General features: G+C 38.2%; 11 protein-coding genes across 18 annotated transcripts; 5 read left to right on the top strand and 6 right to left on the bottom strand.

Annotated features, from left to right (window-relative positions):
* Positions 1–10,333: 10,333 nt before the first annotated feature.
* Positions 10,334–16,269, bottom strand: LOC100265800 (ribokinase). The gene is made up of 4 exons (XM_002283697.5): positions 15,507–16,269; positions 11,267–11,452; positions 10,648–10,843; positions 10,334–10,560 (listed from the first exon to the last, which is right to left on the bottom strand). Exons 1-4 carry the CDS (start codon positions 16,146–16,148, stop codon positions 10,469–10,471), a joined length of 1,116 nt encoding a protein of 371 aa, XP_002283733.1. The 5' UTR covers positions 16,149–16,269; the 3' UTR covers positions 10,334–10,468.
* Positions 16,270–16,722: 453 nt separating this feature from the next.
* Positions 16,723–19,952, top strand: LOC100267520 (peptide methionine sulfoxide reductase B1, chloroplastic). Its single transcript, XM_002285611.5, has 5 exons — positions 16,723–17,108; positions 18,590–18,701; positions 19,145–19,210; positions 19,305–19,502; positions 19,587–19,952. Exons 1-5 carry the CDS (start codon positions 16,916–16,918, stop codon positions 19,612–19,614), a joined length of 597 nt encoding a protein of 198 aa, XP_002285647.1. The 5' UTR covers positions 16,723–16,915; the 3' UTR covers positions 19,615–19,952.
* Positions 19,953–21,786: 1,834 nt separating this feature from the next.
* Positions 21,787–22,898, top strand: LOC100245214 (chlorophyll a-b binding protein 40, chloroplastic-like). Its single transcript, XM_002285610.4, has one exon. It carries the CDS (start codon positions 21,916–21,918, stop codon positions 22,717–22,719), a length of 804 nt encoding a protein of 267 aa, XP_002285646.1. The 5' UTR covers positions 21,787–21,915; the 3' UTR covers positions 22,720–22,898.
* Positions 22,899–23,922: 1,024 nt separating this feature from the next.
* LOC100262357 (probable purine permease 11) lies at positions 23,923–26,441 on the bottom strand. Of its 2 annotated transcripts, none has more exons than XM_002285614.5 (2): positions 26,071–26,441; positions 23,923–25,279 (listed from the first exon to the last, which is right to left on the bottom strand). In XM_002285614.5, the coding sequence occupies exons 1-2, from the start codon at positions 26,105–26,107 to the stop codon at positions 24,162–24,164; spliced, it is 1,155 nt and encodes a 384-aa protein (XP_002285650.3). In that variant the 5' UTR covers positions 26,108–26,441; the 3' UTR covers positions 23,923–24,161. The 2 variants fall into 2 exon arrangements, with proteins under 2 accessions (XP_002285650.3, XP_019072933.1); XM_019217388.2 differs by lacking the exon at positions 26,071–26,441 and adding an exon at positions 25,627–26,064.
* Positions 26,442–27,733: 1,292 nt separating this feature from the next.
* Positions 27,734–58,795, bottom strand: LOC100260583 (SH2 domain-containing protein A). Of its 2 annotated transcripts, none has more exons than XM_010645753.3 (12): positions 58,448–58,795; positions 52,488–52,679; positions 48,773–48,979; positions 48,581–48,670; positions 44,757–44,834; positions 44,505–44,669; positions 37,593–37,961; positions 33,178–33,461; positions 32,422–32,584; positions 29,220–29,569; positions 28,248–28,379; positions 27,734–28,149 (listed from the first exon to the last, which is right to left on the bottom strand). In XM_010645753.3, exons 1-12 carry the CDS (start codon positions 58,595–58,597, stop codon positions 28,131–28,133), a joined length of 2,199 nt encoding a protein of 732 aa, XP_010644055.1. In that variant the 5' UTR covers positions 58,598–58,795; the 3' UTR covers positions 27,734–28,130. The 2 variants fall into 2 exon arrangements, with proteins under 2 accessions (XP_010644055.1, XP_010644056.1); XM_010645754.3 differs by having other exon boundaries at positions 28,248–28,325; positions 58,448–58,794.
* Positions 58,796–61,071: 2,276 nt separating this feature from the next.
* On the bottom strand, positions 61,072–72,329 carry LOC100255515 (mitochondrial ATP-independent inner membrane protease subunit 1a). Of its 3 annotated transcripts, none has more exons than XM_010645752.3 (5): positions 71,990–72,329; positions 71,665–71,889; positions 65,414–65,524; positions 63,429–63,490; positions 61,072–61,437 (listed from the first exon to the last, which is right to left on the bottom strand). In XM_010645752.3, the coding sequence occupies exons 1-4, from the start codon at positions 72,155–72,157 to the stop codon at positions 63,452–63,454; spliced, it is 543 nt and encodes a 180-aa protein (XP_010644054.1). In that variant the 5' UTR covers positions 72,158–72,329; the 3' UTR covers positions 61,072–61,437; positions 63,429–63,451. The 3 variants fall into 3 exon arrangements, with proteins under 3 accessions (XP_010644054.1, XP_002283744.2, XP_059591435.1); XM_002283708.5 differs by lacking the exon at positions 61,072–61,437 and adding an exon at positions 62,024–62,209 and having other exon boundaries at positions 71,990–72,297; XM_059735452.1 differs by lacking the exon at positions 61,072–61,437 and having other exon boundaries at positions 63,256–63,490.
* A 12,557-nt stretch (positions 72,330–84,886) lies between these two features.
* Positions 84,887–87,581, top strand: LOC100257246 (receptor-like serine/threonine-protein kinase At1g78530). 3 transcript variants are annotated; one of them, XM_010645750.3, is made up of 6 exons: positions 84,900–85,085; positions 85,522–85,660; positions 85,744–86,082; positions 86,223–86,477; positions 86,564–86,697; positions 87,341–87,581. In XM_010645750.3, the coding sequence occupies exons 2-6, from the start codon at positions 85,525–85,527 to the stop codon at positions 87,539–87,541; spliced, it is 1,065 nt and encodes a 354-aa protein (XP_010644052.1). In that variant the 5' UTR covers positions 84,900–85,085; positions 85,522–85,524; the 3' UTR covers positions 87,542–87,581. The 3 variants fall into 3 exon arrangements, with proteins under 3 accessions (XP_002285658.2, XP_010644052.1, XP_010644053.1); XM_010645751.3 differs by having other exon boundaries at positions 84,921–85,085; positions 85,519–85,660; XM_002285622.5 differs by having other exon boundaries at positions 84,887–85,660.
* Positions 87,582–88,628: 1,047 nt separating this feature from the next.
* On the bottom strand, positions 88,629–93,908 carry LOC100267517 (fatty-acid-binding protein 3, chloroplastic). The gene is made up of 5 exons (XM_002283722.5): positions 93,613–93,908; positions 90,166–90,267; positions 89,527–89,682; positions 89,236–89,450; positions 88,629–89,047 (listed from the first exon to the last, which is right to left on the bottom strand). Exons 1-5 carry the CDS (start codon positions 93,830–93,832, stop codon positions 88,889–88,891), a joined length of 852 nt encoding a protein of 283 aa, XP_002283758.2. The 5' UTR covers positions 93,833–93,908; the 3' UTR covers positions 88,629–88,888.
* A 1,486-nt stretch (positions 93,909–95,394) lies between these two features.
* Positions 95,395–97,518, top strand: LOC100257244 (glucan endo-1,3-beta-D-glucosidase). The gene is made up of 4 exons (XM_002285625.5): positions 95,395–95,608; positions 96,398–96,426; positions 96,527–96,761; positions 97,287–97,518. The coding sequence occupies exons 1-4, from the start codon at positions 95,554–95,556 to the stop codon at positions 97,310–97,312; spliced, it is 345 nt and encodes a 114-aa protein (XP_002285661.1). The 5' UTR covers positions 95,395–95,553; the 3' UTR covers positions 97,313–97,518.
* A 720-nt stretch (positions 97,519–98,238) lies between these two features.
* Positions 98,239–99,416, bottom strand: LOC100252124 (uncharacterized). Its single transcript, XM_002285628.5, has 2 exons — positions 98,969–99,416; positions 98,239–98,767 (listed from the first exon to the last, which is right to left on the bottom strand). The coding sequence occupies exons 1-2, from the start codon at positions 99,275–99,277 to the stop codon at positions 98,297–98,299; spliced, it is 780 nt and encodes a 259-aa protein (XP_002285664.1). The 5' UTR covers positions 99,278–99,416; the 3' UTR covers positions 98,239–98,296.
* Positions 99,417–114,636: 15,220 nt separating this feature from the next.
* Positions 114,637–125,167, top strand: LOC100246988 (solanesyl diphosphate synthase 1, chloroplastic). Of its 2 annotated transcripts, none has more exons than XM_010645748.3 (7): positions 114,637–114,851; positions 115,053–115,192; positions 115,352–115,476; positions 117,218–117,345; positions 117,433–117,536; positions 123,947–124,074; positions 124,248–125,167. In XM_010645748.3, the coding sequence occupies exons 2-7, from the start codon at positions 115,120–115,122 to the stop codon at positions 124,794–124,796; spliced, it is 1,107 nt and encodes a 368-aa protein (XP_010644050.1). In that variant the 5' UTR covers positions 114,637–114,851; positions 115,053–115,119; the 3' UTR covers positions 124,797–125,167. The 2 variants fall into 2 exon arrangements, with proteins under 2 accessions (XP_010644050.1, XP_010644049.1); XM_010645747.3 differs by having other exon boundaries at positions 114,664–114,851; positions 114,949–115,192.
* Positions 125,168–125,734: the final 567 nt, after the last annotated feature.

Here is a 125,734-nt window from a genome sequence, read left to right as displayed (position 1 = left end):
GAGGAAAAAGAAAATGTGCAGGTGGAATTTCACTGATTTTCTGGGGCAGTGGATTCTTATAAATTACCAAGAACCGGAGGAAGAGAAGTTTTGTCTAGCTTCCTTAAACCCCAGGGAGTATCAACTTGACTTTGGCCTTGAGACTGACATAGACTATGACTGGCACATATCACATATGGTGATGTTATTCACAAACTCCTTCAAGATTCTGAAATGCATGCGCCATGGATGTATTCTCTGTAAAATAACATAGTCTGAATTTGAATCTTATGGATTGCCCAAGAATTCAGATTCTAACCATTGAAATCGTCCCAGGAAGAACTTTTCCTCTGGTTATCTCTGTACAAGATTGACAAAAAAAGACTGTTTCATGTTAAATTTTGAAGCATTATCTCACAAATAATTATTTGCATGCCTTTTTGTTATTATTATTGGTTCCCTTCTACATCAGGATTACGCACCTCCATTTGAGCTTCTCGGAAATCTATTCATTCCGTAGGCAACAGGAACCAGTTTCCCCTGGCATAAAGCATGATAGAAACCTGAGGGTACGTAGTGGAGATTAAGGGCTTGGAGCCAAATGAAATGCAACTTTTGTAAAAATACCTGCTACTCCGTGCCATGTCATGGAGACGTTAAATATCATTGTTAAGAAGGAAGCAAGCAGGTCATATATAGCTGGGGATGTGCAGAAAGTTAATTGAACAAGCATAGGACCAATCTTTAACAATTTCGTTTCTTTAGTATATAACAGAATTAGAACATTTTGGTCCCTGGTGCCCCATATTTAACACATTAAGAACAGTTGATATAACAATATTATTTTAGTTTTTCGATAAAAAAAATGTCAATTATAGGCTTCTTGATCATAAAAATACTGATCTCGATTATGAAAAGGTGCAATATTATATATGCAAGAGCCTCTCCTCACCTGTAAATATCAATCTTAATTAAGATCAATAATCGATGACTAGGAATGGAATTAACGTTCAATCATGTGTGGTTTCATTAATAAAGCCCCCATCCATTTACCTATGCTACTAAAGAGCTTACCAACATATGTGTGGCTCCACACTTTTTGTGTAAGGGTCTAATAAGGGTCTTTAGATCGTTAAAAACCAAATGTTCTGCAAACACCCTTTCTTCTTTATCAATTTCATTCTCTAGCTTCCTTTTGATTTAAAATAAAGAAGATATTTAACAAAATTTATAATTAATGGTGGTTAAATGCATTTTGCCTAAATTAATGAAACGAGGTGAGTGAAATTTACCCGTGAAATAAGTTTGGCTTCTTGTACTTAACAAATATGGTTAGATAAGCAGCTGATATGAAATGGAGAGAATGGGAGGCGGTAGATGTTGGTTCGCTGTGGATTCGAAGTCTTTCAAGATTTCAATCAACTTTATTGGGGAGAAGCTTCGTGGTATCATCTTGGAGAGAAGTAGAGATTTCTCCTCTTGGATAAGGTTTGGAAATTCTAGTTTGAGGTGCTTGTTGGAGGGAGTGGCAGTTTGCTGTAGGGAGGAGAGGCTTGGGAAAGTTGTAAAAAGTTGGGAAAATGAGGAAAGAAGATTTAGATTGGAAAGGCTAGCTAACGAGGCGGGGAGATACATTTTTTCCTTTATTCATGAGCTGGAAGCGAAGAGGTTCTGTTTGGTATTTTCGGAGGGCAGAGGGATTCTAGAGGGATGGGTTTTGCTAGCTGACAAACTTCTTTCTCTTGGTATTTTTCTTCCTACTGAAGACGAGGTGGGCTTAGGCATTGCAGATGTCAAAGAAGGAAGGAGAGGTGAAGTCCAGGCTGAGGAAGAGGAGAAAAACGGTCTTTCGTTGAGGTTACGAAGGCAAAGGTGGGAAGAATAGGAGATGCAATGTGGCTTCAACTTGGGGGCAGAGCCTTGAGGAGTAGGGATGAGCAATTGGGACGTTGTTTGGTGGCACGGTAGGGAGAAGAGGCAACTTGATGTCCGGATTTAGCTTGGTTAAGGAGATGGGGAATGCGTCTCTAGAATTTGAAAAGGGGAGTGGGTTTTTCGAATTTGGGAGGTGGCTTATTTCTTATAGAATTTGAGGTTGCAAAGGAAGATGAAAGAGTGCTACGAAGGGGGATTCAACGTTTTAAGGACAAGACATTTAATCTAGAGAGGTGGGGACCCAAGGTAGGTTGTCTTCAACTCGAAGTTCATGCAAATCACTATTGGGTGAGGGCGGCGGGGCTACCTTTAAATTTATGGAACCATAAGGTGTTCAGAAAGTTGGGGAATAACTGTGAAGAGTTGGTTGCTGTGGATGATGACACAACTAAGTTCGAGTAGCTTTAGTGGGTTGGGCTTTTAGTGAGGACGGAATGGAAAGATTTACCTAGGTAGTTACAGTTGGTGGTGGGTTCCTTATGTTTTACAATCCAACCATGATGGGAAGTGCCACCTTGGGTGTCGGTGGTGGTGTTGGCGCAAGTGAAGGAGTGATCGAAGATTAAAGATGAGGGAGTTTTGGATTCACATGTGGGGAGTAGCGTGAGGCCATAGCGGGAGCAAGTGCAGACTCTAGGGGATGGAGTAGTGGGACCAGTTGGTGAAGGCAGAGCTGAGCAGGTGAGAGTTGTTTCTGATATGTATGGCATGGGTATGGCTGGGGGTGTCGAGGCATGTGCAGGAAAAGATGGGAAGAGAAATGGAGTAGTTAAGGATACGAGTGTTTGTTCAGATGTTGGAGTGAGATTAAGGGGGAAAGGAAGTGGGCCTAGGTTTTGGGCCAAGTCAGACAAGGTGAGAAGCAACGAGCAATTGGGAACCTAGGTTTCTTGTTTGCGGGTTGTCGTCAAGATTAGGCCCGTGGCCCTCTTTAAGGGCCAGTGGGCCTGGGGGCTTGAGCTAAGCCAACTCTCCAACCGTTAGTCAAGTGAGTTTGACCTAGATGACTGTCGTTGAAGGCTTAAATGGGGTTAGGGCTCCTGTTGTTGAGACTTCGTGTTTGGAGAGGAGGCTCGTTGAAGCAATTCTCAGTGCTACGTCGTTGGCTGAAGCAAGAGAAAAGTCTAGAGCAGATGAGTTCCTGTTGGAGGAAACTTTTAGGTACTCCCATTCCAAGTCTTGCTTTTTTCTTAGCCTTAGGGTTGAGGTTCTTCTTTTTCTTCTTCTTTCTGTTGGGGGGGGGGGGAAGAGGTGGTGGTTGCTGATCGGGACCTTGTGGTGTTCAAGGGGTCGTCCTTTGTGAACGGAGAGGGGTCGGTTGACCCATTGAGGGTAATCTGGGTAGCTGAGAGTGAGAGAGGAGTTTCGATTGATCTAGAAAAAGGAGCCAAGGAGTATGATGGGAAAGTGTTACTGGCAAAAGATGTGGAAAGACTTTTGGAGGAGAAAAAAAATGAGTGTTTTGGGTTCATGGATGAACGGTAGTTTCGTGTAACTCTATTGTTGTTTGGGTATGCCTACTGAGGGGTTTGAGAGGGAAATTTTGTTGATTTTGATAAGAATGGAAAAGAGGAAAAATTTTAAGGGTAATTCGGCCGAAAAAAAAAAATCTAAAAGGCTTCTAGATCATAGAGGGAATTGAAAAAACTCGAGTGCTCAGTGAATTACAGTGGTGCTAGGAGGAATGCAGAGGTACTTCAATTTGCTAATTGAAGTTGGTGTCTTGTTGGTACTGAGAGGTGAGCAGGGTTTTGCTATGCTTGTGTAATGAAGTTAAGATTATTATCATGGAACGTAAGATGAGCTAATGATTATGAGAAAAGAAAGGTGATCCAGACGTTCATTAAGGATCAAAAGGTGGATTTGGTGTGCTTGTTAGAGACTAAGATGTAAGAGATGTCAAAGAGGATAGTTAGGAGCCTCGACATGGGAAGATGTTTAGAATAGGGGGTCGTCAACTCGAGGGGAGCCTCTGGAGGAGTGTTGGTGTTCTGGGATAATAGGGTGTTATAGTTATTGGAGGCGGAAGTGGGGACTTTCTCAGTGTCTTGTCGGTTTAAAAACTGTGAGGATGATTTTTGTTGGAACTTCATTGGGGTCTATGGTCCTACACTGAAGAAAGAGAAAGTAGATTTCTGGGATGAATTAGGTACGGTGAGAGGGTTATAGGGTGGCCCTTGGTGTGTGGCAGGTGATTTTAATGTGGTTAGGTTCCTTGTGGAAAGCAGTAGGGGAGGTAGACTAACCTACTTAATGAGGATATTCTCGAAGATTATCGAGGATTTAGAGTTGAGGGACTTGCCTTTGCAAGGAGGTTCTTTCACTTGGAAGGGTAGGTTGAATAATCAATCTCATTCTAGGCTTGATTGGTTTCTGGTCTCGAATGAGGGAGAAGTTCACTTTATAGGGGCTGTGCAGTGTGTTCTTCTTAAGCCGGTTTCAACATTTTCCAATTCTTCTAGATGAGGAATGAGTAAGGAGAGACCCGATGCCTTTTAGATTCGAGAATATGTGGTCGAATGAGAAGGGCTTCAAGGATAAGGTGCACGCTTGGTGTGAAGGTCTCAGTTTTAGTGGGTCTGCTAGCTTTGTGTTGGCAGCTAAGTTGAAAGCTCCGGAGTTGTTATTGAAAGACTAGAATATGTTGGATTTCGGTAAAGTGGAAGTCAATAAGGTTTTGGCTTTGAATCAGGTGGACTTCTAGGACAAAGTAGAGTTAACTTGACCTCTTACTGTTCATGAATTGGAAGAAAGGAGATGAGCAAATGAGAAATTTAAAAAGTGGGTTTTTCTGGAAGAAATTTCATGGAGGTAGAAATCAAGGGAAGTTTGGTTGAGAGAGGGGGATAGGAACACTAATTACTTCCATAAGATGGCTAATGCTCACAAGAGGAGGAACATGATGTCCTGAGTCAAAATAAATGGTTCTTGGTTAACAAAAGAGAATAATGTTAGAGATGGGATGGTGAATGAGTTTAAGTTGTTGTCCGCTGTAGGAGGATGGAGACCCAACATAAGTGGGATGTCTTTTGAGAGGTTGGAGGTTGTGGAAGCAGCTAGGTTGGAGGAGTCATTTTTGGAGTAGGAGGTGCTGGAAGCTCTTAAAGGCTTTTGTGGGGACAAAGTGCCTGAGCCTGATGGTTTTACTATGGATTTTTGGCAATTTTCTTGGGATTTTGTGAAGAAAGAGGGTCTTGGGGTTTTTTTAAGGAGTTTCATGACAATAGTCGGTTTGTTAAAAGTTTGAATACAATTTTCCTTATTTTGATCCCAAAAAAAAGGGGAGCAGAAGACTTAAGGGACTTCAGGCCTATTAATTTGGTGGTCTAGCCAATAGGCTAAAGTTGGTGGTGGGTAAGGTAGTCTTTAAGGCTCAAAATGCCTTTGTGGAAGGAAAACAAATTTTGGATGTTATCCTTGTTGCTAATGAAGTTATAGATTTGATTTTGAAGAGTAATGAAGGGGCGATGATGTGTAAGCTAGATATAGAAAAGACATATGATCATGAGGACTGATCCTTCTTGTTTTCAGTCATGAGTATGATGGGTTTTGGGGATAAATGGATTCGGTGGATGCAATGGTATATTTCCACAGCCAACTTTTCTGTTTTGGTTAATGGGTCTTCTTCAGGTTTCTTCCAAAGTTCTAGGGGTTTAAGGCAAGATGACCCCTTCTCTCCATGCCTATTTGTGTTGACTGTGGAGGCTTTTAGTTGTCTCCTAAAGAGTGTAGTAAATGGGGGGTTTTTTGTTAGCCTGCAAGGCGAAGAGGTGGTGAAGGGGTTCAGGTGTCTCACTTACTTTTCGCTGATGATACTTTGGTTTTTTATAGGCTCCTAAGGATCAATTGTTGTATTTAAGTTGGATTCTAATGTGGTTTAAGGCCATGTTTGGGTTGAGAATTAATCTGGACAAAAATGAGCTAATCCCGATGGGTGGTGTTGAAAACACGAAGCCCTTGGCTGTAGATCTTGGATGTAAGGTTGGAAGTCTTCCATCCACTTATTTGGGATTGACATTAGGTACACTTCATAGATCTGTGATTGTCTAGGATGGAGTGGGGAGAAAATGCGGAAGAAGTTGGCTAGATGGAAGAGCCAATACATTTTCAAATGAGGAAGGATCACCTTTGTGAAACCAAGGTTTGGTTAATCTTGATTTTGGTGATAACAAAACAAGGTTTAGAACTAATGATCATATTTCAAGTGTGATTAGGCAAGACAATTTTCAAAGTGGCAATCACAAAGACAAATCAAGCCAAGGAGAACCTCAAGAAGAAGAAGACCACCTCAAAGAGAAGTGTTTTTCAAGACCCAAGCATCATAAGATCTCTTTGTAAGGTTGTTGGTGCACTAGGACTTTCATGCATTTCATTTTTTATTTATGCACCAAAATCATCCAAGAGTAATATTGTTTTAAATATCTTAAGAATTGGATGATTTCATGTTTTCAACTAAAACATTGTGTTAAATATCTTTCAAACTTGTTTTAAAAGGTTTTAAGTTGAAAAAGTTGGCTGTTGAGCCAAAAAACGGCTCAACCGGTTGAACTGGGTGAGAAATCGGTCAACCGCAAGCTCAACCGGTAGAGGTCCAGGTCGACCCATAGCTCAACCGGTTGAGGCTCGAGTAAACCCCCAGCTCAACCGGTCGAGGGTGTAAAAAACTTTCTTTTTCTTCCAGAACGGTTGTTCAACCGGTCAAGGTTGAACCTCAACCGGTCGAGGTCCGGTTGAGGCCCAACGGTCACATGCCAAGCATTAAATGCTAATGGCTAGTCAACTGGTCGAACCCCTAACGGCTAGTTTGACTTTTTTCTTCTATAAAAAGGCTTCAATCTTCATTGTTTCAAGAGCTTAACCTTCCCAAATCTTTCTTGATTATATTTGAGCCTTGGAAGAGTGTTTTTGAGTGCACCATTGTTCTAAAACTTGCATATCCTTAGTGCACCTTTCAATCCTAGTTTTCTTGTATCAATTGAGTTTAAAGTTTTTGTGCTAGGATTTTTGTGAGATCTTTTATTTGCAAATCCTTGAGAGGAAGTTGTTCAAGAGTTGGATATCTCTTAAGAAGTGTAAAGGGTGCTTGGAGCCAAAAGTTCAAGAGGCTGAATTGGAACCATAATATAATTGTATTGCTTGAAGGCTTGGTTTGGAAGCCTTGAATTAGTGGAACCTCAAGCTCGGGATTGAAGCTAGAGGAGAGTGGATGTAGGCCAGGTTGCGCCGAACCACTATAAACTCTTGTGTTTGCATTCTCTCTTCCCTACTCTTTGATTTATATGTAATTGTCTACATATTGTTTATTATATACTTGCATATAATTGTCTCTTGCATTCACTTGTTTAAATTTACGAAAAGAGACCATCATCCTATTCACCCCCCCTCTAGGGTTATTACCATAGGTTGGATTAGCCTAATATTTCTAACAACCTTAATTCAGAGCACTTTGGCGAGTATGCCCATTTACTTCATGTCTGTGCTTTCTATGCCCAGAAATGTCAGATTGAGGATAAAGCAGATTCAGATGGATTTTTTGTGGGGAAATGGGACCCTTGAGCGAAAACCTCATCTTGTTCAGTGGTGTTTGGTTTGCCTAGATAAAAGCAAAGAGGGGTTGGGGGTAAAATGTCTTTCTACCATCAATAAGGTTCTTTTGTGTAAATGGACCTAAAAATTTGCAAATAAGAGAGAGACCTTTTGGAATCAAGTGATTTAAGGGAAAATATGGGGAGGAGCAAGGGAGTTGGTGTTCTAAGGAAGTGGGGGATGGGTATAGTGTGGGGTTATGGAAAACTTTTAGGAAGGAGTGGATTGTTGTGAGCAGTCGGCTCTATTTTATGGTGGGGAATGGGCAAAGGATGAAATTCTGGAAAGATAAATGGTGTGAGGATGAACCTCTATGTGTTTCTTTTCCCTTTTTATTTGCTTTAGTTGTCTTCAAAGATGCTTGGGTAAAATATGTGTGGTGTTCCAATGAGGGTGAGGGAAGTTGGAGCCTGCATTTTTCTAGACCTTTTAATGATTGGGAGATGGATAAGGTGTGCAGGTTCTTTTCGGGCCTTAATGGGAAAGGTGTTCAACAGGCAGTGGAAGATAAGGTGATTTGGAGAGATACTAAATGTGGGAAGTTTTTGTTAAGTCTCTCTACAAATCATTAGTTTTAGGCCCTCCAACCTCTTTCCCTTTGTCAACCATTTGGAAAGTTTATGTGCAGCCTAAGGCAAGTTTTTTTGGGTAGGAAGCAACGTAGGGAAAGACTCTTACCTTGGATCAACTTCAGAAGAGAGGATGACCTTTAGCGAACAAATGCTATATTTGTCAAAGGCGCAAAGAATCAATAGATCACATTTTTTTCCATTGCGCTAAGGCAAGGGCTCTTTGGGCATTGCTTTGCTCTTTTTTTGGGGTGCAGTGGGTGTTGTCATCCATAGTTAAGGCGACACTTCTGGGATGGGACGGGTCTTTTGTGGGAAAAAAAAGGAAGGGAGTTTGGAAAGCAAGCCCTTTGTGTCCTTTTTGGATGGTTTGGAAGGCAATGAACAAAGTTGCTTTTGAGGAAAAAAAGTTGTCAATCCAAAGACTTAAGAATTCTTTTGTATATTTCCTTTGGTTGAAGACAAAACTGTTTATAAAAGATGGTTCTTCGACTTTAGTTGATTTTATTGATTGGGTGGGAACCCGTTGAGGGTGGAGTTCGGGCTACACCTTTATCCTTGGCTTCCAGTTAGGGAGTGGAGGGTGTTTTTTCTTTGTAATCTTTAAGTCGCTACTTTGACGGTTTTTTAATACAATTTTTTCCTTTACTTATAAAAAAATATAAAAAAAATTACCTATGAATTAGAATTAATGCTAGTATTCTCTAATATCAAAACATATAATTTGAAACTAAAAAATAAATAAGAGGAAGTTGAAACAAGTAAAAAAATTATTTACTACATAGTTATCATTGTATTTTTTATTATTAGGAATAAAACCCATCAATTTCTTTCTTTTCCATTTTTTATTAAGTCTAATGAAAAAATTACAAATCCTACCTAGATATTGTTTTATACAACGTCAAAGGATTCTTATGATTTTAAAATGTGTGTCCAAGGTTAAAAAAAGTTTATAATATATAATGTCATAACTTTTTCTTATATTCAATGTAAAATGTCATAATTACCTTCATGTAAATACAATATCTTTGTTGTATCCCATAGGATTATAGGTCTAATAGAAAAACATCCTTAAAGGGCCAATCAAACTATCACATTGGATTGTGGTTTAACTCTAATTCCATTTGTAATGACCTCTTTCAATTATGTAAATATTATTTGCTTTGAGCCCAAAAGATCCCAACAACTTCAAAACACGTTTATAAGGTAAAGATCAATCCATACATACTCAAGATTAAGAGTTTTTTTCCCTATCTGATGTGAAATTATCACATTAATAACTTTTCATACATAAATTCATAATGGTAAGATTCCCACATAAAATCTATGATAAATGAAAATAAAATCTCCCATGAATATTATTGTCTTAAATGAACAATTTAAGTTTCACACACAAAGTTTATGATAAATGAAAATAAAGATTTCCCCGGAATAAGACATGTACCAAATGAACATTTGACATATGTAGGGAAAATTTTCTTGTTAAATTGAAATATTGGTGGAAATTTAAATTATAAGTCATTCATATATGCATGTTTGTGAAAAAACACTGAACATTGATCCATGTTCACCTTCATCCTCCATTTTTTTTTATAAAAGTGAGAAAAACATATGAAGATTATATTTGATATAAAGGCACTAAAGAAAGAAAAGAAAGATTAAAAAAATTATTCTCTTTAACATGAAAAAAAAAAAAAAAAATTAGTTAAGAGATTTTTGTATTTTCAAATCATTTAATATAGAAGAAAAAAAAGAGTGAAATATGCTTAAAAATACATGTAAATATGATTTATTACCTTTAAATCTATTTTTCATTTTCCTCCTCCTTTTACTTTTTTTTTCTATTTTCTTTCCCTCTTATTTTTTCATATAAATTTTCTCATAATCAAATGTTAAAAAAGGAAAAATGTTAAAAGATATTCCTCCCCATTTTCCTTAAATAAGGATACAAATGAGAGAAGGTTACCCAAAATGCACTCCTCTATCTGAATTTTTTTTTTTTTCAACTTTTTCATAAACAATCAAACTAGAAAAAAAAAAAATTTACACCCTTCTGTTTCCTCGTATTTTCAACAAATGGAAAGAAGCATTTTAGAATCAAAATTGACTCAAAATACTATGTAAATTGTTCTACAAATGGAAAGCATATACATTTTGCTAAGCTTCTCTTTTAACCTTCGAGAATAGAAAAGGGTAGGTGTAATATAAGAAATCAACCTTTACCAACAGTTCTAGGAGTAACATTCTGAAATGAAAGGAAGTGGTTCTGTTCAACATGCTTTTTTATTTTTTATTATTTATTTAATATTTTGTTTTAGATCAAAGGTAGAAGCACAACCCAAATCCTCAGAACAAAGTTTATGGTACCTGAGCTAGCCTACAAACAAACATATTCATTGTCAACAGGTCTGTAGAAGATCCAAAACTGACCGTCTGTCAGGCATGCTTGGAATGGCCCCCTTCACTTGAACACAGAGAGAAGCTGCAGCAGCTGTACAAATGGCAAGCAATTGTGAGAAACTTAGTTATATGGGATGTGTACATGGAGAAAACTGGGAAAGGACACAGTTAATCTTACCAGCAAACCTCAAGCATTCCTTTTTAGACCTGCCCTCCACAAAAGCCACAGCAAATGCAGCAGTAAAGGTATCGCCTGCTCCGGTGGTATCGAGAACTTTTGCAGCATATATGATTGGTTGTCTAATTGGTTCTTCCCCTTTTACAAACAAAGCTGACCCCTTCTCCCCCAGTTTCACCAGGACTTCTTTAACACCCTAAAATATATAAAAATAGGAGATCTGTGATAACCAACATGTGATGTTTAGCAGCAATAATTGTCAGCTTTTGTTCACATAGCATTAGAAGGTAAGAAACAACAAATCCATCATCCCAACAGAGGCCATCAAAGAAAAGCAGAGCAACATATGGTCGTTTTTATCACTATATGCTATTAAAATTTTAGCTGTCAATTGGATTAAGACTGGCATTTTTTGTAGCAGCTCCCATCCTCATTCAATCCATGATCATCAATTCATCATAAGTATACACAAACACCAGGTGTACAAAGCACAACGACAATAGAATTTCCATAGAACGTCCACAAGTAGCCCAAAAGAACCATTATATAATAATACAAACTCGGGTTAAGGCATACAGCCTTGGAAGAATCAAGATTGTTAGGATGTATAAGAACTCACCATTTCATGACATTTTGCCACAGCTTGGCTAATCTGTTCAAAACTTTCAGTTGGCATTCTGGTTAGTCGTGCAAGTTCACTTTCATTTGGGCTTAGAATATCAACAACATTCAGTAATTCTACTGGGATTGGTGCATCCATCCCTCCTGCATCCAAAATGACTGGAACACCAGCATCCCTTGCAGCCTGAAGATAATCAGCAATGAAATTTACAAAAATCTTGCCTTACAGTCAACACAAAAAATTGCCAAAAATGAAAACTGCATTGTAAAAGAAAGCAAACTCCGGGGATTTTATCATCAGAAGCAGATCATAACATTAGAGGTTCATCAGAATCTACAGTTTCACAACATAGAGAACAGAGTATTTTGTGTTTATTTTAGAAAAGGAAATGCATATGTACACTCACAAAGTGAAGAAGCAAAGCATTGCTTGTTATGCATTTTCAGAAGGAATGCAACAATTCTGGTCAACAACCGTGTTAAACAGAAAATTATAACACAGGAAATGTGGTAAAGGCATGCACAGACACAATTTTCATGTAATTCAAGATGTTGACAGGGGAAGAAGAGTAAAGACTTAGATTGTTTTAATTGCATTAAAAACTTGAAGGGTCTTAGTAAAAGTCAAAAGGATAAGATTAAAGTAAAGAGGAAAATTTAACTAACAATTTGACCAAGGTAGAAATCATAGTTATTAAAAGTTAGGTTGTATGAAGCTAAAGCATTTTTACAGGTAGAGGAGTAAAGGATGACTACTAGGATGTAGGCAGTATACCCAGACATCTGAAAAGGCAAAATATGAATAAGAGGATCCCAAAATAAGTCAATGATGACAAGCCTAGGCCAACTCCAATCTATCAATGAAATATCAAAGAGACAAACTCTCTTCTTGAGCAATGTATTCAACTTTAACACTGAGTGCTCCAACAAAATTTACTTCCAAATGCATCAAAAAAGACTTGTACTGAACTTTCAAACTTTGTGTATCCTCCCCCACAACATTGATTTGATAGCTAGTCAAAGACTTCTTAACAGAAAAGGCAACATCCAAGATATATGAAGATGGATATATATTTAATAGGTAATATATGAAGATGGATAATAGCAGGGCCAACAGGCTCTGAACCATCAAGCAGGTGCTAAGGATGTATGTAGTCAGCCAACTCCTTCTGTGTTTACATAAGAGATATCAATCAACAAGAATTCTGCCCCTTTCCAAAGCCACTTTGAACTTCATTCCACAGGCTACCCACTGACCTCCAAAGGAAAAAGTGGAAGGAAAAAGAATACAAATAAAAACAGAGAAACTTCAAATCAAAGGAACAAAAAAGAGGAGAAGCAGACTGTCATAAAAGCTTAAATTTCCATTACAATGACTGCTTTACCCTCTTGCCACCTGTGGCTGTATCTGAGTTAAGAAAGTAGCACTTGATCTTTCTTGGGCATTTTACACGTCCATCTCAGAAATGAGCAAAAACTCCATCATTGGTTAGCTCTATCCCACTGCAACATTATAAAACTGCTCCAAGTATAACTCTGGATCCAAATGAAGAGCTCCATTTACATTAAATCCTCATCTGTATGAGGAATCATAACCTCCTCTAACTTAACTAACATATCAATCATCATCCTTGCTGTTACATAAAGGTTGAAGAAATGATTTCTTTTTCTCCTTTCCCACAACCTCTCTCACTCAAATAAAAATAAAAAAGGTCTAACTCTGTCATTTTCTTTAATCATATTCTCAATTTCTTTTGCTATTTATCTGTTATAATAAGGTCATATCTAGGATCCAGCTCCACATCAGATAAAGAGTGCACCTGCCTTAGCATCCACCTCTATAGTTACTTCTGCTAGTACTCTTTCTCCTCAGGAAATTCCTAATTAGAATTTCACAGCTTAACCTCTATTTCATACTTTCAGTTTTTTTACAAAATAAAAATCTTGGGTTTCTTTCAAACTTGGAAGAATCCCTCTCCACTTAAAGAACATAATTCAAAAATTAGAAGGGACTGGCATGACTTGCCACAACATTCCAAGTGATCGCGGTGTGATCAACTGCCCATGAATGACAGTCTTTCTAGCATTAAGGAACACCTCCGTAAAACCTATCAAATTCACAGCCTCAAAATGAAACTTGATTGAAGGAAAGATTCTCATCCTTGAACCAATCCTACTCACTTTTGTTGCAGAAGCCCTATGACATTGAAATCACCTTCCATGCATAACAAAACATGCCTATGTATTTTTAAAATTCCCAGTTTATGTCATGGTCTTGGGCATGCATATTGTATGTTGATCAATATCTAGATGCTCCATTCATTTGAGCTCAAACCTTAGGATGGAGATACTATTCTTGTAGTATTAGATTTTTTTTTCCTTCTAAGCCTAGGGATAGAATGACGTATTTGAGTTAGTTCAAATGTCCTATGACAATGAAGCATCTGAAATATGCATGTAACATATAACCTAATTAAGAACTATCAAAAGGAACTTCTGATGAATAAGGCTATTTTCCTCTCCTCTTTAATATCAACTATTTTCAAAGCCCTTTCAGAATACTCAAAACTATTCACAGCGTGAACTGAAGTAAACCGTATATAAATTCCATTTCCATTAATCATGTGCATAACATGACATGTTTAACTTCAGATAAATTGTTTCTCAACTTGCTAATTCTTAATGTCTAAAAATCATGCTATGAATCCAAGGAATTAACATTTCGTCTGCTTGCCTTTTGAACAGATCATATAGCCCAATCATTAATCAAGGTGGGGAAAATTAGCGATATAATGGTAAATCAGACTAGTCAGTGCAGTATTTAGAAAATACCAAAACTTAAAGATAAATATATGAAAATATCAAGAAATAAACAGAGCCTTCAATCTGCAATATGCAGTTCTGCAACCAGCTACCTATTATGATAATAATTTATGAGTTATATTTTGAGAGGCAATTGTTAATTACCGATGCTTTTTATCAATAACAGTAGAGTTTTTGTTTTAACTTATATTGCTTTAGCTTTTTAGAGGGTTTGAATATGTAACTATATGAAAAAACACCAGTCAAGAACAATGAAATAATGGATTGAGTGAGTTTAATGAATCTCATTTCTCTAAACTTTCATTTTTTGACATCTTCCTATCACCATATTTCTCTTGCATTTTGTATGGAGTTTCAGGTACATCAATCTATCTTCCCCATCAATGTTATTTCGGAAAACTCAGTTCCTCTTCAATTCAATCCATCTTAATACCCCTGTAAACAGTCACATATTAAAATGATGGAATCCTTTAATATGATATCTCCCTCATAATTTTACTACCTTCCATCTTTGCAGCATATTCTGATTGACAAAATAATAGAAATATTATAATTAATTTGATATCATCAATCAGTTTCTCTCCTCAAATCAAAATTGCAATTCTCCAATGCCCAGAGAGATAGTTCACTAAAATCCCCATAATATAAACCAAAATTGTTTCAAATTCCTTGCAAACCTTGTAAACATAAACTCAAGTTGATCCAAATTCCATTGTGGGCACCCATAAAATAACCTCAAATTGATCCAATTTCTTTGCAAGCCCCAATAACATATAAACAAATAGTCTCATAAAAAAAAATAACATAGAAACAAATTGATTGGGAAATCCCCCATAGCATAAATCGTAATTTAACCAAATCCTTTGCAACCCCATAGTATAAACTCAAATTGATCCAAATTCTTTGCCCCAATCCCCATAACAAAAACTGAAATTGATCAAAATTTCTTGGAGCCCCCATAAAATAAACTTAAATTCTTTGCAAATACCCCAGGGTGTAAACTCCATTTCACACAAATTATTTGCAAACCCTTCCCTTTTATTCACTTTGATCCAAGTCTTTTACACATGTCTCATAATGTAAACACAGACTGATCCAAATTCCTTATGAAACACTAAAAATGTAAACTTAAATTGATCCAAACTTCTTACAAATTCCCCATAGTATAAACTCCTATTGAACCCAATTCCCTAGAAGTCTCATCATCTTCCAGTCTTAACAGTGGAGCAAACTTAGTAATGAACTCGCTTTCTTACATTTCAAACAGAATCTCTATTGCATAAAGTAAACTAGGAAAGAATGATTATATTTCAGAAAAAAAAAATGTCTTCCTTGAAAATCTTCCACAAAATTTAACATACCTAAACGAGGATAAATCCAAAAAGAGTAATTCAAAATTTCTCTAATGGCCTCACCTTTGCAACCTGAATGTTGACGAAATCAGGAATTTCCCTCTGAAGCAATACAATCCCGGCATTCCTCACAATCTTCAAATCCTCATCAGAGAGAGTGTCAGGCCAAAAAGACATATTGGCACCCCCAACAATGATAATGGAGTTCTGGCCATCGGACTGAAGCATCACCACAGCATGGCCAGTGGGCGCAGCAGATACAGTGCTGAGATGATCGAGACAAACCCCACCATCCTTAAGTGCCTCAGAAATCAACTTCCCATGAGCATCCTCACCCACCTGCCCCACAAAGTATGTGGGGTATGATAGCTTCCCACCACAAGCAGCCTGGTTAGCCCCTTTCCCACCGGCCAGAGTCTGGCCATGCTTGGCTGAGACTGTCTCGCCCTCCTTTGGAAGCCTATCAATCTCCACATAGATGTCGGCATTGGCTGATCCCACAACCACCAGAGGCGGACCGGTGACCTGGGTTTGTGGGGACGGGGCCTTGGAAGCATTAAGAGACAAGGATGGAAAGGGAGATCTTGATTGTGATGGAGACGGGTTTCTGATCAAGTGAAGTTGAACTGGGGTTGTTCTGAGGCTTCCGTTGAGACTGTCTTGGGTTGGTGAGAAGGGCCAGTGCTTTGAGGATGAAAGTGCCATTGCTTTTATCTTTTTAGTTTTTGTCCCTCTCTCTCTCTCTCTCTCTCTCTCTCTTCTCCCGTCTCTCTTCTCCCTTGCCGTTTTGACTCTGTTGGAAACCAGAAAAACATTGGAGAATTTCAATTTGTAGGCTTGCAGCACCTTTAAAATGACAACTTTCTTGTAGCGCGTGTCTAACACGCTTTGAATTTGTGGGCCTCCCGTAGCTGGGCCCCACTCTGGGAACCATGGGCATCATCATAATTCATAAGAGGGTAGGACATTGTCTACGTGGCTAAGATTGGACCTCTCTTGAAATTAAAGAAAATAAAAACTTGTATCTTTAATGGGAATATATGTTTTATCAAGCAGAATATGGCCAATATAAAAATTAGTACCTCTTCAGTGATGGTATAATAAAATAGAAATAAGAAAAAAAGGTATTGAAGTGATAGCCGATAGGATAGAATTCCATTGCTTCTTATCCATATCCTATTATTACCTTATCGTAAATGATATCATTTACACCTTAATCTCCTAAAATATGTTAATAAATTGATATCATAGTCTTTTTTTTTTTTTAAATCAGCACCAAAGACATTGTGAAATTTGAGGAAATGCCCATAATTGTTTGAATCTTTAAAAAAATAATTTAATCACTTCTAATAATACCTTTAAATTATTTAACAGAACCAAAAACAATTAAAATAAATAAATAAATAAAAAAAGCTTATATTCTTATACGGCAAAAAGTCAAACACATATTTGAGGTAGTTTTGGTGTCAGCAATGGCTTCTCGTAGTCTGGGAAATTTGAGCTTCCCAACACAACACGTTTCTTCGAAAACCCAATTTGTTTTTGGCTCCAAACCTCAGTTTGTGTCTTTCTCTGGAGCTCTAAGAAAACCCGTAAGGCAGAAATTCTCAACTCGTGTAATGGGTTCTTCTGCTTCTTCTTCTCAGAAACCAGACAGCATCCAAGGTCTGTTATCCCTCACTTTTCCCCTCTTTTTCGTGAACCGGATTGTTAATTTTATCCTTTATGACAGTTACACACTCATAGGTGATCCTTTGTTTGATTTTTGTGTATTCATGCTGCCGTGGATTCCTTCCTTTACCATGTTTTCTGTTGTAAGAATCATAGGTTCTATTTATGTTCTGCTGTTTCTGTGGAAAAATTGATACTGGTGAGTTAAAGAGAGATAATAATTTTAGATTGTGTTCATGAGTTTTTTCTGGGATATGCCATATCTTATCTAGTGTGTGTCCACTGTCGTTTGAATGAAATTTTATGCTGAAATTGTCAGTTTATTCAACCGGAAGTAGGTTTTGTAAATGGGGAAAATTGCAGAATTTGAATTTTTGGAAGTCTGGAAATTCGATATCGACCCATCGGTGCAACTAATCGTTTTGAGAGAAACAGGAAATCATTCAAATATTTGTGCTGCAACAATCTATCCTACAAAAATTTTGGAGTACAATATAAGATCTTGTTTGGCCACACTCTTGGCTTTATTCCATTTTCCCAACTGAATGGTCATTCAAAATTTTGTGATTGTGTCTTGACTCATGTTTATATGCTAGAATTTAAAGGCAGTATTTATACCGGTTTAATGATGAAGTAACCACTTTTATTGAGTTCTCCAAGTTGTGGAAATTCCCATAGTAGTATTGGTTGGGTTTCTAGCAAGAAAGGTTGCTACTTAAATAGTTTACTGGAGTGGGACTGTGGGAGTCCTTCGCAGAATTGAGGGGAAGAAACCTTGGATTGCTAGTGTAGAGTTTAAAGGGAAATGTGGCTTGGGTTAGGTTATTTAGGGCAATGGTTCGGGGGTTTCGGGATGAAAAAGTATGACACCAGGCACATGGACCTTATTTCCTAGTATAGGCAGCATGGGCAAAATAAACTCGCTGAATTGAAATTTTATATAAAGGAATTTGGATGAAACTTGTGAATCTTTTCTTTATTTTTATTAAAATTTTACACTTTTTTATCTCATTGAATCTCTAAATAACAATTCCTTACTTAAAAAGAAAAGTGGTTTTCTATATATATTATCTTGTTCAATTTGAAACAAAGAAATATTATTCAAAGAAAATAATTTTTATGTTCTTTTTTATGACAACACATATATTGCAACAATACCTGCATGCAAAATATACTAGAATTGAATACAGTTCCTCTGTACCCCAAAGTTTGGTCCTCTTAGATGCTACCATGTGGGCATTCTACTTGCTATCAGGAACATACATGTAACATACACAATACATATGGTGCACACCCACAAACACATATATATAGATAGATGGATAGTTTGAAAGGATATAATGAAAGAAAAGAGAATTTCTTCCCACCAAGTTTTTGTTGGGTGTGTGTCTACCTTGCTTTTAGGTAGTTCTTCTTCAAACTTTGAACTTAGGCCAAGTAAAAAAAAAGGGTATAACTTTTTCTGTATCATGCAGAGCCGGGCAAAGTAGATTATACTTCTATTAGTGATGAAGAATGGAAGAAACGCCTCACAGGAGAACAATTCTACATTACTAGACAAAAGGGAACTGAGAGGGCTTTCACAGGGTATGGCTATATGGATCTCTGACATTCTGTAGGCTCAAATGTTGTTCACACAACAATTTTTCTTCTTCTTTTCTTTTTTATTTTTCCCCATTTGTTGAAACTTGCAAGATATATCTGAAAAATATCACATGACATGATCATTGAATAATTTGATTCCAATTGGGAACATATAGAACTACTGAAATATGAGGGGAACAAGTACAAGAGAGGTCTATCCTGATGCATTTGTGGGCTTGCTAATGCATCAAGAGGGCATCTGTGCCTCATGTGGTTTGGTTTCTGCCATACCGATGCCACATAAAATTATGTGCAGATTAGAAGAGCTTTGAATGTGATTATGCTAAATAAACTGAGAATCTGAACCTAGAAATAATTATGGATCTGTAACTTTTGTCATTTCATGGATCTATTTCATTTCATATTAGTTTCCTTCCTTTTTTCAGGGAGTATTGGAACACCAAAACCCCTGGAGCTTACCATTGCATCTGTTGTGATACACCACTATTTGAGTAAGTGTTCTACTTCTATTGGACTTCTCATGAGTACTGGGAAGCCCTCCAACAACTTTCTATAAAACTGATTGGATATTATACTCTTGTATAGATCATCTACTAAGTTTGACAGTGGAACTGGTTGGCCATCTTACTATCAGCCCATAGGAAACAATGTGAAGTCAAAGTTAGACTTGTCAATCATTTTCATGCCTCGTCAGGAAGTTCTTTGTGCAGCTTGTGATGCTCATCTTGGCCATGTCTTTGATGATGGCCCACCACCCACTGGGAAACGTTACTGTATCAATAGGTAAATATTTCAATTGTGGGGCTCTCTTCCCCTTTCAAATTTCTTTTATGTTGGATTTGATCTAAAATATGGCTATATCTGCAGTGCTTCCCTGAAACTGAAACCAAAGTGAGAGACGATTTCAAGCAATGTGTAGCAATGATGGGTTTTCTATTGAAATTGGATGAGCCACTTGTATGTATATGCATATGCACCTTCTACACTACTTGATCTTAAGTGTTTGCTCTGTCACCCCTTGTTTGGTATTTTTCTATCTCCACATCTATCAGATTGATGTCCAAGCTTTGTGAGAATAATAAGAATAATGCTCATATGGTGGAACAATCAAGTAAACTCAACATACGCCTAGTGGAGAATATCTGATGTTTGTAACACTGGCATATCTGAGATGCCCTTGAGTGAATGCTGCAAAGAAGCAACAAACTGAATGGATATTCTTGTCTTCTAATAGACTGCTGAGCCTTTCTTGTTCTTCTCTTTTTAAACCACTAGATTTCAACTTCTTCCTATTGGTTTTTTTTTTTTTCCTCCCGTTTTTAACATATTATATTCTTATTCTTTTTGTAACTCTATGCACTTGCAATGTTTCTGTTTCGCCATTCATGAGTCCCACCAAATAATTCAGTAGGAAGGCTATGCGCATGCTTCTCAGAAATGTCATTTTTTTATTATCACTATCAATGTATGAGGCAGATAAATCTTTTTGTTTTTTTTTTTTGTTTTCGTTTCTTTCACATATATTTTCAACCTATAAAATCATTAACTTTCAATCATATTGGGCAGCCGAATTACCAACTTATCTGACTCAATTTACTTATTGAGCACAAAATTGTTGACCGTAACTTGTTTAGAGAGTATATGGTATTTAGGACATGGCTCTTCCTTAGTCTCCTTCACTTTAATCTCTATGATTGCTAAAGGTTTCACCAAGAATCCCTGGCTGGACAAAGTTCCTTTCTGGTTGATGATGCCCTAGATAGGTCATCGTTTTCACATGGTATCAAAGCTGATATGATTATAGGCCTGCTCAATGATTGGCATTGAAGACTACAAAATTCAAAATAATGAAGATGTTAACTTTTGTTCCAATCGGATTGTCTGATTCATTCCCAGCAGTATCCTCTTCAATTTTTTGTTTGTCATGTACTGAATCCACTAACTGATTCTCTTACATCTTCTGGGTGAGATTAGAAAGAAGTCGGTATCTTTGGGACCAAATTTTCCGGGGAGAGCCAGTTCAGGTCCTGGAACTCAAATTCAAGCAATTTAACTGTTCCCAGTCTGTCATCTTTAGGAGATATAGTTCTGTTTCTTTTATCATTTGACAATGATTCCTGGGGTGTTGAGGGAGTCAGCTGTCTTTCGTTGTTTTGAATATGTATGGTTTAATTGTAAGAAAGAGATGGTACCTCATCAGAGGAAGTTATACATGGTTGATTCGGTTGGTTGCTGCAGTGATACCAGCATGGAGCCATGGCCTGGTGTTGGGAGCCGGGAATTGGAGATAGTGAAGCTTAGTTTCAAGAGTAAAATGTAAAATGGTTCAGGATAATCGATTTCTTTGAAGAAACATTAATTTGATGAAACAGGAATACTAATCTCGGCAAGTACTTCAAAAGAATTTCTTGTCCAAGCAGAAGCATACAATTCAGACAATTGTTTCAGCAATACACATGGAGCTGCACTCATTGACTAAGAAAGCTCTAGTTTGAGTTAAGGCTTAACAATTCAGACAAGGCTAATCTAAGTAAGATCCTAGTCTTCAGCCGTCATTGCTGATGTATTAAATTCGCTGAAGGATGGATTTATTTGAAAATTGTTTTTAAAAAGAGTTTTGTGTTTTTAGTCTTTAAACAAAGAACAGTTTTTTAATTTAGGAAAAATTAAATTTGAGATGTTTTCGATTAATATTTTTAAAACTTTTATATCATATATAAATTTAAAGCATTTTCATATGACATAAAATAAAATAAAAACAAAAAATTGTAGTTGTCATATTAACTCTCAAAAATTAGTGTTTTGGAAGTATTTTTTTAAAACATTAACAACAGTAGATGCATGTCAAATCAATCGCAATTTTGACTTCACATGATACATCGAGATGTAGCCGAAGAAGAGGCAGCAGGTGCCAGCCAGCCCGGAAGGAGAAATGAGTGGTGCAGAAGCTTTGAAAGCGAAAATCATGCATGGAGGACTGGTGGAGTAGAGACATCCAACTGTAAAACTCACTCATCAAAAAATCTCATACTACTCCTACATATCCAATTCGAACACAGATTGAGATATGCTCTATATCCCAAAGATAACAATAGCCACCACCTCCCACCCTATTTAATGCCCCCCAACACCATCATCTCTCCACACAATCCCACTTTCTCCTCGTCTTCAATCTGTCCTTCCCTTCTCACTTCCAATGGCTGCCTCCACAATGGCTCTCTCCTCCCCCTCCCTAGCCGGCAAGGCCCTCAAGCTTGCCCCCTCTGCCTCCGATCTCCTAGGAGAAGGGCGGGTGACTATGCGGAAGACTGGCGGCCGGGCCAAGCCTGTCTCCTCCGGGAGCCCCTGGTATGGCACCGACCGGGTCAAGTACTTGGGCCCGTTCTCGGGTGAGCCGCCGTCCTACCTGACTGGTGAATTCCCCGGGGACTACGGGTGGGACACCGCCGGGCTCTCGGCCGACCCCGAGACTTTTGCGAAGAACAGGGAGCTTGAGGTCATCCACTGCCGATGGGCCATGCTGGGCGCCCTCGGCTGCGTGTTCCCGGAGCTTCTGGCGCGCAATGGCGTGAAATTTGGCGAAGCCGTGTGGTTCAAGGCCGGGGCGCAGATCTTCAGCGAGGGGGGACTTGATTATCTGGGCAATCCTAACCTGGTTCATGCGCAGAGCATTTTGGCCATATGGGCATCTCAGGTGATACTGATGGGTGCAGTAGAGGGGTACAGAATTGGCGGTGGACCGCTAGGAGAAGTGGTGGACCCGCTGTATCCGGGAGGCAGCTTTGATCCATTGGGGTTGGCAGATGACCCCGAGGCCTTTGCGGAGCTGAAGGTGAAGGAGATAAAGAATGGGAGGTTGGCTATGTTCTCCATGTTCGGGTTCTTTGTGCAGGCCATAGTGACTGGGAAGGGGCCATTGGAGAACCTGGCTGATCACTTGGCTGACCCTGTTAACAACAATGCTTGGGCTTATGCCACCAACTTTGTCCCTGGAAAGTGAGGGATACAGTAGTTGTGTGAGGGAGTCGGGAGAATTTGCATGAGATTTGTATGTGGATATGTATATTATTGCAAAATCGTAATGGAGGAATCTCCATGGGAGCAACCTCCTACGCCGCCTTTTTCACTTTGGATGATGAAGTTTGAGAGATTAAGAGAAATGGAATGACTTAATTTCAAGTTTTTGTTCTGCTACGATGTAGAGAATGAGGAGATGAGGGTGTCACCGTTGTGCATTTCCATCATTTTGTATAAAAAAAAAAACTATGTTCTAATTAAAAAAACACTTTTGACAAGTTTTTAATTGAAAACGGTTTTGTGAGATTTATTTAGAAAATTGGTTTTTTTTTTTAAAAAAAAGGAAAACAATGTTGAAGTTTGTTTTTGTATGGTGTGGCTTATGGTGCAACACTATCGCTCTTAAATCCGATGGTAGGTCACCAAAATGGTAGTGACCAAATGTTATTAATCCTTACCATATATAATTGTATATAAATGTACGGGAATTCAGCTTTGAACATTTTATCCGAAAGCCAATTGATATTGGATAAGGATTAAAATGCAATTTTTAATATTTGAAAATTATTCTTGAAAACCATTAAAAACTATTTTGAAGAACTAGTCCTAAAAAAAGTGTTTTTGAAGAACTGTCCTTAAAAATTAATAGTGTTGAACAAATCCTTATTTGCCTTTTTCCCCTATTCAAAGAAGCTTGTGGAAAGTACCCGGTTAGGGAAGCATGAGGGCAAAGTAGCCTAAAACATTGCAAGAGAAGATACATGACAAGGGTCCAAAAGGGTCTAGTCTGCTTTTAAAGAAAATTTGTGCAGACGTGGTGTCAATGGCAGCCCATGTGGTGGCCATGAAAGGGAAGATGGAAAAAGTCAATAATTGAAAAGATGTTATTGAGGATTGTCGCAAGATCCATTCTCCTCAATGGTAGGATAGACCTTTCCAATCAAGCTACCCCCAGTTCGTCCCCCTTTGAGGCCTATGGCTGCGGATGTGACCACAACGCATGCTTACAGTGATGTTGCTTGGGTGTGGTAACATTCAGTTTCCTCTTTTCTCATCTTCAAACTTAAAAAGATATAGAATAGAAAACTAGATAAATGGGCATTCTGATGGGTCCATCTGCAGTAACATCCCTGGGCTTTGTTATATCATGGAGATGAAACTTGCCGATTGAACTGCAGGGACAAGATTGGGAGACTAATGGAGAAAATATATTTGTTGAAGCTTCTAAGCTGCAGAGGTTGTAAATATACATATCCTCCAATGTACAATATTGAATATGTAGTTGACAGGCAGCATATCTAGCTATGTGTATAATGTGGCTGGCCTAGAAATAATTAACTAGGTTTTGTTGCCACTTCCATAGAGAAACTGTGTTTTTCCCAAGCTTCAACCTGCTGCAGAACTCGTGAACAAACAGCACTGCAGTCAAGAACTAGACTCATCGAAGACTTCATTAGAACTCATCTCTTTCACCCTTGGTTCATTCCCATCAAGATAATGTTGGTACAGATACCAGGCGAATCCCCAAATTGCCAATAACATAGCCACCACCTTTGCCCCATTCATTGTCTCACGGTAAAAGAGCACTGCAGCAACTGGAACAAGAGGCAACGCCAATGTACTAATAACATTGGCGAAAAGGGAGGACACCACAAAAATTAGCCCCACTACTCCAATAGATGAAACCTGCCAAGCCAAAGATGCCCCAACCAAAGCCATAAAATAAAGAACTCTCCCCTCCTTGAAACTCTCCATTTCATCCCTCAAGTCCCTCCATTCCCCACTGGCAAATAAGCCTCCTATGGAAATAAATGTAGCAACAAGGGATGTATAGATCTGCATTTCCAGTACCACTGACAACGTTTCCCTCTTCAAAACTTTTTCAAAGGATAACTGCATTAGAGAAAGCAATAGCGAGTAACATGTTGATGCACCTAGAGTGCAGATGAAACCAAGCGCATACTTTCCTTTTGACACCCCTTTATGCTCAGTGGGATCGGAATTTACTGCGACAAGGGAAGCTGATAAAGTCAGGAGGACTAGAGAATTGATTATCCAAGGGGTGAGCTTCTGAGAATTGATGAAGAAAGAAAAAATTGCATTGAAGGCCAACTGAGTTGTGCATATGAGAGAGTAAGTAGATACAGGAAGGTACAGAAGGCCAATCGAATACAACATGTTGTCACCAGCTAGGAGAGCACCAAGGAAGAAGTAAATCAAGGAGAGCATAGGAATAGAAGGCCTGTCAAGGATGGCTGCAGCGGTTGTGGTAACAGGAAGATTTTTGGGGGAAGGAAAGAAGAAGAATGGGATATAGAAGATGGGGAATGCTGCGGTTTGGACTAGTGTTGCCATCCATTTACTTGTTCCACCTTGGTCATAATAGAATCTACCTAGGATGACAGCACCACATTGTCCGATGAGAAGGAAGGTGATGTTGAGGGTGACCAAGATCCACCATTGCCAAGGTCTGAGTCTAAGAGATGGTGGTTGATCAAGAATTGTTGTTCCCTTCACTAGCTCAGGCTCTTCAACTTCTTTAACTGCATACACAATATAAATCAGGGATATTTGTTGTAGTGCATAATACATTGTTTTGAATTTGAAGGGAACCAGCTGTCTAAGGGAAACAATATAGCAGAATGGAATCAAATTAATATACTGAAAAATGAAGAAAACCCATCAAAATTCATATACCCAATTTGGTTTCTGCAATCATCAAGGAGAAAAGAATCCAATTTGGAATTCCAAAAATCAGTGGCAGTCAGACAGCAATTGTGAGAACTAAATTGGGGTTTTTTATAATCAGAAACACACATGTATGAGACTAAAATTGCTCAGGAAGAGCATTAAACTACATGGTAAAATTGGGCCAAACACAAGAACTTACAAGAATCCCAAGTGAGGAGCCATGGATTGTGGGCTATTTATGTGAAAACCCAGTTCTTGTTTACTTTAAGAGAGTGATTGGGTCCCCTATTCCAATTTCATAAATTTTATTTGACCAAAACAGGGAAAACAAGCAAACAAAGAAATGGGTATTCAGAAGATAAGATGAAGATCATTTAACAGTAAACTCACAACCAAATAAAACAGTGTTTAATGGAGACGAGGAAAAAAAAAAGATGCATAGTCTGACTATTTCTGGTCAAGATTGATCAACAGAAATTAAATTATAGTTTTCAAACATTTGTTTTGTGTCCTCTTTCATTTCATCAAAGGAATCCGCAGCCATCGAACTAATGACTGGTTCCACTCTAAAATGATTTGTCCAAAAAGGAAGGAAAAGGGAAGATACAAAAAGGCTTTGAAGAGAGAGAGTTTAGAGAGATGCCTAGCAATCTGTATTGCGGAGCTTGATCTTCATTCATTTGCACAAACCCAGGAGAAAACAAATGGAGCAGTAGGAGCAGTTTCTGTTTCTGGAATCTCTTCTTAGGTGCTGAGGTCTGAGAAAACAAATGGAGCAGTAGGAGCAGCTTCTGTTTCTGGAATCTCTTCTTAGGTGCTGAGGTCTGTCAACTTCCAATGGCATGAAGCTTTGGCTTGCGATATGCGTTAATTTGTTTTGTCCTCGATGGAGGAAAAATGTATGGACACTTGTGTTTGACATCTTTTGCCAACTGCTGCAGCAAGTTTGGCAGTCATTTGAGAATCAATGCAACTGCCAACTGGGTATGCGTATAGCTCACATCAGTACCTGAGACCACCCGTGAGGAGGAGCCTCCTCCCCAATTTCTTGTTATTTTAGGACATGAAAGCAACAGCCAAAACTTTTCATTAATGCTATTACACCTAATATCGTAAGCTGTTTGGCTAGTACCAGTGGCCTACTTTCTGGTACCATACTCAAAAATATCCACTAATGACAATTTTGTATTAGGTTGATTGCTTTGTATATTATCTCATTTCTTTATATTATCATTCAGTAGTCTTAATTTTATGGTATGGTTCAATGATTTAGATCATGCGTTGGATATGGCATTCACTTGATGACATAGCGTTTTCCTATCTTTCCTATCATAAGATATTCTAAAGTAGCAATGGGCTACTTTTTGATACCATACCCAAAAATATCCACTAATGAAGGAATGTCACGTCTTTGACAAAATCTATTATCTTACATTTCAAGTTTTATTGAAGTCTTTGTCTCATTTCTTTATATTATTTTTCAATAGCCCTCATTTTATCTTATGATTTGAGTGATATATATTATTTGTAAAATTTCTACATACAATATGATTAAGAATTTCTTAATTGTCAAATTACAAATTAAAGAACCATAATTAATTTGTAATCCAATTATAAAAAATGAATGAAAATTAAAGCATTATGATGTATCAAGTTAATTATCATTAACATGAGTGACCACTTTTGACAAATAATTTAAAAAGTGCATAAATTTTTAAATGCTTTTAGGAGTTCATGAAACCATCAAATCTTATACCGAGCGGGGCATTAAAATGGTTGAACATATGGATGGGACGGGACATGGGTCCACCGAGTATACGTGAGAACCATCTTTGAAAGATCACTAGCCTTGGTCCACCATATCAAATGGACTACTACTTTTTTATTTTAGAATTTCGAGTTCATTTCTATTGACAAGATAATTACAATTGCCCTAAACAAATAACAAGAAATACCATCTTAAATTGAAAATTTACAATCGAAAAATCATGAAATTTAGAGTTAATAATTTTACTAAACTAATAAATTCTTTTAGTACTGATTTGGGTCAATGTACTAAATTAGTATTCTCTATAAATGAATAAGATAATAATTTCTTTAAAAAATTTTAAAGTCCCAAAAAATATAAATTAATAATTGATGTAATACATTAAAAAAAATGGTAAACAAAGATTCACAATATAATACTCTTTACAATGTCAACCCTTTCTCAAAATACTCATTTAAAGTTGGCTGCCTCTTTTTTATATCTAAACTGAACTCAACAGCATCTTCAATTTTTTTGCAATGCATCATCATACACTAGCTTTGATATAATGTTTTCATGTAAAAGTAGTGGGGGAAAGGGCATCACATTCTATTCACAAGGTTTGAAGGCCATTATGAATGATGTTGTGTATCTATATTCTTCTACCACTTGAATAGCCCAACACCCTCTCTCTTTCTCACACACACATCCAATTCTAAAACAATGCTTTTCAATTTCAGCATCTCTGTCTTGTAAATGAAACATTTCTTGATAAAGACATCCTGAGCTTCTATATGTTGGACATTTACTTTCTTAATATGACTACAGGAATACAGGCCACTAAAATAAGAATTAGGATCTCCCTCAACACTCCACCCCAATATAATGTAGAGATTGGGCAATGCCAAACACATCTTTCCCTTGGGGACGAGGTTCATAGTGTGTTTGAAGTAAGCTCAGTGATTTCTTATTATCCTGCAATTTACAAGAGCAGAATTTATAAATCAGTCATCTCAATGACTGCCAAATATTGGGTTGATCAAATGTAAGAAACTGTTAGAGATTTATCTTGCCTTCCAAGTCGAGAGAGCTCGGGCTCTGCCAGTAGCATATCTTCTAGAGGTTTCATGTTTCTCACCGTTTCATCAGAACTACAAAGAGAAATTTGATTTCTGTCGGTTATTCCATAGTATTGGACCTTCACCCTTTTCATTAATAGAAAAGTAGCAACAAATCAATAGTACAGTCAAAATGAGCAAAATATAAAAGGAATTTATTTTCTTGGTTATCATGTATCTTTGAGTGGCTTTCTTTCTGCTACATAAAATCTGTCACTTGTGGTATACAATGTGATGGAATGATTGATAAATTTGATAAATGTAAGTTAACATATTGGTTCTATTATATAGATCAATAGGACTGAAACCACAAAATGTCAGAGCTTTCACATACATCAGTGATAATCTTTCTCCCAACCAAATCAAATTATTAAATATTAGCAAGCATTTTAAGAACATGAAAATGGAAGTGAAATTATTGAATGACGGATTTCAACCACCATTGTGATTGAGATCAGACCTAGTCGAAGCATACCTCTGAAAGCCTATATTTTCTATAGGAATCTTTTAAGAGAATTTTCGCAAGTGAAAATTGGAGCACTATTTCTAGATATTTTCCCATTACACTTGTTTTTGCAAGATTTATTATTTTTCTTACTTACCTGGTTAAGGTTCTTACAGAAAAACCATTCGAATAGGTAGCATTTACCCCTATTACCTCATCAAGGAATAAAGGAGATTCTACCGTGCTATTGTGATCCTCTTGTTCCTATTTGTTCCTTTCCCATAAAGAGTCTAACCATTTCCAATGCTTTTCTTACCCAGAATTCCGTGTTTCTTACATAACTATGTTTGGCATTTTGTACCACAACAATTATAAGCAAAAGCATATCTATTTTCAACAAATTCTCTTACATAAGTGCATGGAGATAATGAAATAAAACACTAACCTTTTTTTTCAAAGGTATAATGAAACAAAACACTAACCTGTAAATATTATCAAGGGAAAGCATCCTGTGATGAAGATTGTAATCACTGCCAATGTATGTCACAATTAAGCTACCAGCGTCTGGGTGGGGCCAGCTCCTTGAAGTCGGAAACCGCAGTATAAATGTCCCAGGTTGTTGAAGGCCCCTTGGACCTTGAAGTGAAGACTCTGCTTCTTCTTTTGTAACAAACCCTTCTATCCACTTTGGTGAGGCAGAACACCAAGTTGCATTTATCCAATCTCTTGATAATGTAAAAGCAACAGGATATAGCCAATACCACATTTTATCAAAATTTTCCCGGTCAAGGTACTCCTGGCATCCAGAAATTCTCCTCAAAAGCTCTAAGTCCTGAAACATCAAGCTTTCCCAATTTAACTTCATGCTAAAGAAAATAATAAAAGTTTGCTATGAAAACTCAAGCTATTTATTCAGTATAGAGATTGAAATCAACCAAAATAAATTGACCCACTAGAAACCAAGATGCTCTGACTTGCATGAATTGCCAAGTTCGGATGATGCAGTGATTTGCCCAAATGAATGGTAAATGCACCTAAGGGCCTGTTTGTTTAGTGTTTTCAAGAACTGTTTTCTGTTCTTGAAAACAAAAAACACAAAAAACTCGTTTGGTTGAGAGGGTCGTTTTTGTTTTTGTTGTTTCCCATGTTCTCAAAATGGCACTGTTTAGAGAACAACAAAATGTTGTTTTCCCCGTTTTTTTACTGTTTACAGAACAAAATTAAACAAAAAAAAACCATCTGTTCTCCGTGTTTTTTTTTTCTTCCCGTTCTCATCTCTTCTCCAACACAGTCTTAGTCTTGATTCAAGGTTCGTGAAATTTAAATCCAATGGCACAATAGCAAAGAGACCCCTAAAACGGATCCAGAAAACACAGGAAGCAAAAGAAAATCCATTCTTTTTGGTTTTCCTTGGGGTTTTTGCTTGGATTTTCTCGGAAATCAAACGAGGATGAATTTTCCCGGAAATCGAATGGGGGATGGATTTTCTTGGGAATCAAACGGGGTTGCAAAAAAAAAAATAATAATAATAACATGATTAGATTAGTACCTGCGAGGATTGAGAGTGGCAGAGGAAAATAGGGCCTTTTAGGGATTCTCTCGGCTGGAGGGCAACTTCAGAAAAGGACTTCTTGATGCCCGATGGAGGGCAACTTCAGAAAATGGCTTCTTGATGCCCGAGAGAGAGAGAAGTGGGTGGCATTTTTAATTTTTGGTTTTAGTAGAGATAAAAAAAAAATTAACAAATCACGAGAACAATTTTATCTCAATTTAATAGAATATGCTATAATTTTTAATAAAGTTAAAGATTAAATAAAAAAATATTAATAAAAATAATTTTATTATGTTTGATTTATTTTAAAAAAATATTTTTATTTTTAAATTAATAAAATAAATAATTTTTTTAATTTAAATGAACTATATATCTAAAAATTATTTATAAATTTATAATATAAAATTACTTGAAGGAAATATTTTATTAATTAGAAAAGAAAAAAAAACATCTTTCAAACGTGTCTTTTATTTTATTTGTTCTAAATTTTTTTTTTTATTAACTCAACCAAACATGTTTTTTTGTTTTTGAGAACAAAAACTGTTTTTTAAAATTCAGTTCCCAAACATAATTTTTTTTTTAAAAACACCAAAAACTGTTCTCAAAAACTATTTTCCACAACAGTTTTCAAAAACAGCAACCAAACAGGCCCTAAATCACTAGAACTCAGAGAGAAGAATGAGAATGTCAGACTCTAACATAAAATAGGGTCCAATGTGTCTTCAAAACATAAAGTTTAGAAAAATGTATATATGGATGTAATTGCTGTAATCTTATGAGCAATTTGTCCTAATTTAGTAGTTGGCAACTTGTCACTAAGATTGGAGCATTAGTTTTGGTTGTTAGGTGGATATAATATGGATCAGCACTTCCTCATGATTGCTAGAACAAGAGTGTCTCACCATTTCTTATATTGAAATACACTGATACCAACCAATAATTGATTCATAAGCTTATCTGTAAGTTTTTCTCATACAACTGCATCAACAATCAGAAAATGCCATGTAACTCAACAACTTCGATTAACAGCAGATATTATGATGCCCAGTCAATGATAACTGCACACATGATGTACTGCTCCTTCATCATTTACTATGATGCTTCAGGTCATATAACTTCTGCCATGACTAAACTCATCCACATAGCAAACAACTGATTTTTCCTTTAGTATGATGATATTTTCTGTTGCTGTAATTCCTCTCAAGGGAAAATGTAATTTCCCACAACCTAAATCAGGTAATGGAATATCACATGATTCAGAATAAGTTGCATGGGAATAGTTATGGCACAAAAACCTAAAAGTACTTTTTCAGTTGCAAATAATCCATTAGCCACAGCCTGCCTTATCACCACTCACCAACTAAAGGTTCATTGACAGAAGCTTTCACAGATCATGATAAGAGGGGTAAGAGATTCAATTCAATTTCTTTACTCGATGGATAGTGCTTATCCTCTTTCAATCAACAAAATGATAAGTAAGCCCAGAAGGAAGAAGTCGTAGCTGCTAAAACGCTCTCATCTATTTTATACTAAAACAATCCACAGAGAATTAATAATTAGGCTACCTTATTTAAGGGATAGGGAATAATAGATAAGGAATATAGACGCTTTTCTTTCAGATTTTGATCTAGAATGCATCAGTGAGGAATGCTACCTGTCTAAGACAGTCATGTTCACCTTGTTCACTGACTCATGGACTCCTTACCTTAGGGGATATGTCTCACTATACAAGGTACGCATAGTTCAGCAGCATAAAAGGAAACAACAGAGATGAGCACACATCTCGATCTCAGAAAGCCTCTTTCATGTAGATATTTAAAGGAAGGTAACCAAGCATGAGAACTGTGTTTCAAATTTATTAGTGCGAGGTTTACATGATTTCATACTTGATGGGACTTGAGCATTTCAAGTTAGGCTGAATCAGGGCATCTTTTCAAAGCAATACCCATTCACCTTTCTCGGACAAGTAAGTTTGGTTAACTGTACAGTTCAAGAATAAGATATATGCCTCATTAATGGCACTGTTTTATGCTAACAGCCTATAAAATCAATTCCAAGTCAGCATATTTGAGATTTAATAATGAATCATCAACGATAAATTTAGGAGAGAGAGAGAGAGAATGAGAGAGAACCTCATGTGTTAGAGATCTAGTACTGCAGTGAGCAATCTTCATGAATAATTCTTCAATTTCAAAAACCACATTCTCCCAATGCACCTGGTGATTGTTTTGAGAGATCAAATTCCAAGCTTTTGTTCCCTCCTCTATCAATTTCCTTGTGATTATTATTTGGCACCTATAAAAAAGATATACCCTTCAATAAAAGGATAAGAAAATATGACACTACCTAAAGTTCAGATTCAAGGACCAACCCACAATGTGATACCCCTGACACAAAGATGGAGAATCAAGGGATCATCCACTTGATCTATGTCCAACTAAGGGCCACAACATGGAAACATACTCAAAATGAAGCCACCTAATCTAGTTGCTTCTTTTTTTACAGTCAGAAATGAACATAAAATTTAATGAACAAGATGAAGTATTCAAATCCTTGGGTCAATTTGCATAAGAGTTCCCCTATTTGTGTCCCTCTTGAGCGGTAGGTTCTCCTCCCTGGATATGAAGCATGTGCATTACTCTCAAGTCTTCTTACATTTGTTTAGGTACATATTATATTGGAAAAGGCTAGTGCAACAGTCTGTCCTTGTAGAAAAATTCAGAATGAAATTTAGACCCAAAACATTTTCTTCATAGGTTAAGCAACCATGATTTTTCTGTCATTACAATCATGATAGATCATTTCTCTTACTTGCCAACTAAAATTCCAGAAGAAGTACAATTATAAAACTGATAACAATCAGGCCTGGTAAAAGTATTTTAGATTACCGGTGGTGGGAACATCCCGAGTATAGAGCAACCATCTGTGCAAAGTCTTCCAACTCTTGTTCAGAAGCAAAGGATGCAATCTCTTTGAGCAGAAGACACCTATCAGCATTGCCTCCCAAGCAATACTTGAAAATGGTTAAATCTGAAATTTGATTTTTATAACTTGACATATTGTTGAAAAATGGGTTTCCTTCTTCAGTGCTCTCCGAATGAGATGAAGAATTTTCTGTTTCTTCAACATTTTCTGGTCTGCCCTCCAAATGTGTCTGACACACATTATTGACCTAACCTCAGATATAAAAATACAATAAATAGGGAGAACATAAACAAATTTCTAAATGCTAAAAGAAAAATTCCGAAGAGAGCATATGAGGAAGCATTAGGAAAGGAAAATATGTCCTCTATAAAGGGATTGGACAAAAACTGAGGGGTGAAAATGTGTTCTCATTATATGAAATTACCTACAAAGAGGGTGAATAGGTAGTCCTGCTTTTTAAATTCAAATTAGTATTTATGAACTCCAGATAAATTTTGATGTTTAAAGATCCATTTGTGATGTATAATAAAATGAAATAATCTAATAAACACCAAATTTACATAGAAAACTCCTTATGAAAATTTCTTTCATGGAGTAAAATCCACCAGTTTCATCAACTGCAAAAGCAATCCACTAAATCTCAAATGTAGTACAGAGATGCATACTCCTAAGGGACTTACTTAGATCGCACTTGCACTCTCCTTCATATCCTCCATGTGACAATCTCACACTCCTAAGTGAACTTCCACTTCAAATTCCTTTCCAAAGCAAATGAACAAAAGCCTCATCGTTCTCAAAAAGTGAATCAAGAACTAATTTCAGATGATTTTAGTTTTGGAGTTTGTTGCATGAAAGATGCACAAAAGTTTTTTCCTCTTTGCTCCCCTCCAATTTTGTACTTAGATTTCTTCAATCTTTGAAAACCTTTTATAATAGTAAAAACCCCCCAAGTCAAATAGAAGTAATCCCCTAACATAAATATTGTAATTGGCCAATCAAAATTTTTTTTATACAATTTTATTTTTCCAAAAAATCATGAGCAATTGATTTGGCATGACAACAATCAACCAATCAATGAATCTTAAAAGGCCAAGGCCAACATAGATTTTGTTAGTGGAGCAACAGATCAGTCCAAGGGGTAGATTGATCAGTCCCTACACCAAATCTAAGGCCAAAAACTAATGCTAGAATGATGATCAACCATCTTTGAGGGCAATAAATGGATCCTTTTGCAAAACCTATTCTACATTTTTTTTTTAATCAAGAACCAACTTCTTTTCCTTTTTAATTTATCTTATACTTGTGAATCAATCATATTGAAACACATAACCACAGTACTTATCTAAAATGGCAATGAATATGCACACCACGAAAATGACTGAAATTGTAGCTCACCCTTGAATTCGAGAAAGTCTCAGTGCATTATGAAAAACACCGAAGTTTTTGGTTCAAATAGAATTGCTAATTATGCACAAACACAAGAATTTGAGCTAAAAATTCTAAAAATCTAATCTAATGTGCTAAAACCAAAATTAAGCACCATTTCCATGATCCACATTATATACCCACAATTTTTAACTTCTTTAGTTACACACATAAATATATGTATGCAAGAATTTTTGTGTATACACACTCATTAATTATTTGTGTATACCTGTCGTGCTTGAACCCATTCGCACCACAAAGCGTTGTCGGCGAGTCAGGTTGTTTGGGAATGTAGCCCTAATCGGGCAGTAAATTCAATCCAAGGCGAAATATGGGTAAGAGACTAATAGCAAACAAGTATCGTGAGGAAAAAATGAAAAAGATTTTGAAAAAAAAGTCAAAGAGTGTTTGAAATTGTCGAAAAGAAAGTGGATGGGCCGACGGTGCGCCTTGGTCTGATATGGAATGACAACAAGCCAGTCTGCCGATCGACTAGGGCGTGGACCAATGCAATTTAAAGCGATGACCCAAGCTCGGGCTGTTGTCATGCCCATAGAGATATCATTGCCTTGATCATGGAATGCAACATGTGTCGTCTTGGCATGCCTCGACACCTGCATGCTCATGGTGTCAACCCGTAGGCCCCCTATTCGGCCTATTTTGAAACACAGACCAAGGAGTCTAATATGTGTGCGAGTCAATAGGCCAGTAAAAACCTGTAAGGCACAAGGAAGTTGATCGGCAGGATCCTCGGGTGCACCATCAACCAACCTTAATCTTATAAGACAGGTTCGAGTGAGAGCATGTCTATCAAAACCTAAAAGATGGTGAAGTATGCCTAAGCAGGGCGAAACTAGAGGAAACTCCGATGGAGGCTTGTAGCGATACTAACATGCAAATTGTTAATTCAACTTAAGGAAACAAATAGAACAATAGATTTTTAGCTAAGAAATGTATTTGTAACATAAAGTCGATCATTTGGTAGTCAAATTTTCCTAAAGTTGTTATAAAGTTTGGTTTGAAGATTATTGTGGTTCATCTTTTAATTGAATTTATAGGTATTTTACTTCATAGTCTCCTTTTATAAAATAAATAAATAAATAAATAAGTTTCATTATTTTCTTAAATTTTATGATTATTTATGGAAAAGCCACTAGACCTTGACGTGGTTTTAATATCTATTTTTTTTTATATAATCTGCAAATACATCCTTAGGTTCAACTTCCTTTCCAAATTCACCAAATACACCACACATAATTTATAGTTTTAGAAGTTCCAATAAAACAGAACTTTTAGTTTAAGAAATATCTATCACATTTAACATTGTCTAAATAGTTGTAAAGGCAAGCATTTAAATTGGTTTATGATAGTGTTAGATTTCAAAACTCTCCAAACCTTATGGAAGCATTTTTACTGACAATACCAATTTTTTATAATTAGTATATCTTGAAAACAAAAAATGAAATTAATAAAAAGAAATGTGATTTATGACATGTCAAGAATCACTTGAAAATAAACAAGTTTGAATTTTTTGTTCCTAATCATGTATTGAGGTTTTTTTTCTTGATTTATTTGGAAATATGTGAGAAGTGTAGATATTATATATTTTTCCTTCCATTTTCATCAAACCTGAGTTGTGTAGTTGAGACTTCCAATTGTCTTGTAAATTGGACAAGTCAAACATTTCATAATCAAGTCAGGATTGAGTTATTGCTGAACTGCACAGTACTGACTCATGTATCGAACTTTTCGTCTTCATGGCTGAGGCTATACAACTCAGCCAATTTGGTAGTTAAAACCATGCCCATGCCAACTGGACAGAAACACCTTATTTCTTCCCAAGAGCACCCACCTTAACCTAAATAGAAAGAAAACCAACAACAAAAACTCTTAAGCTGCCATGCAGTGTGTGACTAGGAAATTTTCTAATTCCTCGCCTCCCAATGTTCATGCAGCACAGTTTGTCAAAACTTTCCCTCTCCGCAGAGGTAATTGATAGTGAGGATCCTTGCCCAAAGCTCTGTCCATATATAGAATGCAACCGTTCCAGTGTTTATCACCATCCAAAGTCTGGGCCACTGCCTTGAGGTAAGGCTTTACCAAAGGGCATCCATGTTTGGCCTTCTCCAACCTTCTTTGTCCTCATTCATAACAACCAATTGTAATCCAAGAAAATCGTCATTCACAACAACTAATTGTAATTCAATCATTAAAATCCCTTGGGAACCTCAGAATTCAGAAATTCCTTACCCTAGAAAGTTCTCTATAGTTCAAGAACCTCGGTCTTATTGTCAATTGCAAGTTCAAAGATACAATGAAAGCTCACATCAAAGAGGAGTTGGCACATTAAACATGATACCAATATTTAACTCATTGAACATCCACTGCTTGGAAGATGAGTTTTTAAAGGCAAACAGACTATACATTAAAGAAAACATGAAAGGAATTGCCCTGGTAGACAGAAACTATGCATGGAATGCCAATTTTAAGAGCAAAGGCCAAGGGCAAAGAAAAGGAAATATAGCTCTATTCCAGAAAATACAATATAAATAAGAAATTACCAGGAGATGAGTTTTTGTAACCTTAGGCTGAAATTGGATCAATTTCAGAATAAATAAATAATGGAACCAATTTCTCGGATTTATTAGCAAAAGGAAAAAAAAGAAAAAAAAAAAACAACAACCATATGCATATGCCTTTGTGTTTGTGGATGTGTGTGCATGTGCAAAAGCCACAAAATTGAATTGCTACCACCATATAGGACATATGCTAGACATTAGGACAGGAATCCAACCTAGGTATAATTAATTAAAAGATGGGTAGCCCAACCAGTTGTCCATGCAATATACCACAACTAGTTCTAGTGCTTTAACAATATATCAGTAGGTAGTTGAAGTCAGCTTGATGCTAAAAATTAGTTTTGAAAAATGAAGAAACAAGGGATAGGAATTACCTGATTAGAAGTCCAGGCATGTGAGTTGCATTCCTCATCAGGTTGGTCCATGGTTGGATCAACCATAAATGTTGCAGATGATTTTTCTTGTCCTGATTTGATCCTCTTTAATGATGGACTTGGCTTTAATTCACGTAAATTACTGTGCTGAATATCAGATGATAGGTCATCCAGCCCAGATGACTGAGATCCACTGAGAGGATGGACAACAGAGGAAGATCTTTTACACATCAGAGAGGAGGACCGGGTATTACGATTCCGTGAGATACAATGAATTGAATGGGAGATGGTCTCTAGGAAAGGATATGTTCCAATTTTTGGTATGGAAAACTTAATGTGGAACAATCTATTATCACACTTGGAAGAGAGCTGAAATATGCAAAAGAAATAGGAATCATTGATATATTCTGGTAAAAATGGGAAAACATCTCAATTGTCAACTTTTGAAAACTGAAAGTAAAGTTTGTACCAAAGCAACAAGGAAAATCAAAAGATTGTCTCTATGTGTGTTCCATCACAAGATTCCTTTAAGTTGCAAACAGCCAAATATTAAGTGAGGTGCACACATCAAAGTTAATCAGTCAAGTATGAGATGACCTATTTTCACAATAGAGCATATAGTTCTCAATAGTTGTCATATTATCACGGACACATCTTCACCAATTAAACAGGAGTATAAATCTATGACATGAAGGCTGTGAAGCACATGACAATCAAATGAAGTCCATTGTTTGACAGCAGGGTGCAGAATTTAGACTATAAACAGTTTGGACAGCGTTCGCCTATGCAAGCACATTAATAATTTTACTAGTTAAGATACTTGAGACGCTTCCTGAAGGAAGGGTCTAAAGATAAACTACAAATTTGAGATTACTTCCCCAGTTAACCAAAATTAAGCCAATCATAGTCATGCCATTGACAGGTAGACAAGCAAACCTCAACACTTCATTGGAAGGTTATGGTTGAGACCAAAAAGTGGCCATTGAATGGACAGGTAGGATTTAAACAGTGTTTATCTTGCTCCAACAATCCAAGAGTGCATCTATATTTTAGAATTTCAGATTTTCTGAATCAATGAAGTTCACACCTTTTTCCAACTGATCTTGCTTGATAACAGATTCTCTTTCTATATGCTCCAGATTAAACAGGTAACAGGATGTAATCATACCCACAATCTAAATTTTGACTGTACAAAAGCAGATTATTATTGCCTAAGACCAAAAATATACAATTGGGCAGACCAAGTATGTACCATCAAACTAACAGAGGTACATCCATTTTCTTTAAGCAAAAAAATATCTCTAAGAGACTTTAATCCCGAGTACACAAAAATTATAACTTGAAGTCTCACTAAATTATTACATTTAAGCATAATTTTACTACCATCACTACCGGGGAATTTGTGTTACTATTATTTACAATAATGCAGAAGAATAACTTTTATATGCACGCCAGAAAGTGAAGATAGGTAGATTAGCTGAGATAATCCCAATACCAAATAAGAACATTTACAAGAAAAATATTAAGTTAACACATAGGGTGAGGTAAGCTGAGTATGACATAAGAACACTAGCCAACTAGCTGCTATCAGTTGATGTGCTTGAAATGGATTCTTCTCTGTTTGGAGAGGGTGTCTGGTGTTAAAGCAACTCTAGAGAAGAGTGAACCTGTTCCAGAGGGGAATGTAACTAATGTGGACTTGTTGACATCACAGTTTGGATATAGGGTGGGGAAGTTGCCAACTGCCAGTAACTGTTCAGGTCTTCCATTGGGAGATCCATTCAAGTCCTACTAGGTCTCAGACAGTTGAGAAGAGATTCAATAAAAGGCTTGCTAATTGAGAAAGACAGTACTTATCCTAAGAGGGTACATAGAGAGGAAATTACACATGGTTAAGTGGCCAATTATTTTTTTCAAAGAGGGTAAGGAAGGCTTGGGTTTTAGATGCCTCTTAGCGTTGAGTAAAGCTCTTCTTAGTAAATGGATGCAAAGGTTTGTGGTGGAGTGGAATTGTTCATGCAGGCACATCATAAAAGGAAAGTTTGTGAAGGATGAGGGGGTTTGGTTTTCCAGGGAGGGGAAAGAGAAATTAGTGTGGGACAGGTGTAAGTTTTATAACAAGGTTTATAACAAAGGGTGGGATGCTTTATAACTAGAGTTTCAGTGGTTGATGGTCTCAGGTGTAAGTTTTGTTTGGATGTGTGGTTTGGAGATTCTTCATTGAGACAAAGCTTCCCCATCCTTTTTGTATTGATTAGCAAAAGAATGCTTGGGTAGCATATTTTTAGGATGAAAGCAAGCAGGGGGGTGTGCTCAAGGTTATTGGAACCTTTGTTCTTTGTGGAGCTTTCAAGATTGGATGGAGGTATCTGTTGAACACGTTCAATCAAATGCTGTTAGAGGAAATTATAAGGACAATTTTGTGTGGGGCTTTGTTGTTAGACCTTATTCCAAACCTTACTTTCATGCCTTTTCGTGTTTGTTTCCTCCAAAGGAGGATGGGGCTGAAGGGATTCTTTGAAGGTTGGCCTCTTTGTGATGACCAGCCAATGTAAGAAAAAGGTAGGTCCCCAGTTTATAGGTGTTATTTCTACACCAAAAGAAGTAAGCCAATCGTATCTTCATCCATTATGGAAACATTCACATGTTGTGGCACTTCTGGTTCTCCTTATTTAAGGTCACTTGGGTGCTTCCTTGCTCAATAAAGAATATGCTTGTTGGTTAGCATGATCTAGGGATTCATTTGGACCTGATGACCTGTCATTCTTAGATTCAGAAATGGGGTATGCTTATTCCCAATAAGACTATGTTTATAGGTTTATAATGTTACCTTTGGCCACTTCTTGTATACTTCTTCTATAATGTTGCCCCCTTTTTGATGCTTACATGCATGTTTTGGTGTATTTGGCAAAAGCAAAATCAGATGATTTTTTCTAAAGACTTAGGATGTTCTGATCAAGCTTTGAAAGAGTCTTTCTTCAAATCCCTGTTCCTATGGGGTCAATAACCTTTCATTGTTACAGTTAATTGATTGGACGTGCTTATGTCCTATTAGGGCTATGTCTGTAGGTTTGTAATTACCTTTGGGTACTTTTTGTAGTTGGGCTACCTGTGTCGTTGGGGCTGCGCATATTATATTCCTATTATGCCTATTAAAAAAACAACTTTACATTGCTAGTTGTTCCCATGCTTGTATAGGGTTGTCATCTCAATGTCCCATATAAGAGACCTAGGCTAAACTTGACCCAATGACATGATTTAACCAAGTGATTGCTGCATTCTTTAGACTAAATTGGCTATCCACAATAAGTTTATCTTCTCAAAAAGGATATCTTCTTTATTTATTTATTTATTATTATTATTATTTATAAGTAAGCAGAAAAATATTATAGATAGAAGATAGGCTAAAGTTTGCCAACGTACATTAGGAGTATACAAAGAGAGCCAAGTGGAAAGAACAAATAAAGAAAGGCACAAAAACAAAATCACCTGCCTACAACTACTTTGCTCTTAACCAATCTACAATATCGATCAAAGACATATGATTTCCTTCTAAATGAATCCTAACATGGTCCAAAAAGGAAAACAAAAAGAGCATATTTAAGTGCTTCATCCTAAGTTTTCACATCTTCAAGCCCCTTGATTGCTTTCATGGCAAATTACCTAGATAAGGTGCAAAAAGGAAGCTAACCAAGCTTTCTTCTGTTGTTTCCTACTTGAACCCCACTCCAACTTAGCAACATCAATCTAACCGAAGAATGCATCACCCACTACAAGCCAAATAACGAGAAAATCAACTGTCATAAATATCGAAATGTAACACAATGTAGAAGCAAGTGGTCGATGAACTCCTCCTCCCTTTTACACAAAAAAAAAAACATCTATTTACTAAAAAATAAATAAATAAATAAACCCTTCTTTTCAAGCAGTCTAAAGTTAGGATCCTTCCCTAAGATGCTTCCCATGCAAAAAAACCAAACCACTATGGGAAAGCCTCTACACCCCTTGAAGTTAGAAAAGAATGGAAAGCTTTAACAGAGAACTTTCCATTCCTTGAGGCTGACCAAATCATTCTATCCTCCATCTAACACCAAATCAAATGCTTTTGAATTCTGCACGAAAAAGCCTCCACCATTTCTAATTCCCAATCATGGAATTGTCTTAAGAAACAACAAGGTGTCGCCACACTTGTCCAACCAAAACTTGATTCTCCTTTCATTCCCAATAATGAAGCAAACATTGCTTTTAAAAACCTCCCAAGTTTTCCTAATGGCTTTCCAAAAGCCTACACCATAACCTTTCCTAAGTACCACCGAAGTCCAACCTCCGCCTTCCTCCCCAAACTTCCTAGCAATCACATGCCTCCACAAAGAGTCTCTCTCCGAAGCAAATCTCAAACCCCACTTACCTAGAAGCGCCATGTTGAGAACAATAAGATTCCTAATGCCTAATCCCCCTCTATTATTGTCTAAGCACACTTTAACCCAGTTTACTAAGTGAGTTTTTTTTCTCTAAAGCACCTTCACCCAAAAAAATATCTCTTTGGAACTTTACAAGCCTTGAACTTACCCTTCTTGGAATCACTAAAAGGGGCACGCAATAAATATGGAGACTAGATAAAGTGTTTTAATGAGAGTGAATCTCCCCCCTTTCGATAAGTATTGTCTTTTCCACAAGGCTAATCTTTCTTGCACAATCTCCTCCATCACTTCCCACATCGTCATTGACTTGAACAGGGCTCCAAGAGTAAGATCTAAATAAGTAGAAGGGAGACTCCCCATCCGACAACCCAACTTAACTGCCAACTCTCCAAATTGTCAATCCTCCATATTAGGATGATCTTACTCTAATCCAAATTAACTTTCAACCCATAAATCACTTCAAACCCCATGAGAATCTAGTTCAAATACATAAATTGCTCTTCATTTGCCTCATAGAAAATGATAGTATCATCAACATACAACGGGTGGGTCACCTCAACTAAGCTACTACCCCTCTAACCCACCAAGAACCTAAAGATGAAACCTCATTCCCTTGCCTTAACAAGCAACTGACTTAAAGCCTCCGTCGCCGGCACTAATAAATAAAAGGAGAGTGCATCCCCTTGTCTTGGACCTCTAGAACTATGGAAGAAGCCAATAGAGGTCCCATTCACTAGAATTGAGAAAGAAGTTGAAAAAATGCACCACTTCATCCAACCCACCCACTTTTGCCCAAAACCCATTTTCTTCATATTGCCAATAGAAAACTCTAATCAACATGATCATAAGTCTTCTCAATATCAAGCTTACAAATGATTCCTGAAGCGGAGCTCTTTAACCTTGAATCGATAGCCTCATTTGCAATTAGAGCCATGTCTAAGATTTGCCTTCCCTCGCATAGAGGTGTCCAATAGGTTGGGCCGCCCATTTTGACCCATGGCCCGGCACACCAAAAGACTGAGTTGAGCTAGCACGACCCAGTATTGTAGCGGACCGGGCTGGCACAACCCTAAGGAGCGGGCCGTGCTGTGCCAAAGGAAACAGCCCATGCCAGCCCACCTAGCCTTTTTAAATTCCACTTTTCACTTTTTACTTTTTCCTTTTCATTACATGTTAATTGTTTATAGTACCCCTCTCAATAACTATATAACAGCTAGTTTGAGGGGTAAAAAGGTAAATCAATAGCTATTGTTCATTTCTTTTAAATCTATTAAATGTAGCTAATTTTTAAAGGTTGAGTAATGCATAATATTGATAGTTGGGTGGGTGCCAAACTAGTTGGGATGTACTCAAACTATAGTGATGCAATTCTCACCTTTTTTTTCTCCTTATTTTTTCATGTAATTTGTTGAAATATTGAATAAAAGAATTATTTTTTTTATATTTCATTTCCTTTTATATTCCATTATTTTAAATTTAATGTTATATTGATAAAAAATAAACAAATTCAAATATAATTTTTTTGCTATTTTTAAAAACAAAAACTAACATTTCTATAAATTTTACTATTACAAACTCGATAAATATAAATATAAAAAATAAAAAGCATAATTATTAGAGGTGTTTAAAGCAACAAAAAGAAATTTTATTTAATAATGAAAAAAACATAAGACAAAATGACTTAAAAAATTAAATTAAAATTTTTAACAAAGCGAGTGGCCCATGGGCCACGGCCCATTGGCACGATTAGGCCGCGGGCTTATGGGTCACGTCGAGCCACCTATTTAGCATGCATGGGCTGGGCCGGCCCAACATAAATTTAAAGTGGGTCGTGCTGGCTCAACACATTGGGCCGTGCCGGGATTGGACACCTCTACCCTCGCATGCTGAAAATCATAAACTATTTTGCTGACAACCCTACCAATGGGTCTAAAATCCTTTAAATCCTTTGCACCTCCTTTCTTTGGAATCAAGACCAAAAAAATAGCATTCAAACTCCTCACAAAGGAACTTCTTTCAAAGAATAACTCTTTGAAGAAATCCATCACCTCCACCTTTACAAAATCCCTGTTTTACTACCAAAAAGCCAAAATGTAACCATATGGCCTAGGAGCTTTGTCCCCTTCTAAGCTAGACAAAGCACAAAAAACCTCTTCCTACGAGAAAGAAGCCTTCAAAACCCTCACATATACACTTTCTCAACAAGAAAAGACCATACCACTAATACTAGGCCTCCAATCCCCTTCCTCAGAGAAGCGACTACAGAAAGCATTCACAACACCAACCTTAATCTTTGTATCCTCGGAAAGCCAAGATCTGTTCACTCCGATCCTCTTTATAGGAACCAATGACTGATGATCACAAACGACTAGAAATCAAGCAAACAAGAATATTGTTCTGGACCTTCCTAGCAATATTGGATAAACATTAACATCAGTCATTTAAGTTGCAGTAAGATCCAGAAGGTACATTTGCATAATAATATTAGCACCTGAGATATCTTGAGCTTAAAGGATGCACGTCCATTTGATAGTTTACTTGGTCTATCAGAAGAAGAAAATTCAATCCCATCATAGCTCGTTAGAAGAGGAGCTTCTGAATCATTTGGCTTCTCAACCGGTTCCCCATTATCAGCATACAAGAGTGAAGCATCAACCTGATATAAGAAGCCATGCAAAGTAAGTAAATTATTTACTGAGGAGAAAAAATGCGATCAGCAGACAATGATACTAAAGTCAATGACCTCTATTTCCTTGTTCACAGGCTGGCCCAAGGCATCTAATAAAATAACATCCAAGGAAAAATTCCTGCGGCAAGATGCCTGCCATTTGGTGAACAGAAACAAGTAAAATCATTAGAAGAAATAATAAACTAGTATTTTCAGATCATATCTCAAGAAAATAACTTGTATAACATTTTAGTATCTGGCATCTAAATATCCATCTATAGGCAATGAAGTAACACTTGATGTGTAATAGCAAGTGAAACTCATCATTTCTTTCTTTTCCCAACTTACGGAGTAACCTTCTGCTTGATGTTAAAGCACATTAATAGAAGAGAAATTTTATTTTCCTTGTGGTGGAATTAATACAATCCATATTAAAGATGCACAGTCCCAGGTTTGAATCCTGCTGCTGGTTAAATACCCTGATTTACTTGGTGTTAGTTGTTGTGGGCACAGTCAGCACCCCGAGGTTTGAGTCCCCATAGAGAGTCCTAAGGGATTCACCATGAAAGGTTATATATATATATATATATATATATTAATACAATCCATATTGGTGCAGTTTAGTAATTTCACATATTAGCATAGTTTAGAATCTAGGTTAGAAAGTGTTTGGCTATTGGATTGTTGTCACTAGGGTCTACATGAGTTTGTTTATTTTTCTCCTCCAAGTCCAGTTAGAAGTGTCCTCTTGCATTGAAAACCAGCCTATTAGACTTTTAAAAACTCCCTGGTTTGCATGACCTGAGTGTTGTTTACATATTGGTTTATCTTATTTTTTAGAAGGTTCAATTATTAAAGGAATGACTGCCTAACTTCTTTTGTCTATTTGCACTACTTTATCCGTTTAACCCCATAAATCCTACCATCATTTCTTTAATTCTCTAACCTAAAACCTGTTTCATAATCAGAAACCTCTTTCCACCTCTTTAGCCATTCACTGACACCCCAAAGCCCCATATTAGTGGCTACCCAAAAAATTCTAACAACCTTCTTTCTGGAATTCCATCAACTTATGCTCTCAATACTTTACCTTAAACCTTAATAATTGGCCTTCATCTTCACAAACCTGAAGACCGTATCATTCGGTAAACTTCAGTCACCAGCAATGCTTCTAGACAGCAATAACTCAGTTTTATAATGCTATTCTTCATCACCAATCCACTTTGTCAAAATTCAAGGCTTCAGTTATGAATGAAATTTAGAATCTTCCCCGGGTAAACATATCAATTAATGAAATTATATCAAGAAAAAAGATTAAGATCAATTGTCAGCGTTCAAAACTTAAAAATCTTTTATTCTCAGGATTTCAAAAGGCATTTTTTTTTATGCCAAGGTTCATTAAAGTTTCTGGTGCATCTGCAGTTGAAATTGGAGAAAGGAAAACCAATATATGAACATATATATAGATATTTTTGTGTTTGCATTTGTATAGAGAGCGAAAGAGAGAGTGCAACCATAACCACATTCAGTATTTGGTCAATCATCATCTCTACCTTAACACCATGCCAAAATCATTGCAACTACCAGAGCTACTAGCAGCCTGCCATCATGGGGCCACTGCCACTGCCTCCAGCAACAAATCACAACCAGAAGCATCACTGGCATTCTGCTGCTACCTTAACCCATCCACTAAAACCATTACCCACAGTATGCTTCACCACCTCCTCACCATTACCATTGCCATTACCATCACTACAACTTGATAAAGTTTTTCTGATACAGCTAAAGAACAACCCACACATAAAGTGAATCAACGAAAGGACAAGGCCAACCTACTAATTTATTTATTTTTCCTTATCTGTTTCAGTTAGTTTCCAGACTATTATCTTTTAAAAGGTTTTGAGTGTTTTAGGAAGATAGAATCATCCTCTAAGTGCAATCTAGGGGAAAAAAATCAATTTAGGATTTATAAAGACTGAATACTGAAAGCTGGTTACTGCTCTGACCTTTCACTTGTTGCTTGCCTGTTTATCTTGTTTCCTTTTAATCAGTCTTACTAGAAGTCATTTGCATCTCTTCTATTGCTGATTGTTATTTTCTTTCTTTGCTACAGAACTTTCTCCAAATTATTTGGTGTCCCATGGACATCCAAATCCATTTCACCATTTCACTCCATCCAGATTCATCCTTTGTCATAGACCATTATTCCACATCCATTTTTGTCTTCTCCTTGTCCTTACAGCACCTCTAACCTGAATTGTGCCACTCCTTGTCCTTACAGCATCTTTAACCTGAATTATGCCACTCCTCAGTGAAGCATTTACATGTCTTCTTTTCACAGGAACAAAGAGGATTCTCAACTTCAACAGCCTGAGGCAGGCCTAGGTTTGTCCAAGCTCAACACAACTAATAAACAATCTTTACAAGCTCAACTTAACACTAATCTCAGCCCATAGGCATCAGCCAGAAACCAGCTCAATCAAGGGAAGAGCTTCAACCAAATTCAGGCAACCTTGATTCTAGGTTACAAGCAATATATTACACTAACAATGAATAAAAGTGTTACTTTTCCCAGTTTTTTTTTTTGATAAGTAAGCACAAATTGTATTAAAGGGCAAACCGCCATAAGGCATACAGGGAGTATACAAACGCAGCCACACCCCAAAAAACAATAGAAACGAGCATCCTCAACGACCCTTAAGTAGCCGCTAGCCACTCCAAAAAGAATAAAAGCGAAGAGGACTCCTCTCCCATGTACACTCTAGCCCAACTCCACAAGTTACAAACAAAATAATTTTTGAGTTTCTGTATGTCTAAAGAGCCCCCCCTAAAGGCTAATCTATTTCTCTCCTTCCAAACCGTCCAAAAAATACACACCGGTATGGAATTCCAGATTTTTTTCCTCTTTTTCCCCACAAAGGAGCCCCTCCAACTAAGTAACACCTCTATGACCGTCTCTGGGAACACCCAATGAACCCCAAACAAAGCAAGGATAATATCCCAAAGAACCCTAGCCACTGTACAATGTAAAAAAATGTGATTTACATTTTCCTCTTCACAACCACACAAAAAACAGCAATTAGGAAGCTGACACCCTCGTCTTTGGAGCCTATCCAAAGTAAGGATCTTCCCCCATGTAGCTACTTTTCCCAGTTGATGTCAACTTTTCAAGATGTTGACCATTTCTGTAGCCCGTGCTAACTTTATGAATATGATACATGTACACCATAAATGTAAAACACAAGTATTATCATACTTCACGCTTTAGACAGGCTTTAACCTTAGCTAACTGTAACCCCAACTCAGCTCAGCCCAAACTCAAATAAAGCACAGCAAAAAATATTTTGGTCTCAGTAGGCATCTAGATACCATGGGCCAAAACAGGTCAACTGATTTTCTCATTGCCTTGCCAATTGCAGCTACGAACTCTTCACAAATGCATTCATTTCTAAATTTTTCTGTTCCTGTCCCACCACTAATCCATCTCAATATGGCCTAAAACCAGGTCAACTGATTTTTTCATTCTTGGCTGCCCAATACTGTGTCTCCATTTCATTGATCAATGCTGGTCCAATATCTGCCTTATAAAACTTTCCCTTTAGTTTGATAGGCAAAATCTCAATCACACACTAAGTCCATGATGTTAAAGCTAGATGAGTTGAAACAACTAAAACAGGTCAAAACACGGAAAAAAACACCACTGAAGGCAAATTCAATGGGTTCACTCAATTATTATAAGAGATACAGAAGTTAGTGTAAGTGCAGAGACAAAATGCAGTTTGTTAGATACTCCACAAATAATAATGCAAAAGAAACAAGGAAGTATACCTCTAATCCAAACATAAGAAATGGACACAACTGACAGGACTATTCAGAAAGAACCTCTCATACAGTCATACCTTGCCACCAACAATGCTCCAAACACCATCACTGTCCTCTTCAATATCTAAGGCAGTTGAACTATCAATAGATAGTTGTAAAGGCGGGTCCTGGCATCAGATAAATATATTTAGCAAGTAAGAAATTAAGTGATTCTACAGTCTGACAAGAAGACATTCTAAGAATATCAAGTACTACAACTCTCTATGGACCTGAACATAGTGATCCTTGATAGAAAATGTTAAAGGCAAGATTTTTGCATTATGGATATAACCCTGTACAGCATCATCTCCACCAATACCAACCAAAGTTACTCTCCCTGAACCATTTGAATCAGATTCATTGTTAGACAAGGAAGATAGAAGCTTCTCTCCCACAATCTTGCCATCAATGTGAAGCCGCATAAAATCTGTAGCAACCTAACATGAACATATCAACAAATAAATCATAAGCCACTCCAGAAAAGAACACAAAACATCACAAAAGACAAACGTAGCTAAAGCATGTAATTAGTTACGTTTTCCCGGTAAACATTGTAGGGCGATATCCAAACACCTCACGCTTTTTAGTCAATTTGTAACTTAACATGGTATCGGAGTTACCATTAACTAGAGGTCTCAAATTTGAGTCTCTCTTACTATTTAGTCCCCCTTCTATTTAACATAATCCATAACTGCTAATCTGTGTCTACATGAGGGTAAGGGGCCACACATTAGGAAGAGTGTTAATCCAGTACACATCATGGATCTTAATAACGTAAGTGTTTAGGAAAGTTAATAGCTTTACAAGTCAAAAAAGTCAATCAAAATCTGGAGATTGTGTTGTTAACCATTACCATCATGTTGTTAACCTTCTATTGGGGATTCAGTAAAGGAATATTTTAGGAAGAAGTTAGCTTCCATCAAGATTTGTCTGAGGGAAGTGGATTGACACTTATTAAAAATGCGCTTTCAAACTTTCCAATTTATTTCATGCATCAATGGTCATTCCAAGGGTGATTAAAAGCATTTTGGAGAAGATACAAAGACACTTCTTGTGTAAGAATCAAGTTGAGGGGAGAAAGCTTCACCTCATAAGTGGGTTAATGAGGTGTTGGGTAAAAAAAGGGATGTTTTTGAATCAGAAGGCTCTCTTCCATAAGTAAGGCCTTATTTGCTAGGTGGCTTTAGAGATATGTGCAACCAAGACAAATAACTTGTGGAGGAGAATCGCAAGGGTAATAGGAGGCAAGAGAGGCTTTTAGGATGGGACTACAGAAAGCCATTAGAGGGAAGCCATGAGTTTAAGAATCTTGCAGTACTTAAGAATGCAGTTCATTACAACCCTATTTTCATAGGCCTTTTAAAGATTGGGAGCTAGAGATGATGGATCCTTTTATGGAGTTCATTCATTCCATGGGAGTGTTAGAGATGAGGGTGGACAAGATGGTTTAGAGGGAAGCGAAGGAGGGGTCTTCTTCAGGCAAGTCTTATTACAATTTTTTCTACACTACAAGAGCAAATATCTTTCCTACAAGGGAGGCATGGAGTTCTAGTGCACCTGTGGGGTTCTTCTTCTTTGTTTGGGAGACTACCAGGTCAAAAATCTTTATTCTAGATCAAGGATAAGAATATAAAAAATTATGGAAATATCAATGGTTGAACTTTACAGAAATATTGGAAATATTAAAAGGAAATTCAAACAAAAAAATATCGTTGGACAAAAATTGATCAAACTCATAGAAATGTTGGGAAAAACTCCAAGAAATAATAAAATAAGCAATAACATGCATATTAAAGCCACTTTATTGAAGAAAACAATATATGTATGATAATAGTTGTGAAATTTGACAATAATTTGTATAACTTGAAAACATATTTAATGCTAAAATGATGATTTATCTAATCTAAAAATATTCAAGGACATAAAAGAAATAATAAATAAGTATAATTACTTATATTTAAAAATATTTAGAATTTTATTTAAAACTTTATATTCTCGCCATATTTAATTACTACACAAAAGATATAAAAAAGACTTCTTAGAAAAATTATTATGATGGTTTTATATTTTTAACAATCAATTAAATCACATTTGAAAATAAGATAATTAAAATTAATTTATTTACCAAAGTTTTATTTTGATATTTAATTTTATGCATTAATATATTATAGTGTTAGGCTAAAGTTCTATTTTAATAATTAATTTTGTGCATAGATATTTACTTAAATATAGCATATGCAAGCATAAATAATAAGACAAAAGATCTAGCTTTCCCTTACTATGGCTTGGGGTTTCGGCAACAATCATTTGATAGAAATTTCCACTATAATATCCTTTCGGTACCTTTGAAACACGGAAATTTTGTGAAAATATAGGGGAAATTTCCATAAACTTTAAACACTAGTCTACATCAGTTGATGAAGAGAGAGTGATCCTTAATTAACAAATGCAATTTATGTAAGATGGCAAAGGAGATGACAAACCACATCATTATTCTTTGTGACAAAGCAAATTTGTTATAAGATCTTTTACTCACATTTTTTGGGTTTCAATAGGTTCTTCTCTAGACAAATAAAGATCTCCTTCTGAATTGGCATGTGAAAGACTTGGATAAAAGGAGGTGAAAGGTGTGGAGATTCGCTCAGAGGTTGAAAGACGTCTTTTTCAAGTCATCATTACAATGGCCTAGAGATCCTATAGGGTTGGATTCTTGCTCTTTGTTGGACCTTTATTATTTTATCAGCGAAGGTTATTTTCTTGTCTTTATATTTATTTTCTTCTTAGACAAGAGCTTTCATCATACCTCTTGTGCTTACGGGTTATGCCCCTTTTTGCAAGATTCTTTTGAAAAAAAAAAAAATAGCATTGTGATTTGCCTGACAACTATAAGGATAAACTTGTCACTTTTAATTAAGGAATCATTTTTGCAAACTCACATCTCTAGATGGATTTCTACCACTATGCTTCATAGGTGTTGCAGACCTATTAGAATTTGACGATAAAATGCCTTCCTGTATCCAAACATTGGAATGGGTGAAATGGAATACAACAACTATCTCATTCTATGACCCACATGTAGCCTAAAAATCATGCCAAGCCTTAAACCCAATTATAGACAGCACTATTTACATACTAATACTGTCTTAGATGAATACTGCTCTAATTCTATGTGCAATACACTTCTCAATCTTCCCTGAAGGACAAAAAATCAATCCAAAAGAATAAATAAAGATGGTATCTCCCAACCATCAATTTTCAGTATCCTCATTCTATCCCATAGGTTTACTGAGATCACACTGTATATATGCTGTCCTTGTCCCACTTACCTCTATCCCATAGGTTTACTGAGATCACACTGTATATATTCTGTCCTTGTCCCACTTACCTTAGGAGACCAACTTTGGTGCATCAACCATGATCTTTCACTAGAAAATAGCATGCACCATAGAGAAAAGCTTTACAGCCAACCCCACATACAGGCTTGTGCACACACACCCAAAAAAATTAAAAGAAAAAATAAATCTACTATTTCTATCCATGAAGGCTAACAAAGGCCATTCTGTATATATAAAGCTTCGTTTATTGGAAATCTACACCCAATTTGTGAATCATAAATCTGTATGCACTTGAGTTCATAGTTACTTAAAGAGCCGCCCCATAAAACATTTTCAGAAAGTATAGTTGCCCCTAAAATGTTATGCATCAAAGATCCAAAACATAAAGGGTGTAGCACAAGATGAACAAAATCCTAGGACCCAAGTTCAAGCAACATGGATTTAATACACCATCAGTTCAGTTAATTTATTTGTACAACTGTTGAAGAATTTAAGAAAAAACTGTTATATAATAATCTCAATTTTTATGAGAAAATTGATGACAGAAAATAAGCCTTAAACTAATCCATAGATGGATAATTGTGTGATTTGAAGGGTGTTTGTAATGTACCTCACATCCCACATGAACCCATCTCTTGAGGGGAAAGTCAACCTCTGCAGATGCAGAGGGAACTTCAGTCCATGAAGTGGAATTTCCAGGATAGAGAGCTTCTCTGTGTAGATAAAGCAATGGTAAAAGCATCATTTTTTTCTTTTCATTTAAAACAAGAAAAGGGGCACTGCCTGTGATGTCTGAATGCACCTGCAAATCCAAAAACACATGAACTTAGCCATCTTGAAATCATGGAAAAGGGAAAAACAGAAGAGATACAAAACTACAGGAAAAGTGAAAAAACAATTTATAACGATGCACCAATCTTAGTCAAGAATGAAAGAAAATATCCTTGGTGTGAAATACACCCGAGTGTTACGAAAATAAAAAGTGCATCAATCATCCCTCAAACAAAGAGAGAGAGAGAGAGAGAGAGAGAGAAGGAAGGGAGAGGAAGCGGGAGACCAAGAGAGTATAGCCTTTAGAGGTTTGAGACAAGGAGACCCCCTTTCTCCTTTCCTTTTAACTTTAGTAGCAAATGTTCTAAGTAGGTTGATGATCAGAGCAGAGGAAACTGGGCTAACTGAGGGCTTCTTGTGGGAAGGGACAAGACTAGAGTGTCTTTGCTACAGTTTGCAAATGACACCATCTTTTTCTCTAAAGCCTCTTTGGAACATCTTCAAAACCTTAAGCTTATCCTTTTGGTTTTTGGGCAAGTATCGGGATTAAAAATCAACTTAGAAAAAAGCATCATTTCAGGTATTAATACAAGGCAAGAGTTGTTGTCTAGTTTAACCTCAGTTTTTTATTGCAGAGTGTCAGAGTGGCTTTTGTCTTATTTAGGTCTTCCATTGGGAGGGAACCCAAAGACAATAGGCTTTTGGGACCCGATGGTTGAGAGAATATCGAGGAGGTTGGATGGTTAGAAAAAAGCATTTTTGTCTTTGGGAGGGAGTATTACTTTAATTCAGTCAAGTTTGTCTCACATCCCTAGCTACTTCCTCTTCCTCTTCAAAATTCCAATATCAATAGCCTCAAAGATTGAGAAGCTGTAAAGGGATTTTCTTTGGTCTAGGGCGGGGGAAGGGAAGAAAGATCATCTTATCAGATGGGATGTTGTTTGTAGGCCAAAGAAGTTGGGAGGTTTGGGTTTCGGGAAGATTTCTTTGAGAAATATTGCTCTCTTAGGGAAATGGTTTTGAAGGTTCCCTAGAAAAAGGAATGGTCTTTGGCATAAGGTTATTACAAGTATTTATGGGACACATCCTAATGGATGGGACGCCAAGATGGTGGTTAGATGGTCACACAGATGTCCTTGGAAGGCTATTGCTCAAGTTTTCCAGGATTTCTCCCCTTTCGTTCGCCTAGTGGTGGGGAATGGGGAGAGAATCCGTTTTTGGGAAGATCTTTGGTGGGGTAACCAAACTTTGTGCTCTCAATTTGCTGGTCTTTATAGAGTTATTTCTGTGAAAAACCCCACTATCTCAAATATCCTTGGCAATTTCTTTCTACTGTCTTGGAATTTTAATTTTCGTCGTAATCTTACTGATACAGAAATTGATCTCCTTCAGAAAATCATATCCTCCCTTAGTTCAATGCTTTTCTCACTTTCTTTGGCAGATTCAAGAGTTTGGTCTTTTTCATCATCAGGCTTGTTTTCAGTGAAATCTTTTTTCTTGGCCTTATCAAAAGTCTCAAATCCTATCTTGTTCCTTCCGGCCAAGTTTTTGTGGAGTTCAAAAGCTCCCTCAAAGGTTAAGGCCCTCACTTGGTTAGTAGTACATGGGAAGGTAAACACCAATGACAAGTTGTAATTGAGAAGACCCTACAAATCCCTCTGTCCTCAATGGTGCATTCTTTGCAAAGGAAATGGAGAATCGATCGACCACCTTTTTCTTCATTGTCCTGCTACCATTGGACTCTAGCACAAGCTGTTCAATCTAGCAGGGTTGGCTTGGGTCCCTCCAAGGAGTATTGTGGACACGATGGTTATTGCTTTTAAAGGTTTGGGGAATTCATTAAGAGGCAAGACACTTTGGCAAATCGCTTGCCTCACTTTGTTATGGATGGTGAGGCAAGAGAGAAACAATAGGATTTTTGAGGATAAGGGGAGAACGGAAGAGATGTTATGGGACTTGCTTCTTTTCTATTCCTCTCTTTGGGCCTCTTGTACTGCAGCTTTTAACGGAGTTCCTCTTAGTGTTTTACAACTCAACTGGACTGCGGTTTGCGTTTCAAAAGTTTGAGAGTGTTGGGGTTTTTCTTTGTATTTAGTTTTCTAAAGTTGGGTGTTTTCTCTTTTATTCAGTTTTTGTTTTTGTGGGAAAGATCTCTCATCCTTCTCTTGTTTCTTCTCCTTCTCTTGTATCTCTTCCTTCTCTTATATCTTTTCTTCTTTTAATATATTTTTCTTCGTTTCTGATCAAAAAAAAAAAAGGTATAGCCTTTATTTCAGAATCCATTAAAATGCTAACCCATTCAATTGCTGTCAACAACTAATCATGGATAAATGAAGAAAGCTATGATGAGAAGAGTAGCCTTTATATACATGATTTGGATCTTCAAAGCTATTTGTTATTCAGATTATTCTGTTATTTTTCATATCCAATAGATTTAGTCACTAAGGTTCACTATATAAAGAGTAGGGAAAAAACAAAAAACAGTTCCACTATTTACAGTTTCTTTTTTACAAGAAACAACCAGTCATTGATAAGAAATTGAAAGTAATGTGAAGGACCAGGAATCCCCCCTTAAGATACAAAACCCTAGATAAACAAAGCAAGTGGATGAATTCCCCAAAGTACAAAACAAGACCTATACCTTAATATATTGCCAAAAGAAACATACATAAGAAGGCGACTCTACTCTCTATAGATCGGAGCTTTGCTCCTAGCTTTACTATTTTAACCCTTATGATTCAGACACAATATTCCAATTGAGCTTAATGACATTGAAAGGAGTTCCCTCGCAAGTTGTAGTTGTAAAGGCCAAACAAGAAGAAGAAAAATAAATTAGGTCCCACATTTTTTTTTTTCATTTTTTTTTTTTATAAGAAAACAATGATTTCAGTGTGATGAAGTATTATGTCCAAAGAAGGACAAGCAATCCTTCCAAGAAGTACCTAATCCTCTACACAAAGAAGGATCAGCTAACGCATTTGTCATGTCATTGCCTAAGCAAGGAGTCCATGAGAATGAGCATCCCATATATGAAGAAATGTCAATAGTCTAGAACAACCACCAATCAAACTTCCGTAGTCTTCTTTCTTTCTTATTCGTTCACAATATGACAACATCAAAATCACCTTTTACTAGAAAATTGGAAAAACCCTAAGTTTTTGCTAGTAACAACCCTTCCAGAAGGGCTAGAATCTTTGTCTCAATGGCTAAACCTTAGCTTGTAGGTTTAGATAATGCTCTTTAACACTCTACCAAAATGAACTCTAATCAACCCTCCAATCCCAAATTGCCCAGGGTTGCCAAATAAACATCCATCAAAATTTAGCTTGATAAAACCTACTAATAGTGGTAGCCATTCACAAGGTTAATCCTTTGTCGATCTCGTGGTTCTACAAACAAGGTTCCAATCTAGCAAAATAAGGCTCAAATAAATGCTTGCAATTCACTAGTAGAAGCCTACAATGAAGAAGAGAAGTAAAATAAGTCCCAATGCGCTTCTGAAGTCCACCTATCCTTACTCGACTCAAACTTGTGACAAACAAACAAAAATTCTTGTGTTCCTTTCCTGCCAAATGGTCCAAATCAAAGATAGTCTAGCAATGCATCAAAGTGTCTTGCCTTGAAAAAGTCTCTCAAAACCTCTAAATGTTATAATCAATATCTCCTCCATCTTTCTAGGTGGAAACCCAATCAACTCCTGCAAGTCAAAAAAGGTTATACCATAATACCATAAACTCACCATTCTGCTTGCACATAACACACCATTTTGGGCTAAGCATTGTGTATGGTCTTTTCCATCAGAGCAAGTCATTAATATTGACCTTCTCATTTGTCAAAAGCCATGCAAAGGCCCCAAATGGATTTTGTAGTTCTCTATATATCCTCATAAATCTTTGCATTTCTTTCCTTCCATTCTATCCAAATCAAAGTGAGGTAAGCAATTTGCCACTAAATTTTGCCTCTAGTTGTACTACCTAAATCCTTAAAAGATAGTCATTAAATCACTTGTGCTTCTAGGAGGAACCTAATCGAGTCTAGCTAGTTTGAAAAGCCTATGCTATAGCCCTAAAGTCATAGGGCAATGTAAGAAAAGATGGTCAACCAATTCCCTACTCTCCGCACACATAGTGCAACAATCAAAACTAAAGGCTTTGTAAGGACTTCTCACTTGTAGCAAGTCATTGATATTAGCCTTCTTGTTGACCACTAGTCAAGCAAAGGCCTTGATCTTAGATGGGGCTTTAGATTTCCAAATGAATTTTACTGGAAAGAAATGAGCAAGATTTGAAAGGTTGGATAGGGCTAAAGAGAGATTTTACTGAAAATAGGTCTGAAGAAGATAATGACCAAGCTCTGACATCAAAGTGGATGGTGGCAAGTGCATGCAAGATAGAGAGGACATGAGCCATTCAATTAATAATTTACAGTTCCAATATTTACAATTGTTTGCATAATATTAACAATTTATATAAAAATGCATTAATAATTATTAGAAAAAAATTCTCAGCTTAAAACCTATTAATCCATCAAGGAAAACATTAATAGAGCTATACACACAAGCTCGGTTTGTAAGACTAGAAATAATAAGTTGGTCAAGCAAAACTTATCAAAAAAAAAAAGTTGGTCTAGCAAAACTTTAGAAATATAAACCGCTGACCACAAGAAAAAAGTTAAACAACTGATTCAACTTGACTTCCCATCATCAAAGCTGACCCATTAATCTTTCAATCACCACTGAAAGACCCCAATTGAACAAATGCATCTCTTATCAGGGCCAACTAGATATACAAAAATGGAGGTGATAAAGCAAATGCTAGAGGAGTGTTGCTAGGGGACCCAATTTTTACAGCAACCATTATCTGCATATCACCTCTATGGTACATTGGGCAATGCTGATACAAAAAAAGATGTTTGATGCAGCCAATGAGGAGGAGATAGAAGAGAGAACAATTGAAGACCACAATGAGGATGAAAAGGAGGTAATTAGAGGTTGAAAATGGACTGCAGAGAGATGATCTTATTATAGATAACTTCTGTTCTTACCAACCGCAAATGCCACAGATTTTAGATGCACCTAGTACCTACTAAATGCAAAACCCCCAATCATCTTACAAACTGATAATGAAAAAACATCACAAAAGCATTCCAAATGACAAATAATTTCATTAAAATGAGAGAAATCTATCCAATATATATATATATATATATATATATATATATATATATATATATATATATATATCATTAATGAGATAAACAGAGAAACAGAGAGATAACAATGGGGATTATTTACCGTATATGATTTAATATTGCAAATGATAAATCAAATTATAAAAACACATAAATGAGAATTTGACACCTTTCCAACCAATGGTATAGAGATTACATATTGCAATTGACTTCACACTTTTTGGCACCCAAAAAACTTGAAACTTATGCTATATTTTTACCCCCAATCCGCAGAAAAATATCAACAAACAGCATATAATAACCACACAAACAGAAAACAACAAATTTGACAAATGGGTATTTTGCTTCAATTGATTAACAAAGATAATTACAGACTCAGTGAACTTCAGACACACTGTGGAACCTTAAAAAAACTGAAACTTGTCCCAGTTTCCACAACCAACCCACAAAAGAAGATCCAACAACCATACCCAGAACACCCACGACAAGCACACCAAAACCTCAAGAACACCAAAAAAGAAGGGGATAAACGGGCATCGTACACAACAATGAAATTGACAGGAAAATAGAAAAGCAACCAAGAAAACAAGAAACGGGGTAGTTTAAGACCTGTCCGATTATTGTAGCAGGAAATGGAGTGGAGTTCATGAGGTAAACCCAAAAGCAGAGGGAGAAAGATGAATCTTCAACACCGATTTGCAATCTGAGATCCTTGAGTAAAGAATAGTCGTGGGCGTCTTCTGATACATTTTCAGCCATGATTACTGGCTTCTGATAACTGGGTTTTCTGGGCTTTTGTCAGTGCCTTGTCTTCCCTGCTCGTCTCTACTCTCTTTACTCTCCTGCTCTGTGTATAAATACAGGGACTCTTCTTTGAAAACCCCTCTTCCGACTTCCGAGCGCGTCTTTCTCTGTATTGTGACGGCTGTTAATTAACGGTTGGTGTTGAATGTTTTTGGAAATGGGCAAACATCCTCTGTTTCGCGCTATACAAGAAAACCATCACTAATCCATAATTTCTTTTTTTATATCTTAATAGCTTTTCCACATGTTGTCAAAAAATAATTCTTAATCATTTTTAAAAATAAAATTTTATTTAAGAACTGAAGTATAGAAAACAATTTTACAATACAAAAATATCTAAAATATTATTTATCATTTTAAATTATTGCTTAGTTACTATAAAAAAATTAACTGAAAATACCCTAAATTTATTTTAAACAATAGCCCATTTTTATAACAAACTATATATAATGTTTTTGTGAAAAGTCTTGTAAATATATTTTCAAATTAAAAAAAAAAGTGTTTTTAAAAATAATTATGGAACATGAGCTATCTTAATAAACAATTTTTAAAAATATTTATAATAACAAAATCTATTTGAAAATTCAAATATAAAAAATAATTTTAAAACTTTTTCTCCATAAAATATTATACATTTGTATATAATATAGAAATTCTTAATTTTTTTTCGATTATTTTTTTAAATATTTTATAAAATATTTAAATTAATTGTAAAAAATAACCTAATTTCAAAATTATTTTCAATTAAGAATTTCCTTTTCTTTTAACTTTTTTCTATTTTCTATTTTATGTCCTTGCAACTTTATTTTATTTCGTGTGTTTTAACTAAATACTTAGCTAAATGTAAACAAATTAAGATAAGCTTGTAATGGTTATTGGTAAAAGACTAAAAGCTTACAAATTATGTTTATATGGGAGAGTAGGAAAATTCACTAAAATTAAGTATGGGTTTTCAAAATTTATGGAGAGTACTCAACCCAATCCAAGTTCATAAATTTCTAAATTCATGTCAATAATGCATTTGCATTTGAGTGCAATACTTGGGAGCTTGATTTTCAAAATTAGTTTTAAAACGCTCTTAAGTTATTTGCAAAAACTTCTTTTACAATTTTGATTACAATAAAATAGGTATAAATTTAGCTTAGTACTTAAATTAAAGAGCAAATGAACTATATTTATTATTAATATAAAAAAAAAATCAAAACTTATAGCAGACCTATTATGCTATTGTAAATGACTCATTTAAATGAAAAAACATTTATCTCACTTAGTTTTATTTAATTTTTCTTTTTCCTTTTTAATAGAGGAAAGTACTTCAAAAGCATTTTTTGATGATTACATACATAACAAAATTGTTATTTTTGGAAAAAAAAAAAAAAGTCCCGTTACTCATTAATCCAAAAGTCATTAGATAATTTTTTGGATTTTTTAAAAACTTTGTCAAATATCCCATTTTTATAAGAAGTATATTTTAAAATATTGTAAAATACTTTTAATCTTCTAATAAAAATTTTATTTGAAACTTTGAAGTATTCTTTTCAAAGAAGTACCATTTAAAAACTAATAAAAGATTAAAAAATGAATAATTGTCTATGACGTATAATTATGTATATAATGTTTTTGGTTAACTCAGTTGGTCTATGGTGAACTAGTTATATTATCCATAATTATGTAATAATAACATTAAAAACAAAAACAAATGAAAAGAAAAAAAAAAAAAAAAATATATATATATATATATATATATATATATATATATATATATATATATATTGTAAAAAAAAATTGTCATTTTTTTTAGAATAGTTGGGAAAAAAATATCTTATTTAACTATATAGTTCTTTTCCATTTTTTTCATAAACCATCAAATAAAAAATTATAATTTTTTTTTACGTTATTTATGTCCTTGTATTTTTCTCTCTCTACTTTCTTTGCCAAGCAAACACATCCGAAAGTAAGTTTCACTCCATGACTAAAATAGCTTGATTTGCAAATAAAAGCACCCAAAATATGAAAATACACCGATCCATAAAAGATAAAATGGCAAAGCACCAATGAGCCCAGTTTCATCTTTTGTGGAAATGCAAATCCATATCTTGTTCAATCCAAACTTAAAAACCATTTAACTATTTAATCCAGACTAGAAAGTCTGGTGAGATGTATTCCAATAAAAACAAAATTTTAAAATATAATTATTTTTTCTTATTTCAACTAAAAATAGTAAAATGAAAAATAATTACCATTTTTTATTAGAAGAGCAAAACACTATATATTAACAAAGAGGGCACTACAGCTGTTTATTTTAAGGCATCTATTTTTACAAAAACCTTACCCCAAATACAGACTGATAGAAAACTTTCAATCCAAACAGAACCTGATCTTGAAAATTAATTACTCAGACCTACTCAAATGTCAAGCTAGGTCCAGGATGAGCCCCACTATTAGTATTTGAAATTTTATATAATGCATTAAGCTGATTGTTTTTGTTGCTGTTTATCTTGTTAAATTGTTATAATATGCTAATATCTGAGCTGGAAACTTGTTACAAACCATCACCATGCTCATGATATGTAGCTTTCTTGTATTCTCCGCAATTTAGATCAGAAATAAAAGAAAGTTCTTCTTGCAGGGTTTTTTTTTTCCCCTGATATAATGTTAAACATGGGTACCTTTACTTTTTGACTCCGCATCTACATTGTTTAGTAAGGTAGCAATTTGGGTAAATCCAATCCATCCAACCTCCAAGTTGGTGTGTTCAACATGTTAATTTTGGACATGGTTAGGGAAACACCAACCTGAAAATATTAATTAACATAGGTTAAAGTTACAGGTAATTCAACCAAGCCCAAACTCAAACATTATTATTTATATTCAATTATATTATATATTTTTTATTCAAATATTAAGAACATAAAAAGGATAAGAAATAAATAAAACTTTTCTCACTTTTTATCATTTTTTAATTATTAAAATACATTTGATAATAAAAATTTAAGTTTATGTACATCTATTTATGTTAAATTAGTAGTTAATATTATATTTTATCACTTTGATAGATTTAGCTTTTCACATGTTGTTTGTAACATGACATATTTTAGTCACTCTAAAATGACCATGGTTTTGGTGTGAATTAAAAATTCTCAATCCGACCTTGGGTTAAGTTTGACATGAGTTTGAACATATTGATATATAGGTTTGTTGTTGGATAACCTTTTAATCTACCAAACCCGTCCAAGTTATAGCCTATTGACGAGTGTTGAGAGAGAAATGGTAGGTAATAGCACTTCCCCAATCTTACAGCATTATATTCTCCCTTTCTTTTTTGTCTTAAACAGAAAGTCACAATCGAGTATTATGGTTATATTCAACTTTGGGGCCAAATACACGAGACAAACAGGATTCGAATTCGTTTTCATCATCATGTTTGACATGGAAGATAATTGAAATGAAAGTTCTTTTACCATTACAACCCTACTTCAATTATAACATCCCACCAAAGGCTTCATTCAGCCATACCATTATCCACTGAACTTGAAGACTACTGCAAGCTGATGGAAGACATCCCTTCTACAAAATCAAACAACCAGCTTTGGAAACTTTTTTTTGTTTTGTTCTAAGACACAATTAGCTTGGGTTCCGAGAGTAACTAAAAACAATGTTGAGGCATAGATAGTCAAGCCAATGCAAGGATCTGAGGTTATAAGCTTTAAGATTACCGATCACCGCACTCTAATTTTTTATTTTTTTCCTCCACTTGTTGTTTACACTTCAGTCAAGATAAAAATGGCCCTAATTTTTTAATCACTGTAGTAGGAGTTCAGGGAAGAAAAAGAGAAGAAGATGGTAAAATTGGAAAAATTAAAGGAATGAGACAGTTGATGTCCATTTCTTCAAACATTCTCAATACACTAGTCTATGAAGGTTGATATCCGGGGTTTTATATGCAATCTTTGATATTCAAGCAAGCTTTACCCATAGATAATCCTAGATATATTGAATTTCAACATCTGCTGTAATTGGTTTGTACCCTGCTTAACAGGATAAGACAACTTAAGTGGAACACATTGACATTGAAATATTCACATGCAAGTTTTGTGACGATTTAGAAGTGGAGGATGGGGAAATCCTCCACATCATGGCATGCAAACCACCATGCACTAATATAACAAAATTTTCAAAAACAAAACTTTTAAAAATGGTAAAAAAATGTCATGAATGAAAAAGAAAAATCTATGCACCCAAAAAAGCAAACACATACAAAAGTTGGTAAAATAACTAATGACCATAAACCCACATAGCCTTTATTGTTTCAAGCCCTTTGTAGAATATCAATACGTGTCAGTTCTAGGATTAAGTCCATTATTCTGATTAGCATGGAGAATAGAGGTTATGCAGCAGAGGGAGACTCAGTTGTAAATTGTTTTCTATGTGAAGCAGGGGAGGATGAGCTTGCCATTATGCCCTACCTTATGAGGGAGATTAAAGATCTCATAAAAGTGGTGGAAAGGTATGCTGGATCAAAGAGCTTCTTATAAAAGTCTCACCCAGTGACACTTCAATCTTGAGGGGATGAAGCAAACGAGGAACAGTTACAAAAAAATTACAAAAGCTCATAATCAAATCCACAAAGCACAAACATTTTTATGAATAAATCTAGCAGGCTTTTTCTGTAAGCATTCTATATAGGATAAATGCATCACACTATAATGGATTAAAAAAAAAAAACATACATTGTACAATGGTTAGATTTAGGGGAAAAAATGGTTCAAAAGTACCAATTATATACCTTAAACTAAATCTTCACCATTCTCATTGCCTCAATGATCCAAAGCCGTTAAGTGGCCATACCTACAAGCAAAAGGACAACTTTGATCACGATTTACAAAGAACTTAGAGCCAACAATGAAAAATCTATAGTAGATTCCAGATGATTAACATGCCAAGCAAATACCGATGAAAGGGGAAATTTTGTGAGTTGCAGTTTGCAGTTGATAACTGCATGAAATAGTATCAATAACCTAGATCTTAAAGTCGTGGTTCAATAATAAGCGCATTTGTGTATTGGCAATTCTGGGTCAAAATTCCCATTGTGTTTCTTAGCTCATACTTTTCAAATCCTCTCTTGGACACTTTCCTTTTCCAAATTGTTCGTGTTTCAAGATGGTTAGAGGAAATGGTAAGTGCTTTTGAGGGGTTGAATGATGGCAAACATTGATCAACCATGTTTAAACTCTTATCATTTTATTGAAACATGGCGCGACTGCTTAAGGAGTGTAAAACATTGTGTTTAAATCATTTGGATTGATTTCTAATTGATTGAACTTAAGAGTAATAGTTTTTGTTGTACCCAATTCTTTTTTTTCTTGTCTGATCAATCAGGCTTCAATCACATCTGCATGTCTTCAGCTTTTTTCAAACAAATCTCAACTGTTTGATGGGTTTTAAAACCCTAATATTTAAGTCTTCTTTCTAGATGAGTAGAGGCGGCTGTTAGAACTGAGAAAACCCTCTTTAAGCTTCAAGTTTCTTATCTATTTTAGGGGTGTTTGGTTTGAAAGAAAATTTTATGGGTTTTGAGTTGAAAATCATTTTTTGAGTGAGAAAATTTCTTTCAAAATGAGTTGATTCAGTGTGTTCTTCATCCTTACTCTCATATTCAACATTTTGGGGTAAAACCAAAATTTCTTCTTGTGTGGATTCAAGAACAGGTCGAGATCAAGCTTGATGTGGATTTCAAGTGTGCTCCAAAAGAAAAAAAGTGAGTAGTTGAAGTTTGAAGGTTCTATCAAGTGGTCTGAGAGAGGATTAAAGGCTTGGGCTAGGTAAATCCTTGTACTCAGTTAATTTTCTTCATAGTGGATTATTTGATCGCTTGAGGCCCATGGTTTTTTATCTCTTTAGAGGTTTTCCTTGTTAGAATATTGGTGTCATTGTCTCTCTATTCTATCTCATCTTTTGATTAATTTTTTATTGGCTTATGAAATCTCCATTGATTTATTTTGTTGAGAGATTGAGGTTATGAGCTGAAATTGGATCATTTAAGCTTTAAAAGACGATGAAATATTTTTATTTTGGTTTTGATGTTAATGGACATGTGAAAATGTGAATTTGAGTTGATGAAATGTTTTATATATATCTTGGTTAGAGAATGTTGACCCATTTGCATGTAAATTGCATTGATTATTTTGTTGGGAGTGTTGGTGCATCCATATTGCTTGTGTGCTTTGCTTGCTTATTCGAAGGATTGAATGAGAAAGAGAAAACAATTGAAAAATCAGGGGAGTGTGTAGCATTTGTGGGTACTATCTCAAATTGTTTTTAAAACACATATTCACCCCCCTCGCGGTGTTATCCATAGGTGAGATTCATCTTCACTACCCTTAACAAAATTATATATTATAATTAATTCTTAAAACCCAAAACAAACCTATTCCATTCATTTGATTTCATTCCAGCTTCTAAACTAACAAGAGTCTCTTGTTTTATACATATTATGAACTTTTGCTGATGTTCATGAAAGGGCTGGCAATGAATTTAAAAGAAAGTAAAAAATCAAGAAATTCAAAGACCTAATGTGTAAATTAACTTTAGATTTAGGACTAGGGCCTCTATCATCCTATATTCCTATTGAACCCAATAAGCAGAGAGGACTAACTGCATAACACTTGCAACTTTCATCATGTTAAGGATAAATCTGTATTAAAATGGTGAGCAGTAACTACTTCCAATTAAAAACTATAACAGCCACATTTTCAAAGAAAAGATACTTACCCTGAAGAAAACTTTGCCTTGAATAAGGCCGTAGGGAACAGGCCCAAAATTCCGTGAATCATGAGAAGCATAAATATTATCCCCCTGAATCCAGACATGCCCCTTTGGAATCTATTCATCCAGAGTCAAAAACAAGAATAAATCATTTTAGAATCAAAAAGCTTATAATGATCTAAATGTTCAAAATGTAACATAAACAGAAAGCATGATAATTGTTATTCTTCTAAAATATAAAGAATAATATATACAATGTTAGAGAAGTGCTTTAAAAGGTTATTGTCTTCTTAATTCTTATTTAAATAAAAGTCGGCATCGTAGGAAATTTTTTTCTGTGGCTGGATTGCTTATTGCTGTCTTAAAAAGTAGGTAGTACTAGAGTAGTTATTGCACTTTGATCAGTTGGAATATCCACAAACATTGGTTAAAAACACATATAAGAACTATTACAGAAAATGTGCTTTGCTAGTCATATCATTTAACACTTGCCAAGTTTCTCTGAAGCACTTTCAACATTTTAAACATTACCACCAAAAAATTCCCCAGTTTTCTTTTTTTTTTTCCTGTTTTGTTTTGTTGAAAAGAAAACAGAGAAATCTATTAAAAGAGCAGCAATGAAATGGGGAGTACCCTATATATATAGGAAGTATGCACAAAAATCAAAACAAAAAATACTAGTAGGCATTTACAGAAAAAACAGCCGCAAAACCAAACTATCTGCAACTAAGACTATCTATGAAGGCCATAATCCAGATATTTTCCATTTCTAATGAAACTTTGAACCAATCAAAGGGGGATTTAATGAAGCACTCCTTCAACCTCTGATCTGCAAGCTCTTCTCCATGAAAGATTTTGTGGTTTCGCTCTTTCCATATACACCAGAACAAGCATAGGGACGCCATTTGCCAAACATGGCAACTCTTCTTAGCCAATCCCTTGAACTTCTACTTGAGGAGCAGATTCCTTACTGACCAAAAATTGATTAAAAGAAATGACCATAGCACCTTTGTCCTCGCACAATGAATCTAAATGTGGTCAGCAGACTCTTCAGATTCTTTGCAAAGACTACATCTATTAACCATCGTCCACCTCCTCATCATTAACAAGTCTATAGTTGAGGTCCTACCCCACACTGCTTCCCAGTTGGAGACATGCTTCCTAGATAAGATGCATTTGTCACAAATCGCAATCCCAAAAAGCTAAAAAGGGCTTGATTTGACATGAATCATCAATCTTCAGGGTTTTGATAATTTGTTTGGTTCGTAACATATGGATTCTCATCCTACTGCAAATCCTTCATTCAACTTATATAAGGGGTAACATGGGCCAGAGTGCAGCCATTGTAAGGGGGGAAAAGTTATTACAAGCATAATGGCACCTTGTTAGGGGTTTTCATGACTATGGAAGATTCGTAAAGAGTTTGAATGCATGCTACTTTTCTGGTGTTGATTCCTAAGAAGGGGGGGGCGCGGGGGCGCGGCGCGGGCGCGGCTGCTGAAGATCTTAGGGACTTTAAGCCCATAAGCTCAGTGAGTAGCCTTGACAAGTTGTTAGTTAAGTGTTAGCCAATAGACTCAAGAAGGTGGTGGGTAAGGTAATATCCTAATCTCAAAATGCTTGTGTAGGGGAGGCAAATTCTAGATGCTTCTTTGATAGCTAATGAGGACATTGATTCGCTTTTGAAATGTAAGATAATTTGCAAACTTGATATAGAGAAAGCGTCTAATCATGTCAATTGGAGCTTCTTACTCATGTTGCTAAGAAAGATGGGTTTTGGTGATAGGTGGATCAATTGGATCAAGTGGTGCATTTCTACCGTAAGCTTCTTTGTCTTGTTAATGGTTCTTCTTCAAGCTTTATTCAGAGCTCTAAGGGGTCAAAACAAGGGGAACCTCTTTCTTCTTATCTGTTTATGATTGTCATGGAGGCCCACAGTTGCTTGCTAAAAAGGGCCAAGGTTGGTGGTTTTCCACTGAGGTGGTAGGTGAGAGGAAGGGGACGAGGGGGGGTGGATATTTCTCATTTACTGTTTGCTGATAATATGTTAGTGTTCTATGAGCCTTCCTTAGACCAATTGACTTACTTGATTTGGGTGCTTATGCGATTTGAGGTCATATTAGGGTTGAGAGTTAATTTGGAAAAAAACAAGCTAATGCCAGTGAGAAGGGTGGAGAATATAAGGGAGTTGGCTCACAAGTTTGGATGCAAGGTTGGGGCACTCCCATCCACTTATTTAGGCCTCCCTTTGGGTGTTCCTTCTAATTCTATAGTAGTTTGGGACGGTGTGGATGAGAGGTTTTGGAAAAAACTGACTCTTTGGAAAAGACAGTATATTTCTAAGGGAGGGAAACTTACCCTAATTTGTAGCACTTTGTCTAGCTTTGCTATTTATTTTATGTCCTTATTTTGCATGGCAAGATCGGTTGGGTTGAGATTGGAGCAAATTCAAAGAGACTTTCTTAAGGAATGAGGGGCCCTTGAGAGGAAACTTCACTTGGTTAGTTGGTTTATTGTTTGCTTAGACAAAAGTAAAGGTGGATTGGGGGTTAGGAATCTCTTACTGCTCAATAGATCTCTTCTATGCAAATGGAATTGGCATTTTGCTAAGGAGAAGGGGGCCTTTTAAAGGCAAGTTATCAGCAGAAAATATGAGGAGGAGGAAAGAGGGTGGCACTCTCATGAAGTGAGGGAAGCATACAGGGTAGGGTTATGGAAAGTCATCAAGAATGAGGAAGACTTGTTAAGCTACAATGTTGTCTTTTTGGTGGGGAAATGGTAGGAGGGTGAGGTTTTGGAAGGACAAGTGGTGTGGTGATGAGCCTTTGTGCATCTCTTTTCCTTCCTTATTTGTTGTAGCTTCCTCCAAAGAGGCATGGGTGGAGGAGGTTTGGAATCATTCATTTGAGGAAGGATGTTGGGCCCCTCGCTTCACTAAGCAAATCAACGATTAGGAGATGGAAACCATGGAGTGCATCCTTTTGAGACTGCATGGGAGGATGGTGTCTAGGGATAGGGATGATGAAATTTTGTGGACCACGTCTAAGAATGAAGCTTTCTCTGTCAAGACCTTGTACAAGGTGTTGGAACTAGTAAGGCAGGGCGTTTTCCCAACAAGTGTGATTTGAAATCCGTGGGTGTCACTGAGGATGGTCTTATTTGTTTGGGAGGCTACTTGGAGGAAGGTTCTAACTTTAAAGCACATTCAGAGGAGAGAGTGGTCCTTGGCGAATAGATGCTTCCCATGCCTCAAGGAGGAAGAATCCGTTGATCACATTCTCCTTCATTGTAATAGAATAAGAGTTTTATAGTATCTTCTGTTCTCTCTTTTTGGTGTGTCATGGGTGCTCCACTCCTTGGTTAGAGAGGCTTTGTTTCGGTGACATGGTTTTTTCGTGGGTAAGAAAAGGAAAAAAGCGTGGTGGATTGCTCCTTTATGCCTTTTTTGGACTGTTTGAAAATAAAGAAATAGTAGGGCGTTTGACAATAAGGGGCGGTCAATTCAAGGGTTGAAATTCTCCTTCTTTTGTAATCTTGGGGCTTGGTGTAAGTTGTACATAGTTCCTAGTCCTCTATCCTTTGTAGACTTTGTGAGTGGTTGGGTTTGGGCTAAGGGGGTTGCTGATGGTGTTCCTCTTTGTTTTTGTGTTGTCTTGAGGTGTTTCTTTGTATATGTCCTATGTACTTTAAAACACTTTTTTTTTTACCTTTCTTTTTTATAAAATGTTTCTGATAACCTATCAAAAAAAAATTAAAATAAAAAATAATGGCACCTTGATTAGACAAGAGTTGCTACCAGCATTGATATTTGAAAGTTTATGCAACTATCATGGATCATAATTGAAGTTTGCAAGTTAAAAAATAAGAGCTTGTCTTTTCCTATACTAATGATATTTGGAAGTTCAGGCAACTATTATGGATCAGCATCAAAGTATTGTAGTTGTTAAAACTTCACAGTCAGAAGGCCTTTAAGATGTACTGAATAGCATACACTAGCCACAAACCAGAATTATCTCTCAACAATCCAACGAATCCTAGTACCAGATTTGTGGATGAATGTGCTCGTTTACGTAATCTATGGATCTCACAGACCGTTTAGGTAAAGGGGAAGGTGTTGTTGGTGCCTTAGGCACCCTCATTGTATAACATGGGTATGGCTCCTTTTGTTGAGCACTTTTTACAATAAAATTCTTGTTGCCTATCAAAAAATAAAATAAATAAATACAAATTGGATGTTGAAAGTTCAACAATGATTTGAGTGTGATAAAGAACAGCTACAAGCTCCTGGATTAGAAGTAGCGAACATCTAAAATGATGAAAAACTATAAAAATTGACATTATAACGTTGCTATAAGCTATCTTCTTGATTTCCCATAATTGTGGCACATGTTTCAATTCACACAACCTCATATTATTGAGGAACACAAATCCATTTCAACAGTAAAATTTGAGCTCCCAAAACATAACTGCCTAACTACACCTCTGATTAAAGTTAGCACATCTGATTAAGTGAGATTGAAGAGAAAAAAGGAAAAAGGAAATTTAGAGAGGCACAAATAAACCATTTTCAAATGAGTTTGGACTTCAAACTTAGAAGGTTGTTCCACATATGGGTTCCTTCTCAACCAATAATATGGCTAGCACTTTGTCTATAACCAGAACCCATGACAACGGTTATCCACATAGCCTTCTCCTAAAGGAGGAATGCTATTCGAGTATTGAGCTTCCCAATTTGCCTCTTCAACTGCATTAATGGACCCAATTTTGCAAAATTTTCGTCACATGTCATTAAGTTTGAAAAAAGAAAAACCAGCCAAGCATTTCAGCAAAGAAAACAAAAAATGATTTGTGCTGCAAACAACTTCTCCAATTTGCTTATCTGATATACTCATTGACATAACATGTAATCCATTGCACAATCAGGGACATCTACCTAATTTTTCCTTAAAACACTATACACAAACCATTTGGGCATCATTCATTTTGTGAATGTCTGTGTTGGCAATTCTAGATCAAAATTCCATTGTGAACTCCTAGTTCAAATACTTCAAATCTTCGTTTAGACTCTTATCATATTGAAGATCAATGCTCTTGAAAGTGGCTAGAGGTTGTGAGAAAATAAAAGGATCAGTGCAAAATTGTGGATGGGTGCCAACTTTAAAATCAACGATTATCCAGAAAGTTTCTAACTAATTAATGGATCAATCGAGCTTCGATCACAGCATACAAATTTTACATTTTTCTGAAATGATTGGGATCATTAGATGGAATTATACTCTACCAATTAAGCCATTCTTTTTCCAAATAGGGTTTAAGAAGAGAGAGCAATCTTGAGAGTGTTCTCGAGCTTCAAATTTGTTCTAGGCTCAGGTTGTCTGAACATTATCCTAGCCCAATCTAAATTGAGCTCGGGTTGAAAAAACTCAACACAAGCCCAACCCTAGTATTAAAAATGATCGCCCAAACTCGCCCAAATGCCAGGTTGGGTTAAGCCCGTCTGCCCAAATTGCACCCCTAGTAAAATCTCATACTCATTGTCTTTTATTATATTGGATTTTGTAATCATTGGGGGCCCATGGTTTTTATTTCTTCAGATATTTGACTTTCATCAATATATCTTTGTGTCGTTTCCAATCAAAAAAAAAAAATTGACTTTCATCCCTCTCTATACTATCTCAATTTCATTTTATTCTAACTGAATATCATAACTGTGATTATTGATTAATTTGCTATCACTGGGAGAGTATTGAAATAGTAAAATTTGCATTAGAGTACGTTGTGTGATTGAGAATGAAAACTAGATGGAATCGCTATTATATTGGGAGATTGTTGAATTTATTTGCATGTGACTAGCATATTTTAATTATTGGGGGAGTGTTGCAGCATTCATTAATGCTCGTGTTGCATGTGGAAAAAAAATCAGAGGATGACAAAACTTGAGGATAAAATTTTTCAAATCACCTATTCATCCTCTATAGGTGCTAATCCATAAATAAGATTTACCTTCACATTTGAAACTTCGTCATAATCATGGGCCTGTGCTTAAATTCACTACTCAGTTGATTCCACACAAACAAGTGTCAACCCAACACACCCAAAAGCTTTATGTGAGATTCAAATTACATAATAGTCCATCGAGGCTTAAACTCTTGGACAATTTAGTAGCAGATATTCTTGGCGATGGAAATCACTGTTCAAGTCTCCATGATCATTTAATAAAAATGCAAAAACCAAAAAATGAAATTCAAGGTGCATACCACGACGGATTGACATCTGTTACTGTTCTTGGGATCGATCATGAAAGTGACCCTATCACCTTCCATTCCCAAAATGCGCTTGCTCACAGTCTTTCTAGGGTTTTCAGGTGATCGAACCAGAACTACGTCTCCCGGTCGCACCTTCCCCATCCGCACCGTCAGGTTCTCTACCAACAGCACGTCACCCGTCAGATTGAACGTCGGGAGCATGCTCGGACCGTACACCTGCAAGCACAGGGATTAAACTCAGTTTGCAGCTGGATGGAGTATTGAATTGGAAGAGAAAAGAGGAAGGAGAAGGAGGAGGAGGGGATTGAGTGCGGACGAGAGTAGGGGTACAAATGTAGGTGTTGGTGACGTGGAGGATGCAGAGGAACTTGGCGAGAATGGCTGTTCGTTCGGCTGCTTCTCTTGCTAGCGTCCTCCATTGGCTTAGCTTGCTCAGAGCTCCCATGTCTTCCTCTCCTTTCCCTCCGAAACGCCGACATTTCATCCCCGGAGGCCTGATTTTGGGATAACCGAACCGCGACCCGGGTCAAGGGGCTAATCATCCGGGCAATTTAGGCCCAATAGGCAGCTTCCGCCCGCCCATTCAGCCAAGCCCTACCCCTACGGGCTGAGGGTGGTGAGCTACAACTTGGATGAGGTGGAAAGATTAGAAGGCTGATTCGACTAAATCCACCTATCAATATATCCAACTCGAAATTACCAAACAAAAAGTTTAGAAGGAAGGCTTTTAATAAGTAAAATAATTATTTTAAATATATAAAGCATAAACCATATTTTATAATAAGAATTTAAAAGTTAAATATGTTTCGAAAATCATGAAATATATCTTTAATAATTGATTTACCATATGTTATAATCTCTAAGTTTCAATATTCAAAGATGCTTTAAAAATTAAACAAAAAAAAATTATAAATTTATTGATGAGCGTGGTTAAAAAAGTGAGAAGGGATGAAGTTCTTTCCGGATTGTTTTATATTTTTCATATTTTTAACAAAATAATATTAATATACATAAAATAATTAACAAAATAATGAATAAATAACAATGGATAGCCTTGAAACACCAAATTTAATATTTTCAAATTCTGCATTTTCTAAGGTAAGTCCAATATAACCTATGCAATCCCTATCCATACTAATATAAATCTTAAGTTGGACAAATTACCTGCTCAAGTTACATTATTATTTTGTACACTAAAATATATCTATTTCTATTATAATGGTAATATTATGAAAATTATTGAAAATTCTAACTAAATATTCTAAAAAATATAGAAATATTTACTTAAACAAGGCAAAAAAAAACCAATAAATATCATTGTTTATTGCAATCAGATAAATTATTGAACTAGAAAGTTATTAATAAGGGCCTATTAAATAAAGAGTTCAAAGAGCAAAAAGCCGGGAGAAAGAGTTGGCCGATTTCAATAAAATGGGTTGAAGAAAAAGGGAGTCCTTTCTCTCTAATCGAACTGTTCAATTTGATAGTCATTTCAACTGATGGGTGTTGATACCTCGCTCTCTTGGGCTTCCACGTAGTTGCCAAATGGATGGAGACGCGATCTCAACACACAAAGGTTCTTGATTCAGCCGTTATACCTGCAAAAAGGCATCCGGACAGGGTGTCCGGATGCACCCTCCGATGGTTTTGTTAGCCATGGCTAGAAAGGGAGATATAAACCAGTTGACCTTTTACTAGGTCTCACTTTCTTACCTTCTTCTTCATGCGAAGGTTCATATATAGTGTCAGGAGTACTGTTCCTCTCATTAATGGCGAGGAGATATTTTATGTTTGTCATGATGACATTCGGAGGCAGCATGGTCATCGCCATCCTACTGGCGGTTGTCAGAAACCGTGGTAGGTGATGCTGCTGTGTAGAGGTCGTGGGAAGTGACTTGTTGTCACCTCAACCCGTCTTTTCACTCTGCAGGTGATGGGACGTGGGCCATGGCTGGTTGTTGTGATAGCGTGTAAGACTCGCTATACTTTGGTCAATGGTCCGGACCATTGTATCCGGACGGCCTATGTTGATCATCCGGATGTATTGTGTAAATCGTCCGGATGATATGCTTATAAGTGCCGTTTGATCTTCCTTGAGGTAGTCCTTGATCATCCGGATGTATTGTGTAAGTCGTCCGGATGATGTGCTTATAAGTGTTGTTCAATCTTCCTTGAGGTAGTCCGGAAAAGCGTGTCATGTGTGCTTTATGAGAAGGTCCGGATGAAGATGACCCGAATGACAATGCGTGCCACATGTCACTGTAAGATGCGTGCCACGTGTCTCGGAGGGAGGGGTCCCTACAATGCCCCCCTTTTTAACTTGCCTATTTTGCCCGAGCAAAAATGGGCGGGTTAAAAATAATTGGTTTTTTTGAAACCGAAATCGACTTTTTGTCTGGTTAGGCCACGTGGCGAGTGGGGGTGCGAGAGCCAAAAAGACATTTATGATGAGCCGCCGACTCTGGGTATTCCCAGGCATCATGTCGTTTCAATGATGGCGTTGTTTGGACGTTTGGCTTTCCGAGGGGATGTCCCCCTATAAATAGCATACTATGCTCACTGTTGCTTTTTTCTACTGCGTTTTTCTGAGATAGCTTTCTTCGTCAACCTTGTGCGTATTGTTGCTTCTTTTGAGTGAAAACCCTAGAATTTTTTACGGTGATTTGTTGCGCTTTGACGGTGCTTGCCTTGCGATCTGCAACCTTTGCTTCTTTCTGACATTCGGTACGTATTCTTTGTGCTTTGCTCTTTCCTTTTCTATGCTTTGGCGTTGTTGGTTTGATTTCTGACTTGTTTTGGGCAAATCGCTTGCGACTGTGTGTTGAATGCTGGTGTTTGTTGATTTTCTGGATTTGCTGTGCTTAAACTGTTGCGCTCCTTGTATGCAGGTTTCGGTGCAATCTTGCGCTAAAAAATGTCTTCAAAGAAGAAAGCTACTTCATCTTCCCGCGCCAGCGACGCTCATGAGAAACCTACAGACAGACTGAGCGTAAAGGAGTTCCGGGATCGATTCTGCGTTCCAAATGGCGTGATTGTGGAATTTCTGAATGGGGAGGACATGGTGTCTACTGAGAAAGCAGAACATGATATTGTCGTCTTCTCCAAGGAACAATTCAACGCAGGGCTCCGGTTGCCTCTGCCGGCGTTGTTCAAGGAATTCCTTCATTTCACCAAGATTCCACCCGTCTTCATTCACCCCAATATCGTCCGGGTGCTGATGGGATGCAGCATCATAAACATGCTGTACAACCTTGACCTCACGTTGCTGGAGGTGTTTTTCGTGTATTCGCTGAAGAAGGCGAAAACTGACATCTTCAGCCTGTCCGCGCACCTGCCCTCCCTTCAATTGGTGACGGAACTGCCAGACTCGACGAAGGGAGGGGCGAAGGGACACGTAATGGTCCGGGGTGTGTGGGCGGGGTCGAGGCATCCGGCGAGGCCCTTCTCTCCCAACTATTCCTTAGCGATTCCGGGTAAGTCTGCTTTGCGACTTTTGTCCGGATTTTACCTTGTTGTTTTCTTGTTGATCTCTCCGGATGGTATTCTCAACCTTTGGTGCTGTTAATGTAGGTCCGGAAAAAAGGGGCCACCTCGTGGATTGGGTGGAAAAGGCGTCTTTTGCCTGTCTCAGCAAGTGTTTTGAGATAGACGCCAAGGAGAGGCAGTGCAAGATGCTGCTGACTGCACGGAATCTGATGGTAGTCGTCTGGGAGCCCCAAGAGTATGTCATCAACATTCTTCCCAGGAAGATGCCAAAGGAGGTAGTACCTGGGGAGCATTACACTATGAAAGATCTCCCGATTTACCAGGCGTCAAAAGAGGCTGATGCTGAAAAGCGCCGAGCGCTCCTGGACAATCGGGAGAAGAAGAAAAACGAAGGAACCCTCCGGAAGGCTCCCGGACAGAAACGCGACGCAGATTCTCCTCCAAAGAAAACTCCAGCGAAAAAGAGGAAGCTGATGAAGAATGGGAAGGGAGTGAAGGAGCCCACTCCTCCCAAGGAATTTGCTCCTCCGCCCATTACTCACGAGGCGGAGGTAATGATAGAGGAGCCAGTGAACCTTGCTCCTCATTCCATCTCAAGCGGATCCGGACACGTCGCGGGGCTGAACCACTCAAGCACCTCCTTGGCAGCGGTTGCCCGCCTGGCGAATTTGGCTGAGGAAGCTGCGTCCGCCAATCATCCGGACTCCCGTAATCCGGATGTCGATGCAATTGAAGCCACTTGCGCGGCCCCGATGGAGGAAGCAGGGGCAGAAAACCAGAGTCAGCCCTCTGACGATCTGGACCGCCTGGCTCTCGTTCTGGTGAAGGGGCCACCTTTAAAGAGGCCTCGCTCGGTGCGCAATATGAGGTCTGGACTCTTCGGGCGGCTTCAAGATCGTCAGCAAGAGATCGAAATTAGTTGCGCATCCGCCCAAGACGCTCATCCGGAGGGGGGTGAAGTCGAGATGGCAACTGAGATTCTAGCCGCGCCGGTGATGGTCCCGGATGAGGTTGCACCCGGGGAGACCCATCCGGCCGTAAATGTTGAGGCCCCTCACCCGGAACGAAAGTCACCTTTTGCTGCTTCATCCGGGGGGGAACCTGTTAATGACGCATCTTGCTCCTCCGCTAACTCCTTTAGCTATGCGGAGTTGGAAGATAAGCTGAAACAAATTCCACCCGGCTCGCCTGACATCATGCCCTCAACCAAGATGTTCGAGACGGTGGAAACGGTAAATTGTTTTTTTGTACTTTTTGATTCTTTTGCCATTTTGATGTGTTGTTGTGGTATGATTTATAACTTTGTTTTGCTTATTTGTGTGTCAGCTAGTGAGTGGTCTCCGTGGCATGGCCCAACAACACGATCTCTTTTCTGACCTGCTGCGGACCACTGACTATATGAAGATCTTCGCCTCTCGGCATAAAGAAAGTGAAAACCAGTTGCGTCTGAGACTGGAAGAGGCTGAAGCTAGTTTATCCACCATTCGAGAAGATAATGAAGCCCTTCGGGTGGATTTGGCTGAGGCAAAGAGCCGGGAGGAATCAACAACCTACCGCCTGCATGAGACAGCAGATGAGATGGCCCGGCTGAGGGAGGAGGTGAGGCACCTCCGGACAGAAGTTTCTATCGAAAAGAAACAGAGGGAAGATTTGCAGCTGCGCTTGGTTGCACAAAAAGAGGAGCTAGAACGGGAGTTTGCTACAGAGAGGGAGGAACTTGAAGCAGAATACCAAAAACAAGTGGATGATACGTTCATCTTTGGGTATCGGTGCTGCATGAAGAAGAACGGTATCAAGTGGGACGTGCCTTCAATTCCTCCGGGTGAAGAAAAGAAACTTCATGACAAGCCTGCTTCCTGATAGCTTCTCTTTTTTGCAATTTCTTCTGTAATCTTCTTTCTGTATTTTTGTGGTCCGGAGACCTCTTTGTTCATACATTTATCCACATTAATAAAAATACTTCTTTTTCATTTGCACTTGTCTCTGCTTTTTCATTGATAGTACTGCTTTAAATTAGACACATTCCAAGGTCTAAGCAATGAAGTTCCGTTTAACTTTTGTAAATGATAGGTTCCATTGTCACTTGCCTTAAACACTATATAGGGTCCTTCCCAGTTGGCCTGGAACTTCCCTGCGCCCACTTCAGCAGTGTTTTCAAAAACTTTTCTAAGGACTAGCGTACCATTTTTGAAGCTTCTTGGCCTCACTTTGCGATTGTAATGTGCTGATGCCCTTTGTTGATAATCTGCCATCCGGATGGCCGCGCTTTCCCTCACTTCATCCGTCCAATCCAAATTTCTTCCTAATTCCGTGTTTGCATCACTCTGTTTTGCTGCGTCAGTCCGGATAGTAGGAAGACCTATTTCAATAGGAATGACTGCATCCATTCCATACGCGAGGGCGAAAGGAGTGTTTCCTGTTGGTCGTCCAGGTGTGGTTCGATAGGCCCATAGGACGCCGGGTAGCTCCTCCACCCACTTTCCTTTAGCTTGCTCAAGCCTTTTCTTTAGGGCATTGATTAGGGTCTTGTTTGTGGCTTCTGCTTGCCCGTTACTCTGAGGATATCGCGGTGTGGAGTATGAATTCCGGATGTTTAGCTCCGAACAGAAATTCCTGAATGCAATGCTATCAAATTGTGGACCATTGTCAGCTATGATGGCTTGGGGGATTCCAAAGCGGCAGACAATATTTTTCCATACAAACTTGGTGACATCCTTGTCTTTGATGCTAGCATATGCTTCAGCTTCCACCCACTTACTGAAATAATCTGTGGCAACGAGCAAAATTTTCTTTTGGGCAGGCGCAACCGGGAGAGGTCCCACTATGTCCATGCCCCATTGTGCAAAAGGTCATGGACCTGAGATTGTTTTCAATGTTGTTGATGGCATATGTGGAATAGGAGCATATCGTTGACATTTATCACATTTTTTAACATATGCTGCCGCGTCTTTCTTCATTGTTGGCCAATAATATCCCTGTGAATGGGCTCGATGTGCCAGAGATCGTCCTCCTGAATGATTCCCGCATATTCCTTCGTGTAACTCAGCTAACACATACTGGGCCTTTGAATGCCCTAGGCATCGAAGGTAAGGTCCTGTGAAGGATCGCTTGTAAAGGTGTCCCCCAATCAGAGTGAAACGGGCAGCTTGCACCCGGACTTTGTGTGCCTGTTTGAGATCTTCGGGCAAATTGCCGGTCCGGATATATTCTGTGATGTCATACGTCCATTCTTGGCCATCCGCTTGGTTTGTCTCAATAGTATTGCAGGTGGAAATTTCTGCGACAGAGGGGTTGGGTTGCACGTGTATAGGCAATAGAATGGCTTCTTTGATGGGGAGGGAGGCAGCTATGCCGGCCAAGACGTCAGCGCGCTTATTGTCAGCTCGCTTGATTTTTTCGATTGCCCATTCGGTGAATTGCTGCAAGGTGTCTCTTACTTTAGCTAAGTATCGCGCCATGCGTGCGTCCTTAGCCTCATATTCCTCCTGGACATGCTTTACCACGAGTTGTGAGTCACTGTAGATCCGGAGTTTGGAGACGGATAGAGCAAGGGCGAGGTCCAATCCGGACAAGATGGCTTCATATTCTGCTTCATTGTTAGAGGCAGAGAATCCCAGCCGGATGACTTGCTCCAAATGTTCCCCAGTTGGGGACTGTAATAGAAGCCCGACTCCAGAGCCTGATGAGCGTGAGGCTCCGTCAACTCGCAGAGTCCACCATTCTTTTTTACTTGATTCGTCATGTTGGCTGGGTCTTCGGGAATATTCTAGCACGAAGTCAGCCATTACTTGGCCTTTCATGGCCAATCTGGGTTGGAATTCGATTCCAAATTCGCTTAACTCAATGGCCCATTGCAGCATTCTTCCGGTTAAATCTGGCTTGTGCAGAATGTTGCGAAGGGGCTGGTCAGTTAGTACGATCACTGGATGAGCTTGGAAATAAGGGCGGAGCTTCTAGGCAGCGCTTCGAAGGGCTAAGGCTATTAGTTCCATTTTTGAATATCTGGTTTCTACGTCTGCTAACGCCCTGCTGACGTAGTAGATAGGCTTCTGCTCCTTGGGTGAGGGGCAGTGAAATAGAACGACGCTGATTGCCCATTCTGATACCGTCAGATACATATACAATTTCTCCTTTGGAATGGGGCTGCTCAAGATGGGCGGTTGCGCAAGACAATACTTAATCTTTTCGAAAGCGTTCTGGCAATTGTCCGTCCATCCATGTGCTCCAGCTTTTCGTATTGCCAAAAAGAAGGGTCGCAATTCATCAGTGAAGCGGGCTATAAAACGCCCTAGAGCGACGAGCTTGCCTGTGAGGTGTTGTAGCTCCTTCTTGTTCCTGGGAGGGGGTGTTTCCATGACTGCTTTGACTTGATCCGGGCTGACTTCTATGCCCCTTTGGTTGACCATAAATCCCAGAATTTTGCCAGTACTTACGCCAAAGGCTCATTTAGAAGGATTTAGCTTCATGCCATACTTTCGTAAGAGGTGAAAAACTTCTTGTAAGTGAAGGACATGTTGCTCTCGGGTTTTGCTTTAACCACGATATCATCAATATATACCTCTACCGTGTGGCCTATTAGAGGTTCGAAGATCTTAGTCATTAATCTTTGATAAGTGGCACCAGCATTTTTGAGTCCGAATGGCATGACTTTGTAGCAATAGAGGTCATGTGGCGTTATGAATGCAGTCTTTTCTTCGTCGTCCGGGGACATGGGGATTTGGTGATATCCGGAGAAGGCATCCAAGAAAGAGAGCATCCCTTGCCCGGAAGTGGAATCCACAATCTGATCTATTCGTGGTAAGGGGAAACTGTCTTTTGGACATGCATTGTTGAGATTGGTATAGTCTATACAAACTCGCCACTTTCTTTCTTTTTTGGGTACCACCACTACATTTGCCAACCACTCCGGATAAGAAACTTCTCTGATGAATCCGGTTTCGAGCAATTTGTCGATCTCATTCCGGATGACTTTCTGTCTATCCGGGTGAAAACGCCTAATTTTCTGCCGGACGAGTCTGGCAGTTGAAAAGACGTTAAGCCTGTGAGATGTAATAGAGGGATGAATTCCCTTCATATCAGAATGTGCCCATGTGAAGATGTCACGATTCTGTCTGAGAATGTTTTGCATGCTCTGAGTTTCTTCGGCTGTCATGAGGGAGCTGATGTTTGTAAGGTGAGTGCTTTCCTCCGAAATTTGGATTGTTTGTAAGGGATCTGCTGTCGGGGGATCTTTGTCCGCCGGACCCAATAATTGCTATTGGTCATGTGCAATGCTGGGTTCAGGGGGAGATGCATTCTCCTGGTTGACCCCTGCCTCCCGTGCTATTTGATAGCATTGGCGAGCGGCTAACTGGCTGCCATACAGGTCAATCTGCCCCTCGCTGGTGAGGAAACTCACCATTTGATGATATGTAGAGGGGATGGCTTTCATGTAGTGTAGCCATGTGCGCCCTAAGATGATATTGAAGGATGATAACTCTTGTACCACCGAGAATTGTACGTTGAGAGTGACTGGGCCAGCTTGAACCGGCAGTACAATGTCTCCCAAAGATATAGTTGATGATCCGTTGAATCCGGACAAGATTCGTCCAGGGTTTTCAAGGTCTGTGAGACTGTGTCCCATGTGGCTAGCGACTGATGTTTGTATAAGATCGGCCGAGCTGCTTGGGTCAACCAAGATACGCCGCACATCGAAGTCCCCAATTTCCAAGGACAGGATGAGGGCGTCGCGATGTGGTTGCAGTGTCCGGGTGGGATCTACTGGTGGGAAAATGATTGTCCCATCTATGGGGCGAGGGCCCCCTCCAGTTAGCCCGGGTCGGATGGAATTGATGCGCTCGCGTATTGATGCGGCCCGCAACAATTTTTGTCTCTTTCGCCTAGAGTCGTACTCCTCATCGGATGGACCTCCGTTAATATAGTTTATAACGGCCTTGGGGATAGCTGGGGCCCTAGGGGCTCCGGGGTTGTGATGTTGGGATGCGTCCCTTCCTCCATTATCTGATCGGAGGTATTGCTTTAAATGCCCTGCTTTTATGAGCCTCTCGACTAGAAACTGGAAAGCTCGGCATGTCTCTGTTGTATGACCATGATCCTTGTGGAAGACACATCTCCTACTACAATCCCTTGTGGATGGGTCCGTTCCAATGGGTCTAGGCCATCTGAAGTCGGACAAGCCCTGGATCATTGGGAGAAGTTTCTCATATGATATGGAAAGAGGTGTGAGAGGCGGCATTTCCGGGCGACTTGGCCCTTCCTGCTTTCGGTCAAACGGCTTTGGCCGATCCGGGGGTTTACTATTTCCCTCCGTATTATTTCTAGATGGCCGTCCGGCAACCAAAACTTGCTGGGTGGCTGCACGTACGTCATCTTCGAGCATTGAATATTTTTTGGCGCGCCTGAATAAGTCATCCATTGTTGTAGGAGGTTTTTTAGCCAGTGATTCGAAAAATGGAGTGCCTGGACAGATGCTTCGCTTGAAGATCTGTAGGACAGCATCCATACTACAAGCCTCTACTTGAAGCACGGCCTGGCCAAATCGCTTCACGAATTCCCTCAAGGATTCGTTATCTTGCATTTTTATGTTCTGCAGGGTGCTGATATTTTGCTTGTGTCGTGCGGAGCACAAGTATTGTCCCACGAAAGCTTCGGACAGGTCCCTGAAATTGCCAACAGAGTTGGGAGGTAGGCGATGAAACCATGAGAGAGCCTGTCCTTGTAAGCTGGCGGGAAATACTTTGCATAGTAGTGCATCGTTGCCAATATCGAGCGTCATAAGCTGTCGATAATGCATAATGTGATCAAAGGGATCGTTGGTTCCATCGTATGTGGAAAACTTTGGTATGAGGAATCCCCTTGGGGGCTCGTAATTAATGATATGGGAGCAGAAAGGCGTGGAGAGCATGTCATCCAGCCTTTTGTTGATGGAGCCAATGGGTGGCTCGTTTGGGATGTTTCTCCCAGTTGGTTGTTCCGCTGGGTGCGAATGAACGTTCCGCATCACGGGGGTGACTACGGGGTCACGATGCGGGTGAACGTTTTGCACCATAGGGGTGGCCATGGGGCCAGGGCGTGGTGCCCAGGTTGTGGCCATTGGTGGCCTTGATCTTCCAGGCTCTTGTGGGCCTAGCCTTGCGCGCATCGAATTTGACAACTGAGATTTTTTATCACGTTGTCTTTTTGCTGAAAAGTGAGTAGAATCTGAGCTTTCCTCACGGGGGACTCGAGGCATAGGCGTGCGTGGCTCATGAGGCCTCACGTTGCATGCTCCTGGGATAGCCCCTGTTGTCCCAGGATATATTGATTCCGGTTCTTGCTGAGGCCTTGAGTTTGCTACTTGGCCTCTTGAATGCTGACGTCGAGGAGGCCCTGATGTTGAAGCTTGGATGTGTAATACAACGTTTTCTTCTCTCAATCTCTCTGTCTCCTGGAGGAGAGCTTTTAGTTGTCGTTCGCTTGCCAACTGTCTTCTTTCGATGGTTTGACGCCATTCAAAATTATCATCCACTCCTTTACCAGATGATTGGCTTCGGGAAGGTGTAGCCATCTTTTTTAGTGACTGAATCAAAGTAAAAAGTTTCCCACAGACGGCGCCAATGTTGATACCTCGCTTTCCTGGGCTTCCACGTAGTTGCCAAATGGATGGAGACGCGATCTCAACACACAAAGGTTCTTGATTCAGCCGTTATACCTGCAAAAAGGCATCCGGACAGGGTGTCCGGACGCACCCTCCGATGGTTTTGTTAGCCATGGCTAGAAAGGGAGATATAAACCAGTTGGCCTTTTACTAGGTCTCACTTTCTTACCTTCTTCTTCATGCGAAGGTTCATATATAGTGCCAGGAGTACTGTTCCTCTCATTAATGGCGAGGAGATATTTTATGTTTGTCATGATGACATTCGGAGGCAGCATGGTCATCGCCACCCTACTGGCGGCTGTCAGAAACCGTGGTAAGTGATGCTGCTGTGTAGAGGTCGTGGGAAGTGACTTGTTGTCACCTCAACTCGTCTTTTCACTCTGCAGGTGATGGGACGTGGGCTATGGCTGGTTGTTGTGATAGCGTGTAAGACTCGCTATACTTTAGTCAATGGTCCGGACCATTGTATCCGGACGGCCTATGTTGATCATCCGGATGCATTGTGTAAATCGTCCGGATGATATGCTTATAAGTGCCGTTTGATCTTCCTTGAGGTAGTCCTTGATCATCCGGATGTATTGTGTAAGTCGTCCGGATGATGTGCTTATAAGTGTCGTTCGATCTTCCTTGAGGTAGTTCGGAAAAGCGTGCCATGTGTGCTTTATGAGAAGGTCCGGATGAAGATGACCCGGATGACAATGCGTGCCACGTGTCACTGTAAGATGCGTGCCACGTGTCTCGGAGGGAGGGGTCCCTACAATGGGGTCATTGATTCTTGAACGGCTTAATCATAGACTGGTTCAAAACAAATTATCAAACTAGATTTTCAAAATATTGGTAAATATTTTGTTCAACTATTTAAACGACTTTAACTTGATTCAGTAAACCTAGGTTAATTTATTTGTATTTATATCATGTTAATGTCAAAATTAGCCCCACTTTTTATTTATTTATTAGGATAGCATTTACATTGAAAAATACTCTTTTAACACTCCCATACCAAAATTGGGCAAGAGTTAACATGCGTTTTTTGTATTTTTTGGTTAGGAGCAGAATGAGAGTCCCTTTCCCACCAGACTTTCTTCTTCCCAACAAGAGGATGTCAACCAAGCTTTTGAAATTTCGACCTCCATATAAAGGCGAACGATAGTTGGCATATAATTGGTTGAAATGGTAGAGATTTTCACATGATTCCTCCATTCCTACCTGTATGAATCCTTTGCTTTGATTTTTGTTCACAGCTACAGGCCGTAAAGCCAAGCATGGCATTTTGTCAACCAAAAGCATCACAGCACCACCCTCAACCACCACCATCACTGCTGCCAAACTCCACCGACACCTTAAAGGTTGTCGGTCCAAAATGCCCAATATTCGTGGATGAGTGATGACATATGGTATGAGAATCGATGCATCTCATAACAAGAAAAGTATATTTCCATATACTTACATAAATAAATAAATAAATAAATAAAATCATAAAATAGGAATTCAAGTTTATATAATATAAATTTTAATCAATTATAAAAAAAATAATGAGTATTTCATGCACTTATTAATCAAATGTATTATATTTGACTATTTAAGTATTATCTTTTAATGATATAAATATTATTTTTGACTATTTTAGGTGCCCCTTGTGTAAAACTTGAATTATTTTTAGAGGATTTTTATTTTATAATTATTTTTACATGAGTGTATGAGAATATTTTTTTTCTTAATAAGTCTGAATGGAGTGGACATGAGGGGCTTTGAAGGCTAGGGTGATCCAAACCCAACAATATTGAACCCAATATGGACGGGTCATGACACGAGTCATAGACCATTGCAAAGTCCACCATTTTCACAGCCACCGTTATGCATCACACCAGACCTACCAAGGTGGAAAAGATGTGTCCAAAGCAGGGATTCTGTGCATTGCATATCAAAAAGTTGGCATGGCCAATTTGATGAGTTAAACTCAGCTAGCCCATTGAGAATTCACCCATTCTGTTCCTATTGCAATCCAAACCCAATCGAACATGTGCCCCCACAGTCCCCATCGGGTCGTCAACCAATGTGCATATGCAAATGAATAGTTTCTGTGTACGCCGATGTCAAATGATAGCATGATAAAAAAGAAAACACTCCTTCCCCACATGACCTGTCTTTTTGTACACCTTAGAGTTTGTCTTCTTCATATCCTCATCTTTCTCTTCTCATTACTTTCGTAATTGCTTCTCTACACTAAGCTCTATCCTTCCCTTAATCTTCTAGGATCTATTTTTTCTTCTTTTTTAAGATTTTCTATCTGGTAAGCAAAACTAGCCATGTATCTCCTTTGCTTTCATGTTTCTGTTACAGTGGACTTCTGTTTTTCTTTTTTCTTTTTTGTAGGGAAATGTTTGATTGGTTGGATTAATCATTAAGATTTAGAGTTCAAAGTTTTAGAAGACTTAGTTGTGTTTCTATGTCATGTTCTAGTTCTATAGATTTCAAGCAATTCCTCTGAAAGTGACACAAAAAAAGGAAGATTTGAGCTGAACTTTGAATTACCTTAAATGTGTTTTTTTCCCCTTGTCTTTTGCTGAACCCTTACAATATCATCAAAAGCAAAAAATGAAAGGGTTTGTTCCGAACCATCTCAACCAATCATTATAAATGATTCTTCTAAGAATTTGATTCCAGGAACACCCTTTTGTTCAGTAATCTGATTCACATTCTCTGGATTTCAATATTCCTTTTAGCAGTAAATGGGAAATGCTCGGATCATAGTGCTTTATATCACAGTATGTTGTATTGCTTTTGTTACATCAAAGGTCATCATCTCAGTCCTCCTGTATAAGAGATGGAAAAGAAAGCACTCGATTTACAAAGATAGCTTCTCAGGTAATAGCTAAAACTATATTGAGAATTTCTGAACTAGGCTTCTGAGAAAGGGAATATTTAGAAATTCTTACTTGCAATTTCAGGTGGGAAGATGGTGATGTTTACGTCTCCAATGATGCAATCTCTCAATTCCGATGCGTTGTTGAAGAAGGCAACAAGGTTGAGCAACAAAGATGTCATTGGGTCTGGAGGCCATGGTACTGTCTATAGACTGACAGTAGATGGCTCCGTAGCCTTTGCTGTAAAAAGACTAAACAGGGGAAGTGCAGATCAGGATCGAGGCTTTGAGCGAGAGTTGGAGGCCATGGGAGACATAAAGCACCGAAATATTGTAACCCTTCATGGATATTACACTGCCCCTCATTATAATCTTCTCATATATGAGCTAATGCCTAATGGGAGTTTGGATGCCTACCTCCATGGTAATACATATATACCTTCCAAGTATGTGACATTATTTTCAATCATGTTCAAACTAAGGAATTTCATGCTCAAGTTCATCCACTTAGAAACCCCCCAATTGTTGAATTTATCTTTAATCTGAAGGAAGAACTTACTGCAGGAAGACTGAAAGAAAAGAAGCTCCTGGATTGGCCTTCAAGATACAAAATAGCAGTAGGTGCTGCAAGAGGAATTGCATACCTTCATCATGATTGCATCCCACACATAATCCACAGAGATATCAAGTCTAGTAACATATTACTGGATCAGAACATGGAGGCTAGAGTCTCAGACTTTGGACTAGCAACGTTAATGGAACCAGATAAGACTCACGTTTCAACATTTGTAGCCGGGACTTTTGGATACTTGGCTCCAGGTACTGGCTTCTGGACCACAAAAAATATAGTCCATCTCCCCCTTTTGTTCAGCTACTAATGTACAAGGAATATTGCTATTCTGCAGAGTATTTTGACACAGGAAGAGCAACTGCAAAAGGGGATGTTTACAGCTTTGGTGTTGTTTTACTTGAGCTTTTAACAGGAAAAAGACCATCAGATGAAGCATTTATAGAGGAGGGAACCAGGCTTGTGACATGGGTAAGCTTCAAACCCAATGAACTTCTCAATGGATTCTAATTCCATTTTTAATATGCTTTTCATAGTCCTCTGTAGGTTAATATCAATAAGCTATCACTGAAGCATTTTTCTCTGCCTCATAGTTGAATGGCGAGTTGGTTATTTCCCCAAACTCAAGTGAGATTGGCACTTCAGCATGTAGAACTTTGTTCCTCTAAACTTCATGTCATGAGCATTTAGGAGCACAAGCCTAACTTCAATTTTACTTTGGGCCAGAGAACACTAAGCCTAGCCCCCATGTTAGGGTCTTCCACCAATACCCCTGCATGCCTGAAAAAACCTTCCACACCTACAATTGTTTCATGAAGAAGCCTGTGCATCACTAGACAACAAACTGGAGCAAAACAATATAAGATGTGGATAGAATTAGTAGTAAATGATTTAAAACCTCAATTACAACTGAAGACCTTGACTTCTACAAACTGGAATTCCAGAGAAAGATTCTATTTTACCACCTTTCAAATCTTTCTTTCTGGTTCAGATGGTTGAACCATCAGAAGTGAGAATCCATCCATCTGTATTGGGTCATGCCCAGTTTTGGATGAATATGAAGATTTTCCTAGTACATCTTTCACTAACCAATGATCCTTGTATGTTGGAACAGGTGAAAGCCGTTGTTCTAGAGAAGAAGGAAGAGCATGTACTTGACAGCAGTTTAGAATGTTGTTCTCTTGATGAGGTTAACAATGTCTTCAGTATTGCTACAATGTGCCTTGAGTCAGAGCCCTCAAAGAGGCCTACCATGGCTGAGGTTCTCAAGATGCTTGAGCAAATAAAATCAGACAAACTTGTAAAAGAATCCTAATCTTTGCTTAACAGTTGTTCTTTTCTTTTTTTCCCATCAATGGTGTGTTACATCCTATCTTAGTTTTAACCAGCCAATCCAATTTTCCACAGGTGGGGAATGCAATTTAGCTTATTTCTGTTGTTTGGAGACACAAAGCCAGGTTCATTTGCAATTTTATCCCTAGTTGAAACTATATTAATCCTCAATAAAAAATCTGAATGGGAAAAAATGTCTGAAAGATAAAATCACCATATCAACACATTCTAATAAGGGAGATTCTTCAAGCATCTTACTTTTGCAGGTAGTTAAGAATGGAGAAACACATATTTTTAATCTTCTTGTTGGGATCTAAACAAACTGGTTGGGTTGAAGCCACAAAAAGGATAAAGGAAAGTAGAAAAAAGTAATGGCTTGATGAAGTTGTGAACAAGGGAAGACTGACTAATGAAAGAAGAGGAAACTTGGCCTTGTAGAGTGGTGTAAGAAAAGAGAATATTTTGTAAATGTACTTTTGGTTCAAGAATCTAGGGTAACCAAGATCTGTAAATGTTTCATTCACACTGAATTGTTATCAGTATACTATCCAGATTAAGTTCAGAAGCTTAAACATGCAGATTGATGTTTTTAAACCATCAATAGATGGTGGCTGCTACTACGACATGCAGCAATCGAAGGACCTTAAATGCAACTAACCTGTGGGTTAGGATATCTGAGAGAAAAAAATACAAGAAAGTATGACTTGTAGTTAAGCTTTTCTTCACAATAACATGAAGGCAAGGCCATCTTCCTTCTCTTGGGTAATAAACCACATTCCTGAGTAACTTCAGGAAATGACACTGTTGAGTAGCTTACAACAAGGCAGGTGCACTGGAAGTGAATCATCTACGAAGCTGTTGTTATGGTACCTGTCCTAATATCCAGGTCTTATCAGCAAGACTGCAGCCTGGCAGCAGGAGCAATTATACTATCAGGACATAAGCAGATTTCCATTTGGTTGCACCTGCTTATTGAGAGGTCAGAAAGTGCCTCTTCTTAGAGGTTCATTGCACTTCAGTTGAAATGAAACAACCTATTAGCCACATTTTCACCATTAACAGGGCATTCATTGTTTAGAAATTATTCAAGTGGCAATTCCTTTGCTTCCCCAGATGCCATCAGTCAATAGTTGCTTATTCAGAATGCAAAGAAAAAGAAAAGAGAAGGCAGTTTGGACCTTAAACTATTTGACGGGCTTCCATGTTTATGGTTTTATATGAACAGATGGGCAGGCATCTAAACCAAATCATGGAGTTATCCACTCATTCATGAAAAAAAAAAAAGAAGAAAAAGAAAAGGCCAATATAAGAAGCTAACTTGAAGTGGAATTTATTTGAGAACTGTTGCCAAACCATTAGCGACAGAAGCTTTGAGGGAAGGAGAAACCGGAGAATTTCCAAAAAATACATCAAAGAGGGCCATTGTCACATTCATTGACTTGATTGTAGCATCCACAGAAGAAGGCAGACCATCAGATGAGATGCAAACCTGAAAATCACAATACAGTCATCATATTTCATTTGTCCATAAACCCAAAAAATGAGAATAAATTGGGAAAATGAAAGGAAAAACAAGAAAAAAAATGCAAATAGCCAGTTATATATTATGTGCATAAACTTTTAGTACCAATAATTGCTTTGGCAAAACCATCCTATTTCAATTAATTGCACACTCACAAGCATTTTGGATGGTTCCATCCAAGTCAAAAATATGAAAGTTCCTTTCCTTAGAGATCGCCCTTGGAAGATGCTACGGAATGTGGAGAGAGCAGATACATCAACAGGACTGGGTGCTTTGATTCTTGGGGAGATAGCCTCATCCAAAGCATCCCAGAAGGTTTTACCATCAACGTCTCTGACTAGTACAATCTGTAATGATTTCTCCTGAGGAACTGCAATTCAGAAAATTAATGTTAGCATCCTCCCTCTATCTGGCAAGTGAAAAAGGCAGATTGACAACACAATTACTCTGAAAAATTGAATCAAACAAGGATGAATCCCCTTGAATCTCAGTCGCTGATCGTCCTTTCCAGGCATTCAATTTATTTGAGATAGACTGATTCAAGTATAATCCCGCAGCATAGACCTTAACACCAATGATTGCAAAAACCTTTTCCCTGTACCCTGAATTATTGCAAACCATAAAAATAAATGCTTTGGTTAGCTTAGGATGTTCAAAGACTGCATCAGAGTTATGCAAAGTGAAATAAATCTTTACATGGCTTTAAGTAGAGCTACTAGATTACATTTTAATTAATGCTTTGCTTGTTCAATGAGAAAAAGAAAAGGAAACAAAATCGGGTGAAGAAACATCTCACACTTGTTATAGAGGAATATTATATGGTGGCAGTCCAATTCTTGGTGAAATAAAGCACCAAACATATATGAGATAAATGTCACCATGTAAAATGTGTATCTCTAGGGAAATGTGAGGAATACATAAATAGTTTTCAATAATATATCCAATTTTCCCATGTCCAAGGTATGAGAGCAATGGGATTTTTCTGACGGTTCTGAGTACATTAATGGGAAAACATTAATACTTTGCGAAGTATTAATTGTGGTCTGAGGGTTCTGAGTTTTTCTACTGATAATAGGGAAACTTACCAGTTCCAAGAAGAGATAATGGACTTGAGCACTCTGGCAGGGTCAGTGATGTCTGAAATTTCACATTTGTTGAAGGTTCTTCTATGTATTCTGCACTTCCAACTGCAGTGATGAAATCAGAGGACCAAAGATGTCAGTCTTTTAACATGCATACATACAGAGATAGAATGTGATAAAATACAGTTTGGTTTCCACTTACTTTCAACCTTTTCCATTCAAATAAATCTGTATTTTCAAAGATTTCAAGTAGATGCAATACTTCGTATTAAGTAACCAAGTCCATGCAAATCCTAGCATTCTCAATCCAAACCATAACCATCTATTAATTGGGTTGAAACTGGAAGATTAACCCCTTGAGCAATTCTCAAACCTCTACTATGGTTATTTCAATGTCTGCTGTCAAGAAAACTACTAAAACTTGATAGTTTGGTTAACATTGAAATTATTAGTATAAAAAAGATGCCATCAATAGATCATAAGATGCTATTACTATTAAAGATTGGTGATCTTTTGTTCGAAGCCTGAATGTGTTTCAACTTTCTCTAGTTGGAGTGGACTAATGAGTACATTCTCAACAGTTTTAATGCAAAATTCCTGCTTTCTGTATGTGCATTAGGTTAGTCCAACCACAATCCTTGATGGCTAATTTGTGGTTTCAACTTTCTCTAATTGAATTTGGCTATTGGGTACATTTTCAACAGTTTTGGTGCATAGCTTTCCAAAGTCTGGTCTGAAAAATCAATGCACCCTTGCATTATGCATTAGGTTAGCCATGCCATCAAGAACCAAAATCCTTGATGATTAAAAGAATGAATCTTCCTAAAATAATTCTCTGTGTGTGTGTGTGATAAAAGCCTAACCCAATATACTGCCCTCAAACCAATACCTTCTACATGGAAAGAAGTGCGCAAACACAATATAGCAATTCCACCAAATTCTATTGGCTACTTTTGAGTGTCAAAGGACAGCTTTGCTGTCCACACATCCTTCCTTATTTTAGCCCACACTGGCTGTCCACACTTCTTTCTTTAATTTAGCCCACCCTTCTTTCCTTATTTTAACCCACAATTGTTTCCTTATTTCTCCATTTATTATTCTATACAGTTAGCATATATTATTTGACAGATTATAGTTTACATGTATAGGGTTAGAATCATGCTGGAATTTATTTGTTTTTATTTACTTTCCATGTAAAGCATCCTTGTAAAGTCTATATATAATATACAAAACTCAAGGCCAAGGTATTCGGTCATTCACACAATATTTTGACATGGTATCAGAGCAAGGTTGCTAATTTTTCTTCCCTCAAATTCTTTTGTCTTTTCGGTTTCGGAGGTGCCTCTCGTGTCTTTTGGTCAAGTTTGTGTTGATCCGTGTTGCACCCAACCACAACCATTTTCTCAGTATTTCTGTGGCTGTCATGGGTCAGTTTTCTTCTAGGATTTTTTTTTGGTCCATCCTTTTGTCTCGGGTTCTATTTATTTTTTATGGATTCCGCACCTCTGTGTGTTAAGTTTACAGACACAAATTATTCTACCTGGGCATTTCAGTTTGAACTTTTTCTCAAGGGAAAAGACCTTTGGGGTCATATTGATGGCACTGATGTTGAAAAACCATCCACTTTTGACAAATCTCAGGATGTTGGGTCTTCTCCTTCATGGGCTGTGCTTGATGCACGCATCATGTCTTGGCTTCTTGGTTCAGTGGAGCCTCATATTGTCACCCACTTGCAGCCCCATCGCTCCGCTCAATCTATGTGGGCTTATTTGAAGAAAGTTTATCATCAGGATAACGATGCTCGTCGCTTTCAATTAGAACATGCGATTGTCATGTTTCAACATGGTAGTCTTTCCATCCAGGACTACTACTCAGCATTTCTGACTCTTTGGCATGAATATGTTGATTTGGTTACAGCGGATGTTCTTATTGCCGCTCTCTCAACTATTCAGACTATTCACGCGACTACCCGGCGTGATCAGTTTCTTATGAAACTACGTCCGGAATATGAATCTGTCCGCTCCTCTTTACTGAATAGATCTCCTGTTCCCTCTCTTGATATTTGTTTTGGTGAGTTACTTCGCGAAGAGCAATGCCTTAGTACTCAAGCTATTTTGGAGCAATCTCATGGCAGTTCCGGGACGACAACTGTAGCTTATGCTGCCCAAGGACACGGACCACCTATGCATTCTAAAAACTTGCAATGTTTTTGCTGCAAGGAATATGAGCATATTTAAATTTCTCATGTGAACTAACCGGGGAAGGTCCCCAAACATCACTATGGATAAGATCAAAGCAGTGAGCTGCTCTACTTGCATGCAAAAACATTGCAAGTTTTGGATATTATGTCTTTTTCTGTTCTTAAATCCAAGATCCTCTACAAAATTTCATATTTCGAATATTATGTCTACCATAACATCTCAAACTTTGAATGCATACCTAAACTTTCTGTTCATTGAATGTTGCAAATAAAACCCCATATGCTGTCATGTAGATTGCATGAAGCAAATCTTTATGCTTTTGATGCTATGAGTCAAGTTATTAGTTTTTGTCAAGTTTATTATATCATAATTTCCACCTTTGATCATTCAATATGTTAATCAAACACCTTCCTAGATAAGTAAGGGTTAATTCTATTCACCTCCTCTAAGGTTTGAACTAAATACACTTAACAAGAAAGCCAATGAACAAGATAAAAAATCACTTCTGGAAAATCTACCATTCCTCTTTTTCTGTTCTTAAATCTTTTTCTAAATGTTATTTTGGCAAAACTTCAGCTGTTCTAGATTATTTAGACTTCATTTAAGATGCCTCTTGAAGAAAGTGTCTCACATTTAAGCCCACAACATTAGTATAGAGGAAACCACTATACAGATGTGTCTCTCATATCTAAAAGATGTTGGATTATGATTTAAAATCAGCGCAGTCATCAACTTTTGTTTCGTCCAAGCTAGTTTCAATTTCCAAATTTCCCTTTTTGGGTTGAATTATCTGCTATAAAAAGAATTCCTTTCACAACACAATTGGAGCACCCTGTTAGGATCCAAATTCAACCAACTCTATGCCATTTTACCATGATTTAAAACCTTTAAATCATTGTAGTAAGCCAGCCCACTGTTGAAGAATCCTACATTTCTACCTGAAATATATCCATGCTGAAATCCCAGTTTTCAATTCTATTTTCCAAGATTTTCAGCCTTGAGATTCATTACAAGTTCTCAAAATGTACTTACGACAAGACCCAAAGCCAGAAATTCAAACACAATGCAACATATTTGCTTTAAAAATCTTTGAAGAAAACCAAGAGAAAGAAAAACAACCGCGCGAGGTCATAGTAATCCAGTACATTATAACAATACTTTCAGCTCCTGATATCATACAATCAAGTAAGAAAATTGTGTGCAGTACAGGAGCTTCAATCTACATAAAAGAGCAATGGCATGAGCTCACCTGAAGCAGAAGAAGAAGAAGAGGAAGCATTTGGAGAGACATGGGTCTGAAATCTGTCCTTTCTTTGGAGGGAGAAATGATGTGCGAATGTGGATAAGAGTGAACAAGTGTGGATTTTGTACCGTGTGACTCCTGAATTTGGAAGTTTTCCTGGAAAACAGATTGTGGGTTTTGATGATGGAAGCCAAATGGGTGGTTGAATTGCTACAGTTCCAAGCATTTTCTGAAAATTCAATACAGAGTAGGATTATTAAATAAAAAATGAGAAACCAAAAAAGGGCTTTTATTTTTCCCTCGACAGTTTTGGGAGCGGATATTTTTGCCATTTAGTTGCATTGAATTTGCCAGCCTGTCACCAGCCCAGTAATGCCATGTGGATAGAGAAAAGAGGGTTGTTACTTCAAATAGGTGGGCGTGTAGGGGTTGGGACTGTGGTTGGCTGGCGGACAGTGGTTGAATGCCTTACTGAATGAAATATTAGAAGGAACACCATGGGAACACGTTTTTATCCTACTAATTTCAATTATGAAAGTGGCTTAGCAAAGTTTAACTTCATATGAACCTCATTTGAAGATGTCTGGACAAAGAATATTGTGGCCACTGACTGGGAGTAGAAACATTTTATATCAGGAGGAAAATGTGTAACAAGGGTATTAATGAGCAACAATACCCTTAATGACTCTGGCACATCATTAGTATCTACATGCCAAAAAAATGATTTTTAAGATGGAAAACTGTTTTTCATTTATAATTCCCACAGATCTAAATTTTTAATTTGATGATGAGTTTTCTCCAAATATTTACCTAGTTTGAATCCAAGTCAGGAGGCCCTAAGTCTGGCTCATAAAGATGCCTAGGTATGATCTAGAAGTGGAGTTGACAATCGGAAGAATTTTTTCCTTCCATGTCCCCACACAAAACCATGTTTAGTTAATTTTATGAACTGTGAAGATATTAATAATAAAAAATTTAAAAAAATAGTAAAAAAAGTAATGTATTGATTGAATTTCTTTATGTTCCATATTTGAATCGGTAGAAATAATTTTTTTTTTTTTGTGTTAATTTACTCTAAATAAGACCTAATGGATTCTCACAAAGTTTTTAGGAATACATTAATTAATTTAATTAGATTATATTGTTCATGAATTTAAGGGTCAAATATAAGTTTTTGATTAAATAACATTGAAAATTTAATTTAGCTATCATATTTAATTGATTTAAGAAATTCACTTTCAAAAATAAAAATTTAAGTTTTAAATGCAAATTGATTTTAAGATTCAATTTTTAATCTTGAATTCACTTCATCCTAGATCATGAATTTGATAATGTTGGTGATTTTATTAAATGTTTTAGAAAATTGTTATCTATATTTTATTTTTATTTATTTTAAATTAGGATTTTATTAGCTTTAAAAAATAATTAATCAACTTTATGTAGAAATAATTGAACACATTAAAGTTGAAAACAACCATCCAAACTATAAAAACTCTATTTATGATCTTTTGGTTAGTGAGGATCGTAACCTGTTTAAGCTTTAATATTTTAGAAAATTTTAAGTCCAAGGAAAATCTTGTCGGTGGAGAGAAATAGGTACGGCTCCGGTCCGCCAAACTCAGCAGCCAGCCATGATGGTTCAAATGTCAAATATGAAATATCCATTACCCAATGACAAGAGAAGAGAAAGAGTGAATGGGAAAGAGCAGGTAGAAAGGCCAATGAGTGTCAAACAAGTCATAAAGGAGTCGTCCCACCACATGTCCGCCCTCTCAGCTGCTTTCTTTGGCCTTTTTTATCAAAGATTCTCTCCAACGGCTAAGCAAATGAATGTAGCCGTTATGTTATATGCCTTAAGCTCATCCTTAAAGGTCCACCTTTCTTGAGAATTTTGAGTGCCCAACAGTCACTTCACTTTTCTTCACTGCTGTACGATCACACACCGCCATGGCTAAAGCAGCTGCTCTCTCTCTCTTTCTCCTGCTTTTGTCCTTCATTTCAGGTATCATCTTCTCCTAGTTTTCAGTGGTTCTGCATTCTTCAGTACCTTGTTTAGAAAAACAAGGCAGATTTGCTCTCATTCCTCTACATTTTCTTGGCCTTTTCCTTGCATTTGCTCACACTGGTCCTTGCTTATTTTCTCCATTTTCTGGTGATTTGAACTGGGCTTGCAGCAACTTGACCAGTTTGTTAGCTTCGGAGTAAATACAAACTTGAATTTCTCTCAATTTTGTCGCTTTTTCTTTGGATCTGAAATGGGTTTCCATGGATTACCCGTCTTCATTCTCAAACAACTATGCCTCCTTCATTGGATCTGAACTAGATTCTCACCGGCCATCAATTATTAACCTGATTTTCATGGGTACTTTGGTTTTCTGTTTCCCTCGGATCTGAAACTTGTGAACTTTTGCTTCATTTTTGTAACATTTTCTATACCATAAGCTGCATTTTCTCTGAGAATGTCGTGGATTGGGATATCCCTGTGTTTTTTCTTGAAATGCTTGTGCTGTATTTCACTGATATGGTCCCATAATCTCAGCAGATCCAAGTATCACCTAATATGCACTTTTGATTATTTGGATTGAAAGGTACTTCTTGGTATCTATACCAATTAGGTGGTGTCATTGGTGTAACTCGAGTCAAGTTAGATTATATCTCACATAAATCATATGTTTGTAATATTATCTTTTGACTTTGTCCTCTGATTCAACTGTGTAAATTTTATCATATAGATTTACAATTTGATCACTGCATGAAATTCATTAACTCTAGGGTGCTTCTAATTTTGCAGGAGGAACTTTGAAAATGGTGAATGGAGAGGTAGAGCCAAGATCTAGACAAGCCCCATTTCATTTTGTTATCAAAATCTTGCTTTTCTTATTCGAATTGATTTTGGGGAAATTTTGTAATGTGAACGCAGAAAACTTGGTGTGTGGCCAAGCCATCATCCGATCAGGCTACTCTTTTAGCCAACATCAATTATGCATGTTCACAAGTAGATTGCCAGGTTCTGCAGAGGGGCTGCCCTTGCTTCTCCCCAGATAATCTCATGAACCATGCCTCAATAGCCATGAATCTTTACTACCAGTCAAGGGGAAGGAACCACTGGAACTGCTATTTTCAGAACTCTGCCGTCATTGTCATGACCGATCCAAGTAAGTCACATTTCTACCAATTCCAACAAGCCCATTCAACTGTTCAACTGTGATATAGTTTTACCAATTAATTTGTTTCTTCAAAATTCTGTTTGACAATTTAAATGGAAAACTTTCCTAAGCCTTATTTATATTGTCAACTATTACTTAGAATATTCGATATTCCATAATAACTAAAAATATTTCAAATTTGTTTTCAAAAGAAGTTTTATACGTGTTTTGTAAATAAATAATTGGTTAAAAGAAATAAAATATTCCTTATATTTGTGAATTTATCTCTCCTTATGTTTATGTTTGAAAGGCAACTTAATTTTTTTACATAAATATCTTTAATCATTTTAAATATTTACAATATGTTTTTAAAAAAAATATATATATATTTTTACAAAAAAAGTAATAAAAAAAAGATAAAAAAAAAAAGATGAAATATTAGATTTACAATAATGATCTTTTAATCAAATAACCCCGTGTGGCCAGTGTATTTTTTGCTAAGCAACAGAAGTTTCTGAATCAATTTTTTTGCAGGTTATGGCAGCTGCACCTATGCGTAACGATTTGGATGACAAGAGCTTGTAGTTGTCGTGTATTTCTAGGTTTTTTTTTTTTTTTTGTTTGTCCTTATGTAGCTTGTAATTCTCTGCTAGTGCTAGTCTGTTACATAAGAGTGCAATATTCTGCTGCAGAAATACAGCAAAACCGAGTGTTATTTGGCAATTTTCATTCACTTCTAGTATTTTTGGCAATATTCTGTTCTCTACTTCTCTTTGGCATTTCCGTTCCAACCTTTTTTTTTCCCACAATCGTCAGCAGCCAATTCAGGACGGTTATCCTCATCCCGACCATCCCGATGAATTAAATATAATTAATTTTAATTCAGGATGGGTTAAGGTCAATCTCACTTATGCCTTGTCCACCCAATGCTTTTTCATTTTTCAAAGACAACATGGAATTTAAAGCTGACCTTTGATCAAAATTGCCCCCCCTTCAAAGTAGCACGTCATTGCTAGTTGCTACCGTGTGAACGTTCCAGTGCCGTACCTCCTCATAGATACCGTTGTCCACAATTTTTTTTTTTTTACCGAAAAATATAGGGGTTGGAGCAATGACCGACAAGGCTAGCACAAAGAGATGGATTAAAGTATAAATATGGAAGGAAAAGGCATCAAAGCAATAAGGAATCAACTCAAATCGACTATAAAACGTAATCCCTGCATATAAAGTATAAAGTAACCAAGTGTGAGGTAAAAAAAAATTGAGGCCTTTAAAATTTTTTATCATCTCAAATTTAAAAAATTTTAAAAGTAATTCTTAAACACATAAAGTAATTATATATATTTTAAAAAAATAAAATAAAAAACAGGAAGCCTGTCAAAATTAATAAAGAAATTGAATTATGTAGTGTAGTGGCTGTTTAGCATGAATGAGTGGGCTTCCAAACAGCTGAAGCAGAGCCAAGGCTCTCACTGAGCCACACAACTAAAAGAAACAACAGAATCCAATTGAATTTATCTTAATCTTTCAAACACTTGCATACATTAGAGAATGTATGGAATAAGCGCCTTGACATTATTGGGAAAGTTTTCAAACTTGGAAACATACCATCTCCTAGTAGAATAACTTCTTCCCATCAAATACAAGGCTGTGCCTGTTGCAAGAGCGAATGCATACACCGTTTGGGAAATGAAGGAGAAGCCAATAAAACCTAATATTTCGAAAAGGTAGTGTGGGCATACTACCAGGTTGAAGAGACCACCCTTGGGAATCTTATACTCTCTCTCACCCTTGCTCCTCAGCTTGGAAAGTTGGCAATGGTGGTACAAGTTACCAAGTATTCCCACCAAAAACAACGCCATTCCTGGATACTTGAGATCCATTAGCGGCTCCGGAAAATCTCGAGAGAGGTGTTGGGCATAGATCATAGTTGCAGTAGAGATGAAGTAGCTAAGAGAGATAACAATGGCAGCATCGAGAGCCATCCCACCACTGTATTTGTGAACAAATAGCACCTGCAAAAACATGGTATAAGACAATGTTTTTGAGTGGGTTTTGCACCTTAGCTATTCTTATGATGGACTTCCCCAAAATAATATTTACAGAGAAAAGAGTTGATGGAATATGAGATGTAAGAGAGAAATGACAGGTTTGAAAGAGGGAATGGGGAGTGGGAAAATGTTTGATTAATTTTTGAGATGAGATAGAGAAAGCACCTCAAATATCCTCTTGAAGAAGTGGATGGAGAGAGCCGAAGTGAGCAGCAAAAACCTGAAACTCTCATCTGGGAAAAGGGCAAAAGAGGCCACACCAGCAAGAAATGCTGGAGTATAACACACGATCATGCCTGTTCTACTATCCACTTTGTACTTTCTCCCAGACTTGAGCTCCCAGAACTTGGAGTATTCCATGTGTTTTCCTTTCAACTCTGATAGCCCTGCATTTGCCATTGATGCAAAACTCACCACTGACATTGCTGTCACCAGTAGAGAAGGAGGTGGTGGAAAAACAAATCTCAGAAACATTTTCTCCTCACTCGTGCAAACTCTATATATGCAGAGTCAATGTGTCCAACATTTGGGCACGCGTATTCCCTTGTAAGAACACAGGGATGAATTGTTATGCCGGAACCTCATCATGTTTTTCTAGTGGAAGAGGCTCACATTTATCCACGTTTGGAACACTTTTGCCTCGTGTTGCCTGCCATATGGCATTGCTTTAATCGTGAAAGTTTGTGGTCTGGGCTTTTCCTTCACTTTTTTTGCCCAAAAATCAAAATGATTTCTTTTTCAATAAATAAATAATCTCTTATTCTCTTTTAATTCATTCTATTGAAAATTTGGATAATTTCACAATTACATTAATTTATTTCTAAAGACATCATCAAATTCATTAAAAATGCATGACATCACATATTAGGATAAAGCGTAGAGCATTTTATATATTAATATTCCCTAAGTAATATTATTTTCAAATCCCTATTTCATGCATATTTATTCCCATAAAATAAAGTATTATATAGAGTAATTTATAATATATTATGTTTCTTTGTAGAAATAGATTTTGTTATGAAATTAATAAGGAACATTACATTGTGGGATTACAAAAGGTATAACTCAACCAATTTATCTTAGGACATGAGAGCAAATAAAAAATAAAAAATTATAAGATGGATTGACATATATAAAGTTTAAACTAATAATAAGTAGAGATGTGATGAAGAATAAAAAGTATTTAATACAATATAACTAGAGATGGAATATGACTCAAGGATAAGGATGTAAGTATCAAAAGAGGAGAAACATGGATTAAGTGCTCAAAAGTTATATATGTTATTTTCCCTTTTCTTTTGCAAGTTCTTTATGAAGCAACAATGGTCTAGCTAAAGAAATGAGTGCAATTCAGTTACCTTGATAGATGTTTGCTAATCGCTTATTGCCTTCACCTTCTCTTTATCCATCAAAATCCAACCCTGTGATATTAGGTGTCTTAAAAACTTAATCTCAATTTTGTCAAACTGGCATTTCTCCTTTCATACATACATATGATATTGTTTTAGTCCCTACAATACCTTGCACAAATGGGCTACATGATCTTCAAGTGTTTGATTATACACCACTATATCATTGAGATAAACAATCAACATATTCAAATAATACATTATTCATCAAATTATAAAAAATTGTAGAACTTTAATAAGACCAAATGGCCCCATAAGGAATTTGCAACTCCTATACTTTATTCCCTTATGCTATTATTCAAACTTACTAATACCTAGATCACAAGTCCAACTTTGAGAAATAAGAACTTTTAGATAGTTTATCAAATAAATTTGCACTAAGAGGAAAAATATATTTGTGTTTTATGATTGTCTTATTTAAGGCATGATAATTCAAAGTCATCGATCCTCAATGAACAATCTTGTTTTTTATTTTTGGAATGACATTGGTGCCCAATATGACACTCATGAAGGTTGGATGAAACCTACATCCAGTAGCTCAGTTAACTATTTTCTAAGTTTAGCTAGCTTAGGTGCAAGTATTTAATAACTTCTTTAAAAGCTTTGACAACATGGGCATCACATCGGTAAACTCTTACAACACCTTAAACATGATATTGGACCTCCACAATCTGATTTTGTTTGATTTCCATTAACATGGTTATATAAGTACACTATTCTTTCCTTAGTGGTGCTATAGAGTGCATTCTAGCCTTTGATGACTTGCTTGCATTCTAAACCTTATTGAAACTGCACAGAAAATATTGTTGGTTTCATATATCACTAGCAATCCATTTAAGTATGGCAACAAAACCACCTTAGCTTTTATAAAGAATTTATTGATAAGTATCAAATCCAAATCACCCAAGAGATACTGAGTAAACTGAGTGTATCTTTCCAACTATCCAATTGAATTGATACCTCTTTAGCCACAACATCGGTCTTATTCACCACCTTTTGACTATTTACCATAAGATCAACATGCATCAACCCACAAAAAACTTAATATTATCTCATTATTGAGAGCTTCTACAACATAACAACTTGATGAAGTCACCACCACTCTGTAGGGACCCCTTCCTCCGAGACACGTGGCACGCATCTTACAGTGACACGTGGCACGCATCTTACAGTCACGCATTGTCATCCGGGTCACTCTCATCCGGATCTTCCTATAAAGCACACATAACACGCTTTTCCCATCCGGACTGCCTCAAGGAAGAGCAAACGACGCTTACAAAGCATAGGCATCCGGACGGTTTTCATAAATGTGTCCGCTCCACAATGCATCCGGATAACCAACATGGGCTATCCGAATATAATTGTCCGGATCATTAACTAAAGTAAAGCGAGTCTTACACGCTATCGCAGCAAACCAGCCATGGCTCACGTCCTATCAGCTGCAGAGTGAAAAGATGAGTTGAGGTGACAACAAGTCACTTCCCACGATCATTCTACATGATCACTTCCCACGATCTCTGATAGCAGCATCACCCACCACGGTTTCTGACAGCCGCCAGTAGGGTGGCGATGACCATGCTACCTCCGAATGTCATCATGACAAACATAAAATATCTCCTCACCATTAATGAGAGGAACAGTACTCCTGGCACTATATATAAACCTTCACACGAAGAGGAAGGTAATCTCCTGATACCTAGAAAAAGGCCAACTGATTTATATCTCCCTCTCTAACCATGGCTAACAAATCCATCGGAGGGTGCATCCGGACACCCTGTCCGGATGCCTTTTGCAGGTATAACGACTGAATCAAGAACCTTTGGGAGTTGAGATCGCGTGTCCATCCATTTGACAACTATGTGGAACACCAGGAGCGCGAGGTATCAACATTGGCGCCGTCTGTGGGAATACTTTTTCATATTTGATTCAGTCACTAGCAAAGATGGCCACATCTTCCCGAAGTCGTTCGTCTGGTAGGGGAGGGAATGATAATTTTGAATGGCGTCAAACCATCGAAAGAAGACAGTTGGCAAGCGAACGACAACTAAAAGCTCTCCTCCAGGAGACAGAAAGATTGAGATAAGAAAACCCTGTGTTACGCATCCAGGCTTCAACATCAGGGCCTCCTCGACGTCAGCATTCAAGGGGCCAAGTAGCAAACTCAAGGCCTCAACAAGAACCAGAATCAATATATCCTGGGACAACAGGAGCTATCCCAGGAGCATGCAACGTGAGGCCTCATGAGCCACACACGCCTATGCCCCGAGCTCCCCGTGAGGAAAGCTCAGACTCCACTCACTTTTCAGCAAAAAGACAACGCGATAGAAGACCTCAGTTGTCAAATTCAATGCGCGCAAGACTAGGCCCACAAGAGCCTGGAAGATCAAGGCCACCAATGGCCACAACCTGGGCACCACGCCCTGACCCCATGGCCATCCCCATGGTGCAGAACGTACACCCGCATCGTGACCCCATAGTCACCCCTGTGATGCGCAACGTTCATTCGCACCCAGCGGTACAGCAGGCTGGGGGAAACCTTCCAAACGAGCCACCCATTAGCTCCATCAGCAGAAGGTTGGATGACATGCTCTCCACGCCCTTCTATCATCCATTACGAGCCCTCAAGGGGATTCCTCGTACCAAAATTTTCCACATGCGATGGAACCAACGATCCCTTCGATCACATCATGCATTATCGACAGCTCATGACGCTCGATATCGGCAACGATGCATTACTATGCAAAGTATTTCACGCCAGCCTACAAGGACAGACCCTCTCATGGTTTCATCGCCTACCTCCCAACTCTGTTGGCAATTTCAGGGACCTGTCCGAAGCTTTCGTGGGACAATACTTGTGCTCCGCTCGACACAAGCAAAATATCAGCACCCTGCAGAACATAAAAATGCAAGATAACGAATCCTTGAGGGAATTTGTGAAGCGATTTGGCCAAGTCGTACTTCAAGTAGAGGCTTGCAGTATGGATGCTGTCCTGCAGATCTTCAAGCGAAGCATCTGTCCAGGCACTCCATTTTTCGAATCACTGGCTAAAAAGCTTCCTACAACGATGGATGACTTATTCAGGCGTGCCAACAAATATTCAATACTTGAAGATGACGTACGTGCAGCCACTCAACAAGTTTTGGTTGCCAGACGACCATCTGGAGGTGACGTAGAGAGAAATGCTAAACCTCCGGACCGGCCAAAGCCATCCGATCGGAGGCAGGAAGGGCCAAGTCGCCCGGAAAGGCCGCCTCTCACACCCTTTTCCATATCGTATGAGAAACTTCTCCCAATGATCCAGGGCTTGTCCGACTTCAAGTGGCCTAGACCCATTGGAACGGACCCATCCACAAGAGATCGTAGTAGGAGATGTGTCTTCCACAAGGATCATGGCCATACAACAGAGACATGCCGAGCTTTCCAGTATCTGGTCGAGAGGCTCATAAAAGTAAGGCATTTGAAGCAATACCTCCGATCAGATAATGAAGGAAGGGACGCATCTCAACATCACAATCCTAGAGCCCCCAGGGCCCCAGCCACCCCCAAGGCCGTTATAAACTATATTAACGGAGGTCCATCTGACGAGGAGTACAACTCTAGGCGAAAGAGGCAAAAATTGTTGCGAGTCGCATCAATACGCGAACACATCAATTCCATCCGGCCTGGGCTAACTGGAGGGGGCCCTCGCCCCATAGATGGGACAATCATTTTCCCACCAGTAGATCCCACCCGGACACTGCAACCACATCGCGACACCCTCATCTTGTCCCTAGAAATTGGGGACTTCGATGTGCGGCGTATCTTGGTTGACCCAGGCAGTTCGACCGATCTTGTGCAAGCATCAGTCGTTGGCCACATGGGACACAGTCTCACAGGCCTCGAAAACCCTGGACGAATCCTATCCGGATTCAACGGGTCTTCAACTACGTCCTTGGGAGACATTATACTGCCGGTCCAAGCTGACCCAGTCACTCTCAACGTACAATTCTCGGTGGTACAAGAGTTATCACCCTTCAATATCATCTTGAGGCGCACATGGCTACATTACATGAAAGCCATCCCCTCCACATATCATCAAATGGTGAGTTTCCTCACCAACGAAGGGCAAATTGACCTATATGGCAGCCAGTTGGCCGCTCGCCAATGCTATCAGATAGCACGAGAAGCAGGGGCCAACTAGGAGGATGCATCTCCCCCTGAACCCAGCCATGCACATGACCAATAGCAATTATTGGGTCCGGCGGACAAAGATCCCCCGGCAGCAGATCTCTTACAAACAATCCAAATTTCGGAGGAAAACACTCACCTCACGAACATCAGTTCCCTCATGACACAAAAAGAAACTCAGAGCATGCAAAACATCCTCCAACGAAACCGTGACATCTTCGCATGGACACATTCTGATATGAAGGGAATTCATCCCTCTATTTCCTCTCACAAGCTTAACGTCTTTCCAGCTGCCAGACCGTCCGATAGAAGATTAGACGTTTCCACCCGGATAGACAAAAAGTTATCCGGAATGAGATGGACAAATTGCTAGAAGCCGGATTCATCAGAGAAGTATCTTATCCGGATTAGTTGGCAAACGTAGTGGTGGTACCCAAAAAAGAAGGAAAATGGCGAGTTTGTGTAGATTACACCAATCTTAACAATGCATGTCCAAAAGACAGTTTTCCCTTGCCGCGAATAGATCAAATTGTGGATTCCACTTCCGGACAAGGGATGCTCTCTTTCTTGGATGCCTTATCCGAATATCACCAGATTCCCATGTCCCCGGATGACGAAGAAAAGACAGCATTCATAACGCCACACGACCTTTATTGCTACAAAGTCATGCCATTCGGACTCAAAAATGCTGGCGCCACTTACCAGAGATTGATGACTAAAATCTTCAAACCTCTGATAGGCCACACGGTAGAGGTATATATTGATGATATCGTGGTTAAAAGCAAAACCCGAGAACAACATGTCCTTCACTTACAAGAAGTTTTTCACCTCTTACGAAAGTATGACATGAAGCTAAATCCTTCTAAATACGCCTTTGGCGTAAGTGCTGGCAAATTTCTGGGATTTATGGTCAGCCAAAGGGGCATAGAAGTCAGCCCGAATCAAGTCAAGGCAGTTATGGAAACACCCTCTCCCAGAAACAAGAAGGAGCTGCAACGGCTCACAGGCAAGCTCGTCGCACTAGGGCGTTTCATAGCCCGCTTCACTGATGAATTGCGACCCTTCTTCTTGGCAATACGAAAAGCTGGAACACACGGATGGACGGACAGTTGCCAAAACGCTTTCGAAAAGATTAAGCATTGTCTTATGCAACCACCCATCTTGAGCAGCCCCATCCCAAAGGAAAAATTGTACATGTATCTGGCGGTATCAGAATGGGCAATCAGCGTCGTTCTATTCCGCTACCCCTCACCCAAGGAGCAGAAACCTATCTACTACGTCAGCAGGGCATTGGCAGACGTAGAAACCAGATATTCAAAAATGGAGCTAACAGCCTTAGCCCTTCGAAGCGCTGCCTAGAAGCTCCGCCCTTATTTCCAAGCTCATCCAGTGATCGTACTAACTGACCAACCCTTCGCAATATTCTGCACAAGCCAGATTTAACCGGGAGAATGCTACAATGGGCCATTGAATTGAGCGAGTTTGGAATTGAATTCCAACCCAGATTGTCCATGAAAGGCCAAGTAATGGCTGACTTCGTGCTAGAATATTCCTGAAGACCCAGCCAACACCACGAATCAAATAAACAAGAATGGTGGACTCTGCGAGTTAACGGAGCCTCACGCTCATCAGGCTCTGGAGTTGGGCTCCTACTACAGTCCCCAATTGGGGAACATTTGGAGCAAGCCATCCGGCTGGGATTCTCTGCCTCTAACAATGAAGCAGAATATGAGGCCATCTTGTCCGGATTGGACCTCGCTCTTGCTCTATCCATCTCTAAACTCCGGATATACAACGACTCACAACTCGTGGTAAGGCATGTCCAGAAGGAGTATGAGGCTAAAGACGCACGCATGGCGCGATACTTAGCTAAAGTAAGGAACACCTTGCAACAATTCACCGAATGGACAATAGAAAAAATTAAGCGAACTGACAATAGGCGCGCTGACGCCTTGGCTGGTATAGCTGCTTCCCTTCCCATCAAAGAAGCTATTCTATTGCCTATACATGTGCAAACCAATCTCTCTGTCGCAGAGATTTCCACCTGCAACACCATTGACGCAAACCAAGCGGACCATCAAGAATGGACGTACAATATTGCAGAATATCTCCGGACAGGCACTTTACCCGGAGATCTCAAATAGGCACACAAAGTCCGGGTACAAGCTGTCCGTTTCACCCTGATTGGGGGGCACCTGTACAAGCGATCCTTCACAGGACCTTACCTTCGGTGCCTAGGGCATTCAAAGGCCCAGTATGTGTTAGCTGAGTTGCATGAGGAAATATGCGGGAATCATTCGGGAGGACGATCTCTAGCACATAGAGTTCATTCGCAAGGATACTATTGGCCAACAATGAAGAAAGACGCGGCAACATATGTCAAAAGATGTGATAAATGTCAAAGGTATGCTCCCGTTCCACATATGCCATCAGCAACGTTGAAGTCAGTGTCAGGCCCATGACCTTTTGCGCAGTGGGGCATGGATATAGTGGGACCCCTCCCAGCAGCGCCTGCCCAGAAAAAGTTCCTCCTTGTTGCCATTGATTACTTTAGTAAATGGGTGGAAGTTGAAGCATATGCTAGCATCAAAGACAAAGATGTCACCAAGTTCGTATGGAAAAACATTGTTTGCCGCTTTGGAATCCCCCAAACCATCATAGCTGACAATGGTCCACAATTTGATAGCATTGCATTCAGGAATTTCTGTTCGGAGCTGAACATCCGGAATTCATACTCCACACCGTGATATCCTCAAAGTAATGGGCAAGCAGAAGCCACAAACAAAACCCTAATCACTGCCTTAAAGAAAAGGCTTGAGCAAGCCAAAGGGAAATGGGTGGAGGAGTTACCCGGCGTCCTATGGGCCTATCGAACCACACCCGGACGACCAACAGGAAACACTCCTTTCGCCATCGCATATGGAATGGATGCAATCATTCCTACTGAAATAGGTCTTCCTACTATCCGGACTGACGCAGCAAAGCAGAATGATGCAAACGCGGAATTAGGAAGAAATTTGGATTGGACGGATGAAGTAAGAGAAAGTGCAGCCATCCGGATGGCAGACTATCAACAAAGAGCATCCGCCCATTACAATCGCAAAGTAAAGCCCAGAAGCTTCAAAAATGGTACGCTTGTCCTTAGAAAAGTTTTTGAAAACACTGCTGAAGTAGGCGCAGGGAAGTTCCAAGCTAACTGGGAAGGACCCTATATAGTGTCTAAGGCAAGCGAAAGTGGAGCCTATCATTTACAAAAGTTAGACGGAACTCCATTACTTAGACCATGGAATGTGTCTAATTTAAAACAGTACTATCAATGAAAAAACAAGACAAGTACAAATGGAAGAAAAAGTATTTTATTGATATATCAATGTATGTACAAAGAGGTCTCCGGACCACGAAAATACAGAAAGAAGATTACAGAGGAAATTGCAAAAAAGAAAAGCTATCAGGGAGCAGGCTTGTCATGAAGTTTCTTCTCTTCACCCGAAGGGATCGAAGGGACATCTCACTTTATGCCATTTTTCTTCATACAACAGCGATAGCCGAAGATGAAGGTGTCATCCACTTGCTTTTGATAGTCCGCTTCAAGCTCCTCCCTCTCTGCTGCAAACTCTCGCTCTAGCTCTTCTTTTTGCGCTGTTAAACGCAGCTGCAAATCTTCCTTCTGCTTCTTTTCAATAGAAGCCTCTGTCCGGAGTTGCCTCACATCTCCCCTCAGCCGGCCTATCTCATCCTCTGCCTCATGCAGACGGGCAATCGATGATTCCTCCCGGCCCTTAGCCTCAGCCAAATCTGCCCGAAGGGCTTCATTGTCCTCTCGAACGGTGGATAAGCTGGCTTCAGCCTCCTCCAGTCTTAGACGCAACTGGTCTTCAGTATCTTTGCGCCGAGTGACGAAGGCCTTCATATAATCAGTGGTCTGCAGCAGGTTAGTGAAAAGATCGTATTGATTGGCCATGCCACGGAGACCACTCACCAGCTGCAGGCAAACAGACAAACGAGAAAAGAAAAGTTAGAAATCACACCACAAACACACATCAGAATGACAAAAAATCAAAAAGCACAAAGACAGTATACTGATTCCACCATCTCGAACATCTTGGCTGAAGGCATAACAGTGGTCAAGCTGGGTGGAATCTGTTTCAGCTTATCTTCCAACTCCGCGTAACTAAAAGGGCTACCGGAGGTGCAAAACGCATCATTAACAAGATCCCCACCTGATGAGGCAACAGAAGGCGACTCTTGTTCCGGATTCGGGGCCTCAACATTGACAGCCGAATGGGTCTCCCCGGGTGCAACCTCATCCGGGACCATCACCGGGACGGCTGGAGTCTCAGTTGCCATCTATACTTCGCCCCCCTCCGGATGAGCGTCGTAGGCGGATGAGCAACTAACTTCAATCTCTAGCTGACGATCTTGAAGCCACCCGATGAGTCCGGACCTCAGATTGCGCGCCGAGCAAGGTCTCTTCGAAGGTGGCCCCTTCACCAGAACAATAGCCAGACGGTCCGGATCGTCAGAAGGCTGACCCCGGCTTTCTGCCCCCGCTTCCTCCATCGGGGCCGCACAAATGACTTCAACTGCATCGACATCCGGATTAGGGGAGTCCGGATGATTGATGGACGCAGCTTCCTCAGCCAAATTAGCCAGACGGGCAACCACTGCCAAGGAGGTGCTTGAGTGGTTCAGCCCCACGACGTGCCCGGATCCGCTTGAGATAGAATGAGGAGCAGGGTTCACTGGCTCCTCTATTATTACCTCCGTCTCATGAGTAATTGGCGGAAGGGCAAAATCCTTGGGAGGGGTGGGCTCCTTCACCCCCTTCCCATTCTTCACCAACCTCCTCTTTTTCGCTGGAGCTTTATTTGGAGGAGAGGCTGCGCTGCGTTTCTGTCCGGGAGCCTTCCGAAGAGTTCCTTCGTTTTTCTTCTTCTCCCGATTATCCAGGAGCGCTCGACGTTTTTCAGCGTCAGCCTCTTTAAACTCCTGGTAAATCGGAAGATCCTTCACAGTATAATGTTCCCCAGGCACTACCTCCTTTGGCATTATCCTGGGGAGAATATTGACAACATACTCTTGGGACTCCCGGACAACCGCCATCAGGTTCCGCGCAGTAAGCAGCGTCTTGTAGCACCTCTCCTTGGCGTCTATCTCAAACAGCTTATTGAGACAGGCAAAAGACGCATTTTCTACCCAATCCACGATGTGGCCCCTCCTTTCCGGACCTGCGTTGACAGTAACAAAAGGTGAGAAAACCGTCCGGAAAAATCAACAAAAGACAACAAAATAAAAGCCGGACAAAAGTCGCAAAGCAAACTTACCCGGAATCACTAAGGAATAGTTTGGAGAGAAGGGCCTCGCCGGATGCTTCGACCCCGCCCATGCACCCCGGACCATCACGAGTCCCTTCGCACCTCCCTTCGTTGAGTCCGGCAGCTCCGTCACCAATTGAAGGGAGGGCAGGTGAGTGGACATGCTGAAGATGTCATTTTTTACCTTCTTCAGCGAGTAAACAAAAAACACCTCCAGCAGCGTAAGGTCGATGTTGTACAACATGTTTATGATGCTGCATCCCATCAACACCCGGATGATGTTGGGATGAATGAAGGCGGGTGGAATTTTGGTGAAATGGAGGAACTCCTTGAACAATGCCGGCAGAGGGAACCGGAGCCCCGCGTTGAATTGTTCCTTGGAGAAGATGACAGTATCTTGTTCTGCTTTCTCAGTAGACACGACATCCTCCCCATTCAGAAATTCAACAATTACGCCATTTGGAATGCAGAATCGATCCCGGAACTCCTTTACGCTCAGTTTGTCTGTAGATTTCCCATGAGCGTCGCCGACGCGGGCAGATGAAGTAGCTTTTTGCTTCGAAGACATTTTTTAGCCCGAGTTTTACCGAAACCTACATACAAAAAAGTGCAACAGTCAAACACAGCAATCCAGAAAATCAACAAACACCAACATTCAACACACAGTCGCAAGCGATTTGCCCAGAGCAAGTCAGAAATCAAGCCAATGAACAAACAAGCGCAACAAAGGGAAAACAAGAGCAAAAATGCACGTACCAAGTGGAAATGTGGAGAAGAAAGGTTGCTGTCGCGACACAAAATCACCGGCAGGAAAAAACTCTAGGGTTTTTTCACTCAGAAAAGCAAAGGAAAGCACAGGAAGAAGAAGAAGCAAAAACTCTCAGAAAAAACGTAGTAGGAAAAATACAATAGTAGGCACAGTATGCTATTTATAGAGAGACAGCCCCTTGGAAAGCCAAACGCCTAACAAACGCCATCATTGAAACGACATGCTGCCTGGGAATACCCAGAGTCGGCGGCTCATCATAAATGCCTTTTTTGGCTTCCGCACCCCTACTCGCCACGTGGCCCAACCAGACAAAAGGTCGACTTCGGTTTCAAAAAACCAATTATTTTTTAACCCGCCCATTTTTGCTCGGGTAAAATAGGCAAGTTAAAAAGAGGGGCATTGTAGGTACCCCTCCCTCCGAGACACGTGGCACGCATCTTACAGTGACACGTGGCACGCATCTTACAGTCACGCATTGTCATCCGGGTCACCCTCATCCGGATCTTCCTATAAAGCACACATAACACGCTTTTCCCATTCGGACTGCCTCAAGGAAGAGCAAACGACGCTTACAAAGCATAGGCATCCGGACGGTTTTCATAAATGCGTCCGCTCCACAGTGCATCCGGATAACCAACATGGGCTATCCGAATATAATTGTCCGGATCATTGACTAAAGTAAAACGAGTCTTACACGCTATCGCAGCAAACCAGCCATGGCTCACGTCCCATCACCTGCAGAGTGAAAAGACGAGTTGAGGTGACAACAAGTCACTTCCCACGATCATTCTACATGATCACTTCCCACGATCTCTGACAGCAGCATCACCCACCACGGTTTCTGACAGCCGCCAGTAGGGTGGCGATGACCATGCTGCCTCCGAATGTCATCATGACAAACATAAAATATCTCCTCACCATTAATGAGAGGAACAGTACTCCTGGCACTATATATAAACCTTCACACGAAGAGGAAGGTAATCTCCTGATACCTAGAAAAAGGCCAACTGATTTATATCTCCCTCTCTAACCATGGCTAACAAATCCATCGGAGGGTGCATCCGGACACCCTGTCCGGATGCCTTTTGCAGGTATAACGACTGAATCAAGAACCTTTGGGAGTTGAGATCGCGTGTCCATCCATTTGGCAACTACGTGGAACACCAGGAGCGCGAGGTATCAACACACTCGGTAGCCAATGTCATGACTCTCCATAAGTCTTGTCTAATCCATAGTTATATATATTAATGCACTCACCATAAGAAAATTATCTTGATAACTAAGATAAGTTATCTCTCTAATTAGGAGATAACATATTACAACCTTAGATAGATTGTCTAAGTCAATGAACTAGTTATGAACATCCATTTATAAGAAACACATGACTTGGGTCTTTTGTACAACTCCTAAAACACCTAAGTCGTGTATAATACAAGTGATGAAAGTCTAATTGTCCAACATATATAATGAATAAATAAGATAAATAAAAAAAATTAAAATCATAATATAAATACTAATGAAATTAATTTATTATTACACCATGTCATGCTTTTAAAAGCATTATCCCAACATTAATCTCATATATTCTTTTAGCCCATTGATTTTATAGGCAATCAAATGTATGCATAGTCCTTTCTTAGCCTACATCTTCATTGCAACATAGCCCATGTATTCCAAATTTTGCCTCAGCCATAACCCTTTCGCCCATGGTTAGTCCACACTATGGTGTTACAACTATGTGTGTTAATAAGGCTCACCTCACACCCGGCTTATGTACAAGATTCCATGCATGTCTTTGGAATAACATAACATCACTACTCACATTCTGTCAACAGTTTTCTAGAAAGTCACCTCATCCCATTAAAGAGCTTTTCAACCATTTTCCATTCTAAGAAAAAGAGACATAATAGGTACTTCAACAACAAAAGATGGATTTTCTTTAATTATAGAAAAATTTTGAAAATTTTCCACCACTTGGAAACTCCCTCTTACTGCATTCGCTTTGAATGAAAAACCCCAACCCAACTAAATCTCACTTGACTTTTTTACTAAGTTAAGCCAACTAATTGGTGGCTTGTGTGGGCAATCACTCATATTGCCACCCCTAAATTGTCGGCAGAATAAAACTCAACAGTTTATAACATTCACTGTCATGTGTCGATATATAAAACAAGCCTTTTAAGCAACCACACTTTTTAGCTCGTCTTAGTTATGACATTATTTCACATGTCATGGGCACTCACGGATACAAAGTATTACTTTAGGAGAGCTTTGTCTCACATCATCACAATGAAGGCGCTTAGTAATCTAGAATGAATAATATCTTACACGTGACAAGGAGATTATGGATTGCACATGCATTTATCGTGGGCAAGGAAGTGAAGGGCATCTTTTCACAAGTGGGTCAAAGCACCAAGATGATAAGCATAAATTTGTCATTGCTTCACAGGACCAATAGAAAATGTGACTTGTTCCTGATCATTGAGTATGGGAAATATCAGAAGGGGTGGTTCTGTATCGATCTCCTGAATTTTATTTTTTTGTTTGGTGCAACTTGTTACAATGAATTAGGACTGTATGAAACAAGAGTTATGACATTATTTCACATGTCATGGGCACTCACGGATACAAAGTATTACTTTAGGAGAGCTTTGTCTCACATCATCACAATGAAGGCGCTTAGTAATCTAGAATGAATAATATCTTACACGTGACAAGGAGATTATGGATTGCACATGCATTTATCGTGGGCAAGGAAGTGAAGGGCATCTTTTCACGAGTGGGTCAAAACACCAAGATGATAAGCATAAATTTGTCATTGCTTCACAGGACCAATAGAAAATGTGACTTGTTCCTGATCATTGAGTATGGGAAATATTAGAAGGTGGTTCTGTATCGATCTCCTGAATTTTATTTTTTTGTTTGGTGCAACTTGTTACAATGAATTAGGACTGTATGAAACAAGAAAAGGGAAATGCAAGGTGAGAACTTGATATTTTGTAGAATTGTAGTAACAATATAAAAAAATTTATTACTTTTCTTGCATTTTTGAGTAGGTCAGGCATGTTTTAAATATGACTCATTCCCCAACCCTTAACCCTTATAAATCTCTTAAAAATCTCAGACTGTCTGTCAGTGCCAGTACAATGGACGTCATGGTCACCATTTTCATAATGCTACCAGCTGCCATTTTGGATTTGGTCACCACTTCTCTGTCTGTATTTGATCCACAGATGGGGCCATTGCGCTGCCACTGTTGCTCCCCCTTTTTTTTTTTTTTTTTTTGTGGGACGTGTAGGATTTGTAATTATTATAATATAAGATAATCTGTGTGTATCACTCATTTCTAAGACTCTAAGGTGTCATAGAAGGGGGCAGCATCAAATCGCCATGATCACCTAGTTTTGTGGTGTTACTTGCCTCTCATTTGGGCCACTAACTCCTACTAATGGATTTGACCCACAGATGAAGCCATGGCACCGTTACTTAATTCCAAAGTGTCCGGTACCGCGTGAATGGAAAATGGCAGCACGTATTAAATTTTATTGTACCTTTTCAGCTATACATACCAATTCGATATAAATGGACTTGATGAAATTTTTTTATGATACCAACTTGAACATATGATTTAAACTCTTTAAGTATTCTATAAAATTCGAAATATTGAATGAAATAGAAATATATATAAATCAAAATACAAAATAATATTACTTAAATACATTTGGTGACTACTTTTTATTAAGGCACCAAAAAAATAACCATCCCATGCCATCTATTGGTCAGGCCACATTTAATATTTTTCTGTTAAGTTTATGTAGTGTGACAATTTTTTTTAATATTTCCTTTTAAATTCTTGAACAAAAATAAAAATTGAACAAGATATATTGAATTTTCAGCAACCATTTATAGCCTATTAAATGTTTTTACTTTTTTGCTTCAATGTGCAGTTGATATTCCACAATATATTATTACTTTCAAAGTTAAAAATGATGGACATGTCTTTTGAAAATTATTTTCAATCGTTCAAATATTCACTTTTTAAAAAAAAATACCAATTTAGTGGGTTTTTTTTTTTATAAAAAAATTCAGTTTTATATTTGAAGATAATTCATTAAATTAAAAATAACAGTTGAGGCCACCCATTGATTATTCAGCCCATTATGTAAACCTAACAAACCGTACAAATGGAACTGTATGAGAGCTTCTAACTCTATTTCACGAATTTCTCCAAGCGTCACTGGCCTCTCCTTCAAACTGATAAGAAAACAACAACAAAATATGTGGGCTTCTTGGGTCCACTCAATACCCTCTCACATAAAGTTTCAAAGCTCGAACACCCATTTCAGCCCCACTTGATTTTTTCTTGCTTCCAAGGATTATTTTCTTGGTAGGTGTTTATTTCCTGAGAAATTCAGCCTATTTTTCCATCTGGGTGTTTTTTCATTTAATATTTCAGAGAAAGTTTTGGTGATTTTCCCTCTAAGGTCTCTCCTAGAATGATGTCAGTGGCATGCCGGAGCCTTGATTTTGGTCCAACTGGGTTTGATTTGGTTGCTTGTGGGTGTTCTTCCAATGCTCAATTTGATAGGTTCTCACGGAGGAACTCTGCAAAGGGGGTGTCTAAGAGTAGTAGCAGAGGTTATGCTGCTAAAAAAATGGTGTATTGTCAGCGTCGCATTGGTCGTTGCAGGGTGTTTTCTACTAGGGCCCCTGAGACTTTGCTCAATGGTACTGTTGTGTTTATTTAGCTAATTGTGGTTTGTTTTTGTTTTTGCATTTTTCTTTTCTCTTTTAGATTTTTGGTTTTGATTTCCTGGAGTTGCTGTTATTGTTTTGCGTTCAATCACTTAGGATGGAGTTTTGGTTTGCTTGTGGTTACTGATACAGGTGTTGGTCAAGGTCCTCCACCAGCTTTGGATGTGAAGAAAGAGTCAAGCAGCTCAATATCCCTGGCAAGTTTTTTTGAAGTGGTTGCTGATGACCTCCAAATATTAAACCAAAATCTCCAGTCAGTGAGTACTCCTTTGGGAAATTCAAATGTTGTGTTGTTTTTGAAAATTGAATGTTACCTGCAACAAAATGATTTCGTGTGCTTTTTTCTAAATTATTGCTTCTGATTAGTTGGTGTGGTTTTGTATTGGAGAATCAAGAAATACAGTTCATTATTCTTTGTGTCCCTTTTTTTTTTCCTCTACAAGAAAAAGTAGAAAATTGCTCGTTTGTTAAACTGCTACATGAAAGTGATTTTTGACTACAAATAAGAAGGCGTGTGTTTTGAGTAGTCTTGATGATGGTGGTAAGTGGTGACGCTAGTAGTAGAATAGCAATGAAAGCTCATTTCTGTTTTTCTTTCTTCTTTTTTTTTCCTCGTTCTCTTTCGGGTGTGGTTGGTGGACTGCCAATGGCCGTGTTTTGGTGGCACATATGAGGTGCTGGTGGGGACAGAAGTTCTTGTGGTCCCTGAGTAACTAGTTTCAGGAGAATTAAGAACAAAGAGTTTCCCTCCTTTTCAGGATTGCTTGGTCTTAAGAATGTTGGATTTAGAAATGAGTGATTGTCTTTCTCTAACGCTGACTGCCCAATCAGAGAGCTGACAGCTAATATGTTCTGCTAATTGAAAAAGGTTCTATGGTCAGTCCCCAACCCCTGGATGCCAAAACTGCCTTTGAGGCTATCTCATAACTCCTACAAGGTTGAGATGATTGGGTGTTCCTTGGATTTCCCCTCCTTTTGCTGCATTTTGCTTAAGGGTTGAAGTCAAACCGTTCACAAGAGCCAACTTTATCTTCTTCCCCAGGGATCCCAAAAGGGGGAACTCTAGGAGAGTTGCCTACTCCAACTACTGTCCACGTCTGATTCATACTAAATCTCACCAATTGCACACACAGCTATTGCGGTGTTACTACCCCTCATAATGATAGTGGACATGATAATAGTAGTGTATTGATGCCTAATTTCATTGTAGTCATGCATCAATTATGGATGATAGTTCTGGTGTCTTTATGATAATAGTCATAATACCATGGAGAAAGCCAAGCCTTCTGCTTTCAGGTATTTTATCATCTTTGTTTGAAGACATTTTTGGTGCTTTCATTCCTTTCCAGGAGGTATTTTAGAGCACTATTAAACAAGAATTTTGTTCATTTTCTCTTTTTTTTGTTTTATTTTTATCAAAATCAAGAAACTAGTTCCTTGATGCTATCAAAATGGAGCCTTAGTTGAAAATGTGATCAGTGAATATTGGACACTATTATTCATAAATGATGTTTGAAATATTATGGCATTAGAGGGATTGAAATTCTCCTCTATCTGTTTATATATCCATCTTGTGTTTGCATGTGTGTGTATGTCCATATGTGTGCATATATCTGTATGTGTGTGTAACAAACTAAAAAATGTGGATAGTAACCTCTAAGAAGCCTGACAAGACAATCGGTTACCATCTTAGTGAAATATCTCCCCAGTCAAACAAAGTTATAGCATTTTCCTTGAAATTAGTGGTGTTGTTGCAGTAAATGAGGTCCTTCACATGCTCTGAGGTTTGTGACAAAGTGATTCAATTCAAAGAAGTGTGCTGATGGCATCTTCAATATTGTTCTTCCATCTGTTCTGATTGGTTGTCAGCTCCTGATAAATGACTTCTTTATTCTTGTTCACTCCAAATGCTAATAAGTCTGCTTTGCAAATCTGACTTTGAATATTCTGTCATCTTTCAAGATCTGCTTGTTGTGTCTGATAAAGATTGTTTGCTAGATTGTTGGCGCAGAAAACCCAGTTTTAATGTCTGCAGCTGAGCAGATCTTTGGTGCTGGTGGGAAGAGGATGAGACCAGCTTTGGTATTCTTAGTATCTAGAGCCACTGCAGAAATAGCGGGGTTGAAGTAAGTGCTGTAATTATCTTTCTTAAAATGTTAAAAATTTATGGTGTTGAACAAGATGGAAATTTCATTCCATGCTATTCTATCCAGGGATCTGACCATAAAACATCGACGTTTAGCGGAGATCATTGAGATGATCCATACTGCAAGCTTGATACATGATGATGTTTTAGATGAGAGTGATATGCGAAGAGGTACATCTTCAGATCTTTACATATGGTTGTTTAGGATGTTGTAATGAGCAGAACTGTCCTGGAAAAACACCATTTGCCCCATGTGACACTTGCGCAGTTGGTTTTAGAATTTTACAATGTCTCAGACACATCAATATATATTGCTTGTTAGACACTTTTATTACGAACACTCTTGTGACAGTTCATTTGAGTTTGAGATCGCTGCTGATCTGCTCATATCAGTCTTGAACACCAACACTACTTTCAGTGCACATGGAGCATATAATCACTTTTTCTGATTATTAAATATATGGGAAGGAAATTTTCTGTCTTGACTGTTGATGAGATTTTTCTATCATTTGATTATGCATTTTGGAAGCCCTTCTAAAATGCATGCAATTATATGGCATTAGAAGTTGTGTGGTATGAACTATGAACAACAAATTAACTTCATTCATGTGGCTTCTAAGTTGCAAAATTGTGATTTGGGAAAGCATCTGACATTGTCAATGTATGGGGGAGCTTTTCCCTTCCCTCTATTTTATATGAAAGGGCCAAAAGCCTCCAATTTGTGGAGCTTACATGTCACCAAAAAGCATGGATATGCATTCAGTATTAAGTCCCAACCACATTAACAATATCACTACCACAAGCTGATAAAGCATCAAACAGGGCTCTTTATCTATACGGGCAGCACACACCAGGTCCATGAAAACCCAAATGTATCTGCTAATGCTAGTTTTCTCAGGAAAAAGAATGTATTTAGCATGGATATGTAGGTAGTACAACAGTAAAAAGACCAGATACTGGTTTTCACATGAAAGAGTCCATTTTTTTCCTCTCCTTTTCCCCACTCCAACCCAGAAAAGGGTACTGATACTTAGGGAATTGGCAACAAATCATGCCCCAAATGATACCACTTTCATGGTCTAGGTTTGTATTTATGCTGATATCAGCTCCCACTGCTGATGTAAATGAGGATGTAAGTCCTTCCCAAGGATGCCACTGCTCCAACACCAAACAGAAAGAGGATTTGGGAGTTGGGTATTTTTCTTTAGTTCTACATTTACCCAACCTTAATACTTGGAGGATATAAATGGCTAGTTGCTTTATATATTGTATCCTGTTTGCTTTTGATCTCAAAGCATTGGTATGGTTCTTAGATGTACCTCAAATTTGTGGGTAAGCACTTTTATTTCCTCTCATTTCCTTTACCAAATAGTCAATTGTGTGAGGTTTTTAATTTTATTTTATTATTCTTTTTGTAATATTGTGTAGTATGTCTACCTCTCTTTCAATTACTAGTAAGGTTTAAACCTTTAGGTCCAGAATAGTTGAGCTCAGGGACAGTGGTCTCTGTTGGCATCCCTGCATTTGACTTGCCAATGATTTCTTGCTGGTTTGTTGGGACAAACAGATTTATAGAAACACCCATCTACGGGGGTATATGATTGCTTCGGTTTTGTGTTGGTTTGCTGGAATGGTTACTCCATGGCAAGGTATCAAAATGGCTCATCCTTCTTTAGTAGTTTGTTGTGAGGAATTTCAGGGTGTAAGAAACAATAGCTTGGTGTAAATGTTGACGAGACATCTCTCTCCATCCTATAAGTAGATTCACTAATGGTTATAAAAATATAGTTGAAGTTAGACTATAGAATGTAGTGCTTTAGGATCATTGCCAGATGCAAATTTTTGAGGGTTTTGATATATGACATATTCCTCCATCCCATCATAAGGTTTTATTATTTTTTTATTTTTTAAAAGATATTTTGGCTGTGCCATCAGTGACTTTAACAATGGTTATTATGAAATTTTTTATTGATGTCAAATGTGTAATATATAGCAGCTTTGTTTTATTACTTGATTCATAGTTTTTAAGGGTTTTTTTCAGTTCATCTACAGTTTTGTGCTTGTAAATTCATAGAGGCTTATAAGATCTCTACACTAAGGGACTTTTCCCCTTCCCCCACCACCCTTATTTTTTTGACTGGCAAAATAGAGGATATATGAATAGCGCCTGAAAGAGGGTACATTGAAGTATACATAGAGCCTATCATGGTTATGCAAGAAACCATGATAGGGAAAACAAAAAAAAACCTCTCTCTACCTTCTTTAAGCTCAATCAATCTGTAAGGCCTATCATGGTTATGGACTAGTGTCAGCATCCATGCCCTCACTTGGACACTAAGACCAGTATAAGGGTCTCATAGGTGGGCACCGTGCACCTATGAGGGAAGCCTTGAGGGAAGAAACAAGATGATTAAGGGTTTGCGACATCAGATAGGCAAACGAGATGTAACACTTGGGTAGGTGCAAGGAGCCAAGTGCACAGGCTGGTGCATGGACCACGTGCATGTGGTGTAGGCACTACCATGCACACGCACAACAGGTCGCACAGGGTCGTGCACAAACAACAAGAAGAGGTTTTATGAGAAATTATGGATTTTTCCTAATTATTAAATGAATCCATTAGTTCTCCTCAAGCATGGGTGATGTCTCCTTTAGAAACTTCTTTAGGGGGGTGGGGGTGGTAGGTGACTTAAGGTGAGGCATGGTAGCTTTGGCGTGGCCACAATAAGGGGCCTCAATGTAAGGCCTCTACCATGAGCGAGGCATATAGGGTGAGCCTTGTTGGCACCCACACATGGGCTCCACAACATGTGATGGTGTGCAACCCGTGGCTGCAATGGCATGGGGCATGATGGGGACCCCCTCTAGACAGTGGCACAAGGGCACAATGCCTTGTGCAAGGCAGTTTGAAGAGCCATGGGTGCAATGCCATGACCTGTTACATGGATTCGACATGGAGATGCACTAGCAATGAAGCCAACTTAAGACACGATGTGAGATGCGACATGTGAAGGTGCAATGCCTTATGAGCGGAGGAGGAGTGGTGGGTGCAATGGCATGAATCATTTCTGCACCAAGAGAAGGAAGGAACGTGGCATGGTGCCATAGCAGCAACATGAAGATGTGTGGGCTTTAGACATGAGCAAAGGGTGGTAGTGACCCTTGTTAAAGCATATGCAGCCATGGACAAGGAGCCAGGATGTGATGTGACCCATGGGCACAATGAAATGGGGCATGGGCATTAAGACAAATGGTTGCCTTGACTTGGATGAGACTTAGACATGTGGACCAAGAAGAGGGCTTGGCACACACAAGAGCTACTCACATGGGCGCACGCAACTCTAACACAAAGAGTGCAAGAACATGTAGCCTTGGCATGGATGTGATTAGGATCTGTGGACCAAAAGAGAGCTTGGAAGGTTCACAAGCTATATATAGATGCATGTGGCAGCAGCATGAAGAGTTGGACTCAAAGTGGGATTGTGAGCCCAACATGAATAGGGGTCTTATTCCTATTGTAATTGTAGTTTGAGTAGGACTTAGAGTCCTAGTAGGAGTGGTTGGTGCCACACCTATTAGGAAGAGTCCTAGTAGAAATAGGATGTGGAGTCCTAGTCTAACAAGGAGAGGGTGGTTGGCACTCTACAAAAGAGGGACAGGTGAGCCTCCTTGACACACACATATAGAGGGATCTAGAGAGGGAGATTTATAGAGAATGCGGCATTTATTACCAGTCAAAATTGGACCATAACGGAATTTCGGTCTATACTGATGCCATGGTCTCAAACTGGGGAGGAAGATTAGAATTAGGGATTGATAGAAAAGCAAGGATATGGGCTCATGTGAGTAGGAAACAAAAAATATCCATTCTAGTTCTATCATCGGCTATGGGTTTGAATCTAAGAGAAATTCTAGAGAATGTTTGCTATCCTAAGATTTTTTTGTCTTTCCTGAATGATAAGGAGAAAAAAAAAAAAAAATTGGGTCAAAAGAAAGTGTCATTTTGGAGTTTTAGCAACAATTTGCTTATGTAGGTGGGGATCTGGTATTTTCTGAATCATTATGAATTACAAAAGAAATTCTTTCAACAAAGATGTGAATTAGGAAGGATTGGTCGACGAAATATAAATCGGAGATTGAATCTTGATATACCTCAAAACAATACATTTTTGTTACCATAAGATATATAAGCAGCTACGGATCATTTGATTGGAATGAAATTTGGAATGGGTATACTTGACGATATCAATCATTTGAAAAATAAACATATTCGTTCTATAACGGATCTCTTACAAGATCAATTCGGATTGGCTCTAATTCATTTAGAAAACGTGGTTCGAGGAACTATATGTGGAGCAATTAGGCATAAATTAATATCGACTCCTCAGAATTTGGTAACTTCAAGTCCAGTAACAACTACTTATGAATCTTTTTTTGGCTTACACCCATTATCTCAAGTTTTGGATCAAACTAATCCATTGACACAAATAGTTCATGGGCAAAAATCGAGTTATTTGGGCCCCAGAGGATTGACAAGGCAAACTGCTAGTTTTCATATACGAGATATCCATCCTAGTCACTATGGACACATTTGCCCAATTGACAGATCTAAAGGAATCAATGTTGGACTTATTGGATCCTTAGCAATTCACTCGAGGATTGGTCATTGGGGATCTCTAGAAAGCCCATTTTATGATGAGCTCACCAGTGCTATTGTGGGAGTTTTGCTAATTTGTGTCTTGTATTTTTATTTAGTGTAGTAATAAAATACAAGTTAAGGTTGATGCCTTGCAATTTGGTGTGTGTTTGTGTGGGTTCTTTGATTTAATTTCATGTGGGTTTTGATAAGGCTGGTTTAGAGGGATGTCTAAGTGCCACAAGGACGCAAAAGATTATACGGGAGTTTTTGCGCCTGTGACAACTAGTCACTTATATATACTCTAACCCAATAAAAAAATATATACATGAAGGAAGATTTGATTGCTTGATATGACTATTTAGTGTCTTTAAATGATCTTTTCATCCGTAGCATTCAAAATATACACAAAGGAGTGGCCTTCTAAGCTTTCTTCGACTTCTTTCCCATAAAAAAATAAATAAATAAATAAATAAATAAAACCATGCCAACTTAGAAGGGTACCTCTTCTTGAAGAGTTCATTACCCAGGTTGCTCCAAAAAGAGAAAAGACTAATTGTCATAGAATTTTCGCTTTGGAATAGTGTAGGAGCAAATGATTAGTTGTTTCTTCTTCCACTTTATACATGTAGCACCTATTCAGCAAATTGCATCCCCTCCTTATGAGTTGATCAACTGTTAAAATCCTTCCCCCTATGGATTCCCAAGCAAAGAAGTTCACCTTCATAGGAACCCAAGGATTTCACACTATGCTTAAAGGTAAAGCCTCACTTATTCCCTATGATAATGAAGAGTAGTAAGATTTAATAGAAAATTTTCCACACTTTCTTTCTTTCCAAGTTCCAACCCAATCTATCCTCCTTGTCCCTTCTAATTGAGGCTAATTGCTATCTTTTGAAAAAAGCCTCCACTCCTTCCAATTCCCAATCATGCAACCGTCCATGAAACCAGGGATTCCACTGTCTCCCTTCTCCAACTTGTTCCTACATTCTACTATTCAAGCCTTTTTCAACGGCTATAGAGACAAGTGCTGGAAATCTACATTTTTCTTGTTCCTTCCTCCTCTTCTGCATACACCATCCTTATCCTTTGCAATTCAGAAATTCCATGAATCCCTTTACTGTATCAAATCACATTGAATAGATATAACTTAAAAGTAAAGACTCTAGAGAGACTGTTTGATAACAGTGATCTTTTGCAAACAGATGATCTTTATGAATTTATAATGGGTTGCTCCAATGCTTGAATCTGGACATGTCCTAGATCCATGAGAGCTTGATGAAGAGGTTTCAACATGCAAAAGTACCTGGGCCTCTCATTCATTGAGTTTCAAATCTATCAAGAACTCTCTTCATCATATTCCACTTGTAATCTGTCTTGGCCATACAAATAGGTTTTCGTGCTAAAATGTGCAATTGTACACACTGATAACCTGGCTGCAAGAGTGTCAGTAAGCTAACGGGATGATGAATGACCAACTCTGGTTTTTTGCATACCCTAGTAAGCCTGCAAAATGTGAAATGGAGGCAACTTAATTGTGTGGGAATAAAAGAATGGAGTCCTTCCATTTTGTTTCTGCAGGAATAAAAGAAACCAACTGCATTTTACCAATTGGAGTCATGACAGGAAATAGAGGCAACTTAAACTGTGTCATTCAGGAAATCGTAGAAATGACTGCTCAACATGTGACAATTATTTAATTGTGCTTATGAGATGTCATTGCTCACCCTAATATTTAAACAAACATTGGGTGACTGGTCAGTAATTTTATTCATATTAATGAAAGCAGGACAGATGCTTTACTTGACTACTTTAGGACTAATTACACCCTGGTTGACAACTATTGCAAACAAATCTATTCATCTTTATGTCCTCTCTTATCAACCCTCTTGATTATTTGTTTATTTTAAGGTAACCTCTTGAAATGCTTGCTGCTTATTCTCAGGAAAGGAAACAGTTCATCAACTCTATGGCACACGAGTGGCAGTATTGGCTGGGGACTTCATGTTTGCACAGTCATCATGGTATCTTGCGAATCTGGAAAACCTTGAAGTCATAAAGCTCATCAGTCAGGTATATCTGAACTACTGGGCAATATTCCAAATCCAACAGTAATTTAAAACCACTCTTAGATGCTTATGCTCCATTGTAGTTAAATGACCTTTTCATTCATAATTTCAAATTCAAGCATCAGAAAGTGAAGGGCAGCTTGTGATTCCCTTTTGTAATTCATTTTTTTATGACAGGTTATTAAAGATTTTGCAAGTGGTGAAATAAAGCAGGCATCTAGTTTGTTTGACTGTGAACTTGAACTTGAGGAGTACTTGCTCAAGAGCTTCTATAAGACAGCATCCTTAATTGCCGCGAGTACCAAAGGAGCTGCAATTTTTAGTGGGGTTGACAGCAACATTGCCGAGCAAATGTATGAATATGGTAGGAATCTTGGTCTATCCTTCCAAATTGTTGATGACATATTGGATTTCACACAATCTGCAGAGCAGCTGGGAAAACCGGCTGGCAGTGACCTGGCAAAAGGTAACTTGACTGCCCCAGTAATTTTTGCTCTAGAGAAGGAGCCAAAACTGAGAGAAATAGTTGAATCTGAATTCTGTGAGGCCGGTTCCCTCAATGAAGCCATCAAATTGGTGAAGAGTTGTGGTGGCATTGAGAAAGCACAAGACTTGGCAAAACAGAAAGCTGATCTTGCCATCCAGAATCTACAATGCCTTCCTCAGAGTGCCTTTCGGTTAGCACTCGAGAAAATGGTAAAATACAATCTTGAGCGGATTGATTAGGCGGAAATGTCTCTGGTCTTAAGATTATGTTTGATGGTTAGCCATTGTTGATCAGAAATCTTGAAGTGTAAGGATGAAGGTACCCAGTTGAAGCCTCCATTGTACCAACAAGCATTCTCTGCACACTACAACAAGAGCTTCTGCAGAAGACAAGCTGTTTGTGACTCCTTGTATATTCATAATAGGTACTGAGCTACCATTTGAGCTCCTAGTATACTCTATTTCACTTCTGATTAAAAAAAAAAAAAGCATACTCTGTTTCACTTAAATCTTCTCCCTAATTGGCATAGAAAACTGTTTTTGAACTCTAGATGTACATCAAACTTGAAGTTGTTGGAATTCATTAATATTATCCAGCAGTATTATTGTTATTTTTTATTTTTCCTTGGGCGTTGTAGTGATCTATCTACCACTCATAGACACAGATGGAGAGACCAGTGTATTTGAGTTTTAGTTTTTGTAACAGTGAAGAAGTTTTTGAACTCTGTTAGGAAAGTAATTTCGAATACAATTATGAAAATAAGTTTTTTAAAACAGTTTTTGAACACTGTTTTCTAACGTTTTATAAAACAAAATCCTGTTTGAAAATTTAAAATCTTTTTAACTTGTTTTTTATGTTTTGAATATTGTTCTTTAGTTTTTATTTGAAGTGTTTTAATATTTTATATTTATATAATTATTTTTTTAAACAACTCTAAAAAGAAAGTGAAAATAATTAAATGATATTTTCAAAAATTCTGTTTATTTTTTTTTTTTTAATTATCAAACATGTTTTTTTTGGTTTTTTGTGTTCCGAAGAACATGAAATTGTTTTAAAAAATAATTGTCAACTAGGATACTCAATTTTTATGGGAAAATAACTTTTAAGTGTTTAGTAAGATTAAAAAGTGTTCCATGAAAGTTGCAAAATACAGAAAAATTATTTTTGCCTAAGTTGG

The sequence above is a fragment of the Vitis vinifera genome, chromosome 19 (assembly GCF_030704535.1).
Source record: "Vitis vinifera cultivar Pinot Noir 40024 chromosome 19, ASM3070453v1".
NCBI classification, from domain to species: Eukaryota; Viridiplantae; Streptophyta; class Magnoliopsida; order Vitales; family Vitaceae; genus Vitis; species Vitis vinifera.
This window is presented reverse-complemented; position numbering and strand designations above follow the sequence as displayed.

Excerpts from the sequence above, each read along its gene's own strand:
- LOC100252124 (XM_002285628.5), bottom strand. The coding sequence starts at position 99,277 with ATGTTTCTGAGATTTGTTTTTCCACCACCTCCTTCTCTACTGGTGACA. Across the intron at positions 98,768-98,968 it reads TCTTCAAGAGGATATTTGAG|GTGCTATTTGTTCACAAATA; the intron begins GTGCTTTCTCTA and ends ATGTTTTTGCAG.
- LOC100262357 (XM_002285614.5), bottom strand. The coding sequence starts at position 26,107 with ATGAATGAAGATCAAGCTCCGCAATACAGATTGCTAG. Across the intron at positions 25,280-26,070 it reads TCCGCAATACAGATTGCTAG|TTAAAGAAGTTGAAGAGCCT; the intron begins GCATCTCTCTAA and ends TTGTGTATGCAG.
- LOC100255515 (XM_010645752.3), bottom strand. The coding sequence starts at position 72,157 with ATGAAATGTCGGCGTTTCGGAGGGAAAGGAGAGGAAGACATGGGAGCT. Across the intron at positions 65,525-71,664 it reads ACAGATGTCAATCCGTCGTG|ATTCCAAAGGGGCATGTCTG; the intron begins GTATGCACCTTG and ends CTGGATGAATAG. Across the intron at positions 63,491-65,413 it reads AAGGCAAAGTTTTCTTCAGG|GTATGGCCACTTAACGGCTT; the intron begins GTAAGTATCTTT and ends TTTTGCTTGTAG.
- LOC100267517 (XM_002283722.5), bottom strand. The coding sequence starts at position 93,832 with ATGCTTGGAACTGTAGCAATTCAACCACCCATTTGGCTTCCATCATCA. Across the intron at positions 89,451-89,526 it reads GTTTGATTCAATTTTTCAGA|TTCCTCAGGAGAAATCATTA; the intron begins GTAATTGTGTTG and ends TCTGAATTGCAG. Across the intron at positions 89,048-89,235 it reads TGGAACCATCCAAAATGCTT|GTTTGCATCTCATCTGATGG; the intron begins GTGAGTGTGCAA and ends TGTGATTTTCAG.
- LOC100260583 (XM_010645753.3), bottom strand. The coding sequence starts at position 58,597 with ATGGCTGAAAATGTATCAGAAGACGCCCACGACTATTCTTTACTCAAG. Across the intron at positions 52,680-58,447 it reads CTGCTACAATAATCGGACAG|GTGCATTCAGACATCACAGG; the intron begins GTCTTAAACTAC and ends TTGGATTTGCAG. Across the intron at positions 32,585-33,177 it reads TCGGGATGTTCCCACCACCG|GTGCCAAATAATAATCACAA; the intron begins GTAATCTAAAAT and ends TCTTTTTTATAG.
- LOC100265800 (XM_002283697.5), bottom strand. The coding sequence starts at position 16,148 with ATGGCACTTTCATCCTCAAAGCACTGGCCCTTCTCACCAACCCAAGAC. Across the intron at positions 11,453-15,506 it reads TCAACATTCAGGTTGCAAAG|GCTGCAAGGGATGCTGGTGT; the intron begins GTGAGGCCATTA and ends GATTATCTTCAG. Across the intron at positions 10,561-10,647 it reads GGAATGCTTGAGGTTTGCTG|CTGCTGCAGCTTCTCTCTGT; the intron begins GTAAGATTAACT and ends CCATTTGTACAG.
- LOC100246988 (XM_010645747.3), top strand. The coding sequence starts at position 114,961 with ATGATGTCAGTGGCATGCCGGAGCCTTGATTTTGGTCCAACTGGGTTT. Across the intron at positions 115,193-115,351 it reads CCCTGAGACTTTGCTCAATG|GTGTTGGTCAAGGTCCTCCA; the intron begins GTACTGTTGTGT and ends TTACTGATACAG. Across the intron at positions 117,346-117,432 it reads GCAGAAATAGCGGGGTTGAA|GGATCTGACCATAAAACATC; the intron begins GTAAGTGCTGTA and ends TATTCTATCCAG.
- LOC100245214 (XM_002285610.4), top strand. The coding sequence starts at position 21,916 with ATGGCTGCCTCCACAATGGCTCTCTCCTCCCCCTCCCTAGCCGGCAAG.
- LOC100257244 (XM_002285625.5), top strand. The coding sequence starts at position 95,554 with ATGGCTAAAGCAGCTGCTCTCTCTCTCTTTCTCCTGCTTTTGTCCTTC. Across the intron at positions 96,427-96,526 it reads TGAAAATGGTGAATGGAGAG|AAAACTTGGTGTGTGGCCAA; the intron begins GTAGAGCCAAGA and ends ATGTGAACGCAG. Across the intron at positions 96,762-97,286 it reads CATTGTCATGACCGATCCAA|GTTATGGCAGCTGCACCTAT; the intron begins GTAAGTCACATT and ends ATTTTTTTGCAG.
- LOC100267520 (XM_002285611.5), top strand. The coding sequence starts at position 16,916 with ATGGCTTCTCGTAGTCTGGGAAATTTGAGCTTCCCAACACAACACGTT. Across the intron at positions 19,211-19,304 it reads TGTGATACACCACTATTTGA|ATCATCTACTAAGTTTGACA; the intron begins GTAAGTGTTCTA and ends ACTCTTGTATAG. Across the intron at positions 19,503-19,586 it reads AAACGTTACTGTATCAATAG|TGCTTCCCTGAAACTGAAAC; the intron begins GTAAATATTTCA and ends CTATATCTGCAG.
- LOC100257246 (XM_002285622.5), top strand. The coding sequence starts at position 85,525 with ATGGGAAATGCTCGGATCATAGTGCTTTATATCACAGTATGTTGTATT. Across the intron at positions 86,083-86,222 it reads TTTGGATGCCTACCTCCATG|GAAGACTGAAAGAAAAGAAG; the intron begins GTAATACATATA and ends AACTTACTGCAG. Across the intron at positions 86,478-86,563 it reads TTTTGGATACTTGGCTCCAG|AGTATTTTGACACAGGAAGA; the intron begins GTACTGGCTTCT and ends GCTATTCTGCAG.